The sequence below is a fragment of the Miscanthus floridulus genome, chromosome 19 (assembly GCF_019320115.1).
Source record: "Miscanthus floridulus cultivar M001 chromosome 19, ASM1932011v1, whole genome shotgun sequence".
Classification (NCBI taxonomy): domain Eukaryota; kingdom Viridiplantae; phylum Streptophyta; class Magnoliopsida; order Poales; family Poaceae; genus Miscanthus; species Miscanthus floridulus.
This window is the reverse complement of record NC_089598.1, coordinates 104737451-104855745: the sequence shown is the minus strand read 5'-3', so window position 1 is coordinate 104855745 and position 118295 is coordinate 104737451. Positions and strand designations below refer to the sequence as shown.

The 118295-nt window shown below is 44.2% G+C and overlaps 8 protein-coding genes and 1 pseudogene across 13 annotated transcripts; 5 read left to right on the top strand and 4 right to left on the bottom strand.

The window, feature by feature from the left end:
• Positions 1-21065: 21065 nt before the first annotated feature.
• Positions 21066-26678, top strand: LOC136529168 (uncharacterized). The gene is made up of 5 exons (XM_066522244.1): positions 21066-21207; positions 23241-23353; positions 25595-25848; positions 26006-26155; positions 26273-26678. The coding sequence occupies exons 2-5, from the start codon at positions 23260-23262 to the stop codon at positions 26318-26320; spliced, it is 546 nt and encodes a 181-aa protein (XP_066378341.1). The 5' UTR covers positions 21066-21207; positions 23241-23259; the 3' UTR covers positions 26321-26678.
• A 576-nt stretch (positions 26679-27254) lies between these two features.
• LOC136525324 (probable non-specific lipid-transfer protein 2) lies at positions 27255-27945 on the bottom strand. The gene has a single exon (XM_066518325.1). It carries the CDS (start codon positions 27906-27908, stop codon positions 27630-27632), a length of 279 nt encoding a protein of 92 aa, XP_066374422.1. The 5' UTR covers positions 27909-27945; the 3' UTR covers positions 27255-27629.
• A 1286-nt stretch (positions 27946-29231) lies between these two features.
• Positions 29232-32168, top strand: LOC136529358 (pentatricopeptide repeat-containing protein At4g21065-like). The gene is made up of 2 exons (XM_066522432.1): positions 29232-31647; positions 31849-32168. The coding sequence occupies exon 1, from the start codon at positions 29302-29304 to the stop codon at positions 31522-31524; it is 2223 nt and encodes a 740-aa protein (XP_066378529.1). The 5' UTR covers positions 29232-29301; the 3' UTR covers positions 31525-31647; positions 31849-32168.
• Positions 32169-32512: 344 nt separating this feature from the next.
• LOC136529577 (uncharacterized) lies at positions 32513-35171 on the top strand (annotated as a pseudogene).
• A 1471-nt stretch (positions 35172-36642) lies between these two features.
• On the top strand, positions 36643-41317 carry LOC136528928 (pentatricopeptide repeat-containing protein At1g74600, chloroplastic-like). Of its 4 annotated transcripts, none has more exons than XR_010777161.1 (2): positions 36643-37005; positions 41004-41317. XR_010777161.1 is itself a non-coding variant. In XM_066521934.1 (2 exons), the coding sequence occupies exon 2, from the start codon at positions 38571-38573 to the stop codon at positions 40350-40352; it is 1782 nt and encodes a 593-aa protein (XP_066378031.1). In that variant the 5' UTR covers positions 36643-37005; positions 38318-38570; the 3' UTR covers positions 40353-40901. The 4 variants fall into 4 exon arrangements, 3 of the variants coding, with proteins under 3 accessions (XP_066378031.1, XP_066378029.1, XP_066378030.1); XM_066521934.1 differs by lacking the exon at positions 41004-41317 and adding an exon at positions 38318-40901; XM_066521932.1 differs by lacking the exon at positions 41004-41317 and adding an exon at positions 38287-40901.
• Positions 41318-42228: 911 nt separating this feature from the next.
• Positions 42229-45780, top strand: LOC136527657 (uncharacterized). Of its 2 annotated transcripts, XM_066520447.1 has the most exons (6): positions 42229-42644; positions 43124-43229; positions 43954-44136; positions 44447-44932; positions 45063-45125; positions 45429-45780. In XM_066520447.1, exons 1-6 carry the CDS (start codon positions 42618-42620, stop codon positions 45431-45433), a joined length of 870 nt encoding a protein of 289 aa, XP_066376544.1. In that variant the 5' UTR covers positions 42229-42617; the 3' UTR covers positions 45434-45780. The 2 variants fall into 2 exon arrangements, with proteins under 2 accessions (XP_066376544.1, XP_066376545.1); XM_066520448.1 differs by lacking the exon at positions 45063-45125.
• A 13468-nt stretch (positions 45781-59248) lies between these two features.
• On the bottom strand, positions 59249-60677 carry LOC136527413 (thylakoid lumenal 16.5 kDa protein, chloroplastic-like). The gene is made up of 4 exons (XM_066520134.1): positions 60137-60677; positions 59848-59987; positions 59674-59746; positions 59249-59557 (listed from the first exon to the last, which is right to left on the bottom strand). The coding sequence occupies exons 1-4, from the start codon at positions 60633-60635 to the stop codon at positions 59448-59450; spliced, it is 822 nt and encodes a 273-aa protein (XP_066376231.1). The 5' UTR covers positions 60636-60677; the 3' UTR covers positions 59249-59447.
• Positions 60678-60795: 118 nt separating this feature from the next.
• LOC136527412 (glycosylinositol phosphorylceramide mannosyl transferase 1-like) lies at positions 60796-70747 on the bottom strand. Of its 2 annotated transcripts, XM_066520132.1 has the most exons (6): positions 70080-70747; positions 69570-69969; positions 69163-69326; positions 68940-69010; positions 62024-62215; positions 60796-61236 (listed from the first exon to the last, which is right to left on the bottom strand). In XM_066520132.1, the coding sequence occupies exons 1-6, from the start codon at positions 70334-70336 to the stop codon at positions 61076-61078; spliced, it is 1245 nt and encodes a 414-aa protein (XP_066376229.1). In that variant the 5' UTR covers positions 70337-70747; the 3' UTR covers positions 60796-61075. The 2 variants fall into 2 exon arrangements, with proteins under 2 accessions (XP_066376229.1, XP_066376230.1); XM_066520133.1 differs by lacking the exon at positions 62024-62215 and having other exon boundaries at positions 70080-70743.
• A 33355-nt stretch (positions 70748-104102) lies between these two features.
• On the bottom strand, positions 104103-105331 carry LOC136529918 (uncharacterized). The gene is made up of 3 exons (XM_066522967.1): positions 105285-105331; positions 104917-105225; positions 104103-104844 (listed from the first exon to the last, which is right to left on the bottom strand). Exons 2-3 carry the CDS (start codon positions 105076-105078, stop codon positions 104149-104151), a joined length of 858 nt encoding a protein of 285 aa, XP_066379064.1. The 5' UTR covers positions 105079-105225; positions 105285-105331; the 3' UTR covers positions 104103-104148.
• Positions 105332-118295: the final 12964 nt, after the last annotated feature.

Sequence of the window (118295 nt, the reverse complement as noted above, 5' to 3'; positions counted from 1 at the left end):
AGCTCAGCAATGGATTGCCTTGGTGGCGGTGCTGCTGCTGAGATGGGCATGGTGGCACAGAGCAAGGCGTGGCATGACGGCTAGGGCAAGCGGCATGGGAATGGCGTGAGTAGTGCATGGCGGTGCTAGGGCACGGCAGTGTGGGAGCGATGGTGCAGTACAACGCGGTGGCTGGCTGTGGAGGAGGCAGCAGCGCTGCGGGCAAGGTCGACATGAGCGTGGGCATGGTGGCATGTCTAGGGCACGGGAGTGGCGAGGTAAGCTGATGGCACGGCATGGGTGGAAGATGATCTATTTATGGTGGCCCCCACATGGTAGATAAGGAAACCATAAAGAGTTGGAGACCCACACAATTTCTACTATCTGGACGCTCTAGTGGCAATGACCGGACGCTGCCACCCAGAATCTGGTTGACTACAAAGAGGTCCAAATCCCCTCAAGTCATGACCGGACGTGCCTAGTTAACCTTGACCGGAGGCAGCCAGAGTTCGGTCGATCCTATATTCATCTTCTTTGCTTGACCAGACGTAGGGACACCATCTGACCGGACATAGGAAGATCACTGTTTCAGCGTCTGGTCACTCCTTTGTGCTTTTGTTCACCTCCTGTGAATTGACCGAACGCTGGAAACCAGAGTCCGTTGCAGCATTCGGTCACCCTTTTTCAACAAATTTTTAATGTTCCTTCACACTGCCTATTCCTAATCAAGTCCCAACTTCAATAAGACCTAAATAAACACCAATTGGGACTGATATGAGTGACCTCTCTCAAACCCTCAAATTTTTCAAAATATTTTGCCTTGGGCTATACTTTTTTAAGAAAATAGGCAATAAAAGGGTAATCGAAAGGAAACAACAAAAACAACACACATGCATATGCAATGCAATACTTGAAAGTAATTCTAGTTGCTTGTCAAGTTTGATCCAAGGTTATGCTTCTTCACATGCTTTTTGGCGGTTATCTTAACCATGTTAGACAAGCCCTAAATGCATTACCAACAATTAAACATGTTGTATATTATAATGCAATGCAAGGGACAACACAAGCTCATTTTTTAGTTAAGTTACTAAAATCAAGCACATTGAGCTCATTCCTCAACTGACAAAATGTCGCCTCATCTAGCGGTTTAGTGAAGATATCTGCCAATTGATCCTCGGTTCTTACATTTTCTAGTGAAATATCATTTTTAGCCACATGATCTCTAAGAAAGTGATGGTGGATATCTATGTGCTTGGTGTGAGAGTGTTGAACCGAATTATTAGCAAGCTTTATCGCACTCTCATTGTCACACAAAAGAGGTACCTTTTCTAGAACTATACCATAGTCTAGCAAAGTTTGCTTCATGTAAAATATTTGTGCACAATAAGCACCCACGACAATGTATTCCACTTCAGTGGTAGACAAAGCCACACTATTTTGCTTCTTGGAGGACCAAGACACAAGTGATCTACCAAGCAAATGGCACCCTTCGGATGTGCTTTTCCTATCAACTTTGCAACCAGCATAATTCGAATCGAAATAGCCAACTAATTGAAATCTAGCTCCTTTGAGATACCAAAGACCAATGCTTGGTGTGTGCTTAAGGTACCTAAAGATTCTTTTAACGGCAACCATATGAGCTTTCTTAGGACTAGCTTGAAATCTAGCACACATACACACACTAAACATGATATTGGGCCTAGATGCGGTTAAATATAATAAGCTACCAATCATAGAGCGGTAGAGAGTTTGATAAACCGTTTTACCTCTCTCATCTTGGTCGAGATGTCCATTAGATGGCATTGGTGTTTTAATTGGTTTACATTCATCCATATTGAACCACTTGAGAAGATCCTTGGTATACTTTTCTTGAGAGATGAAAATCCCTTCTCTCATTTGCTTGACTTGAAAACCAAGAAAAAATGTAAGCTCTCCAATCATTGACATCTCGAAATCCTTTGACATCAATTCACCAAACTCTTTGCAATAATCTTCATTTGATGATCCAAAGATAATATCATCAACATATACTTGACAAATGAAGATTTCTCCATCAAGCTTCTTGGTGAATAGTGTGGTGTCGACCTTCCTAATGGTGAAGCCCTTCTCAATAAGAAAGTCCCAAAGGCATTCATACCACGCTCTTGGGGCTTGCTTAAGCCCATATAGCATCTTGGACAACCTATAAACATGATTAGGATATCTAGGGTCTTTAAACCTAGGAGGTTGATCAACATAGACTAGTTCATTTATGAAGCCATTTAAAAATGCACTTTTAACATCTATTTGATATAATTTCATTTTATGATGCGATGCATATGCAAGGAGGATACGAATGGCTTCAAGTCTTGCAATCGGTGCAAAGGTCTCTCCAAAATCCAACCCTTCAACTTGAAAGAAACCTTTGCAACTAGTCTTGCCTTATTCCTCACTACAACGCCTTGATCATCTTGCTTGTTGTGGAACACCCACTTTGTTCTAATGACTCTTGCACCTTATGGTCGCTCTTTAAGAGTCCAAACTTCATTGTGAGTGAAGTTGTTCAACTCTTCATGCATGGCATTTATCCAATCCGGATCTTGAAGAGCTTCTTCTACATTCTTAGGTTCAACGCAAGAGACAAAAGAGTGATGTTCAATAAATGAAGCAAGTTTTTGAGATCGAGTCATTACACCCTTTGAAGGACTCCCTATGATGAGATCTTGTGGATGAGCTTGTAGTAGAGGTGAATTTCTTCTGTCAATCACTTGAGGGGGAGGTTGTGGAGCATCAACATCTTGAGCTTGTGCCACCATTTGATCATGAGAGACATGAGTATCTTCATTTTCTACTCTCCTATCTTTATCACCATCTTGTGGCACATTTGATGAAGAAGGTGGATCAATCACTTGTACATCATCTTTAGGTTTGATGTCTCCAACCAGAATATTCTTCATAGCCTCCCTCAATGGTTCATCACCTACATCATCAAGATTCTCATGTACTCCTTGGGAGCCATTAGATTCATCAAATTTTACATCATATGTTTCTTCAACCAAGGCGGTGGCATGATTAAATACTCTATATGCTTTAGACTTTGATGAGTAACCAACAAGAAAGTCAATATCACAATGTCTTTAAAACCTCTCTAGGTGTTGCCGCTTCTTGTAGATGTAGCATTTGCAACCAAACACCCAGAAGAATGAGACATCCAGCTTCTTCCCATTGAGCAACTCATAAGGTGTCTTGCCAAGAAACTTTTGAAGGAATAGGCGGTTGGATGCATAACATGCGGTGTTGATAGCTTCTGCCCATAGAGCTTTAGGTGTATTGTACTCATCAAACATTATTCTTGCAAGTGTGATAAGTGTCCAGTTCTTTCTCTCTACTACACCATTTTGTTGAGGAGTGTATGTTGCGGAGACCTCATGCTTGATTCCAACTTCATCACAATAAGCTTCAATGTTTGTGTTGTCAAACTCTTTTCTATTATCACTCCTTATCTTCTTGAGCTTCACTTCAAACTCATTTTATGCTCTCTTGGCAAACTTCTTGAAACATGATGCAACTTCGGTCTTGTCATGAAGGAAGAACACCCATGTATATCTAGAGTAGTCATCAACAATCATAAGACAATAAATATTTCCTCCCAAACGCTTGTAAGTTGTTGGTCCAAATCAGTCCATGTGAAGGAGCTCTAGCACTCTTGTTGTTGACATGAAAGCTTTTGTAGGATGAGTGTTTGCAACTTGCTTGCTGGCTTAACATCCACTACAAAGCTTGTCCTTCTCAAATTTTACATCCTTCAACCCTCTCACCAATTCATTCTTCATAAGCTTCTTGAGTGAGCTCATCCCAACATGAGCAACTCTTCTATGCCATAGCCACCCAAGTGATGTTTCGGTGAATAGGCATGTCTTCAAGTTAGCATCTTCGGAGGTGAAATCTACTAGATATAGGTTGTTGTATCTAAATCCCTTGAATATAACTTGATCATGATCTTTCTTAGATACAACCACTTCCTTCTCGATAAATAAGCATTGAAAGCCAAGATCACATAATTGACCAACGGATAACAAGTTGAAGCTCAAAGAAGCAACATATAACACATTTAAGATTGAATGATCATTTGATATTGCCACTTTGCCCAATCCTTTAACTTTGCCCTTTGAATTATCACCAAATGTAATTTATTCTTGACCATCAACTTCTTCATCTAGTGAGGTGAACATATGAGGATCACTGGTCATATATTGAGTGCAACCACTATCAATTACCCAATGACTTCCACTGGTCTTATAGTTCACCTACACACAAGAGATCAAGCTTGTTTAGGGACCCAAACTTGTTGAGGGCCCTTGACTTTCTCAACAAGTGACTATATAACCCAAATTTTCTTAGGTCTATTCTTGTTGGAAGGTCCTAAGAAGATGACTTTCATTTTACCACTAGAGTCATTTCTAAGCATGTAATGAGCATTGAAAGCAAAAGGTCTAGCATGCTTGGGCAAGGGTTATGGTGGTGGAGTTTGACACTCATGGGCAAAGTGACCTTCTTGTCCACACTCAAAATACCTCTTTGGCTTTGGCTTTGACTTATGTTGTTGTTGGTGTTGAGCTTGAGCCTTCTTCTCTTGATGTGCCAAGTATCCAATTCCCCTTCTATCCATCTTAATGACGGTGTTCATGAGTAGCTCACTTTGAAGATGTTGACCTCTTGTAAATTTGCTCAAGTCGGTCTTGAGATATTCTTTTTCTAACTTGAGCTTCTTGTTCTCTTCTTTGAGTTCATCATGATTTTTCTCCTTCTTTAGTCTCTTGTTCTCTTCTTTGAGCATCTCATTCTCAAGAGCTAGATCACTATCATAGTCAAGGTTCTCTATCACAATAGTGTTGGTGGTTGATAGCTTTTCAAGATCTTTCTTAAGCTTCTCATTCTCATTCTTGATCTTGACATACTCATCATAGTTATCGAACTCAACCACTTGCTAGCCTTTGCTACTAGAACCTTGCTCAATGCTCTCAATAATCAAATCATCATATGATGTAGCTATAGCAATCTTAACAACATGGTTAGTAGCATCATGCGGCTCATTGGATAATAGCTCATGATAAACAACAAGATTATCATGATTGATCATGAGATTTGTATATTTTTGTTTTAGCATGTTGTAGCTAGTGATGACCTCATTATGTATCCTCTTAAGTTTATCATGTTTTTCTTTAAGCTCCTTCTTAGAAGATTTGAGCTCCTTGAGTTTGGATGACATAGCTTCATTTTCTTCTCTAAGCTCAACACTAGCTTTTTTTGCTGTCACATTTAGCTAAAAGAGAGTCATTCTTAAGTTCTAGCTTTTCATTCTTAGCTCTTGTCTTTCTAATGATCTTAGTGTATTGACTTAGAAATTTGACAAGATCATCATATGAAAGTGATTCAAATTCATCATCACTATCACTATCATCATTGCTAGCATGATTATCACCACTACTATCATCATCATTTGATACCTTTCGTTCACCCTTGGCCATAAGGCATAGGTGTGTAGAGGATGGTGATGGTGGTGCCGGTGAAGATGATGAAGAGTCAATCACAATAGCGGCCACCTTCTTGTTCTCACCATCATTATTGGATGAGCAACTTGATGAATCAATATCCATGAGCCAATCATCGATGATGTATGCCTTGCTATTTTTCTTCTTCTTGAGGAAATCCTTCTTCTTGCCATCATTCTTCTTATATGGCTTGCTTTTCTTCTTCTCATCTTCATTACTTGAGCCATCTTTCTTGCCCTTGTTCTTCTTCTTATATTTGTCTTTCTTTAGCTTGGTGCATTGATGAGCTAGATGACCAAGTTCTCCATAATTATAGTAATCCATCTCTGAGATTGGCTTCTTTCTATTGCTAGTGAAGAACTTCTTTTTCTTGCCATCAAACTTGACACCATTCTTGTTGAGCTTCTTTAGCATCTTGGTGGTTCTTCCCACCATGAGAGCAAGACTTACATCATCAATTTTATCATCACTTGAGCTCTCATATTCAACTCTTGCTTTGCCCTTCTCTTGGCTAGCCTTGAATGCCAAGTCTTTCTTCTTGGTGGAAGATGAGCCATCTTGTGGTGTGATGTGCATATACATCTCATGTGCATTGATCTTTCCCAAGATTTGAGTTGGTATAGCAGTGGATAGATCACCTTGATAAAGCACGGTCACAATATGCCCATATTTGTCAATGGGGAGGACACTCAAGATCTTTCTTACAACATCGGATGGTTGCATTTGTGTAAGTCTAAGCCCATTGACTTCCTCTACAAGAACATTTAGGCGTGAGTACATTTCATTTGCACTTTCTTTAGGAAGCATCTTGAAAGAATTAAGCTTTTTTCATGACAAGATGATAGGATTCCTCACGCTCACTCTTTGTTCCCTCATAGAGCGCACAAATGTCCGACCATAGTGTATGGGCGTCCTTGTGGTTCCGCACATGATTAAACATATCTTTGCAAAGGCCTCTAAAGATGGTGGTTCTAGCCTTTGCATTCCATTTCTCATAATTGACTTCATCGCCTTGAAGGTGTGTGGGATCCTTAGGTTTTGGGAAACCTTGAGAGGCAGCTATAAGAATTCCAACATCTAGAGCTTCTAAGTAAGCCTCCATGTGGATTTTCCAATAAGGAAAATCATCTCTCTCAAAGATAGGAGGAGGTCCATCCCCATGGGACATCTTTCTCTAGGCAGTTAAGCCTAAATTCATGAGCATGAGGCTCTGATACTAATTGAAAGGATCAAGATGCCCAAGAGGGGGGTGAATTGGGCTAATTCTAAAATTCTTTGCAATAATTAAACCCTACACTTACCCCACTTCACCCCTTGTGCCTAGAATGTGTTCCTATTGATCTACCGCACAAAAGTTTTGCACCCTAGGTTCTAATCCTACTTTAGCATGACAATTCTAAGAATATAAAGGCAAGAATTGAATTGCTCAAATATAAATGCTTAAAGTAAAGAGAGGAGAAGGAACACGGTGATGTTTTGCTGAGGTATTAGAGAGTCACCACTCTCCACTAGTCCTCATTAGAGCACCCACGCAAGGGTGTAGCTCCCCCTTGATTTGCGCAAGGATGAAGTGCTCTCTACGGGCTGATTCTTCGACACTCTATCATGGTGAATCGCCCACAACCGCTTACAACTTGAGTTGGGTCATCCACAAACTCCATCGAATGATCACCAAACTCCTGATCATCACCAAGCCGTCTAGGTGATGGCGATTACCAAGAGTAACAAGCACGAACTCTCACTTGACCACAACAAGCCTAATGAGAAGGATGGATGCACACTTGCTACTCTCCTTACACTAATGAGGCCTTAATCTTGGATTCTCAAATCTCAATCCCTCACTAGGCTCTTGCTCTCCTTAGCACTCTCAAGGGTGTTTCTCAGCTAAACAAATGGGCAAGAGACCTCCCTTGGATGAATAGAGAAAGTATTTATACCCCCTCATTCAAAACGAACCGTTAGGAAGCTGAGTTAGCACTCTATAGGGTGATCGAACGCTCTAGTCAATGTGACCAGACGCTCCGGTCAGTTATCCCCACCATAGAGCCTTTAAGTTGTGACTGGACTCTAACCTGCATCCGGTCAGCACTGATCGGACGCGTTCGATCATAAAAACTGCTCTCTAGAACCTTACTGATGTTGACCGGACGCTAGCACCCAGAGTTCAGTCACTTCACTGTTCAGCGTCTGGTCAGTAATTGGATCCTGACCAACATCCAGTCAGCACTGACCGAACATGTTCATTCAGAAAACTCCCTCTCTGGAACCTCTCTAGAGTTGACCAGGCACAGGAACCCAACGTTCGGTCACTTTTCACTCAGCATTCAGCCGCAACCAGACGGCTCTAGTTGATCAAATGAACTGATCGGACTCACCCTTTAGCGTCCGGTCACAACCAGACCAGCGTCCGGTTAGTCATTTGACCCTCCATTCACTTCCAACTCAAAATCATATGTGAATGAAGTTTGCTCCAATTGATCTTAGGGCTACTCCTGAGCTACCTAGTGCTAGATTTGACAAGTGTGCACTGCACCTAACCCACTAGACTCACCTAGGTCAAGCTACTAGTCCATACCCCCCTTAATAGTACGGTCAAAGGAAAAACAAAGTCCTAAACTACTCTAAGGGTCTCTTCAACACCAAAAGACACTTAGAACTAGTTCATCCTTAACCTTGTCGTCCATCCTTTGAAACCCAAAACAATTTCCATCATAGGGAATGATAACCATGATTGCCCAATCAATTTGCCATTACCATGACCTAACTTAATTACCTCTATAAAACACACGTTAGTCATAGTAATCTTGTATTGTCATTAATCACCGAAACCCAACTAGTGGCCTAGATGCTTTTAGGTACAACGACACTATTTTCATAGGGGCTATAAATAGAAGGAGGTATTGGCCATGGTAGGGCAAGAGCACCTTGGGGGACTTTGTGTCCATACTTGAGAGTGCTTAGGAGCCCTCCATCTCACATATGCTTGATAGTGATCATCCGATTGTGTGAGAGAGCGATTCTAGTGCGATTGCATCATGAGACTGCATCAAGTGGCACTAGGTGATTGAGTTGCAAGCTAGTGGTGCTTATTACTCTTAGAGGTTGCCACCTCCTAGATGGCTTGGAGGTGGTCTCCATCGAAGCCCGCAAGAAGCTTGTGCGGTTGAAAGCTCTAGTTTGATTTTGGTGAATTGATGAAACCCTAAGTGCTAACCTAGTTTATCAAAGTGATCATGAGATATGTAGTACATTCTAAGTGGTGAAACAAATGAAGATCATGACATGATGATGGTGATGCCATGGTGACAATCAAGTGCTTGGACTTGAAAAGAAGAAAGAGAAAAATGAAAGGCTCAAGGCAAAGGTATAAGTGGTAGGAGCCATTTCATTTTGGTGATCAAGACACTTAGCGAGTGTGATCATATTTAGGTTCGATAGTCATACTATTAAGAGAGGTGAAACTCATATCAAAATATGGTTATCAAAGTGCCACTAGATGCTTTAACTCATTGCACTTGCATTTAGGATATAGTGGAGTGCTAACACCCTTGAAAATGATTGTGAAAATATGCTAACACATGTGCACAAGGTGATACACTTGGTGATTAGCACATTTGAGCAAGGATAAAGAAGATAAAGTTGAAAAGGAGTTAGTCGCGCTGGTCACAGAGTGACCGGACACGTCCGATATTAACGACCAGACTTTGGCTTAGTGGAGCGACCAAACACTGAGGAGTTACTGTTTAGTGTCCAGTTAATGTGAGTTTGCTCAGTTTAGGTTTGCAAAGAAGTGGCCGGACGTGTTCGGTGTGAACCAACAACTCTCGGGTTTCAGCGCTATAATTGATCGAACTCTAGGAGCGTCTGGTCCGATGTGACCGCACGCGTCCGATCGGCCTAGAGCGGCTTTGGGAGCTCTCTAGACTCGACCGGATGCTAAGTCTCCCCTCCTACGTCTAGTCGTGCACACCAGACGCGTCCGGTCGTAGTTGAGTGTTGTACTCATGGCAGCAACGGCTGCTTCATTTGAATGGGACACGTGGCGAAGTGGCAGCGATTGGACGCGTCCGGTGCACACGACCGGTGCGTCCAGTCATCCCACAGTCAGCCCAATAATTGAGCCAACGGCTCTATTGTTTGGGGATGTCTATAAAAACCATTTGGCCAGCTCTAGCTCACTCTCTTGGCCATTTGTATTGACATAGCAACCTTGTGAGCTTAGCCAAAGCCTTTCCACTCATCTCCATCATTGATTCTTCATCTTTGTGAGATTGGGAGTGAATCCAAGTGCATTGCTTGAGTGTTTGCATATAGAGACACTTGGTGCTCCTATTTTGATGCGGGATTTGCTTGTTACTCTTAGTGGTTGCCGCCACCTAGATGGCTTAGAGCAGCAAGGATCATCGAGCGGAGGTTGGTGATTGTTTCTGGCTCCGATCAAGGTGATTGTGAGGAGTTCTTGACCTTTCCCCGGCAGAGAGCCAAAAGGTACTCTAGTAAAGTGCTCATGGCTTGTGTGATCCTCATCTTATGTTTGTTGTGTGGCACCCTATTGAGAATTTGGCATGTGATGCTAATTAGCGCGTGAACCTCCAACAGTGTTCGCCTAAACGGATTAAACGACCAGTAAACGGTAAACGGTGGTAAACTGTTTTGTTTAGGGGGTAAACAGAAATTAAACAGTTGACCATTTAGACGGTCAAAAAACAGGAAAACGGTCTAAATGGCCTAAACGGAACGGAGATAAATAGGATTAAACTGGCTAAACAGCTATTTAAACGGTTGTTTAGGCAAATACGAGGTAAATCTAGTTCAGTTTTGTATGGATAAATTTGTATACTTAAGTTTATTATATTTATAAATGTGTACACTTGATATATTATATGCATAAATATCTATATTTGGTTGTGAAATACCAAAATAATTGATTTTTACTCGGATAAATATGTATAAATGCTAGAATACTTGATTTTTTACATGCACATATATAATTATATGTATTTTTTTAAGTACAAAACCTTTTAGACCGTTTAACTTTGTTTAAACACCGTGTAAACAACCTAAATGCTAAATGAAGGGCGACCATGTAAATACCGTTTACAGTTTACCGTTTAGGAAAACATTGCTTCCAAGTGAATGAATCGCCACAACGAGGAGTAGCTTGTCAGCAAGCAAGTGAACCTTGGTAAAAAATCACTGTGTTCATCATTTGATTTCGAGGTGATTGGTATTCATTAACATTCATTCTTGTGATTGATTGGTTCATTCCTTGACTTGACGATATAACCATCTTGCTCACTTTCTCTTTACATTATCACAAACTAATTGTCAAGCTCTTTAGTGTAGCTAGTCGTGAGAGCTTGTAGTTTGATTAGTGTAGCTCTTTAGTTAGCCTTTGAGAGCACACTAACTTCGTGTAGGGATATAGCCATTGTGTGGATAGAGACTATATAAACTAGAATTGTGGTAGGTGGCTTACATTTTTTGTAGGCTAGCGCAACACTCGCTTCGCCTTATATTTGTCTAACCGGCTTGCTAAGTGTTGTTGTAGAAATTTTTAATAGGCTATTCACCCCCCTCTAGCCATTAGAACCTTTCAAAGGTGCTCCGAAGAATAGCTTTGTGAGGGGCATTGTGCTCGCCCCACGGGAGCCGCGAAGAGTAACTCTAGTAGAGCGAGACATGAAGGGCGAAAAGTGGTCCGGTCGGGTCAAGTGCTAGAGCTTATGGTAAGCACTCCACATGGGAGAGTGTGACTTGCGGGTCACCACTAGCAAGAGGACCGGCGGCACCCTTGGAGCTTGTCTCAATAGGAACGTAGCGTGTGGCAAGCATGTGAACCTCGGGAGAAAAAACACCGTGTCAACATTGTTCTTCCTATTGATTTGCAATCTCCTTACACAAGCTTGTAATTACTTTCATATACATTATGTTTGTGTAGTTGCTCTTGTAATTAGTTAGCTTGTGTAGCTCACTAATTATCTTCTTGCTTGTGTAGCATAGAAGTAGCTCCATTGCATGGCTAATTTGGTTTGTGTAACCTTGTTAGTCACATTGCTTAGTTTATATAGCTAAGTATTTGTGCTCTCTAATTTGGCATTGGTTGCCTTGTTATTGAGCATTGCTAGTAAGCTTAGGAGCTTTGTGCTTTTGCTTACTAAAATTGTGTAGGAGCTCCATGGTGTACAAAATACTAGTGGCATAGGTTTGTGTAACCTTGCTCCTAGAATTGGATAGGTGAGCTCTAGCTAGCCCGGCACCTTTGTTGGCTAATTAGGATCTTTATAAGGTACTTGTGAACTTCGATAGAGGGGTGCAGTCTTGGCTAGACCGATTATTTTAATTCCGCATTTATTTCGGTTAGCCAGCATGATTAAATTTAGAAAGGACTATTCACCCCCCTCTAGTCCACCATCTCGACCTTTCAACGGGGGAAGGAGGAGCTCATCATCGGCTTGTATGTGGACGACTTGATCATCACTGGTGCACGTGCAGAGGACATTGACAGCTTCAAGCACGAGATGGCGGCTCGTTTTTGAATGAGCGATCTCGGCGCTCTCTGTAACACCCTAGGTGTTTGCCACCAGTTAAGCAATGGGTTTAAACTCAACCATGGCATGTTAAGTGGTGATGGAGATGTTAGGTCAAACATATTAAAATGAGCCACCACTTAAACTTGGACCATGCACCATTGCTTATATGCTGCCCTTTCTAAAAAAGTATGCTTGGGAAATGCTGGATGTACTTGTTTCATGTGTCTCGCCTCAATATCCCTCTATATTGATCCATGGAAAAGTTTCGTGAAGTTTGGAATCAAAAAGTCACATGAAATGACAAGTTATATCCTTGTTGGAATGGCCTTATTAAGTGAATGAGAACATGTGTCATGAACCAAACCTTGCAACCTTGCCCAAATGACTCTAGATGAACTCTACAACAAAAGTCATGAAAGGTTCATGTTGAGCAAATGCCAAGAAAATGCTCCAATGGGTCATAAAGGATAATTTAAGTTTTATCGTGATCCTACTTTGGTCAAAGTAGAACTATAGCTTCTGCACCTGTTTTAAAGTTGGACATTAAATAAAAGTTGAAGCTCATGTTATGTAGAAGAAACTTTGTTTTTGGAGTATACCATGGATCGGCTCGGAACCAAGTCTAGCAGTGGCTCAAAGTTGGAACCTGCTGCTGATTTCAGCACTTAGAAATATTCTAAGTCTAGAAATTCATTGACATCGGCATTGGCGTCTCGCGTTCTCCAAATTTCATTAAGCAACTTGACTTGATCCCAAAATAAAAGTTGAAGCATACATCAGGAAGAAGAGCGTGCAAAAGGATGGCACTCGTTGGACCTTGTCTTGACCATCGATTTTTGGAGTTTGGTAATCGCTGTCAATGCATTGACACTTGCTAATTGGACGCTAATTAACTGCTGTTCCAAAGACCTAATGGATGTGACCCCTTAACCAAGTTTGTAGACCATCTTGAGTAGAGCAACTTTGCTACTGGAGCCAAGTTTGGAATCCACACGGAATATGCCAAAAAACGGACCCCAAGTCAGGCACAGTGACGCACGCCACGTGTTCGGTGAAAGGCCGACGCGTTGTCCATGCGCGAGAGTGCGCTCCCACCATTGCTGCACATCGCTGCTGCATGTTCTGCCTCCCTGTCGCACCTCTGTTCCTCTTAACCAAGCGCCTGAGCTCTCCACGCCCTCTGGCTCTCTCTGGCACCCTCTTGTGCTGCTCTCTCCCTCTCGCTCGGGCTGCAGCCATGGCCGCCGGTGGTGCTCCCGTGGCCACGGTGCGCTCTCTCTCTCTCTCTCTTTTGCCTCCGCCCTGCTGGCCACACCTTCAACCTCCCACCTTGTGATGCCTCCCCAGCGTCTCTTCTCCGGCTTCCTCCACTGTTGTGGGCACCGCCGCCGGTGTGCCCGTCGCGGGTGCCGCTGTTGAGCGCGGCCATGCTGCCTCAGGCTATCGTGGACCATGCTATGCCACTACGTGTGTGCGCGTGGGCCTGGGCTAGCGTCTGCACCGCCGCTCGCCGCTGACGCCCCTCCCCAGCCGGCCGAATCGGCCACCGGCTGGCCTTCGCCAACGTCCTCCTCAGCTCTCTGTTCTAGAAGAAGGCGAAGGACCTCGCGCTTGAATAAGGGAAAAGGAAGGGGGTTAAGTGAAGAATCAGTGACTCATATGAATAGTGCACTAAAGGATCTGTTTGTTCGGGTTTAATTTCTGTAAACTGTAGGGTCCCTGATGCAAGTTTACATTCCTTTTCTTTTGATTTTTATAGATTTGAATGATGAAATTTGAAAATTTGTATTAATTAGTAGAAAAACCCTAAAATAACAAATGTGGACTTTTTTGAATCCTTGTGAAATTCTCTATGCACTAGATCTATAATATGGCATGTTTTTGTTTAAAGTTTTAGCTATAAAAATGGATTTGTGCAGTTAGGGTTTGAATGTTAGTCTTACTTGTCCTTTTTCATAACTGTAGTTCTTTTGCTCAAATAAATGTGAAATTTTTATGGAGTGCTCATCAGGTGATTGTTGTTGTCTGGTAAAAATTTCAGGAGTTTAGGATTCATATTTTAAGAGTTATAAAAATAACAAATGCCCTATATTGCTTTGCTCCTACTCTAAATAGTTCTGCATGTTTGAATTAATTGGCTCAGTTAAGTTATGAATCATGACTTGATGAAAATACATGAGTTGTAGTACTTTTCTTAAGCTTTCTAAAAAGTCTAGAATCACATTTATGTGACATGTATAACTCCATTTATAGCTGTTTAAAGTGGCATGTCAGTTTCTATCTATGTTTTGGACAGAGATGCAATTATTGGATTAGTTGACCCTTCTAACTGTAAAATCATCTTAATACAATAATAATAAAGTTGTAGGTAACTTCCTAAGATTTTCAAAAAGTTATGGTTCATGTTTCTTGGAGGTCTAGAACTCCAGTTATGCTTCTCTGAAGTTCCTATCAGCTTTCTGTACCACTGCTGTTGGGTTGCATTTGTAGTTTTGCTTGTGCAATTATTTTAGTGGTGTAAATGATGTTTGCTATGGTTGTAGTGAATACAAAAGTTGTAGAAAATTTCATGATCTTGCTTGTGTTAAAATTGTAAGATCATAGGCTAGATAGTGTAGGAGTTACATGACTTTTAAGTCTTTGGTCAGGTTTTAATTGTATTCTAAGCAGATCTGAAAGATGCTAGTGTTTGATCTAGTTAGGGTTTGAATGAGCTTTTGGTGATAATAACAAAGTTGTATATAATTCATGTATCTAGCTTCTGTTAAAATTTAGTAGTATTTGGCCTTGTGGTTTGTGAGTTATGGCTATTTAAAGTTGGGTTACAGAATTGATTGCTCTCTGTCTTGTTTAGATCTGTTTCTATAAATATATAATTTTGACCCACTTAACTTGTGAATCATGTTGTGATGGTTATAGATGAATGTAGAGAATTTCATAAGCTTTCCTAAATGTCTTGTTGCATGGCTATTGGATTTGTATAACTCTAGTTATGATCCAAACATGAAGCTGTTGTTTCCAGTCTAGAAATAGACATATGCTAGTTGTGGTTGTTTACTCCATGTGTTGCTAAGTGTGGCTTATGCCCTTGTTGATGGTCAAGTTATGATACTTGTAACCTTGTTAAACTAGTGTTATGCTTGATGTGCTTGCTCTCTATAGTTAGTTGTGTGATGTTAGTTAAATAGCTATTGGTGTCTATGTCTTGCATAATCTTGTGTTTATCTTGAATGTTTATGTGATGCATCTTGTATTACCATTCTTCATATTCATGCACTTGCATCTCATCTAGGTGCGCTAGATGAACCATGTGAAGGACGTGATGTTGGAGCCAAACCCGAAGATGGTGTATGGTGGACCTATCTCAAAGGTGGAAGGACTGGACAAGTGCTAGGACGGGAGATGCTCACTTAGCGAGTGTCGTCTAACTGAACTGACTTGTGTTGGATCCCAGGCAAGCCCCGAAGCATTCTAAGTCTCCTACTTTATAAAAGCAATTCTTTCTATATATGAGTTTATATATTGTTACATTAAGTTGTAGGAGTTGATTAAAACCATTGATGCATTTATTACTATCCTTGCCTACCTTATTACCTTTTTACCCTGTTAGGTCGGGATCGAATAACTGCTTAGCCTTGCTTAGACCGGTAGCGATCGGTGATTTCGGTCACCTACATTTATAGGTGGTTACTGGAAGAATTTAGCTATGGAAAGAATGATATCCTGAAATTAACCATGTGTGATGGATAATTAGAGACCAGACGGAAAAAGTTGGAGGCAACCAGACAGGGTTCTGGGGTGCTGTTAGTTTCCGTTTGTGTCGATTAAGGACCGATCGTTGCTCGTCCCTCTTGTCATGTTGAACGCATGCCTTATATTTAGCTGGCCGAATAAAGTACCTTTCGACCGCAAAGCTAGTGACACTATTCGAGCCGGGATAAACCCAGATTGGCAGACTGGTGCTGAAGGGGGTATGACGGGGACATGAAGAGTGAGCCCAAGGTGCGTCCTGGTAGTCGGGTGGTCCCTGGGTAGTGCGGTCCCGGCTGTTATCCCGCGGCTACTTGGAAAGTGTCATTGGTGATCTGTAGCTCACTTGATCGGTGAGTGTGGTTTGTGTGAGGAATAAATCACCAGCTGGTTAGGAATCAATTCGAATCACTATCGCTCCTGGATAGTGAGCACTTGACTCGAGCTATGGCATCATAGTAATTATTATGGAACAATGATGGTTATCTGGATGGTATGGGATATGCTAAATCTAAATTGGTAACTGGATGTTATTGGTTAATCAAGTGATTGCTATAGTACAGGTGCTTACCTAGATGGATAGGTTATAATAAAGATGATGCAAAGTACTTAAAATAGTTTCTTCATGATAGCTTATGTTTTTTGCAAACGAGTCAGCTAGCCCACTAAAGAAAGCCTTGCATAATCCTTGGTGTCATTGTTTTGGTTCCCGATGGGTAAGTCTAGCTAAGTACATTCGAGTACTCAGGGTTTATCCCACCATGTTGCAGGTGAAGTTCTTGGGCTACAGAAGATGGTGGCTAACCCCAGTGGGCTCGGTGACTCTATATTTACTTCTCACCTATATGCTTTTATCTGAGGATGTCACTTATGCTAGCAATGTATTTGGAACTTAATGTAATCATTTGAAAGCTATGTTGTTTTCTCTAATCTGTTTTAAAACCCAAACTTGTACTATTATTTGTGAACCCAATTGTAATATTATTTCTGTTGCAACTCCGCGTATGAGATGTGTATTTGCTTAATCATGCGATCTTGGTTGTGATGTTGATTTGCCGAGGTCCTTTGTGACACTCGGCGAACTACCGGGTTTGTATAAGTGAAAGTATGCGCGTGTCAATGTGTTAGCGGGGACAGCCATACTTGATCTTGTATAAATTGGGCGGTTCTGTCACACTCTCCTACTACCTCGGCTTCGAGTTGAGACAGGGGAAGGAGGCGCTCATGCTCAGTCAGAGTGTGTATGTCTCAAAGCTATTGGAGCAGAGTGGCATGGCTCAGTGCAAGCCGTACGTGACTCCGATGGAAGAGCAGCTAAAGCTGATGAAGGCCAGTACCATGATGAAGGTAGATGCAACACTCTACTAGAGCATCATCGGTGGTCTACGCTACCTAGTCCACATGAGGCCAGACATTACATTTGTCATGGGCTACGTCAGCCGCATCATGGAGGATCCCTAAGAGGATCACTGGGCCGTGGTGAAGCGGCCGCTGCGCTACGTCAAGGAGACATTGAATTAGAGGATCGTCTTCCCTAATAATGGCGGAAGTAGGTTGTAGCTCACTATGTTCAGCGATGTAGACATGGTGGGGGTCATCGACGGACGGTGGAGCACCTCTGGCGTGCTCGTCTTACTCGGATCGGCTCTAATCTCATGGCTATCGCTGAAACAGAAGGTGGTGGTGCTGTCCACGTACGAGGCAGAGTACGTGGCGGCGGCCGCAGTGGCATGCCAAGCTGTGTGGCTATGCCGGCTGCTGGGCGAGCTGACCGGTGTGGAAGCTCACTGTTTACACTAAAATTTGGTAAGCTTATCCTAGAAAGGAAGAGATCGGCTCCGGCCACCCCTTAGGAGTAGGAGTAGAGTAGATCTCGATGAGTTCTTTAGAAAGTACGGCTGCATCGATCTGGTCGACCTCCACTGCTTGTTGTAAGTACCGTCATGGCTTATACCTCTGTTCGTATGGCTGCATCGATCCGATCGACCTCCACTACGACTCTGGTATAAGTTAGTTATCGATTCTTGCCTAGTTCAAGTACGGCTGCATCGATCCGGTCGACCCCCACTGCATGAACTAGATCAAAGTCAAGTTATCGACTCTACCTTAGAATGGCAGTCTTTGGTAGATTTATTAAGTTACCGATATTGCTTATTGCTTTCATTATTTATCTAAATTACAACAATATCACTCTACCCGATTGGGATTGATCTAGATCGGCCTTATATATTGTTTAGCCCATCGTTTGTTAATCTAAAACTGATCTAATCTGTGCATTAAACGATGAGTTACATTTTATCGGATGTTTTACATCAATCTTGATCGTGCATAGCGTGCGGTTAGAGCATATTGCATCTTGAGTAGATTTATTGGCTAGCGAAAACCGTTCCATAGCCCGTTATCACGGCATGTGTGATTATGCCTCACACCCCACTGTTAGCACTGTGGAGTGGGGATCGTTATTCGATAGATCTATTTCTGATAAGGCATGATTTTAAATGTGCGCTATGTCTTAATCGGCTATTTTAGCCGATATCGAGTGCTTTCACGAGCAGTTCGCATCACGAGACCGTTAAAGTAAAGATAGGTTGAAAGATGTCTTAGCCCCATGATCTTATTATTGTATTATGGCTTGCATGATTTCTGCCTCATGCCCCACTGATATTAGTAATGAGTTAGGGTCATTGAGTCTATTATTATTTCTATGGCCTACATGATTCTGCCTCATGCCCCACTGGTCATAGCGATAGATGAGATCTAACATGTTTATTAGATTTATCTTTATTAAATGGTTAAATGATGTTTAATTATTTCTTTATATAAAAGGGGTTCGGTTGCTTGTAATCATTGACTCAGCATAAACCAATCATTGTTGACATCTTATTGCCATTGATTAATATCTGCTCAAATAACGACATTTATCTTGAATGATAACCGATTCTTCTTATACAACCCAATTTTAACCGATTTATTCTCATGAATATGCTGGAATCGACTGTTTAGTCGATCTCCTTTCATATCGGCTCTTAGAGCCGCACATTCGGGACTGTCTGACAACATCGGCAAGTTCCGCCCTTAATTACTGATAAGCTTTATCTCCTTGTCAATTATAGGGTCAAATTGACTGGCACGTCTCGGAAGGAGTGCGCAGGATCGACCATCTCTGTGCTGAAGCTAGGCAGATCTACAGCTCCATCGAGCAGACCCTTTCGGCTTGTTGCATCTGTCCTCGGCACGGGACGAAAATTCTATGTCGACACTCACTCACCAACACTAACGGTGGACAACCAACCCGCCATCGCCCTCGCGAAGAATCCGGTTCTCCATGACCGGAGCAAGCACATCGACGTTAAGTTCCACTTTCTCAGGGACTATGTCGATAGAGGGCTCGTCATCGAGTTCATCGAAACTGGTCGGCAGCTCGCGGATGTCCTCACCAAGCCGCTTAGCCGTCTTCAGTTCACGAAGCTGAAGAAGATGATCGGCATTGTGAAGATTCTAGGGTTAGTAGTAGGATTAGGGGAAGAATTGTAAAGTAATCTGCTGCTCCCCTATACATGCGGTAGAGGCAGGCGTCGAAAGAGCTCCCCTGCTGCTGCACTGTAGCCGTGGCAGGGGCAGGCGCCGAAAGGCTCCCCTGCCGCACTGTAACCATAGCAGGGGCAGGCGTCAAAGTCAGCCCTGCTGTCACATCTAGTTACTGTAGCGGCATGGCAGCCTGGCATGTCTGTGCACTAGGATTAAATGGGTATAGTTGTATATATAGCTTCCCACTGCAACTTAGTAAAGTGAGCGAGTTCAGTTTTGCCATCTCCTCTGTAGAGCTCCGACCAACGCTGGTGCTTGTGCTGTGTGTGCTCTGTTCTTCCTCTTTTCTTCTACTTCTAGCCATAGTGTGTGGTCGGTAACGCCGGTGAGCGGTCGGCTCACTCGTACGGGAGATCTCAGGGCCAACAGACACAAGGTAGTTCAGTTTTTGTTTTTTCATAGACATGTCATTTAGGGTGATGTTTGGCCACCAGAAACTCGTTTTAGGTTCTCTCTGTGGAATCACTGCTAAAATGACATAGAGAGAAACGTTTTAGGGAGAATCATTTGAAACTGATTTTTGTTTTTTACCATATTGTTAGATGAATTGATTCTAATAGAGAAACATTATTTCTATAGACAATGGTCCTGTTCGGCTTACCCTATATTCGGCTTGTTTGGCTTCTTTTTTCAACCAGAACAGTATTTTTCTCTCACAACAATTCAGCCGGAACAGTGTTTTTAGCCAGTTTTAGCCAAGTTTTAGACCAGCGAACGGAGCCAATTTAGATAAAAAACGTTTCTATAAAAATTTACAACCCTGCTAAAACACACCTTCGATACAAAGATAAATGAATGTGAGATGAAGATGTCTAAGAAGTTTGGAGAATAGCTTCCCTGGAACGACAAAAGGCAAAGGAAAAGGAAGAAAAACAGTTGCGGCAGCACACGGGGCTGTGATTTACATAAACCATTGTGCGACTAAAGGTGACCGGCTAAAGTACTAGACTGTACTCACAATGAAGAGATGTCTATTGTTTTAAACGATGAAGATGTACAAATGAGCGCATCTCGTAGTTGTTACATGAGTTGGCTGTCATTGAACACATATAATATATTTTTATATGTACCCTGCTCCATTGAAATATACAAGGCGTGACTGATTTTCTGTTTTCAAGTCGGATCCGATCGATCCATGCCATGTGTTCCTCGCGTAGTGGTTTATTTTGTTTGCATTTGATTTCAGTTTGATTTGATTCTGAAAAGGTCCGTTGGTTTTCATGGAGCACGTTTATTTGACCCGGACTTTTGCATTTTAGACGGAAGAAAGATGCTTTGTCTTGTTCGTTCGCCACACGGGCTTTTGCGTTTTCATGAAAAACCGGACGTGCTGTGGAACGAGGAGCGAGATGAATTGGCGGGCTCCAATCTCAACTGAATCCGACCTGTGCCGTAAGTACGTGCCAGTGAAAGAGGTGAATCAAGGACATGCTCGGTAGATCTTTTTCTGTTTTTTTTAGGGAATCTTTTTCTTTAAAAAAAAACAAATCTTTTTCTGTTTTGATTCAACGTGAGAAAGAAAAATTATGTGGAGCCCAGACTTAAAGGCCGGAAATCCTACAGGAGGAATGGGCCTAGACCAATAAAGTTCTCTACCACGTAATAGGCCCATGGGCCTACGGCCTAAGCCTTCGGTTGCCAACTTGGAATGATTCCCCAGTTGCCCTTATGATCACGCATTCACGCCACTGCCGTGCCGTTTCCCTTCCCCGTCACACCTTTCGCTTTCTTCCCCCAGTCCACCCCCACGGCCTTCCCACTTCACATCACCACCGCTCCGGCGCCGGCGACCTCCGCACCGCATCGCCCCCGCCGATCGTCCCGAGGTAAACCTTCTCAACTCGATTGCTCTCCGGGCTGCATGTATCTGTCCGTTCGATCTGTTCAAGGGAGTGTGAGGGCTAGGGCTAGGGCTAGGTGTAGGTCGATCTGTTCGCCGCCAGTCGCGTCGAGTTGTCGCGATCGTGGTGCCGATCTGGTCCACTGACTCGTCGTGGGGGGTTTTGATCGGCCGCTTGCTCGCCCCTTCTGTGTTCTGGTGCGCTTTGTGGCGTGGATCGGGTAGGGGTCTGCTGCGAACTTGGGATACAGCCGCTTGCTCTCCCTGCTGTGTTCTGGTGCGCTTTGCGGCTGGGATCGGGGTAGAGGTCTGTAGAGCTAGTTCGGTTGGTCGCGTGGGTGCTGGGAAGAGAGGAATGCTGATGCGTGTTCTCTGTTTATTTACTGTGATGATGTTCGTTTGTTATTCATCGGTCTGATCCGGATTCTGTGTTAGTATTGAGGAGCTGCTTTGTCTTGTACACGGGATGGAAGAGCTGGTAGCTTGTGAAGATCAAATAGATTATTAGACTGCACTTCTACCACAGCTGCAGCAGCTGATGCTGCTTGATTTCTACAGGTTTTACACAGTAGTATTGCTGCTGCTTCAACCACAGTGCTGCTGCAGCCAGCTTCCGATTGCAGTCAGAATTCGTGTATAGAAGCAGTAGCCAATGATTTGTAGTAGCAAGGGATACAGTGATTTTTGCCTGTTATTTGCATTACTATGGGCCTGATGTCGCACATTGATGTATTGCTAGGTTGTAATTTTGGTTCTGGTCCAGTACGGCTTATTGAATCTAACTACTTCGATTATTCTTCGTTATTTGGTTAGAAAGCTTGTGGGATTCTACTATTACTTGCTTCTGTTCTTCTAAATCGTATTAAATCACCCCATTTGATTTATTGGTAGGTTGTCATTTTGGCTCTATTCTAGTATGGCATCTTGTCTTGAATCTGATTAATTTAATTATTCAGCGTTGTTTCGGTTATAAATCTTTTAGGACTACACAAATATTTGCTGTTTTTTAAAATCACCCCATTTGATGTAAGTTGTTAGATCTTTACCAGCAATTAAGCCAGTGACTGTATCTTTTGGATAGTTACTATTCCTAATTTTAGAGAATTGGTCCATTACTTCTGGGATTTAGTTCTAGAACTCGAATGCGATAAGCTAACCACTGTTTCTGTCTAGGAGCCTGGGTCCTCCTTTATTCTATTTTTTAATGAACTCATTTTGATATCTTGGGCCACTAGTCAAATGTTCCATTACTTCATCTGTGATCACTTTTCAATTCTCTAGAAGGGAATGATGGGCATAACAGTTCCTTAGTTGTTCTTTATGAAAATTAGGATGTTATCTGCATGTAATCGAATATTACTGTTTCTGATTAATGGGAGTGCGCCTGATTGGAGCATTCTAGTCTCAATAAAAAAAGTAATAGTTATGCTTTTATTTCACTGCCTTCTTTGGAATATCCTTCTCTATGTTTGAAGAAGAAAAATCTATCCACATGTTTATCATGTAATCCTGTATGATGATATTGAAACAAAGTCAGCGTTTTATATTTTACCATATAGCTGAAGCACCCATCAATAATATTCTGATTGATAGCAACTACTTGCATCCATTTGCTAGTTGTCACTCGAGCATATTGCCGGTTTTGTCATTTGCATTCTGTAGTCAGTACTGTTGTCAGCAACATTCTAAATTTAGCAAACTAATTGTTGTTTTAAAAATTCTCCTACATTTGGAAATTTACTCTTCCAGAAGTATTGTATTCTGGATTACTCTAGCGCAAGAAGATTAATTTTGTGATGCACATGAGATCGGAATATGTACTAACACAGTTGATCTACTTCGAATTTTAATTTTATCCCTTCTGCTCAGTTTCAAACTTTATTGCTTTGAATTGGCACTTTGGACCATATTACTGTCTCTTGATATAAGTTATGCATGGCTACTCTGTGAATTCTCTTGTTTGCTGTTGTAAATTGCACATATATATTTGCGCTGAATTTTGTCTTTGCACATTTACAGATTTGTTGATCAAAGAACCATGGAAGGATCGTTCCAGTTGAATCCAAACGCCAGCCCTTTCATACCTGGATCGCTGGGTTCATTTGCACACAAAGCCCTAGAAAAACAAGGAGGTGAGACTAAAGATTTTTCTAGTGGTTCTGTAGGTTTTGAACTCTCAGATTTGCTTTACTAGTATATTACCCGTGCTAACGCTACGGCATTATCTATCAATGTAATCAAACAACCAAAGAATATCTTTTAGTAATCAAACATAGATTGAGAATATATTTATAATTCATGCAAAAAAAAACATATATTTTTTCATAGTCAATAGTCTAGAATAATGTGACAACTATTTTCATGGTTCCAGTTGCAATCTGGAGCCAACTCCAATCTTAACTGCTTCCTTCTCAGAAGCTACTGGATGAAAAACTGAAAAACAAGAGAAACATTGCGCTGAAAAGTTCTAGTTAGTCATCTTCATGACTTCATATATATATATAAAAACCATAGAGCTGCACGTAGGAAATAATTAGAATAACATCAGATTCCATTTTCATTCATGTAAATAGAAGTCAAAATGCAAAGAGCATGGACATTAACAGGATCACTCTTGAAGAAAACCAGTGACGTTCGTGTGAGGATGAACCAACGTTTTTTTCCATGATTTCCATCGAATTCCTAAAATATAGTAATTGTAACATTGTTACAGTCTGGAACCAAAGGAAAAAATGTGTGCCACAAATAGTTTTACCGTTCGATGATATGAAAAGAGGACCACTCTTAAAATACCTGGCAGAAGGTCAAGGCATGTCAGAATATTGTAATAATAACTGTAAATACGAAAGAACAAATTTACTAAGACAAAGCAAAGCTTGTCCAGAATTCTGGTTTCAGATAGAAAAATCCAAGTCAGGTTCAAACAAGCAGTGAACAAACACAACAAAAGGTCAATGAAAACATATATGTATCTAATGTACCACACCACAAATTCACAACGACCCATTTAAAAAAAAATTACAACGTATACAGGTTGAACCATCGGGAGAACAAATGAATGTTAACAGACTGCTATCCTGCACCCTCTCTACTTACATGGCATCTCATCTTCATACGACATCACTCATCCCAGAGGGCGTAAGAAAAGCGTAAACCTGTGTGCTCCCACATTTCTGGTAGCAATTCAATAGAGCCATTACCCAGCGATCAGGCAAGAGGACTCCATTCATTGGCTACAAGGAACGAAATGGTCAAAGCTCGCAGACAGGCAAGAGGTCCCATTTGCGGATGCTACGGCGTGTTTCGATCCACGGACGCCCTCCGGGTCCGGGAGAACGAACGCACCTTGGTGCTGTGGCCGTGCGCGCCGCGCACATTCATGGACTCGACGTCGAGCCAGTCCACCCGACAGGGCTGCTTCCCGAGCCGCCGCAGCGCCCCTGATGCAAGAGACGGTCCCCGCCGAGCGCTCGTCCTCGAGTGATCATGGCGGCGCGGACTTGATGAGTCGACCTCGCTGCCGCCCACCTAGCGTGTGCCCCCCGAGCGCGTCGGTGTTAGGAACGCGTCGGCGACGATGGCGAATCCGATAGAGGCGCGGCTGATCGGACCGTCGGAGGGGTGAGCGAGCGATTCGTGGGGAACTGGTGGCCTGGAAGGACGGGCGCCCGTCCAGCTATTGGCCCCGTCAGCCGGCCTGGGACCGCCCGCGAGTGGTCGTGCTGCCGCCTCCCGTGGCTCCGCCGCTGCTCGCGTATGGCCACGCTGTCGCGGACCGCTCATGGATGGCTGTCGTCTGCCCACCGGGCCACTAACCGAAGCCGCTGCGCCCCCGCTACCATTGGGCCGCCGGCCACCGCAGCACCCCGACGGCCCAATGATTCGTGCGGGACGAAAGTCGCTCGCCAGCCCACGACCGCCGCGTCCTCGATCGCGCCTAGCATCGGGGTGTCATCGCCCCTTCCGTGCCGTACTCCTGCGCCATCTGTGGCCGCCGTTTCCCCACCTGCCCTGATTTCACCCGTCGTTTCTTTTTTTTCCGAAGAGAATAAAATGGGGGCGCTAGGTGGAATCGAACTCTGGCCGAGCCTTCGCGTTGTGGGGGTGCGGGTGTGGGAGAGGGCAGCCACACTGAACATGAGCCGTTGGATTTGGTTGAGTAAGGAGAGATAATGCCTGATAGATGATCTGGTGCATCCGTTTTGATGTGTTATATTTTCTGGGTGTATTTGTGGGTGTGGATGCAGTATAGGTCATGACTGTGGAACAGGCATTTACTGTGTGGCTGTAGATTAATTCTAACTGGTGTATTATAGGGGTAGTAGATTCATATGAATACACTGAGAGCTCAGCAGGTCTTATCATTTCTGCAGGGTCATCATCAAAGGGAGAGGCTTCTGGTAGCAATTTTGATCCTTCGCAGCATGAGGAAAATGACATTGATGAACTTGCTCTAGCGAACATGGTCTTTTCAATGTTCCCAAATGTCTCTACAGATTTCATTGATGAGTTACTCAAGGCAAATGATTTTGACATAAATCTGACTGCTGATATGCTTCATGAGCTGAACTCACAAGATATGCTTCATGATGATGCTGAGGCTACCAATGACCTTCATAACGACCAGGTATTTTAAACTCTCTTTCGCTGCCCAACCTTGCCAGCACCCCTCTATCTATCCATCCATCCCAGTTCTTTGTAAGCAAAGGTGTGCTGTGAGCCTTTGGACAAGGTTTTTTGTGCAACATACAGTTCTGCTCATTGATTGACCTATTCATCGCCAGGGTGTACCTGGTGCTGATTACCACAATGCTGAGGTGTCTGAGAGTAGCAGCAAGATGAGTCAAGATCTGCAGAATGAGAAGTCAGCAACTTCTGATGTGAAATCTGTGCTGCCAAAGTTCTCAGAGATCAATTTGCTTCACAACGACCTGGTATGTGCGATTCCCTCAATATACTGTACTTCTGCATACATGTATTGTTGCTGGAGATACATTCATGAATCATGACACCTGTTGGACAACCTTTCCTGACTGGCTTATTTATCGCAGGGCCTGCCTGATGATGAGAAGTCAGCGGGGACTTCTGTTGCAAAGTGATCTTACATATCAAAGCGCTCTGTTTGATCCGAGTTATAGGTTTATCATGTACATACTAGTTGCATCCAGAAGTGTGGCTTGGAGGACAAAGCAGTGGAAGCTACTGTTCCATTCCCGTTCGCAGGACTAGTTAACTGTTTGTGGTGGTTATCCTTAGTTTCAAATCGCTTGTTCAGGTCCTTTGGGCTGAGTAGTTAGGTATTTCTGTGGTTATCATGAGTTTTACACCCCGGCTCTTAAAGATCGAGTAGTACCTGGTGGTCATCCTGATTTTACATGTCTTGGTTAGCTGCTTTGGGTTTGGTACCCAGTTAGTTTAAACAATGCAATTTATGCCGTGACTGCCCGTTATGTGTGATACTGTGATGTTCTGGGTGTGTTAAATCCATACTGCTTGTGGTGCTGTGCTGCTGTTTCCAGATTACCCAGTCATTTATAACCAGTAGCTTATATCATCAGATCATGCCACCTCTCAGTCGTTTTACTTTGTGTTTGATCGTCAGTCGATTGAGTTGAGTTCGCTAGTGCCATTTCCACAAGCAACAAGTATCCTGTAGTTTCATCTGGAGGATGAGGCTTCTGTGTATGTAGAATCAGAAGTACCAAGGCCGGCCTAGTATAAATAAAACTTATAAATTTATAAACGCTGGACATAGCACGGCAGCGTGATTTTTTACTTATACAAAAACAACTCAGCAGCTTGTTTGCTCGGTCGTATTTGGTTTATAAGCTATGACTTATCAGTCAATGAACAGTATTTTTCTTCCACATTAAATCAGCTAACAGTACTTTCAGTCATGGCTTATAAGGCCCTGTTTAGTTGCCAAAAAATTTTGCATAGTAACTGTCACATCGAATCTTGCGGCACGTGCATGGAGTACTAAATGTAGACGAAAAAAAAATTAATTACACAATTGATCGAGAAATTGCGAGACGAAACTTTTGAACCTAATTAGTCCATAATTAGACACTAATTACCAAATACAAACGAAATGCTACAGTGAGCCAAAATCCAATTTTTTTTTGGATCTAAACGCACCCTAAGTCAAACCAATCTAAACGAACAGGGCGCAGAAACATAATGAAAACAGCCAAAACCACCGGCATCATGCATAGCCTTACTCCCGAGGTAGCTGACTACGAGTTGCCGGAGCATGGCGAGCTGCAACAACCAGCCGAGCTAGAACTCGCGTTTATTTAGACGCACGTATGTCTGTCTGTCTCAGTCTGTCCGTCCATGGATCTGCCGTGGACTCGCAGTAGTATACGTAGCCGGCGGCGACGGACGGAGCAGACTCTCGATCAGGCATCAGCACTTCATCATGGGGAGGCCGCAGGCGCGGGTGACGCTCTGCGCGACGGGGCCGTTGACGTAGCCGCGGTACGTCGGGTCGCGCTTGTACTGGCAGAGGCACGGCTGCTGCGCCCGCAGCGACGCGCAGCACCGCGGCGTCACCGCCCCGCCGAACAGCGCGCCCGCGCACGCGCTCAGCGCCGACGGGTTGCACGACGCCGCCGCCGCGTCGTCCACCGTCGCCGCGAGCAGGACGACGCACAGCAGCGCCAGCGCCGTCGCCTGCTTGCCCATGGCCGGCCTCGGTCTCCGCTCAGTTGCTTCGGATGGAGTGGCCGGAGAAGGATGGGGATGGACTGCGCTGTATGCCAAGTGACTGAGTGAGTAGGCTGGTGCGCGCGAGGTGCGTACTTATAGAGAGACCTGCGCGCGGCTCGCGAAGAATGAAACGATCGAGCCGAGGAAGCAAGATTTCATGGAGCGAGGGGAGGAAGCAGGAGAGGAAGGCTCTGGATCGAGATCGCCGTGGTGCAGTGCATGGGCAGCCACGCTCTGCGTCGTGGGCGTGCATGGCCAGCCATTCCTTGAAGGGGGAATTCACATGCATGCACCGACGGCGCATGGTGGTTGGCAGGGAAGGGAAAGGAAGATGCGTGTCTCGCAATTTAAAGCTGCTAGCTAGCCGTGACACTCTATGGCTGCTCTCTCCCAAGGATTAATACTCCACTTCAGATTTTCTACTCTGTTTCAAAAAAAAAAATCTTGGGTGAAGCCGTTGCAGTTCGATTATTGCTCCACCAAGATGAAAACTGACTTGTTGCTTCGTGGAGCTCTCTGCTTTAAAATGAGGCGCCGTTTGGTTTGAGACCTGTCCTATGTGGATGCAGGTTAGGCTGATCGATCCAATTCCAGCGTCCAAAATTGTGATGGATGTATGCCCAAGTAAATTTGTCAGGGCTTAAAGCAAACAACCACTCAGTGTTTGAAATTGCTCCACTGGAGGTGAAGCAACACAAATTTACTAGTACTTTCTCTTACCACAAATATAAACATACTTTTAGGAGTATTGTTGGTTATAAGCGACTTTAAACTTTGGGAGTTGCTATAATTTAGGTGTCATAAACTTTAGAAATTTCCAGACAACAATTCTACGCAAATTAAATAGTACAATTAAAAATACAACTCACAAACAATTTTCATAATAATAAAAATTTAGGCATATAAGATATAGGAAAAGTGTTAAACTGTCATAAATACATTTTTTTTACGGAGTAAACCCTGTTTTTATAAAAATTGTCATAAATGCTACTCCACCATTTCAAAATTGTAAGTCGTTCTGGCTTTTTCTAGATATATAGTTTTTTGTACGCATCTAGATATACAATATGTCCATATATTATATAGTAAAAATTATGTATGTAGAAAGTCAGAACGACTTACAACAGAGTAGTACTATGCTATTTTTGGATTTGTTCTGAAAAAAAAGCTTTCATGGGCTCGATCTGCCCGTAGAGCTTCACCTGGAACTATGGCCATCAAATACACAAACTTGGGCTTGATCATGGCCTTTTACAATTTCACAACCAAAACAGCCCAAAAGAGCTCGAGCCATCGAGATCCAGGTTGGCCGCGCCGTCACACGGCTGCGCGCGCTGTTCCTCCGCTGCGGCTGCAAGCGGGCCGTGCCATGCCGGCGTCGCCATGGCCGACCCCTCGCTCCGTGCGACAAGCGTCCCAGCTCCACGCCGTCCTCACCACGTCCGGCCGCATTGCCCACCGTCCCTCCGCCGAGCACCTCCTCAACTCGCTCACCAACTGCCTCTCGGCCCCGCGCCACCTGCGCTACGTGCTAAGCCTGTTCGACCGATTGCCGCACCCCACCACTTTCCTCCACGACACCGCCCTCCGCGCCTGCCTCCAGGCTTCCGCCGGCGCAGACTATCCCGTCCTCCTCCTCCGCCGCATGCGCCGCGGGGGCGTCCGCACGAGCGCCTTCACGTTCCACTTCGTCTTCCGGTGCTGCGGCGCCGGCGCCGGCGCCGGGCTCTGCCGGATGCTGCACGCCGCGTGCCTCCGGACCATGCTCCCCTCCGCCGCGCGGATCGTGGCGAATCCCCTCATCCACATGTACGCCTCGCTTGGGCTCACGGACGACGCCCGCCGGGCGTTCGATGAGATGCCTGTCAAGGACGCGGTCGTGTGGGCCACGGTGATCGGCGGGCTGGTCAGGTGGGGGCTGCTCGATGAAGCGCGGAGGCTCCTCATGCAGGCACCGGAGAGGAACGTGGTCTCATGGACTAGTTTGATTGCTGGGTACTCGCGTGCTGGCCGGCCTGCTGATGCCGTGTATTGCTTCAACTGCATGCTTTCAGATGGTGTCGAGCCGGATGAAGTCGCGGTGATTGGCGCTCTCTCGGCATGTTCGAAGCTCAAGAATTTGGATCTTGGACGATTGCTGCACTTGCTGGTTGGGAAGAAGAGGATCCGGATGACTGACAATCTTGTTGTTGCGCTCATTGACATGTATGCCAAATGTGGTGACATTGCCCAAGCACAGGCGGTCTTTGACGCTGTGGGAAGGGGCCAAAAGCCTGAGCCATGGAATGCTATCATTGACGGGTACTGCAAGCTTGGCCATGTTGATATTGCAAGGTCTTTGTTTGATCAAATGGGCGCCCGTGATGTCATCACATTCAACTCGATGATCACTGGATACATCCACAGTGGCCGGCTTAGAGACGCATTACAGTTGTTCATGCAGATGAGGAGACACGGCATGCGTGCTGATAATTTTACCGTGGTGACCCTTCTCACTGCTTGTGCGAGCTTAGGTGCACTGCCACAGGGCAGGGCTTTGCATGCTTCAATCGAACAGAGGATAGTAGAGGAAGATGTCTACCTTGGAACTGCACTTGTGGACATGTACATGAAATGTGGGAGGGTGGATGAGGCAACCGCTGTGTTCCATCGCATGGGTGAAAGAGACATTCACACTTGGAGTGCCATGATCACAGGTCTTGCATTCAATGGGATGGGTAAGGATGCTCTGGAGTCTTTCCGCCAGATGAAGCGTGATGGTTTTCTGCCCACCTCAGTTACCTACATTGCTGTTCTGACTGCATGCAGCCACTCGAGTCTGCTTAATGAAGGCCGTCTGCACTTCAACGAGATGAGATCGTTGCACAAATTACACCCTCAAGTTGAGCATTATGGCTGCATGATAGATTTGCTTGCTCGCAGTGGGCTCTTGGATGAAGCTATGCATCTTGTTCAGACCATGCCAATGCAACCAAATGCCGTCATATGGGGCTCCATCTTGAGTGCTTGCAGAGTCCACAAAAACATTGACCTAGCCAGACATGCTGCGGAGCATCTTCTGAAGTTAGCGCCTGAGGAGGATGCTGTCTATGTCCAGTTGTATAACATATACATAGACTCTAGACAATGGGTAGATGCAAAAAGAATAAGGATGTTGATGGAAGAACAGGGAGTTAAGAAAACGGCAGGTTACAGCTCAATTACTGTGGCTGGGCAGGTACACAAGTTTGTTGTCAATGACCAATCACATCCTCGGACATTAGAGATCATCACGATGATGGAGGAAATTGCACGCAGGCTAAAGTCTGCGGGTTATTCTCCAGCTACGTCAATGATAGCAGTGGACGTTGACGAGGAAGAGAAAGAACAGGCACTTTTAGCACACAGTGAGAAGATAGCCATTGCTTTTGGTCTCATTAGCCTTCCACCGAACTTACCGATTCATATCATGAAGAACCTGAGAGTCTGTGAGGACTGCCACTCTGCAATCAAGTTAATCTCTCAGCTTTGGAACCGGGAAATCATTGTTAGAGATCGGAGTAGGTTCCACCATTTCCGAGATGGAGCATGTTCTTGCAATGATTTTTGGTGATTACCATTCTGCAAGCTGCTAGTCTTGTTCCAGAGGTCAGAAAGCAATCACGAGAATACACTAAAAGCACAAGTGCTTCATCCCACAACTCCGTTTCCAGTTTCAAATTTATAAATGCCTAAGGTACTGTTTCTTCATACCATCTATCTATTTCAAGTTGTTTTTGCTCTTTTAGATACTTAGTTTTTGCTATGCATCTAGATGTATGTTGTGTCTAGATACATAGTAAAAACTAAGACTTATAATTTAGAATGGAGAGAGCAATAAATGAAAGAAGCTTGTGAATCTTCTGATAACACAAAGCTTTCTTGTGTACTTTACCAGGGATAGGAAGTCGGATGTGTCTGCACGCAAACACACTCCATTCGTGGCCGTCGGTGGGTTTCACAGTGATGGAACTGGATGTCTGAATCCATGTGATTCTTCAGTATGACACCATGCCATTGTTGTTTCGAGCACAGCAATTTTGGATTTTTTTTTTAGTAGAAGCAATTTTGGGATTTGACTTAGCCATGTTTTGAGACAGTGATAAAAAGGCCACAGCCCACAACCCGAAGGCTGACAGGGGTAAATACAGACAATGGGCTGTCTAAACTGGTTAACGGGCTGGCCCAGTCAATATGGACATCTGGTGGGGCTGCTTGTTAGAGCCGTTCAGGCCTCAGGGGATTTTTAACTTTTTGCCATCGTTACGGATGGCACTCCTCCGTTTGTTATCTTCCTCCGTTTGTTATCTTTATGCGCGCACCTACATATCCACGCCAGATGGGCACGCCAGCGTGGCAGCAAGCCTAGAAATGCCTACAGAGCATGCGAAATGACCTATGTACCCCTGCTGCTTCTCTCCCTCCAATCGCTGACGCGTGGGCCTCACATGTCAGCTTCATCTTCAACCTCCTGCCATCACCTCGCAGAGAGGGAAGGGGGAACTCGTGCAGTCCCGGTCAAGCTTCTGCCACTCCTCGACCTCCGGCACGCCTTGCTGAACCGCACGCTCTGCCATGTCCACGCTTGTCGTCAACATCGTCTCTGTCTCCCCTGCCGCCCCAAGGCTACGCTCCTCGCGGCCTGTCACGGCACGGCGAGCAAGCGCTCGCCACTGGTGCCGAGCTGAAGCATCCGACGACGGCGGGCCGGGGGCGTCCGCGGATCGTGGGTGTCGGACTACGAGCTGCTGGGCGTGGAGCTGTCGTCGCCGCAGTCAGAGATCAAGGCAGCGTACCGGTCGCTGCAGAAGTGGTGCCACCCGGACGTAGCTGCGCGCGATGGGCGGGCACGACATGGCCGTCGTCCTCAATGAGGTGTACGTGCTGCTCTCCGACCCGGCTGCGTGCCTCGCCTACGACCAAGAGCAGGCGCCCCGCTCCGAGTTTGCCGGCTACACGGGCCGCTCGCTCTACTCCTCCTGGCTCGGCCCCAAGTCCGTCTATGACCGTGCACGCGCCGTCGCGCAGTGGGCTGACGACGAGGATAGGATCGTCGACGCCATCAACACCTGCCCCATCGATTGCATCTCGTACGTAATTTATTTATTTAAGAATTGATTCTTCATCCATCCATGCCCATCATCGATCTTTTGATTCCCAACGGTTCCTGATGCGTCATCTGTTCATCCAGGATGGTCGAGAGGTCGGACCTGGCGGCACTCGAGTTCCTGACGTCACCGAAGGCAACGCCGGATTTCCGTTCATCCAGGATGGCGGGAGGTTGAAGACAAAGCTGACATGTGAGGCCCACGCGTCAATGATGGGAGGGAGAGAAGCAGCCATGGTACATAGGTCATTTCGCATGGTCGTTAGGCCTTCCTAGGCTTGCTGCCACGCTAGCGTGCCGCACCAGTAAAAATAGCAAAAACGCGTAAGGGTTACTATTTACCATGGCGAACGGAGGAGTGCCATCCGTAACAATGAATAAAAAAAAAGAGTTAAAGATCCCGGCCTACAGGGGCAAAACGACGGAACCTGCTCGCCCGCTCGGCCCCGGCGACCGCCCTCCGCCCTGACCTCCCCTGCGGCAAGCGAATCCAAGTAGGAGTAGGCGGCTATGGCGACGACGGCCGCAGGTGTACGGCTGCTGCGCGGCTGGGCTGCCGCCCTCAGCGTTGTTGCCGGGGATCCTTTCGTCCCGCCGGGAGCCTCCTCCTCCTCACTTGTCCTTTGTGGCCTCCTCCTCGAAGTTTAGCGCTCCGGCACCGCGGTGCGCTCCGTTCCATCTACTTCTCGGCTCGGCTCGCGGGACGCGGGTTTCTAAGCTCGTCTCTCGGCCTGCAGGTTGAGAGTTTCGTACCATCCAAGGAGGCTCGCTTCCTCCTCCCGTGAGGTCAATTCGGACGCGGTGCCGTCGCCAACGGTTAGTTAGGGCTCTCTCTCCTTCCTCTCTATGATGTTTTCAGATCGTCAGGGGTGAATTGATTTGGGTTATGGATTGGAATTATTTAGTGGAGGCGATTAGGGAGTGAACTGGATTAGGTAGCCACCAGCAATGGGGGAAACAGTAACTGCTTGGGTTTTTAGACCACTGATTATTGAAATTGGATAACTAATGAGATTCAGCCTGATATGTTGGTGTAGGTTGCTAGCTATTCTAAATCAACTTGATGATTCATATAGTCAGAATAATTGTGGTTTTCTAGCATCTTATCTTCTTTGTCCATTGGCTGATTGGCTTTAGTAAACTATGTATGAACACGTTTTGTAAATTGAAAATTTGCTAGGTTGATAGCATACATATGTGAAAAATATGATAAAGAAATAATGATAAGGTCTTGCATTTTGTGTATAATTCAGTGGTTTATTGCATGAAAGACAATGTAACAAATTGCTTGCTGATTGAGGAACAAACTAGATTCAGAAATGAGTAATAAGTGCTCAATTCACTGGCAGATTGAATAGTAAAGCGGCAAACAACAGACTAGTTTGTAGGCAAGAATGTCATAAATGTAACTTCTGTTTGTGTGATGTTTCAGGAAGCCGCTGTTGATATAAAGCTTCCTAGAAGAAGCTTGCTTGTTCAATTTACATGCAATGCATGTGGTGAGAGGACCAAGCGCTTGATAAACAGAGTAGCCTATGAAAGTGGGACAGTTTTTCTTCAGGTAAACCTTGTTCTGTGCCTTTATTTATGTGCAAAAATGCAAACTCCAAACCTACTGCTTTGCTCATTTTGGATCGCTGTATGAGACAAGCCTGCATTCGTATGATTGATGTTTTCTTACGCATGCTGTAAATATGTTCTAACATACACTATGCAAACAGTGTGCAGGGTGCCAGGTGTACCACAAGTTTGTTGATAATCTTGGTCTAGTTGTTGAATATGATCTACGAGAAGAAAATGAGCTACAAGGAGAAAATGTGGTGAACCCCAATTCTGAAGATTGATCTGTTGTGAGAAGCAGTGTCGGTATGCAAAATGCCCTGCAGTCTGTAGGTTTTGACATCATTGATTGTTTATATAAAAAAATGATATTTTAAAGTTGATGCATATACTCATCTGAATACAACGGGCCCTATATGTACTTTACAATGTGTGGTTCTATGAAGGAAAGAAAGGATCATAATACCAGAGTACTCAGCAGTTTAAAAATGATGTCTTATTAATATCAAAACAGTACATTTTTGGAAGATTATTCTGGCACTAGTGATATGGTACTAATATCTGATATGCACACTACTTTGGCATCATTGTTTGCCTGCGTCATTGAGATTTTGATCGACTGGGGCATCTTTTTTTCCGTCGTCATCTCTTTCTCGTCCTCTTTTATCACAGGCTCCACATTTTCACCCTTTTCCCTTGAGGAACTGAATAAGGCCGTCAAGTTCTCAAGTGCGATATCGGTATCGTCATTCCTCATAAGGTGGATCGTCCAGTAGAAGATTAATCTCTTCCTGCATTCTCAGATAGCGGGCTGCGGCCTGACTCCTGAGGCATCTCATCTCGTGGTTTACAGGAAACACCACCCTGGATAAAACATAATGTAGATCATTATCTTTCAGTGTGGGCATATTAACTTTCAGGCTGCTCGCTGAATCACATCACACGAGATTAAAAATCACAGTTCCCAATTTACCTTTCAGGAGAACACTCACAGGTCACACCATATTTCATAATCATAATATATGAGTCATACATGGCAAGCATGGAACTGAATCGACACAGTTTACAGCCTTGCAAAGTATGACAGTGTTGGTTTCTCACATATTCCCTCTATACCAAATTGTGGCCTTTTTAGTTACATAGCTTTTGCTACGTATCTAGATGTACATATGTATGTTGAAAAGATAAAAGGTAGAATGACTTACAATTTAAAACAGGGGAGTATATTTCATTTTGAAAAAAAGAGCTAGCTGCAATGATCAAACCAGATCATGAAAAATATGCTATGCGAAGTACTCTCTCTGTCCAGGAAAGAATGTAACTACGTATTGCGTGCCAGCAAAAGTAGTTCACGTTTAACCAAATTTCTAGCAAATACTATTCACATTTACGACTCCAAAATAATTTATTATAAAAATACATTTCGTAATTAATCTAATGATATTTATTTGATATCATAAATATTGATACTTTTTATCTATAATTGATCGAACTTAAGATACAAAACCATGATACTGTGCTAGAAATGCATTCTTTGTTGGACGGAGGGAGTACTATTTGTAGGATCCCTATATCATTCTCCAAACCCTGGCATAACTTGTTTGTACTAAGAAGTTTAATGAATGAAGTCAAAGCACCTATATAGTTTAGCTCATGTTTAGTTCCAACCCAAAATCCTAAAAGTGCTACAGTAGCCATCACATCGAATGTTTGCGGCTCGTGCATGGAGCATTAAATGTAGACAAAAAAAAACTAATTGCACAGTTTGGTGGGAAATTGCGAGATGAACGTTTTGAGCCTAATTAGTCCATGTTTGAACACTAATTGCAAAATAAAAACGAAAGTGCTACAGTAGCCCAAAATTCTAATTTCCTGAAACTAAACACGCTCTTAATGACTATGTTTGGAACGACTTATTGGGCTGCTTTGCTTGTAAGCTTCTGTGGGCTTATTTTTTCTGATGCTTCTTGCAAACGAATTAGGAATGGGCTTTTTCAGGAAGCCCGTGGGGGAGCTTTTCCGGCCTCTCCCTTCCCATGCCCGTCCGTCTCCCCGGCTCCGCCGCCTCAGCCACCGCGCGTCTCCCTCGCCTCCGTTTTTCCGGCCTCTCCCTTCCCATGCCCGTCCGTCTCCCCAGCTCCGCCGCCTCAGCCACCGCGCGTCTCCCTCGCCTCCGTTCTCCCCCGCTCGTCTCCTTCGGCTCGGTCCGGCGGCCGCCGGCCCTCAGCTCACGGCCCGAGCACCTCCCCGCCGGAGCTCTGGAGGCCTCCGCCCGTGTACCTCCCCGACCGAGCGCCTCCCCAACGAGAGCATCCTTCGCCCGAGGTTGCAGGCTGCAGCCTCCAGGCCTCTACGGCAACGAAGGAGAAGGGTGAATGCTGCCAAAAGGTAGACTTTTGCAGGCTTCTACTTATTCAAAAATCTTACTTCTTACAGAAGCTCCTAAAGGTTTAAGCATTCCATAAAACTATCTATGAAGCCACTTCGCACGCATTTCTTTGTTAAGGTCGATCGCTTTGCTATACAGCAAGACAGACACATCAGTCCCCTACTTTCAGGAAGCAGAAATAGACATAGAGACTCACCCATCCATCAAATCAGTGATTCCTCAGATCCCTGATTCAAAGACAACCCAATTGCCCCATCAGTGACCCTGTGGCACATATATATTCAATCAGCCAGGCCGGCCTTTAGCTGGTGCCTGGTGGGGAGTTGCGCCGAACAACTGGCTGCAAACAGTGGTTGTGCTTCAGGCAAAGAAATAAGCATAGAGAATGGAGCACTAGACCTTTGCCTATGGCATTGGCGGTGAACGATCAGCTCTAGCTATTTCCTATACCGTGCTCCACGTAGCGATCGTGAACTCTAGCCCCAGCTTCTGGGTCTTCAATTCGAATGAAGATCTTGGCAGCTGCCGCAACAGCCAAAGCCAACAGGTGCGGGGACTGAGATGTCTTCTTGGATTTCATTTTATCAAAGCCTCTAAAGTGTAATCTGTTTGGTGTATATGGAAAATCTATCAACTTTGAATCTTGTGTGAGAAAAAACGTGAGATTTTTCATCGAGCTGTACCATTGTGCATTGTATCATGGTTTGACAGTGATGTTCTGATGGATGAGAATTGGGAAATACCAACTCACTACATCTAAATTACATTCTCCTTAGGTGGATTGGGGAATTGTTGTGCTTAGTACTGATCAATTTTGATGTTTAAGCTTAATGACTTGAATATGATAACAACTTATGGTGACAATAAATGAATTTCAATTCAACAACTTGTTAAAAACTGTGAGGAAGCCCTTCACAGATAACCCATAGTTTTGGTTTCAGACTGAATGTTCATTGAATGGTGAGTCTTTTTTTTGTCTGAAGTATGGCCTTCTGGCATCAGTGTAGAAATTTAAAGCTGCCCTTGTATGCTAACTTGCATGTATATCAAGGTGCTTAGTGATGATGGCGGTTACAATCTGTCCTTCAAATCTTCAGTAGAGAATGTGAGCCGTACCAAATTCTACTCTTTACCTAGATGAAATTCTACTCTTTACGTAGATGACATTAACAAGTGGTGCTTAGATAAAGATAGCGATATTCTAGTTTTGATTTTATTTTATGACCCTAAGCAAACTTATTCTGAAGTTCCTGTACACTAGTTCATCTGATTTTGATTAGGTGACAATGGCGTCAAAGTGTTTTGGACCAGGTTGAGATGACACTCTGCTTCACAAAAACAGTCTCCACGGTTTCTCTGCAGTGGGGAGCTCACTGCAGACTGATGGAAATCGGAGAGATGCTTGCTGCTTGGACGCTTCCCTCTTCACCAACTTAAGAATCCCACAAATTTGCATGGTGACCTCACCCTGCAAGTTGCACATACCAGTGAGGAATAGCAGAGCCCCAAGCATCACCACTGTCTCCGCTGGATCCATCAGTGTTCAGTGAGACTATTTGTGGTGATGGCAGTGTGGGATGTCGTTTCTTTGAACCGTATGATCACTGGGTTCATTCGAGACGGTATCAGCAATCGAGCTCTTGTAGTTTACAAGTGGATGGTTGCTTCAGGCTTCAGAGAGACCCCTCATACCTTCTCTGCAATCCTCGGTGCGTGCAACAGCTGCGAGGGACTGCAACTGCATGGCCGGATACTGGCCTTGGGCCTGTGCTCCAACCCATTTGTCAGGTCTGCGTTGGTCAATCTGTATATGCACGTTGAAATGCCTTGTGCTGCCCTCTTGCTGTACAATGAGATGCCATTGCAGAGCACAGTCATGTCCAATGTGGTTCTGGGTGGTTTGTGCAACCTGAAGTTGGCCGAGGACCTCCTTTGGTCCTTGCTAGACATGAGACGGCATGGTTTGGAGTTGAATGGTCTTTCCTACTGTTACGCGATGAAAGTATGCTATCAAGATGAAGAATGGCTGGAACAAGGCAGGCAGCTTCATGGAGTGGTTCTCAAGGCAGGGTGGGTTCCGTCAAATATTTTCCTGTCAAACTCGCTTGTGGATCTTTACTCAGCAACCGGAGACTTAGTGGATGCTAAGAATTCACTGGATGCTATCCCTTCCGAGGATGTCATCTCATGGAACTCAATTGTTTCTGTTTGTGCAAGCAAAGGACGTATAAAGGAAGCAACTGATTACTTGAGACAGATGCTTTGGCATGGCAAGATGCCCTCAGTCCGCTCCTTTGTTGGGCTCTTTGCTTCGTCTGGTCAGACTGGAGACCTTCGAGTTGGGGCGCAGATGCATGGTATTGCTCTTAAGCTTGGATTCAGTTGGAGTAGTGCGCATGTGCAAACTGCACTCATTGACATGTATGGAAAGTGCTGCTCTTTTGATTGTTCCTTGTCAGTCTTTAATGAAATCCCAAGCCTTGCACTGGAGTGCTGTAATTCAACAATTACATCATCAATTCGCAGCAAGGTTTTTCACTCCTCACTGGAGGTCTTGTACTGTATGACTGTAGAGGGAGTTATGCCTGATAACGTGACTCTCTCTGCAACCCTGAAGGCCATATCTTTGTCAGCTTCGCCAAGTTTAATCAGTTGCCAGATGCTGCATTCCTGGGTCTTCAAGCTGGGCTTTGAAACAGACATGGCTGTGTGCTCCTCCTTGATCAGCGCATATGCTCGAGCTGGTCAGGTGAACAGTTCCCACCTGATATTCGAAAGCTTGCGGGATCCAAACGTTGTTTGCTTCACTTCAATGATATCTACATGTGCTCGATACGGAGATGGCGCAAAAGGAGTGGAGCTGTTCAATGAGATGGTTTCCAGGGGCCTCAAGCCTGACGACGTCACCTTCCTGTGCGCAATCGCAGGGTGTGACCAGGCAGGATTGATCGAAGAAGGCAGGCTGGTGATTGAGCTCATGAGAGCGACCCGCGAGCTGGGTCCTGACGAGAGGCACTTCGCTTGCATGGTTAACCTTCTCGGCCGAGACGGTTTTGTGGAGGAGGCAATGAGGATGATGGAACACTTGCCGCTACGGCACTACACCAAGGCGTGGAGCTCGCTCATTCAGAGCTGCAAGTCACATGGTGAAAATGCGCTGGGAAAGAGAGCTGCACATATGCTGATAGATGTGGGCCGAAAGGACGCAGCCACCAACTTGCAGGTATCGAAATACTTTTATGAGATTGGGGACGGCGAAAATGCCTCGAGGATTAAAGCCATGGCAAGTGGGCAACAAGCGAAGGAGAGCGGTCACAGCTCGGTTGAGATCAGTCATGGAATCTAGCATCCGAGGTTAAAGATTGGTATGAACAATTCAACTCCGTAGCTGGTTGGTTAGTTGTTTCACTCGTTTGAGCTCATGACCTGCACATCACAAGAAGATCATGTTGCCAACGTACAGGCACAAGCCCTCCTGTTGCATACATAAACCTCAACCCAGTGACTGCATCAGATACCATGATACATCCTTGCAATTTGTTCCAGATCTGAATCTTGGGCAACAGAGGACTGTTGGGCAATGCTTTACAGTTACAGCCTTACAGGCACATGCCTGTTCAGACAGGAAACCTCACCAGCTGGTTTCATTCGTCTTTCTTATCGTCTTTTCAGACACTGTTCTCTCAGGAAGGGGCCGTTGAATGTCTGCACTTTGCAGCAACAGGACGATGATGATGGTGGTGCCCGTGTATGTAGATGCAACTGCAAATGTGCAGTCTCCTGAAAGTGAAAAAGGCCAAAAAGGGTGGTGTTTTGAGTAGTATATGTTCCCTAAATGTTTGTCGCCATGATTTACGTACCAATAACTTTGACTCAATTTATAAAAAATACGTGCAACATTTCTATCTTTAAATAAATTTATTAAAAAACTAGATTCAAATATCTATCAAATGATACTAATTATGTATCATAAATATTAATATTTTTTAATATACAGGAAGCCAAAACGAAAATTTGGAGACGGAGGGAGTACAGTACAAAGACCGCACAGGGTGGAGTGAAGAAAGAAAAATGGAAACAGGACGGATCGTGCGCGCAGATTTGTTGGAGTGGGATACGGCAGCACTGCCGATTTCAGATCTGGCAGGACGCAAGGACAGTCTGGTCTGGCGCCGTCGAATTTAGGCCACTTTTAGATTGCAAATATTTTCAACTCGATAAATAGTAGCATTTTCGTCTTATTTGGTAAATATTGTCCAATCGTGGACCAACTAGGCTCAAAAGATTCATCTCGTGATTTCCAACTAAACTGTGCAATTAGTTATTTTTTTACTTATATTTAATGCTTCATGCAAGCGGCTAAAAATTGATGTGATGGAGAGAGAGTGAAAAAACTTGAATTTGGAGGTGATCTAAACAGGGCCTTATTATGCAAAAGTTCCGGTTAAGCATGCAGGATAAATATATAAGGATGCTGATGGTGCGTCTTTGTATATTTTATGCTCCTCCCACCTACCACCAGTTGTATCCATCCAATCATGCAGTGACACTAACTCTTTTAAAAATGAAAACACTAACGCACTCTGTCACTGTTAGTTCGTAAACCCAAAGTTCGGTCTTTGGTCTGACTCTCAGCTGAGCTGATAAAGTGACAAAACACCAGTAAATAATTCTGTGCAAAAAGATTCAGTACCAGTGTACCACTTGTGTGAATGGAAAGACATTGCATCCCTGATCCATCCAATCATGTAGCAACACTAACACACTCTACCCCTGTTTGTTAACTTAAACCCAAAGTTTGGTCTCTGGTAGTCTGGTCTGAGGCTCTGAGCTGAGCTGGTAACAATAAAGTGACAAACAAGCAGTGAAATGAAATAATAACTCTGCGCAAAAAGATTCAGTAATCAGTACTAGTGGCCTGGCCTGAATGAAAAGATAAACAAGCCAGGAAAGAAAAAAGGAAATTCAGAGCAGAAAAGAAGAGAAAAGATTCAGTGGTGGTGCTGGCTGGGTGCAGTATCAAAGATTCTGCGCAAAAAGATTCAGTAATCAGTACTAGTGGCCTGGCCTGAATGAAAAGATAAACAAGCCAGGAAAGAAAAAAGGAAATTCAGAGCAGAAAAGAAGAGAAAAGATTCAGTGGTGGTGCTGGCTGGGTGCAGTATCAAATATTCCCCGAGCCAATATGAGGGTTGGGGAGAGAGTGGGTCTGGTGCCCCGGATTCCAGAACAGGAACAGGGGGGTCTCTCGCCTCTCGCTCTCCTCCACCATCGCAGCACGCACACCCTCTTTCCTTTCTTTTTCCTTCCCCAACCCACCTCGCTCACACAGCCTTCCTCCCTTCCCTTCCTAGTGGAAGTGGATTGGTTGATTGATCGCACAGAACTCACACCCACACAGACCGAGCTGCTGCCCGCCCGGCCGCCGCTCTTCTCCTCCCCTCTCCTCGCGGAGCAGGCAGGCAGGCTGGGATTCCCCGTCCGCGGCGCCGGCGTCTGCTGCTGCTGCTGCTGCAGGAGTTAGGAGGGAGGAGCTTTGCCTGCGAAGGAGGAGAGGTGGCACCCCGCCGCTAGGGCAAGAGGGGGAGGAAGAGGAAGGTTGGCGTCCGGCATGGCGAGCGAGGAAGTACTCCATAAGGTCGGTCCCGAATTCTCGTCTCTCTCTCGCGAGGGCATACGCCTCGTCCCTAGTTCATCGCCTCTGTTGCATTCATTCCTAGTCTGTGTGGTTCGTCACTTACCTAGCTACCAGCTCGTTTCCCTTCACGCGGATTTAATTGTTGCTGTTTCTTGCGATTTTGCTTTGCTCCCGGGCTTTGCTGATTGTTGGTACCGACTCGTGTCGTGTGCGCTCCTCTCAAGGAGCAGCCATGTCGAAATTGGTAATCTAGGGTTTCGGAGGAACTCCAAGGGTCTAGACATCTTCATCATGTGTTGAGTTTGTTGCGCACCTGCGGTGCTCACAGGCAACCGGTCTCGGTGAATCCTGTATTCTGTGAACTTTTTTTTGCTTAGTACGGAGTATCTGTCTTCCGGAAGCCCGAATAGCGCTTAAAAGGGTTTGTGTATACGTATTTATTTTGATGGATTGATCAGATGATGATTCCTGTTACACAGGTCCAGAATCTTATAGAGCGCTGCCTTCAGATGTACATGGACCAGAAAGAAGTGGTTTATGCCCTCTCTCACCACTCAAAGATAGAGCCTTGCATTACTGAACTTGGTAACGCTCACTGTTCTCCTCTCGTACAGTGAGATGACTAATTTCTCTTGCTTGCAAGAAGTTGGTCCAAAGCTACTTCATGCATATCTGGCTCTACCGTTAGTCTAATGTTACAACTGTGATTCTGCACTATGATGCAATACAGATATAATAATGCTTTACAACAATAGCTGAGCCTTTTAGTCTCTGTACAATGTTTTAAGTAAATAATTCTCTTCACCCTTGTATTAATTGTTGTCATATGCTCCCCCAAATGTACTAATTCAGTGGCAAACATGTATTCTAGAAATCTCGATTGGTGCCTTCTAATATTCTTTTATACTAGGATAATGAAAAACATCCATCCTTGTACAAACTTATGTCAGGCTCAGTGTTAGCAACTATCATGTGTAAAAAATTGTTTAGACCCATTATCCTACCTTAATGACAAACTGGATAGCTAGGCACCAAGTTCCATTTCTACATTCCCCCCCCTTTTCTGAAAAAATATTTTGCAGTTTATTGTATTGAAATTGAATCTGTGCTGCTGCTAAACTTCACCTCCATGAAGATACCAACAAATAGTATGGTAGTGAAAATTAGTTTATGAAGTTCCATTTGCTTCGCTGATGCTCTCAGAATTTCCAATAATGCTCACCTCCAGCCTTGCATTTTGTGGTTAATTTTTTTTCTTAAAGAAATCTCTTATGGCTGGTAGCTAATTGGTGCCTTTTTCTCTTATCAGTTTGGCGACAACTTGAGCAACAAAATCCTTTGTTTTTCAAGGCATACTATATGAGGCTAAAGCTTAAGAATCAAATCGTGGTCATCAACAAGCTTCTTCAGGATCAGTTCGCGGCTATGAATAAAGATTTTTCTTCAGGGATCCCTTCTATGTGTCTTCCTAATGGCTCTAACTCCAACCTATGTAAGACCTTTGTTTCCAACCTTCTTATCAGGGATTGTTCATCATTATTTAACTGAGTTTTCTGATTTGCTGAGTGAAGTCCTGTAACAATATGATGGAATCTCAGGCATACATGTTACTTTGCAAAGTGATTTAACCATTGTATGAGCTCGACAAGTCTGTCATTCATTCGTTTGAAGTTTTGTTTTTGTTCATGAGATCTTATTGCCACTTTCAAGTTTCCACTCTTCTTTCACTTGCTGGTAAGTTGACCTTTTGCTAGCTTCCTTGTCTGTCATTTTAACATGGCCACTTTCTTTACTTGTTTCAGTGAAGCAAAATCCATGCTTTTTGCCAGAGACTGCTCCTGGATCTGCAATGCCAGATGGTATAATGCACAATGGAAGTTCAAGTGGTATAATAAATGGCCCACCATCTGGCAATCAATTGCTTAATGCTAGTAAAGACTTGCACGGTCTTCATAATGGAATAAATGCTTCAGCTAGTCTACAGTCAGACCAGAATGCAACTGCTGTGCTGGAGTATGGTGTAGACAATGAGACTAGTGCAACAATAAAGACTGAGTCTTGCTATTCGAGTAATGCTGATTTTGCTTTCTGTGGGAATACTTTCCTGGAATCATGCCAGTCAATAGGTGATGCATCTGGTGGTGGATCTTTTAGTAGCTCAGAGTTGAATGGGCAACCACTGAATGATTCGATCTTGGATATGGAATCATCATCATTTAGCTTCTTGAACCAAATGCCCCAAAACTTCATCTTTTCAGACTTGGCAGACGATTTCAACCAAAGTGCAGGTACCTTCCAGTGAGATTTGTTAAATTCTTTCTTCCGAATTTTGAGTGCCTACTTGTTTTTGTCTTCCCCCTCTGCTGTATAAGTTATTTGTCTTGTTTTGGTTTCCCCCCCCCCCCCCCCCCCCCCCAGAAATAACACCATTTCTCACTCCTGAAACAAATTTCTCCGATTCGACAGGGGGAGACCATACAGGTGATTCATCCTCCTTCCTTTTTCTCATAACCACCCCATGAATACAGCATATACTGCATTCTCCGATCTTCACGTGTTTGACCCTAGAGTAAAAGCATTTGTTCAACAGGCAAATGTGGTTAGGGTATCTGTATTAGTACTTTCTTGGGTGGTACTTTTAGGGGTCACTGTTTACGCCAAGAATTTAGTCGATGTGGTCTCTTAGAGAATCTTCTCTTAATTTGAGTTGCATTGTCTCTTAGTGGCGTCTTCTCTTGTCGACAAACATGCATTCTGGTATTTACTGGCTTTCTTCCTATGCAGGTTGAGCGGTCATGCACAGCGCACGGGCCATTTGTACATACGCTCATGGGCAGTTAAATCTGCATTGATGAAGAACTTGAGGACCTTTTGATCTAGCTGTTTATTTTCTAGATTCCGCGTCTTATATTGTGATAGTTTGAGACTTTGGGTTTGGTGGGTTGTCTAGCCCATCAGAACGCATAATGGGTTGGGTCTTCCGGCATGCTCTCTGATGGTGCCGTTGCCGTGCTTCTGTAAGAAACATTAGGAGCGGCGTTGTTCGCATCAGCATTAATTTGGCTAATTTCTGCGCTTGGCTTGTAAAACTAATTCTATTAATATTAACTTAATTCTGAATTCAAGATTTAGACCATGAGTTGTACTATTGTACATGCCGCTCCCTGCTACCTGAATTGGCAGAATGGTTGATGAGAGGTGGGAACCGAGCCTCTCGGCCACCGGATAGCCGACTGGAAGCCCACCGGCCGTCCAAAGGCTGGCCAGCACGGCAACCGACTGAATGCTATCGGCCGTCCAGAAGCCGACAAGGCTAATGAGAGTCCTGGATTGGCCGCGCGGGGTCGACGGTCTGTCGGCTCTCCGATGGCCGATATGTAATAAAATATCTAGCCGCTGCCTTCCCAATGGTCAGCTGACGTGCCAACCATAGCTTCTAGATTTGTAATTATTCAATAAAAAAAAAATATTTTTTACGACGGATCAGATCAATCAAACCTTGAAAAGAAAGAAATACAAAATCGGTAGTTTCCATGAATCGGGATCTCATACTGAGTACGTCTCGAAACCGATCCCGAATAACAACGCTAGCTATTTATACGATTGCATGCAAATCAATCTAATCTATCTAGGTAGAGCCAGTTGAGTCGTCGCCCGCCGTCTCCATCGATCGATCGATCCTTGCCAACAGCAGCAGCAGCCATGGAAGTGCTGGTAGACCGCTACGTGCGAGTCACCGACGAACTAAAAGAGATGATCCAAGAGATGGGAGCCCAGCCTCTGGATCTGAGGGTAGCCTCCGTGCTCAAGGCCCTCCCGCCGTGCAGCAGCACAAGGCAGAGGGATGCCCAAGAACAGAGCGCCCTCGACGCAGAGATGAGGCGGTACCGGGCGGAGGTCGAGGAGCCGGCGTTCGCGATCCTGCGCGAGCGCAAAGCCTCCGGCTCCGGCGGCAGCAGGATGCACAAGGAGCCGGTGACGTTCAGCCCCTCCGGCAACTACCCCGAGGTACTGGACGGCATCGACCTACGTCTCCCTGCTGAGCTCCCCGCACGTACCCCCAGGCGTGACCCCTTTGACGCTTGCCATCTCCTGGCCGCCCGGCCATCACCTGCGGAGTTATCCTATGACCGGCTTCATCTCGAGCTGTCACGACGGCTATCTCGCGCTCCACTTCGGCAACTACCTCTCCGGTTTATCTTCCACAGGGTGTTACCTGGTGATCGACACCTGCGCTGCGCAAACTCGATTGCCATCATCCCGCCGCTGCCTCCCCACGGGAGACGGCTTCTTCGTCTCTCGACTTCACCGAGCGTTTTTTTAATCGGGCACTTGATAAAAAGGCTGTTTGTCAAGTGTTAGAGATAAAACACTCGGCAAAGCATTCAGTAAAAAGGTGATTTGTCGAGTATCGAACACTCAGCAAAGAATAACACTCGACAAAAAACAGATTTACCGAGTGTCAAACAATAACACTCGATAAAGGGCCGTCGTCGTTAATCCTTTGCCGAGTGTCTTCTTCTGACACTCGGCAAAGAGGCACATTTGCCGAGTGTCATTTTTGGACACTCGGCAAACCATTTTTTTTTCATTTTTGACCTTCAAATTTTTTCTGCAACCCTCAGACAATACCTGATACTCCATGTTCCAATATAGCACATTTCTCGAACTTTTTCTATATCTTTTTAATTTATTTCATTTAATTGAATTTTTTTGGATAATTCAAATTATAACCGCTAGTCATTCGAATAATGAAAAAAATAAATTGAAAAATGATATCCATGTTATTTAGTATAATGTGAGGCCGTATCCAGGAACAGACCATCAATTTCGAACATCTTGTTCACGAAACATGACCATGAACTTGCGGTCGAGTTGTTTTTAAATTCTATAAAAAGCAAACGAAGTCCGAAAATCATGAAACTTGTCAAGATATCAAGATATCATATGTGGAGGCTGTGATAAAAAATTGAGGGAGTTTCGCGCAAGTTGTCATATACGATGCTTACAAACCGAAGTCGGCCTCTTTACGAAATCCGCCCCGGCTCGCGCCCGCACCAGCCCCGCCCCCCCCCCCCCCCCTGCGCCAGCCGCGCCCGCGCCGTCCCCTGCGCCGCATCACCGGAGGAGGAGGAGAAAGAGAGGAGGAGAGGAGGAAGGAGGAAGAGAAGGAGGAGGAGGAGGAGGAGGAAGAAGAAGGAGGCGTCAGCCCCGCCGCCGCCCTCGCCCGCGCCAGCGCTGTCCCCGACGCTTCCTCAGTCGTCGCCTTGTCCACCGGTGCCCTGGCCTCTTCACCACCGCCGTCCTACGGCGCCCACTAGGTATGCCCTACCGTCATCATCGTCGTAGTATAACTAGTAGTTGCGGTAGTAGTAGTGGTAGAGTATCAGTGGTGGTAGTCGTATGAGTGGTTGTGACGTTGTTATATATATGTGGTTGGATATAATCTATTAATCTTGTGCATGTCGGTCATCGTGCTGTTCATATATATGTGGTTGGTTTTCTTGCAGATTTTGGAAACCTCACCGTGCAGGGGAGGTGCTGCCGAAATTTTGTATTGATAGTTTTATGTTTCTTTTTTTGTAGAGAAGAGCCTATCGGAGCGGAGCCGGAGTACCTCGGCGACCTCGATCGCCTTCCTCGCCGCTGCGGGTCTGCCTACACCGCGTCGCCTCGCCACTACACCGACCCGTCATGGCCCCGCTAGCCTGACTCCACCGCCACCCTAGGTATAACCCCTTTTCCGTATCATGGTCGTAGATCACGCAACCCAGTTAGACGTCTTCCGTTCGAAAGAGATACGATTGTAAATATGCAGATATTTTCATATCTAAAATCGTATCTGTTTTGAATTATCCACATTTTTTGGACAGCTCGTGGATGTGTAGGTGGGATTAGTTTCCATGGTCTGCTCCGATCCGAGACAGAGTTTCGGCATCATCTCCCTGTTGTTCTCCGGATACACAATCTCCCTGGCAGGACGTGTATTTGGAGAACAGCGGGAAGGTGCTGCTGAAATTCTATCTCGGATAGGAGTAGAGCATGGAAACTAACCCCACCTACGCATCCTCGCGTGGGATTAGGACATATCCTCACCTATTAGATAGTAGGAACGTCGTGTAGATGCAATTGATGTTTATATTACTCGTCGCTATATATGTTAGAGGATGGAGGACCGTGAGTGGATGTACATGGTCCGCGCAAGTTAGGGTCAGGTCACCAATGAATGGATCGACAAGACCGATGCTTTCTTAGAATGGGCATTTGGCGTGGCTGCTAAAGGAGCGAGTAAAATTTGCTGTCTCTGCAGCAAATGTGCAAACAAGAAAAGACAAACGAAGAAGGTCATGGGGGAACATCTTTGGAAGAATGGATTTACGACAGACTATACCAGGTGGGTCTACTATGGTGGAGCCGATCGTATGAGAGAGGAGGTGGTGAGACCACGCATCGAGGATTATGATGCTGATGCCGGGGTAGCAGACATGTTAAATGACTATCATGAGGCACAGTTCGCTGAAGGACGTACGAAGGAGGAGCTAGAGGCAACCGCAAAGGCGTTCTACGACATGTTTGCCGCGGCACAGAAACCCCTTCACGGCCAGACAAAGGTTTCTCAACTGAATGCCATTGGACGCATAATGGCGTTAAAGTCCCAGTATAGCCTGAGTCGAGACGCATTTGATGGTATGTTGATAGTTATTGGCAGCCTGCTTCCGGAGGGTCACCTTCTGCCAAAGAGCATGCACGAGTCACAGAAACTCCTTTGTGCACTTAAGATGCCGTATGAGCAGATACATGCTTGTCCGAAGGGGTGCGTCCTATTTAGGAAAGAATACGTGGAAGCAAAGTACTGTCCAAAGTGTAAATCCTCTAGGTTCCTAGAGGTAGATTCTAGTGATGGCCAGAAGAGGCAGCTTGACATTCCTGTTACAATCCTACGACACCTTCCATTCATACCGATGATCCAACAGCTATACATGACCAAGGAATCTACAAAACAGATGACATGGCACAAAAATAGCAAACAATACAATCCTGACAGGATGGTACATGCATCCGATGGTGAAGCATGGACCCACTTTGATGGCATTCATCATGACAAAGCTAAAGAGGCTCGTAATGTACGTGTTGCGCTGGCAACAGATGTGTTCAGTCCTTATGGAATGATGGCTGCCCCATACATATGTTGGCTCGTGTTCGTTATCCCCCTCAATCTCCCCCCGGCGTATGCTTTCAATGACAGAACATATTCTTGTCGTTGATAATTCCTAGACACTCAGGGAATAATATGGGTGTGTTCATGGAGCCTGTGATTGATGAATTGGTCCGTGCTTGGGAGGAAAGGGTATGGACATACGAAGCGATCGGAATGGAAAAATACAATGAAACGGTTATTGAAGAGGACGCTGGAGATGAGGTGCAAAATGTGAAGGACTTACAAATGCTTGAGCGATTATATTTAGACAATGACAATGACAACATTGCTCATTCCGACAGTGTTGATTATTTCGACATGATTGATAGTGATGATCAGACTTATGATCCAGCTAATCCCGATCATAAAGATTATTTCTAATACATGTAATACTATGTTATTTTGTAATTACGTTTTGTTTATTTTGTATCTATTTCTAAGTACTTCTTGTTTTAATTGCAGGTGATTGAACAAAGATGGTGGGCGATGGGATGGGGAAGCTAACGTCCTTGTACCGAAGAACAAGGACCGCTGCACCGGGGGAGAGTAGGAGGAGGAGCAGATGCAGGAGGGAGTCATCGCCTACCGCCTCATCGCGTGAGGAGGAAGAGGAGGAGCAGGTGCCCTAGGAGGATGCCGAGGAGGCGCAGGAGGACGCGCAGGAGGACGATGAGGAGGCACAGGAGGACGCGTAGGAGGACGACGAGGACGAGGCGACAACGGGGGGGTTCCGCTTCCTCTAGTTCGTCGAGCATCTACTTGCGAGGTCCCATGAGCCTCCCTCAGCGACCGATACCTCGTGAGAGACGCCCGCTGATTCGACCCGAGGGAGAAAAGTAAGTAACTTTAGATGTTATCACTACTTTATATGATATGTTGAAAATCAAAATAGAAATTAATAATTTTTCTTAATCACTTGGGCAGGAACTGAACGATTGTGGTGAGTGGAGGTGGTCACACACGCCAAGTCACTGGCATCCTCGGTCTTCTGTGCAAGGAGCACTTCCCTGGCCTGGTTGAGTACGCCAGAGTGACGGGGCCAGCCTACTCGTTTGACCACTACGTCGCCGCCCCCGATGTTGTAGATCAGCCCCGCAGGGTATTCAACAAGGCGGAGCGGGTGAAGCAAGAGCTATAGGTAAGTCTTCCTCGCACTACATTGCTCAATACATTCTTGAAATAATGAATGGATATATCGTGTTTGTATGCAGGATTATTTTAGATGCCAGGACGGACATGAGGCCAGGGCGGATGCGATGGCTACCAAATGCTACAAAAAACTCGTCGTGGACATACATTACAAGGCGCGTATCTAGGCCGTCGTAACTTACCACGGGACCATCCTTGGAATGAAGGTCACCAAAAGGGACGCAAGATCCATGATGCTGACCTAGGACCAGTACTTGCAGGTAAATACAGAACATTAATACTAATTCCTTTTGAGATTAAGTAGGCTTAATTTCATCTTCTGATATGTCATGTACTTGATGGCCTGTAGATGATTCCTTATTGGTGCGTCGCGCATCCCTAGTGCTGGGAATAGATGGTGGACAGGTGGTGCTCATGCGAGTGGGAGGAGACGCACAACTTGTGCCGGGAGAGGCGTTTGATGATGCCAGGTGTAGCACACCATCAAGGCAGCCGCAGCCTTAGCGGATACACAGAAACATAGGTACACAAATTCATTTATTTATTCTAACGCTCAATTCTGCATGATTTCTAATCATCTTGCATTTTTCTTGCAATCGGTGTCACATGGTGGCCAGCCTTGCTCCATCTTCAAGGCATTTGCTATGGCCCACAAGGGCAAGACGACGTCCGACGTCGACTACAACTCGGAGGACGGGCCCAAGGCGTATAACAATGCGACCGTCCACAACTGCCTTAGTAAGTACACATAAATGGCAAGGGAGGTCCATTGGTCAGAGTACACAACAATGCGATGTGGCAGTGCATAGGGGAGTTGTCGTATGACCGGACGCTGGGTGTGTCTAGTCGAGTATGACCGGACGTGTCCGGTCGTGATTTCTCATTTCTGGATGCTTGCTAGAAACGATCGGACGCTGAGGTCCAGCGTCCGGTCACTTCATAGTAGCGCATCCGGTCATCACTTGACCGTTGGGATCGAGCGCTCAGTATTTGAAGAGAGGAGACACGTGGCGTGCATCACATGACCAGACGCTGGGGTCCAGCATCCGGTCAATCTGACCAGAGCGTCCGGTCGCCCCGTGTTTAGTGTAGTGAGGAGCCCAACGGCTCTATTCATGGGGGGGCTCTCTATTTAAGCCCCATGGCCAGCTCAAGCTTACTCTCTTGGCCATTTACATTGACATAGCAACCTTGTGAGCTTAGCCAAAGCCCTCCCACTCATCTCCATCATAGATTCAACATCTTTGTGAGATTGAGAGTGAATGCAAGTGTATTGCTTGAGTGTTTGCATCTAGAGGCACTTGGTGTTCATGTTTCGCTGCAGGTTTTGCTTGTTACTCTTGGTGGTTGCTGCCACCTAGACGGCTTGGAGTAGCGTGGATCATCGAGCGGAGGTTGGTGATTGTCTCTGGCTCCGATCGTGGTGATTGTGAGTGGTTCTTGGCCTTTCCCCGGTGGAGAGCCAAAAGGTACTCTAGTGAATTGCTCATGGCTTGTGTGATCCTCATCTTGTGTTGGTTGTGCGGCACCCTATTGAGGGTTTGGCGTGTGATGCCAATTAGCGCGTGAAACTCCAAGTGAGTGAATCGCCACAACGAGGAGTAGCTTGCCGGTAAGCAAGTGAACCTCGGTAAAATATCATTGTGTTCATTATTTGATTATGAGGTGATTGGTCTTCATTGGTATTCATTCTTGTGATTGATTGGCTCCTTCCTCGACACGGCGGTATAAACAAATTGCTCACTCTCTTTATATTACCGCAAACTAGTTGTCAAACTCTTTAGTATAGTTAGTTGTGAGAGCTTGTTAGTTTGGTTAGTGTGGCTCTTTAGTTAGCCTTTGAGAGCACACTAACTTAGTATAGTGACATAGCTATTGTGTGGATAGAAACTATATAAACTAGAATTATGGTAGGTGGCTTGCAGTTTTAGTAGGCTAGCGCAACACTTGCTTCGCCTCATAATTGTCTAACCAGTTTGTTAAGTGTTGTAGAAATTTTTAATAGGCTATTCACCCTCTCTAGCCATTAAGACCTTACAGGCCCTCATCAATGGGCTGCGCCATCGAGCTCGGCGCTACGTGACTCTACGTCCGCGGCGACTCGGAGTTGGTCGTTGACCAAGTCATGAAGGAGTCCTCATACAAAAGCCCCCTCATGGCAGCATACTACTAGGAGGTGCATAAGCTCGAGGACAAATTCTAGGGGATCAAACTGCATCATGTCCCCTAAAAGGACAATGATGCCATCGATTTTCTCGCAAAATTTGCCGCCAGATGGGATCCGTCTCCGAGCAGGATCTTCATCAACGATCTCCACGAGCCGTCTGCTCACGTCCTAGAAGGTCTGATCTAGACACTCCCCGATGCCAAGCCAGCGCCCGGGGGCTCCAACCCCGAAGCCAAGCCGGCGCTCAAGGGCCCCGACCCGTACCTCTATGATGACATCACCCGCTGACGTCGCCGTATTGGCACTCAATCAAAACGACTGGCGAGTGCCGCTACTTGCCTACCTCCTCGAGGAGGTTCTCCTGCCTAAAAGGACTAAAGCCCGATAGATTGCTCGATGCGCCAAGACCTTCGTCGTGCTCGGTGATGAACTCTACAAACGGAGTCCATCGGGGGTGCTCATGAAGTGCATCCCCACCAACTAGGGGAACCAGCTCCTCCTCGAGGTCCATGCTGGGATTTGCGGACATCATGCTGCCCCAAGGTCACTGGTCAGAAAAGCCTTTCGTTAAGGTTTTTACTGGCCCACTGCACTATGAGATACAGAGGAGGTCATCCGCAGGTGTGAGGGATTCCAGTTCTATGCTCGGCAAACTCATTTGCTGGCATAGGAGCTTCAAACCATCCCCATCACATGACCATTTGTGGTCTAGGGCCTCGACATGGTAGGACCCCTCAAAAAGGGCATGGGCGACTTCACTCACCTACTCGTAGCAGTCGATAAGTTCACTAAGTGGATAGAGGCCAAGCCCATCACCAACATCCGCTCGAAAGAGGCGGTTAAATTCTTCCTCGACATTATCTACCGGTTCGACGTTCCTAACTGCATCATCACTAACCACGAGACTAACTTAACCAGAAAAAAGTTCCTAGACTTCAGTGATGGATACAACATTAGGATCAACTGGGCCTCGATCGGACACCCATGTACTAACGGTCAGATCGAGCGTGCCAATGGAATGGTCCTCCAAGGACTTAAGCCATGCATCTTTGACTGACTCAACAAGTACGCTAGGCGATGGGTTGCAGAGGTCCCAGCGATCCTCTAGAGCTTGAGAATGACCCCGAACTGATCCACAGGGTTCACACCCTTCTTCCTAGCCTATGAAGCTGAAGTAGTGCTGCCCTCCGATCTCGACCACGGCGCCCCAAGAGTGAAGGCTTTCGACCACGACTGAGCCATGGAGGCTCAGCAAGACATAGTCGACCTGCTCGAGGAGGCCCACAAAACGACTGTCATCCACTTCGTTCGCTACTAGCAAACTCTCCGCATGTACCACAAAAGGAAGATCAGGGGGAGGATCCTCAAAGTCGGTGATCTCATGCTCCAGAGGACCTAGTCAACTAAGGAAAAACACAAACTCTCTCCACCATGGGAAGGACCCTATACGGTGACCGAAGTGATCTGACCAGGCGCCTACCGACTAAAGGACGACAACAGCAACGTTCTCACCAACACTTGGAACATTGAACAACTACGTTGTTTTTCCCCTAAATTTGGTCTTACCACTTTTATTCAACACTTGTTCCTGTAAAGCACCCTAGCCCAAACACTTTTAGCCTGGGTCGCTTGGGGGCTCCATGAGGGTACAATACTAAATACTACCTCTTTTTTACTATCACATGGTAAAAACTTTACCCCCGAACGAAAGCACATTCCATTCCTTTGATTACCCTACGTGACTTTGTTCTTACTCTCAACCGAATGCACCCCGCCATGACCTATGGTTATGAGCAGCCGAGCCCCGCGGGCCATGCCCAGGTTCTTAAAAGCTGTGGCCTACGGAACGAATGGGTAGGTGCAAAAAAGAAAGAATAAAAAATAAAGCTATACTAGGATAAAAAAATAAGGAACAAATAGTGATTCTATCACAAAAAAAGAACTAATGTATTCATTGATACAAAAACTGTTCACATAGGGGCTCCCCTACAAACTTAACAATTACATTTGCTGACTACTTGTACTCCAAATACTACTGTGGCCACTCGGCGGCATCAGCTGATACCAAAGGAGAGGCCAGCGCACATGCCGCCGGACATAACCACCGCCGCAAGGGCCCCACCTGGTTCTGCTCCCTCGACTTTGGTGAGCGCAATAGGTTCCTCAAGGACCCCGCTCGGTTTTGCTCCCTCGACTTCGACGAATGCAACGGCTGCAGGCGTGAAAGCCTCCACTAGCATGGTTCTAGGCAACTTCCCCTCTGATAAGGCTCGCCCGGTGAAGATCCACCGAAAAGAGTCCACGTGTAACACCCCTAGTGTTTGGCTTCCACATTTGCACTTGCATTTCATAAACATGAGCATCATTCATCCATTCATGAGCTTAGATGGTTTGGAATATGCTTTTGAAACATTACAACATATGTTTATTTTCCATGTGTGTTTGTTTTATGAAATGGATAGTGTGCAGCACTCAAGTGCAACATGTGCAACTCACTCTTGAAACATGTCACATACTTTAGTGAAACATGGTTAGTTAGTACTATGCAACAAACTCATGAACCATATGAAACATGACTTTGAAACAAAAGTAGCAATTCACTTGTTTTTCCTTGTTTTAATGTATGTGATGCCTTGATTTTAGTGTGATCAATGTGTGGTGTGGTTAATTATCACCTAAAACACCTTAACTACACTTAGGGTACATAGTGGAATATTGTTCATGAAGGTTACTTCACCTAATTAAGCCCCTAAGTCATGTTGAGTTTAGTTGACCTTTTTATGAACTGCATGTTAGAAGCTTTGCATGGCTGAGCAACCTAAAGCAAAGTTGTAGAAAATTATATATGGAACAAACTTTGTTTAGAGGCCAAGTCATGAAAATATGTGGAACAGCCCCAAACATGGCCCACAAGGCAGATTTGGGTGCTGATTCAGAACTTAGAAAATTTTCTAAGTCTTTTTTTTTTTCTGATTTCCAGTTTTATCGGCTCGACTTTGGGACGATTTTACTAGCAAACCATTGGGAATTAGAACTTGATCCTTTAATGGAAGTTGTAGATGGTATGTAGGTCTACAACTTTGGTTTAGATGGTTTGCGTTAGTGCTTCACGGTTTAGGAGTTTGAACATCAGCAATTTGCGTTGACAGTCACTCGGTGCCAGCTCTGATGGCGTTCGGGTTTAGGTCGATAGGGCCGAGCGGCGTCGGGCCGAGCTCGCCAAGTGGCGGTCGTACACCGGCCTGCCCCCACAAGTCTAGCCATCGTGGACACCTCAACCCCACACGTCCTCTAGAGCAAGCGCTGCCTTCATTTGCATTTCCTTGCCTCGCCCTGCTCGCCTTCACGCTCGCCGCGGAGAGAACGAGCCGCAGCGACGCCGTGGAGCTCCGCTGAGCTCACGTGAGCTCCGCCGAGCTCACGTGAGCTCGCTGCTGCACCACAGCCAGCACCACTCCAACCATAGCTCTGCTAGCACCTCATGGACCTCGATGATGTTCTTGCTGAGCCAGCCAAGCCCTAGGTGAGCGACATTGCTGACTCTGCCTTAGCCAAATCTCACTGGAGCGCCGCCGCGCTCGCGGTCCGCCATGGCCAGCACATCACTGCACCTCTCCTCCTTCCCTAGCTCTCGGCTTGTCTTCTCCATCACGTGTAGATGCTCAGGTGAAGACGCTACGAACAATGTCGGTCCGGTCGAGCCGAAACATGGTCGCACACCGCCGCGCCATGGCCGCCGCTGGTGGCCTCACGCGGCCACGCTCGACCACTTCACCGCAGCTGGTAGTAGTAGCGTAGGGAGGTCCAACATGGTCCTCAGAAGCCTATGCACACCTTATCCAGGCATCTAGAGCCAGTGTTCATCGGAGCGCCGCCGTGCGCCATGGCCGAGCCACCGTCGCCATGGCCGACACACCTAGAGGCCGGTAGAGTTTAGGTTTAGGAGGTCACTCGATGCGGGATGTCGAGGCAGACATGGTGGTACCCTCCTCGTCACCGACGACCTCACCATCGTCGAGATTCCTCGCAGTCAACGATGTCCCCTGCTCTGGTTAGACTGACCGGCGGGGTCCACTGACCTGTGGGTCCCAAGCGTCAGTGACTGTGAAGTGAAAAAGAAAGTTCATTTATTTCCAGATTTGCATGCATATTTGGAAAATCATAAGTGGAGTTTTAGAGATCCAATTTTGGTGAACCAAAATTTGTTGTGTTCCTTATGAAGTGTAGTATTTAGTAAAAATATAACATGAACACTTATAGTAAAGTTTCTAGAAGAATTAAATTGCAACTTAAAATGTGTTTTTAAATGAATGCAAACTTGTTTAATTCATATCTTGAGTTCTAGTGCTCCAAAAATTATAAAATTTGTATGGTGAGCTGTTCTTGACGAGTAGAAGCTCGGATAAAAATTTGAGAGTCATTGCATGAATAGTTTTTGAGTTATTAATTTCCCTTTTATAATTAGGTGATACTTGAGTGAATTTTAATAATTAATTTATGAATCCAATGCTCATGAAATTTATTGGAGGTTGTCATGATAGCTTAAGGATGCTAAGAAAAATATTTTGTCTATTGTTTGACACATTTCACTGGGGTTTCCTATTTATGGTATTTTAAGCCCTGCTGGCTTGTCATTTTTGTGTAGGATGTTATTATTGTTCAAATAAAGTGAAATTTATACAGTAGTCTATTGGAGACATGTATAAGCTACTTTAATTTTTGTAGAATTTTCTGTATACTTTATCTAGGTGTTTATTATTTAACCTAAGTATCTAAATAAATTAATAAAGGCATGAAAGAAAGTTATTTAGGAATGGCCACTATGTTTTCTAGTGTTCATTTGATGTATGTTAACTATTAGTAATATTGGTAGTGCTCTTAGTACTATTCTTGTATGTAATGAAATATTATTTTTACTATAATTCACTCGCGGTGAGTTTCTGGATAGATTTTAGAGATTAGCAAATTAACGGGCGAAGATGAGATTTTCTAGGAATCTTGTCTAAAACAAAGTTGTATATAACGCACTTAACTAGCTTGTGTTAAATGTTCATGGCATTTGGCCAAATAGTTTTTGAGGTATGCCTGATCAAAGTTGGCCTTTCAGAAATTGTAGCTCTCTGGAATTTCTGGACCAGATTTGATAAATGTGCCCGTTTGACCTTATTAACTTGGGAATCATGCTGAGAGGTTTAAATATAAATTGTAGACAATTTCGTAAGATTTCTAGATTATCTTATTGCATGTCTTTTGGATTAGTACAACTCTAGTTATGACCAAACTTTGTGGTGGTCTCTCTCCTCCACGTAATCAAATAGCTACTCCCTCCGTCCCAATTTAACTGTCGTTTTCGGTGTCCGTGCCACGACTTTAACTCAATTTATATAAAATATGTGCAACATTTGTGTCTCCAAATAAATTTGTTAAAAAACTAGATTAAAAGATCTTTCCAATGATGTTAATTATGTATCATAAATAATAATATTTTTTAATATATATTTTGTTAAAGTTGTTTCTCGGGAAACGAGAACGACAGATATTCTGGGACGGAGGGAGTAGCTATGAGTTTCTTGTCGGGGACGCTTAAGAGGCTTTAACATATTATATTAGTGGCACAGAAATCGGTGCCTGCCTGTTATGTTTTTAGGTCCTCTTCGGCTTACCTTATATTTAGTTTGTTTGGCTTCTTTTTTCAGCTGTAATAGTATTTTTCTTTCACAACAATTTAATCGGAACAGTGTTTTTCAGCCAGAGCTAAATTTTAGACCAGCGAATGGAGCCTTAGTTTTCACGTTTTCACTCATATTTGTTTTTTTAGAACCCTTTCCCTCTTAGTTGCTGTTGTCCGCACATGAAGTGACACTGCTTGTATTTTGAGACCTTGTTGTGCTGAACTTTTGGATGTATAGTTGGTTTCTGAATCTTGCTGCTGGCAGTCGCTACGTTTTGTTTTGGACCAGACTTTCTGTGTGCTATTACTGTACTACAACGAGCAGCACCGCTATCTCTCCAGTGTTAAGAATCTGGGCAGCAAGTTTTGGATAAGAAAACTCGCCATCAGCTGCTTGTTGGAATTTCAAAAGTAACACCGGACAACAAAATACAGGACAACTTCATTTCCTATTACGGTAATAACAGTCTAAAAAATAATCCCAGTTTCTTGATTGATCAGAATGCTGCTGTGTTGTTCTAGCAAGCTTATCTGAATTCAGTTATCGGTTACGGTACCGTCTTTAGGAGATTCACAAATGCCGGATCCATACATACAACAGCCGGTGCTTCCCTCACATCAGTAGCCTTTGAGCTGGCCACCCAGTCCGGCTAACGCTATCCATTTCTCCAACGCCGTTGCAGACGACACGAACGCCGACTTGGAGGATTCAGCGTCGAGCTTGTTCACTGAAACAAGAGGATCCATGAAACCTGTCAGATTCATTCATACTGGCACAAAGCATGGATGGATCACTGGAAGATGAAAAGTTCAGAAAAGAGCCGTAGACCTTCTGCACATGTACCTGATGTAAACAATGTGGCCAGTGAGCTGTTGAAGCTGTCAACAACGTTCCTCTCCTCTGGGCTTGAGCTGAACTGTTGTTATATACACACAGGTCGAAACAGATGAAAAGAATGTTGGTGTAGAAGAGAAGCAACTGAGCTGAGCTAAGTAAGAATGGGTTGAGAGGAAGAACCTTGGAGAAAGCCACATTGATGTTCTGCACCCACTGGGCGTCTGAACTTGGTCCCAGCACGCTGCTTGCGGCTGGGAGATCATCCTTGTCAATGGCCTGCCCAACTTTGCTCAGCTTGTAGATGAGGTCCTGCAAATATCCTGTTGTTTTTGTAGATCAAACTACAGCATTGTTACTGCTGGAGCAAAGCTTCAGAGATCTTCTTGTTTCATCATAAATAAAGGGAGAAAGAAAGAAAGAGAGCAACTGCATGAGATGAACAGGTGTGCACTGACTGACTGAGACTGACCGGTCTCGGTGCCAGAGGAGCTGATGACGCCTTGCTTCTGCAGCCGCTTCTTCCTGTCCTCCTTCACGCGCTCCAGGAGCTCGATGTCGTCGTCCTCCTCGAGGACGAGGGCCCGCGCGGCACGGTCGGCGGCGAGCGGGGAGAACGAGGCGGCGAGGGCGGCGAGCGCGCACGACGCGAGGCCGCGCCGCCGGCCGACGACGGCGGCGGCCTCACGCCGGTGGTCCTGACCACCGCCGCTGCTGACGCCTCTGAACGACACGGCTCTCTTCTTGGTCTTCCCTGCTGCTGCAGCAGAAGGAGGATGCTGCTGCACCGGCAACTCTTGCGTCGCCACCGCCGCAGCCTTGGACGCCGGGCCGCATCCGGCGAGCGCCCATGCCTCGGTGACAATGGACACCATCGTGTGATCGGCACAGGAAGCAGCAGCAGACGCAGCAAGAAGCAGAGGGGAGAAGCAGGCGCTAGAGGCTGTGGACAAAAAGCACCAAGGAAGCATGCAGCGCTGGCCCAACGAAAAGAGTCCCCTTATCCTCACTATCTTGTTTCGGCCGTCACAGCCACATAAAAGTTAGCTTGGTTAGCTCAGAGGCAACAGGCAAGCACCGAACACTGAACAACATCAGGGTCTTAGTTGGCAGGCAAAGTGGCACAACATAGTCCACCACCACCCCATAAATTTCACTGTCAATTAATTAATGTCATACATACATACATACATAAAAAATCTCCTTGCAAATAGATAACTATAGTAACTAACTCCATCAATAATATGAATATAATCACTATGTTTGAATTTCATGTGTACAATATATAGCCTGTGTTCTTAGGTGCGGATGAATTATGCACATACACACTAGCCTTTAATATGGCTAGGACGCACCTAAGGAAAAAGAGGAGATAAAAGAGAGGCAAACAAGACTACAAGAGGCACATATATCACCAGAACCAGCTCTTGCGGCTGTCCACAGCCTTGACTGTGGTGGCTACGAGGGGCATATGGCCGTACATGGCAGCGAACGCGTTGAGACATCTTGATCTCTGCAAGCCATGGCCTTTCAAACTGCTGATGCCGCTCGATCCAATCTCAAATATCCTTCCTGTGGTGATATCAAGGACATGGATGTGAGAAAGATACTCCTGAATGAAACCAATAACAGGTTGGATAGCATATAGCGGTGGAGCCAGAAACGCGAATTTTGTTAGAGGGAGGGGACACCAGTGCAAATTTCATAAAAAAAATGATCCAATTTAAAAAATTTCAATGGAAATTACGCTAACTTAGGGGTCCCCCCTCCCTCGCCGCCTTCCCTCCGCCACTGATAGCATATGTGCTATCTGCTATCTCAATAGTCAATATGGCTAGTTGTTCTGTTTCTATGTTGATGCCAAGCCAATCCTTTTTTTTTTGGCAGAGGATTATTCAATTGCTACACAAGGTTGCTGTCAATTCAAGTAACGGCCAAGCAGAAAAAGACCAAGGAAGTTTCAGATAAACTACAGTAACTTCCTTATGCTAGAAGGTGGGAAATTCAGGAAATTATGAAAGTGACAGTGGCTTCATCAATTGTTAAATTTCACTACAGCCAAGCAACAACTCATGTGGTCAAGCAATATAAAAACTACATAGTCCTCCTAATTGTAAGTAAAATAGTATGAAAGGTCATTGTCCCTCTGAATACAAACGAAGGATAAGGTCCCAAGACCCTACAGTGGCTGATAAACTTTGTCACGGGCAAACAACAAAAAAAGACTAACACAGACTATCGAACTATGTTTTAACTAATATCCATTAACTTAAACACACTCTCCAAAGATGAAATTTATCGATGCAAGAAGTAGACAAATTCAGGTACAGCCTTGGATGACGAGGGGAAGGAGACTTACTTTGGCGCCGGCGGTCAAGCAGGTTATACGACCTGGACCGCATCAAGATGGCGTTGGGGAAGGAGATGAAGATCGACGTCGCAAGGAGGGGCGTGAAGCTTTGTCCAGCTTCGTGGCCATGGCCGCAGAGGTGTCCCGGAGACCGACACCGGTACATGGCGTCCAGAAGGCCTCCCCGCTGAAGTCCAAGTTCTGGGCATCGGGAGGTGATTCTGATGAATCGGAAGAAGATGAACTGAAGGTTCACAGCCCTTCCACGCCAGAGTTCGTCAAGGAAGCCTTGGACGCCGGCTTCACGATCGATCAGTTAGCTACGGCGGAACAGGTTCTAGACACAGGTAAGGCTTCGTTACCTCGCGATCTTCTGCCCAGGGCTATCGTTGAATCTTTGATCAAGAGGAAGCTCGTTGGCGAGCCATGGCAAGGGCCGCTGCCCGCTCCGCGCGTTTCTCCGCCAAGAACGCTAGGCGACTTCCTTGCCAAGGCCAGCCACCGTGACCTGGGAACTCGTGGCGGCTCGGGAAAGTCTCCGCGGCACCCTAGATCACTGACGAGGACTGTTCCGGCGAGGTCACAGGAAGATTCAAATTTTTTTGAAAAAACGAAAATCCAGGATCGTGATACGTTATTCCATCCGCTTCCTCGTTCGACGCTATGGACCGAGGCCGCGACCTTCGTAACTAAGCCGCCGCCAGCAGCGTATACGACGCCATCGCGACCTTCGTTCGCAGACGTCATGCGAGCAGGCAAACAGATGGCGGCGTAGGGTTCAGGTCATGGCGGTGATCATGGCGCTCGTGGAGGAGGAAGGGGGCGGGGTACAACCCCGGGTTTCGACCCAGGACATGGACGGGGCCGTGGCCGCGACCAGTTTCCCCCGCGTGGTCGAGGCCGAGGTCAGGGATACGGTGGCTTCGGCTACTTCAACCAGGGCTTTGGCGGGGGCCGGGGCGGGAGTCCACAGGGCGGCAATGGAGGAGGGTTCAGCGGAGGTAGAGGTCGTGGGGGCTGGCCAAACCCTAGCCGCTCCCGCTACCAACCATCTTCGTCGCAGGAGCTGGGAGGCAGCCACATGCCGCAGCAACCAGCAGGGCCACCCCCTCTCCCAAACTCGATCCAGGGGGGAGGCGCTAGTGGGTGCGCAGGGGGCTGCTCCCCAACCGACACCAGCAATGGGGTCATCGCAGCAGGCGACCTCGACTACTTCGAACAAGTCAGCACCGGCATCAGCTGAAACTCTTGCGACAGACACTGCCCCGCCAGGATCCAATTCTGCAGTTATTATGAGTGATGTGCCAGAGTTATCCCAGAAAGGAGGAACTAAAAAAAGCAAGGGTAAACCTTACTGCTATCGATGCCACACTAAAGGGCATACGATTTCAGTTTGTATGGCTGTTCTTAGTTGTGAATTATGCTTTGGTGATCATGTTAAAAAAATATGTCCAAATCTGAAGAATTTGAACTCTACTGCTATACCTTGTGGATATGCTGTAGAAGGCCTGGGCTTTTATTTCATACCTGTTGTTGAGAATTCGAAAATTGCTTCTGATGACAAATCCGCTATGGTACGTGTTTTGGAGGATTCTTTTACTGCTGACCAGTTAGCCGTGGAACTTGACAAACTACTGCCTGGGAATAGTTGGGTGATTGAAGAGAAAGGCAACGATGCCTTTTTCACTAATTTCCCATCTTCTGAAGTGCTCAACCACATGGTGAATTGGGGCCCAATGGACACAAAGACAGTGAAAGGAAAGATTCGGTTCAAGAAAGGAGCCGAAAATGATGTTTTTAAATATGAGATTGACAAGGTTTGGGTGCAGTTCAGAGGGATCCCAAAGGAGTTACGGGAATTTCCTATTATCTGGGCAATTGGCTCAATTTTAGGAGTATCTCGGGCTGTTGATATGAAATTCACAAAGAAATATGGCAGAGCAAGAATGAAAGTAGCAGTGCTAAATCCTGACCTCATCCCAAACGTTGTGGATGTAGTCATTGGGGATTTTGTATATGAGCTACAATTCAGAGTTGAGAAGGATATGTCTGATGGTGAGCCCCAAGTCATTGACATGGACTCTACCATGGACGAGGACAAAGCCCCGGAGGAGAAGGAACCGGAAAACATGGATCATGATGCTAACAAAACAGGAGATCCACCAGCTGGTCAAATGTCTGATAGGCTGCCCAATGCCTCAGTTGCGCCAAGTGGACAACACAAGAACAAGGCGGCCGCTGGTACACCTACTGACCATCACCTGGGCAATATCACGACCAACCAGTCAGTCCTACCACGGGCCGCTGATACTCAGCAGAGCATGGGGGCTGGTACAGGTGCAGTACTCCAGCAGAACGTTTCAGGACATGTCTCAGTGGAAAAGAAAAATGCAAAGAAGTCAGTTGTGTTACTATCTCAGACTAGGATGACTCCTGATGGTACTGCACAATGGAAGGCTAGTCTGTTGCAGTCTAAAAGTGACTCTGGCCTCCTAAAAAAAACTAAGGCAATGAGTGGCGGGGCAGTGCCACCAGTGAGAGCTAGCAAAAGAAACGCGTCTACTCCGGAGCAAGACTTGTTGGAGAAGGCAACAAAGTTAAAAGCGCGCAAAAATTTGGAATCATCTTCGATCAAAGGTAAAGAATCACAGCCACTTTCTTTTGATGCTCTTGATGATTCTATTTTGCTAGCTTCTACTAGTGCACTAGGAATTTCACTCGGGGTTAATGAGCATGAGGTTTCCTGTTCTTTAAAATCTTTAAAAGATGTGGAGTCACATAGACTATCTGAGTTTTTTAATTTAGAGGAATCTAGCAAGAACCTAGTGGATGTTGTCTCATTTGTTTGCTCTTTAGAGGAAAATATGGATTTAGATGCTTTAAACCTCATTTGTGCGGAGATTACTAAAGACCTAGGTGATGGGGGCTATGATCCTTTGTGTCTACAGACCCCTTTATCACATTACAAAAAATCTAGGTCCAAAATTAATGAAAAAAAGCTAAAAGTCAATCCAAATGAAAGGAATTTTCTGGAACTGCAATGGTTTTGCTGACCATAAAAAGTATAGATTTCTGTTTGACTTGACAAAAGAAAAGAACCTAGATTTCATTGCCTTATCGAAGACCGGGAGAGCCAATTTTTTGCAATCAACTTTGAATAATATATGCGCTGGTAGAGATTTTCTTTGGCATTGCATGGCTCCAAGGGTCGGTCCGATGGTATGATGCTAGGTATAAATCCTTTAATTTTTGACATTGGTCAGATAGAAGAAGGAGATTTTTTTATTCGGTTCAAGTTGAGACACAAGGAGGTTGATTTTAAATTTAATTTAATCTCGGTTTACGGCCCTGCTCAATTAGATCTAAAAACGCAATTCTTATCCGAGCTGGTTAGAGTATGTTCAAAAGACACCCTACCTATTGTTATAGGTGGTGATTTTAACATTATTCGTAGTCCGGATGAGAAAAACAATGAAAACTATAGTGATAGATGGCCTTTTCTGTTTAATGCAGTTATTGACACGCTAAATCTTAGAGAATTAGAGCTGACTGGAAGAAAGTTTACTTGGGCTAATCGTGTACAAAATCAGACCTTTGAGAAACTAGATATGATTCTAGTTTGTACAGATTGAGTCTAAGTATCCGCTTTCAACTGTGGTTGCTTTGAGCAGAGACATTTCTGACCACACTCCACTGTTATTTAGCACAAATAGTCCACCTTCGGCTTACCAACCCCAATTCAAATTTGAATTGGGTTGGTTGCTTAGGGATGGTTTTTGTGACATGGTGCGAGATGTTTGGCTTAGTGTGATTGTGGAGGGCAGCCCATTAGAGAGGTGGCAGGCGAAGATCAGGAGACTTCGCCTGTACCTCAGAGGCTGGGCAAAAAATGTGAGTGGGGCTTATAAGAAGGAAAAAAAAGAACTGTTAGACAAACTCGATGAGCTAGACAAGAAGGCAGAAATATCTTTGCTTAATCAGACGGAACTAAATCTTAAACATGTGTTAAATGAGAGATTGGTTGAACTGCTGCGTGAAGAGGAAATTAAATGGTACCAAAGGGCAAAGGTAAAACATCTACTGGAGGGTGATGCTAATACTAAATATTATCATCTGTTGGCTAATGGTAGGCATCGAAAAGCTCGTATTTTCCAATTGGAGGATGGCTACAATATAATAGAAGGTGATGCTCAACTAAAACAACATATTACCAACTATTATAAAAACCTGTTTGGTCCCCCGGAGAGCTCTTCTATAGTGTTGGAGGAGCACCAAGTCCAAGACATACCTCAAGTCTCTGATCTGGAAAATGAGTTTCTAACTGATGTGTTTTCTGAGTCTGAGGTCAGAGCAGCAGTGTTCCAGATGCAACACAATAAGGCACCAGGACCGGATGACTTTCCACCTGAGTTCTATCAGGTCTTCTAGGATTTAATAAAAGACGACCTGATGGCTCTCTTTATGGAATTTCATGAGGGAACTCTGCCTTTGAATAGTCTCAACTTTGGTACTATAATTCTGTTACCAAAGAAGAAAGATGCGAAAGTCATTCAACAATATAGACTGATCTGTTTGTTGAATGTTTCTTTTAAGATCTTTACCAAAGTTGCGACTAATAGACTGTCTACTGTTGCCCAGAAGATCATTAGACCAACACAAACTGCTTTCCTCCTAGGAAGAAACACCATGGAGGGCGCAGTAATTCTCCATGAAACGATTCATGAACTCCACTCGAAAAAGCAAGATGGAATAATCTTTAAAATAGATTTTGAAAAGGCTTATGATAAAGTAAAATGGAACTTTTTACAACAAACCTTACCGATGAAAGGATTCTCTCAGAAGTGGTGTTCTTGGGTACAACAGTTTACACAGGGAGAAAAGGTAAACATAAAAGTGAATGACCAACTTGGTTCCTATTTCCAGACAAAAAAAGGCCTAAGGCAAGGTGACCCAATGTCTCCAATACTATTTAATATAGTGACAGACATGTTGGCTATATTAATTGCTAGGGCCAAGGAAGCAGGCCAGATAGAAGAGGTCATTCCTCATCTTGTCCAAAATGGTTTGTCTATTCTACAATATGCGGATGACATAGTGATCTTTATGAGCCATGATGTTGAGAAGGCGGTAAACATGAAATTGATACTAAGCACGTTTGAGCAACTTTCGGGGCTCAAAATTAATTTTCATAAAAGCGAAATATTTTGTTTTGGTAAAGCAAAAGAGCATGAGGATTTCTATTCGCAGTTGTTTGGGTGTGGGGTGGGTAAGTTTCCCTTTCGGTACCTTGGTTTACCTATGCACACTAGGAAACTGAGTAATAAAGATTGGCAGTCAATAGAGAACATAATTGAAAACAAGCTTAGTGGATGGAAAGGTAAGATGCTTTCTTTAGGAGGTCGCTTGGTCTTAATAAACTTGGTGCTCTCTAGCTTACCGATGTTTATGATGTCTTTCTTTGAACTCCCAAAAGGAGTATTAGAAAATATCAACTACTTTAGATCAAGATTCTACTGGCAAAGCGACCATCACAAGCGAAAATATAGATTGGCCAAATAGAAAATTATGTGCCAACCAAAAATACAGGGTGGTTTAGGCATACATAATTTGGATTTACAAAACAAATGCCTGATGAGTAAATGGCTCTTCAAGCTGTTAAATGAGGATGGCATGTGGCAAGAATTATTGAGAAATAAATATATAAAAGATAAAACTATAGGGAGCTGTACCAAAAGGCCCACTGACTCTCACTTCTGGAAAGGACTGATGAATGTAAAAGATAGTTTCATGACTTTTGGTTCATTCAAAGTAAAAGACGGGTCACAAACTCGTTTTTGGATGGACACCTGGTTGGAAACCAACCATTAAAAGATAAATTTCCCTCGTTGTTCAATATTGTGAGAAGAAAGCAGGATTCCGTGGCAATTGTACTTGCATCAATCCCGCTGAACATTTCCTTTCGCCGGAATTTAGGGGGTAGAAATCTAAGGGATTGGCATAGAATTGTTGCCTCGTTACAAGATGTGAACTTACAGGGGGAAAGGGATGTGTTTGTTTGGGCATTACATTCATCTGGTATATTTTATGTTAAATCTATGTATGCTACACTAATTAACAATAAGGTCAGAGTGTCACAGGATTTATGACAGATCAAAATTCCTTCAAAAATAAAAATATTCTTGTGGTATTTAAAAAGAGGTGTGATCTTAACCAAGGACAATTTTGCACGACGAAGCTGGAATGGTGATACGAAATGTTGCTTCTATCACCATCCAGAAACTATTCAACACCTTTTTTCCAATGTTATTATGCTAAGTTCTTATGGCATGCTGTACACTTGATGTTTGGGTTATCACCCCTCCTCAGTATACATGATTTATTTGTTAATTGGTCTAAGGCGGGTGGTAACATACATAATTCTTTGTTATTAACTGCAGCGTCAGCTTTATGTTGGATAATCTGGTTAACAAGAAACGAAGTAGTTTTTGACAAATGCAAACCGAAAACTTTTTTGCAGGTGCTATTCAGGGGAACCCATTGGCTACGGCAATGGGCAAGGCTGCAGCGGCGTAATGATCTACGGGATCAGCTGATTCTTATTGGGCAGCATCTGGAGACATCAGCATTGCACTTCTTTAATTCCAATGGATGGTTATCGACTAGGTTTATTGGTCTTCATTAGTCAGAACTTTACTTCCCGCTTTGTTGTCCTAGTGTCTACTTGTAAGCTTGTGATCCCAGTGGGTTGTATGCTGGTCACTGTACCGAACTTTGTAATAATTGGCCTGATTCTACCCTGAGGTAGATGAAGCCGGATATAAACTATCCTTTATCTTAAAAAAAACTAATTCGGCAACTCTCTTGCCATTTTTCGAAGAAAAAAAACTTTACGTCTTGATGAAAAGGGCGCTCAGTGCTCACTGACCTTGCACCCATACAGGTGGAGCTCCAGTAGCATTTGCAACAAGAAAAGACATTGCAATATCCTCACAGTTCCTGCCAAGCGTTAGGGTAGCGAAAGAGTAAGATCCATGGAGTGCTACACTACACATGCCAATCGCTGACAGCACCATAATAACATAGGACCCAATAACATAACCGAAGGCAATTTTTCTAGAAATGGTGAACCAGAGAGGTAGGAGTTGCACCTGTTCTCATTCACATATTTGCGAATGGACGGTAGCATTTGGTTGGTATACATGTCCAAGTACTTCTTGTGGAAGAAACTTGCTTTGGAAAGAACCATGCTGTATGTCCCTGTCCACCAAACTGACCACCAGCTTCCATATCGGTATTCCTCTTCACTGCCTCTCTGCAGAAGAAACAACTCCAATTAAGAAATGCTCCTTTTTTTTTACATATATCCTTCATATGTCCATGCAAACTTCAAACTTATTCCTATTTAATTTGTGTCAAACCAGCAATTCAAATTTGAACATAGACCTACAAATAGGTACTTTCAAATTCAGACAAAACAAATTTCTCATGATGGAATACAAATCCAATATGACGTACTCGCTTGGAACTACACCAACCAATCGATTCAAAACATTACCGGGTTGGTAAGCCAGTGCATCCGCGGCACGAAGCCGACCATGGCGGAAGGCGCGCTCTGCCAGACAGAGAAGGCGAAGCGCAGCGTGGAGCAGGGGACGATGAGGTCGTCGTCGACGGAGAAGACGGCGTCCGCCGCGAGCCCCCGGATGGGCCTGAACCTGTTGTTGAGGCTGTCGGCCTCGTTGATCTCGAATCGCACGCCAGCGCCGCGACGGGTGCCGTTGAGGCCGCCGAGGACGCCCCCGCGCAGGGTCTCCGGCAGCGGCGGCGGCGGCCGCGGCTCGCTCCACACCACGTGGACGGCGTCGACGCCCCCGCAGGCGGCGTAGTGCGTCACGGACCTCCGCAGCAGCGCCGGGCGCCTCCACGTGTTGATCACCACCGCGAAGCCGCCGCCGCTGCGGGTGGGCGTTTGGAAATGGAACGGGAGAGCGCGTGTGAGTGGTGACTGAGTGGAGCGCAGCAGCAGCATGGTAGCGGGGGGGTGCGTCGGGAACGGGACGCTTACCGTGGCGAGATGGCGGAGGAGGAGGAGGAGGAAAGGTCGGCGGGGCCGAGACGGTGATTCTGGAGCGTAAGCGCCAGCACGAGCGTGGTGGAGGCGGCCGCGAGGGCGAGGAGGCAGAGGGCGCGGCAGGAGGGCACGAATCTGGTGGCGGCGGGCGCGTGGCGGGGCACGAGCGGGTGGCGCCGGATGGGGCCGGGGCCGTGCCTCCTGTCCGCCGCCTCCTGCAGCTTGAGCAGCAGCTTGGCCATCCGCGGCATGGGCACTGGCTGGCGAGGTGGCGAGCAGAGGCAGAGCAAGCAAGCCGCCAAGACCCCTCTGCGTGGCCTCTCCCGGTTGGCTCTGGCTGGCCCAGGGGTGGCACGGACGGACTACGGCGCAGCTACGGGCTCAGGTGTCACCGAGAGGCCGTGCCAGGGGCTTCTGGAATCGGGGGAACCGGGGAAGTAGGCAGCCGGCCGATGCGCTAGCTCCTTTGAAATGTGGGAGGGAGGGAGAGGAAGAGAAGTAGAAGAAGCTTGTTGGTGCGGTACAGCGGCTACCGGACAGTCAGCAGTGCGAGTGCGATGGATGGCGATGGCGGCGGCGGCGGATGCAGTTGGGGGTGGCCAGCCCCGGCCCGGTGGAGACTGGAGACTGGGAGCCGGCCTGGTCCGGGTGGAGGCTTGGAGGGAAGGCTGTGCAAGTGTGCAACGTACTAGAAAGTCTAGAAGTGCACTGGTACCTTCCGAATGTCTATTACGTTGAAGGTGACTTATAGTTATTTTTATTGAAGGCTATAGTTATCGTATTAGAGACTTATTTTAAATTTGACTTTCGCAATAGTCCCATATTGAAGATGGACTTAACGCTAGCCAGCCTATTCGGTTGGCTGATTCGTATCGTTGTTGGTTCGTGAAAAAATACTGTTGACTAATTTATGTGAGAGAAAAATACTGTTTCAGCTAAAAAATTAAAGATATTCCACGGCCAACGAACAGGCTGAGCATGTTTTGCCTCTCTGTACGGATGGCACTGACCATGGCAGTGCGACCACCGCTGCCTTTTCGAGTACTGCTATAGTCATAGATTTGTCATCATTTCCTATATTTGACAACATAAATACTGCTCGAGTTTTCAAGAAGTATATATGTACTCCCATAACCCACAATACAATTTTTTCTCGTCAAAGTAAAATACAAAGCGTGAGCGAGGCTTAGAAAATCATCTCCTGCCACGTACCGCCGGTGCTTCTGCTCTTGTTTCATCGCAATGCGCAAGCATCAATGCACAGAGTGAGAGTGGTGTGACTTGTGAGTGTGAGGCCCGTCCCAAAATAAAATAGCCAGCTTTAACACTAGTTGTTCTCCCTTCTCCTTCGCCTCTTTTGCACAAAGCATTGGGGCAGCTACTTTTCTTGATGCCAATGTTTTCTAATTCATCGGTGGCTGCGATAGCAAAATAAAGGGCGTGATTTGTTGGGTGTGTCATTACCACATTAACATGCAAAGTAATCATATCAATTTTGTACGGTCAATCAAAATATCAGAATCTGGCAGACTTGTCACTTGCGACACAAACCAAACATCACGCTGCTTTTGCATATTGCATCTATGCGTGTGTTTAGTTCCCTGAATTTAAGAATTTGGGTTACTGTAGCACTTTCGTTTTTATTTGTCAAATAGTATTCAATCATGGACTAATTAGGCTCAAAATGTTCGTCTCGCAATTTCCAATCAAACTGTGTAATTAGTTTTTTTTTCGTCTACATTTAATGCTCCATGCATGTATCGCAAGATTCGGTGTGATGGCTACTGTAGCACTTTTTGGGAATTTGGGGTGGGAACTAAACACGCGCTATGGAACCTAGGTGTTAGGTGTGCTCAGCCTGACCGAGATCCACCAATCAAATCAAACCCTACTCCCTCCGTCTCTAAATATATGTCGTTATTCGTGTGCGTGCTATAAATTTAACTCGATTTATAGAAAATATGTGTAACATTTGTATCCAAATAAATTTATTAAAAAAATTAGATTCAAAGATCTTTCCAATGATACTAATTATGTTACATAAATATTAATATCTTTTAATATATATTTAGTTAAAGTTGTTTCTCAGGAAGTGAAAACGACAGATATTTAGGGACGGAGGAAGTATGCACCAAACTATTCAGAGCAACTCCAGCGGTAGCCCTAAAAAAGGTCCTACTTTTTTACTTGAGGTGCTCCCCCTACTTTTGGGTGTCTAAAATTTTGCTTCCACTCCAATGACGCCATCCAAATGAAGCCCCCCCCCCCCAAATTCAAATTGGCAGACAATGACATGAGGGACCCACTCATCATTGGCTCAAATCTTTCTTCCCCCACATCCTCCACACACAGGGACTAGACGCAAAGGAGACGAGCGCTCTCGGGGCAGTGGCCAACGTGGCATAGCAGGCCTACGCGACAGAGCAAGGGAGGCCGCCAGAGCAAGGGAATGGGGTGGGTCGCCGGTGAGGGAGGGAAGCCGAGGTTGCCCGTTAAGAAGAATCTGTACATGCACGGGAGAGAAACAACCGCAACAGCTGGATGGGGGCAGAGGTGAGCCTTCATTGTCCCACAGGAATTGGGTCTGGAGGGTGGAATTAGGTACCCACCCCAAATTGGAGGCTCTAGTAGAGGCCCTGCTGGAGCTGTGTTTTTTTGCCTGGGCATTCATATTTAGCTATGGGGCTCAAGTAGGGGCCCTGTTGGAATTGCTGTCACGCCCTTGAAACTTCTCTCTCCTTATTGAGAGCTTGTTCGGTTCATCACTAATCTAATTGAACTGAGAGGAGATTTTATCTCTTATAGAATTTAAAACAAATCTAACTCAACCTCTTTCAATCCTCTCGAATTAAGGATTAACTGAACAAAATATGCATGGCAGGCAGATCTCGGTGTGTTCTGCTTCTGGAAGTGTGGGGCCGTGGGGAAGAAAGCAAAGCTGCACAGGTCTTCTAACTTCTCATCCTTTGTTCTTAAATATATGTCATTTTCGCTTCCCGAGAAACAACTTTAACTAAATATATATTAAAACATATTAATATTTATGATAAATAATTAGTATCATTGAAAAAAAAAATCTTTGAATCTAGTTCTTTTGATAAATTTATTTGGAGATACAAATGTTGCACGTATTTTCTACAAATCGAGTCAAACTCGACAATTATTTACGGACGGAGGGAGCACGAGTCAGCTACTGCCTTTTGAGATGGAGAGATAGGGCAGCAAGGAACGAGGAAAAACCATGTTCGTTTTGCTGAAATTGTTGAGGCTTGGAAAAACCCTGTTCGTTTTGCTGAAATTGTTGAGGCTTGAGGCCAGGAAAGAGTCCAGTACTTTGGGTTTAGGTGTTAGGCGTGTGGACTGAGGAGAGATCACACGGTCAACGTAATATTCCACTGCAAGTCCCTGTAGAAAGCTTGGTCTAAAAGGACAGGAGTGACTTAACAGTCCGTTCGTCCTCAAAGTAGTGCAATTCTAGGTTTAGATCAAGTTATTTTAAAAAAAATAAAATAAAAAAACTAGATTTATAGAAAACCGTATCAACATCTATGTCTCCAGATAGGTTTACTATAAAAAAAAATTAGTTAGTGACGAGATCCTAACATACATGTATGTTAAGCCTCGGCTTCAATAGTTCTCGAACGAAGACAACCCCACTGACCGACCTCTTCAGGATCGTCCGGGGGCTTGGGGGTTATGCCCATCAGGCACGTTCACGAGCACCCTCTGGCAAAGAGACCTGGCCGAGCCTGACTCGACCGCAGCTTCTGCCTAGGGCTCGGGGGCTTCTCCGAACCTTGGGCTCTCGATCTACGACATCTCCGGGCCCGGCCCTAGGCTCCTGCCCGGCTAACGATGCCAACCAAGACCCAGGCACAAGAAGACAAGCCCCAGACTACCGATGCTCGGAGGCTCCCTAGCGCCGCTCCCTAGGCGTGCCCTTGCCAACTGCTCCTCCGACAGGGTCACATCCAGGGCGTAACACAAGAAGACAAAACTTCTTGTGGCCTTCGAGGGCTCGGGGGCTTCTGGGTCCGCACGTCAACCCCTAGAGCCGACCTCCTTCTCCACCAAGAAGATTCCAGAGGTCTCACTTGGGGGAGGCCGGTCCAAGCCGACACCCTCTGACACGCAGAGTGTCAGAACAGAGCAGCCGAACGACACCCAGGCTTCTTCGGCTCCAAGACACATCGACGGTCCACGGCGCACCGCTGTAAGCCCCTCCTAAACTCCGGTGCACGTAGACCATAGACTAGAACCCCCAAACCACCTTGTACCCAACCTATCGTATTATATTAGGGATAAGGTCGGACCTAGAGGGGGGAGGATCCCAATTTGATCACCAAACACTCCATTTGATTCCATCTGCCTCCGCTCTGCACCAAGAGCAAGGCAATCTGGAGAGGAGCACCGAGAGCCCCTCCACCGCATGCCGCCATCTCCTTCCTCTTCGATGAGGGGGAGACTCCGCTGGTGGTGATGCAACCTTAGGATTAGCACTGAGTTAACCCCCCTACCAAACTTTCTTCCTTTACACTCTGTTCTAACCCCCCAGATTTTGGGTGCTCTTGAATATAAGGATCATTAGCTGCTGGACGTAGGGACCGAATTGGCCCGAACCAAGATAAACCATTGCGTCTTCTCTACGTGATTCTTGTGTTCCTGAGTCCACTCGAGCCACTAGAGACCCCATACCCTGACACCGACTCGAACAACATGCTTGCCGCGGTTTCGACCCTGTGACAGCTAGCACGCTAGGTCGGGGGCAGCGTCAAATGTGATTCTAGCTCCAGGGTGGCTGGAGCCACTCGCCTCGTCGTCGGAGCAAGCGGCACCGCCCTAGACGGCGGTGTTCGCTTCCCCAGTGAGTTGACTGAGTTCTCCATCGTCAGCCCATCACCGAAGATTAAAATCCTAAGTAACACAAGAATGAAATACTGCCAGGTGAATTACAACTATGTGGGATAGAGGTGCAGCAATGTATAGCTGTTTTATTTAGTAGCCCTTGAAGCTCTGTAGAGAAAATTTCAAAGACACAATGTAGAAATACTTGTGCAAAATTGATCCTATAATGACCTGTGTTAGGTTGTAACTGCCCCAACATAAACACTTGCTGCAAGGTGCCCACAACTACCAATTTTCTGCCCTGAAATTGAATTAAATTAGATCAGATACTTGCTTGAGCATGTTTGCAAATAGTGAGACCAAATATAGACAAGTTAAAGTTAGTAGTCATTTGCCATGTGCATGCATGAAGATATAGACTGGGAAAGCAAAGAATAAGTTTGTCACTTACAATGGACTGCCGTCTGTAGACAGTATGCCAGTTGTCACAACATTATTTCTCACATAGACTTCTAACCCAAATGATTCATCTCAGTATCTAAAATTTTCTATATTGAAAGGAAATACCAAATTGCCAAAATTTTCTATATTGATGCACTCGTATTTTCCAAATAGTAGAAAGATCATTTTCTCTTGTGCAAATAAACATGAATGGAACTAATGAACATAAGTAACCAATAGACAGTAGCAGTAATGGAAACAACAATAGATATGGTCCACGACAAATATAAAACTGAAGCAATCAGACTTTTTTAAAAAAAATATATTTCCATACACAGCATGTCAATGCAACTAATGGACAAGTCATGCTTTATTTTTTTCTCACTAAGTGATTTCTCCTGTGGCCCAGGAAAGTAAATCTACAAGTGACCTAAAAACTAAGCCACACCTCACTAATAGACATGGAGCAACTAAACTAATGTTCAGAGTAAAAACTGCACATGTTAGTGTGGAATCTACTCTCTTTTTTCCTGCATAAAAGATCGCAGCACAAGAGATTTTTCCTTGATAATATTAGCATTCATTTTTACTTTTTAACAACAGTCACACAAGAGATCTTTGCTGCATAAAAGGTCAGTTATAGCTATGAACCAAATACCACATTTCTATTAAACCTGGACTACGTATACACACAGACAAAAAAATAGGCAACACGTGTATCAGAAAGATGAGGAAGAACTAACTCGGAAGTGAATAAAGCACCATAGATCAAATCCATAGAAGAAACTCCATCTAGCCTGCCGTTTTGTGTCACACCGAAAGATCCAACCTAAAGCCACCCTATAAAAAATCCCCAGAAGTTGAAAGATGATTATTATTGAGTAAAAATCAGTACAGGTGAGTGATTACATGAGCAAGGAAGTAATGGGAACTAAACAAAACCTAACAAATCACATGGTCACAAGCACCAGTGCTCCACCATGCCGGATCAACAGTCTGTCGGATCCTACAGAGGAAGAAGAAAGGCTCCCACGGGAGACAGAGATTCGACATCCTTCTCCAAGGGCGACCGTGGATCTAGCTAACCCTACATGGATTCGACCCTCGCTTGTTAGATTCGAGGGAAAAGGGAGGGGAGGAGAGGGAAGGGGCCAGGATGACTGCTGATCTACCGTTGCCGTAGGTGGATCTGCCGAGACGTGAACTCGAGGAAGAGCATGGGGCTGGGTGGCTGCCTCAGCCATCGGTGTATGCCGCCATGGCTCCAACCGACTTCAGTAAGAATAGGGGCGTGTGGTGTTTCCCCACGGCGGTCGCCCCATCGGGAGGAGATCGGCCATGGCACTGGCAAAGCTTGGCTTGGGACTAGATGATCTCGGCGATGGGGGCTTCGATGGAATTTGGGGAGGCGTCGATGGGAGGATGGCGGTAGAGTGAGAACTGAGAGAACTGATAGTGGCCAAAGTATGTGGTTTTTATTTTATTTTTTGTTATTGTTAGGGTTGGCGGATTTGGTGTGGCAAGAGCGCATAGAGGAAATTTTGGCGCCATGGGAGGGGAAAACATCAGCGGGAAAAGGGAGGAAAAAAATTGGCGCCGGTTGAAATACCTGGATATGGGTATTATAAAAAAATCTGAGTGACAACTTTCAATAGACTTTTGGAACTATAAATATTTTATAACAAAAAAGTCATGGATTACAAAGTTATAGATCTAATTAAGATCTATAACCTTGCTTATATTTGTTTTTCCATTTGAGGTAATTTAAAAAAAAATTAAATTTCAAAATATAAGAACTTCATATATAATTTTAGGACCAAAAATAATTTGAAATTAAAAAGTCATCAACTACAACATTGTTGGTCACATCGAGATCTAGAACATTGGTTTTCTTTTTTTTCCATCCGTGGTAGTTTGGATAGTTCAAAATTTTGAATTCAACATATGATACGTGGAGTTGAGCTTAGCAAGTTAAAATTTAAATAATAAGACGATTGGTTGTTGGCATGTCATGAAGAACTATAGTTCCTCATAACATGGAAATCCTTCTGTTTACAACGACTTCTACAAGATCTTAGCGACGCACATATAATTTTTGTCATAAAGTCATGAACCCACTAAAAAACATCGTAAAGCAAAATGACTTAGCGACAAATTTAGTTGTTGTCACGAGAAAATCATCGTAGAAGGTCATATCTCTTGTAGTGTGCAATCTACTGTCGCCTATACAGTGACAAAAACCATGGGGTGTGCCTGACCTCTGGGTCAGGGCCCCACGGTGGGCATGGCTTGGGCTAGGCAGGCCATCCCCGAGCCTCTTCCCTAGGACTCAGGGGTGGGCAGTGATGGCCATCACATAGCCCATGAGCCTGGGCCCTCCTTCACCTTCACTAGGACAAAGGGGCAGCGACTGGCGTGTCGTGACCCCCTCCTGAGGGTACAAGAACTCCAACGACATCACTAGAGTCCTTATGCCCTCTAGGGAGGAGGGATGTGGTAGACACCTCTAGAATCACGTCATTGCCCCTCCTTCACTGGAATCCTTCCACCCTCGAAGAAGTAGTCGCCCGATGAACAACACCAAGCTCACTCGGAGGGAAGCGTCGCACTATATCACCATCGCCATTGCCACCGAAGAAGATGGATCTGAGGAAGAAGAAGAGAGGGGTCCAGAGGAAGGGATTGAAGACGCCATGTCCCCTAGGGGCCTCCCTTTATAGCCAAAGACGGTGCACTATGAGTGGATCTAGGCCCTCCAATCAGCCATCAGCAGCTACAAGGGACCCTATGGAACCAGCTAGGCATCCCTTCAATCCCCATAGCACGCCTCCGGGCGGTTGCGTGAAGACAGCCATGTAGTAAAGGCGGAGTCAGGGAACCGCTGGTAATGAGTCAAGTCCTCGCTCCACTTTTCACCACATGTGCTGCCCACTCCACGCATGCCTCCTTGCGGGACTTAGGGGATGCGCCTTCCCCCAAGCCCACTGGCTATCATCAATGGCTTGGATCCATGCACACCAAGTGTTGTGGCTCCTCCTGCACTAGATCTGCTCCACATGGCCTTGACATCCCATCTCCCAGACAAGACGGGATGGTACGGGGAACGCGCGCATGTCATAACTCCTCCACTAGGCACGATGGTATAGACACCATCAATCACTTGCGCAAGGCATCAGTGGATGGGACACACCCAGAAGCCACCCCCTTTGCTAGCAAGGAGGCCCCACAATGGCCTCAGGGGCTACGTTGGCCCCTCGAATGGAGCAGCCCGACCCCCCGATCAAAGGGTGCTCGAGTGGCGCATCCTCCAAAAAACCAACCAACTCCCTAGAGTTAGGTCAGGAGTTGCTGAGTAGTGGGCCCAACGAGGGCCTCTATCCATGCCTCGATGTGCTCCCACTTCCCAAATCTATGGTTGTATAGGGTTGGCCCTAGAAGGCTGGCTTGAGAGGATCGAGACCTATTATCGCAACCCTCATAAGGGCATGGAGCTCTAGATGATCAGATGACCCCGAGCTAGAGCCTAGCGCTCTTGATCACCTAGCCCACAGCAGGTTCTGATCAGAAAGGAGGGCGCCCCCAAGCCTATAGTTGGTGACTCCTAGATGAGTCCACCGAGATCTCGCTCAAGTCGAAGACCCATGTGACATGAACTCATGAAGGGATCAGCAGCATCCTCACTCAGCCTTGATAGCCGAGCACCATCCGTCACACTAGAGATGAAAGCCCCAAGTAGGGCGTAACACTGCCACCAGCGGAAGCTGTCCCTGCCAAGGTGGGTTCAGTCACTATAAGATTGAATTTAGCCCTTCGTTGCCATCATGCCAGGTGAGGCCACGAAGGGCTCGGGGGCTCATGATGAGATCTATATGTTAAGCCTTGAGTCTAATGGTTCCCGAACGAAGAAGACCCCCTGACCAAATCCTTCAGGATCACCTAGGGGCTCGGGGGATTTACCCATGGGGCATGTTCATGCGCACCCTCTAGCAAAGAGATTCGACCAAGCCTAACTCGACCATAGCTTCCACCTAGGGCTCGGGGGCTTACCCAAGCCTTGGGCTCCTGATCTATGGCACCTCTAGGCCTGGCCCTTGGCTCCTTCCTAACTAACGATGCCAGCCAAGGCCTAGGCACAAGAAGACAAGCCCTAGGCTACTGATGCCCGAGGCTCCCTAGCACTGCTCCCTAAGCATGCCCCTACCAACTATTCCTCTGACAAGGTCACATCCGGGGCATGACACAAGAAGACAAAGCTTCCCATGGCCTCCAGGGGCTTCTAGGCTCGCATGTCAGCCCCTGAAGTAGACCTTATTCACCACCAAGAAGACTCTAGAAGGTCTCACCTAGGGGAGGCCATTCCAAGCTGACACCCTCTGACACATAGAGTGTCAGAACAGAGCAGCCAAATGATGCCCATGCTTCTTTGGCTCCAAGACACCTCAGCGGTCCACGGCGCACAGCTACAAGCCCCTCCTAGACTCTAGCACACATAGACCATAGACTAGAACCCCAAACCACCTTATACCTAACCTATCTCATTATATAAGGGATAAGGTCAGACCTAGAGGGGGAGGATCCTGATTTGATCACCAGACACTCCATTCCATTCCATTTGCCTCCACTCTGCACCAAGAGCAAGGCAACCTGGAGAGGGGTACCAAGAGCCCCTCCTCCATCGCATCCTATCATCTCCTTCCTCTCCAACGAGGGTGATACTCCAGCGGCAACGAGTGAAAGCTCTAGTTTGGTATTGGTGAATTGATAAAACCCTAAGTGCTAACCCAGTTTATCATAGTGATCATGAGATAGGTGGCACTATTCCATGTGATAATGAGATAGGAGCTTTTTTGGTTTAGTGATCGAGACACTTAGTGAGTATGAACACATTTAGGATCAACAACCGTACTATTAAGAGGGGTGAAACTCATATCGAAATGCGGTTGGCAAAGTGCCACTAGATGCTCTAACTCATTGCATATGCATTTAGATTTTAGTGAGTGCTAACACCCTTAAAAATGTTTGTGAAAATATGCTAACACACGTGCATAAGGTGATACACTTGGTAGTTGGCATATTTAAGCAAGGGTGGTGAAGTTTGAGAAGTTGAGGAGGTCACTATGCTGACCAGATGTAGGACCAGACGCTAGACCTACGTGTCTGGTCAATAGTGGAGCAGTGGCACAGTCTCAGCCTAGTTGACCGAACGCTAACATGAGGAAGTGATCAAACATGCAGCCTTTGGGTCCAGTCAACGATGACATATGGTGACATGGTGGTGAAACTATTGGTGCACAGCGATAGTGAGGACCGGACTTGACCCTTAGTATAGTCATGCTCCCTCGGACACGTCCAATTGAGAAAGTGCGGCTTGGGATCCTATCTAGAAGTGACCGGACTCTATGTTGATGGAGCATTCGATCATTCCATTGGCGTGTCAGGTCACTGGGTTGGCACCTCGGGTGAGGGCATGAGTGGATGTTTGATCATTCATTAATTTGAGCGTGGAAGTGATCGGACTTTGGGTTGTCTAGAAGTGGTCGGTCTTGGCATGGTGTGTCCGATCATTCATTAATTTGAGCATGTGATCGAGTTGATTGTTGGGATCGGATGGCACATGTTTGAAGCTGTGACACATGGCAACGATCCCAAGATCAGATGCAAGGGCTGAGCATCTAGTCAATCTAACTGGTGCATCCGGTCACCATGCAGTGACCTACCTGTGGTGCCCAATGGCTCTATTTCGAGGGGACACCTATATAAGTCATTCGACTAGCTCTAGCTCACTCTCTTGGCCATTTGCATTGACATAGCAACCTTGTGAGCTTAAACAAAGCCCTCCCGCTCATTTCCATCATTGATTCATCATCTTTGTGAGATTCAGAGTGAATCCAAGTGCATTGCTTGAGTGATTGCATCTAGAGGCACTTGGTGTTCGTGTTTTGCTGCGGGGTTCGCTTGTTACTCTTGGTGGTTGCCGCCACCTAAATGGCTTGGAGCAGCGAGGATCATCGAGTAGAGGAAGGTGCTTGTCTCTGGCTCTGATCATGGTGATTGCGAGGGGTTCTTGACCTTTCCCCGACGGAGAGCCAAAAGGTACTCTAGTGGATTACTCGTGTCTTGTGTGATCCTCATCTTATGTTGGTTGTGCGGCACCCAGGTGCAGGTTTGGCATATGATGCTAATTAACATGTGAACCTCTAAGTGAGTGAATCACCATAACGAGGACTAGCTTGCCGACAAGCAAGTGAACATTGGAGGAAAAATCATTGTGTCTTGATTGTCTCCTTGGTATTCATTGGTATTCATTGATTAATCTCTTGCCACGGTGTTATACCTCTCTACCACTCTCTTGTATTACATTGTGCCTTTACTAGTGTAGAGCTTGTGGTATTTGAAACTAGTTAGTGTACCTCTTAGTTGTAGTTCTTGTAGGGTCGAGATGGCGGACTAGAGGGGGTGAATAGTCCTTTCTAAAATTTAATCGTGTCGGCTAACCGATATAAGTGTGGAATTAAAACTATCGGTCTAGCCAAGACTACACCCCTCTATCTAAGTTATCAAGCACCTTGAAAAGATCCTAAACAAGCAACTAAGGTATCGGGCTAGCTAGAGCTCACCTAACCAATCTAGCTTGCAAGGTCACACTAACCTATGCAACTAGTACTTCACACAACCGAGGGAGGTCCTACACAATCTAGTAAGCAAAAGCACAAAGCCACCTAAACTTACTAGCAATGCTCAATAACAAGGTACACAAGCCAAATTAGAGAGCGCAAATTACTTAGCTATACAAACTAAGCAATGTGACTAACAAGGTTACTAAAACCACATTAGCCACTCAAGGGAGCTACTTTTTATGCTCCACAAGCAAGATGGCAACTAGCAAGCTACTAAAGCTAAACTAGTCATAAGAGCAACTACACAAGCACAATGTATATGAAGTAATACAAGCTTGTGTTTCCCAAAATGCAAACCACCGAGAAGATGATGAAGACAATGTTGACACAGTGATTTTCTCTCAAGGTTTACTTGATTGCCACCAAGCTACGTCCCCATTGTGTCGACCGCTCACTTGGTGGTTCGGTGGCTAATTACCATCACTCACCAAGCCCACATGTCCAGCACCACAAGAACCTACCCTGAAAGTGAGGGTAGCTCAATGACACGCTCAACTAGAGTTGCTCTTTGCGATCCCCGTGGGGTGAGCATAACCCCCCTCACAAATCCACCTTCGGAGCATCGCACTATCTTCTCGCGTGCTTCAATGGAGTCACAAGCCACCAAGCCATCTAGGAGGTGGTAACCTCTAAGAGTAACAAGCACCACTAACTTGCAACTCGATCACCTAGTGCCACTAGATGCAACCTTATGGTGCAACACACTAGAATCACACTCACTCGCAATTTGGATCACACTCTTGCAAGCACAAGTGAGTTAGAGAGCATCCAAGCACACCTACACAAGCCACCAAGGCTTAAGGATGCTTAGCAACCGGCCCAAGGCCAGCCACCAGTTCTATTTATAGCCCCAAGGGCTAAACTAGCTATTACCCCTTCACTAGGCGTTTTGCGAGCTGACCGAACGCGCTGGTCGCAATGACCGAACGCGCCAGCCCAGCGTCCGATCATGCTACGCCGTCCATGTGTCGCTCTGCGTTCAACCAGAGCTGCTCGATCTCAACAGTAACTTCACGCACCAATGGTCAAAGATGACCGGACGTGCCAAACCCACGACCTGACGCACCTGAGCCACATCAAATCGCTCCACGACGCTCCTCTGCTGCACGACATGACATGCTACTGCCTAAGTCTGGTCATTTCTAGAGAGCTCCTTGAGCCTCTATTTGTGATCGGACGCGTCAGGTGAGTCACAATCGGACACAGCACCTAAGTCTGGTCCTTCACTGCCTACCACATGTCAACGCTAAGCCCGCACCACTGCGTCAATGAACATTAGAGATGACCAAACGTGGCCCCTATGTGTTAGGTCACTCTTCACGCCAGCATCCGGTCACAAGACCGAGACCACCCGCTCTCAGCTGCCACTTGACTAGACGCGCAGGTCCTCCCGAGGCTAGCGTTCGGTCACTCATAGTGACACTTTCTCACCTCCATTTCTTCACCGAGTTGATCCACAACAACTCCAACCACTTCTCCTTTGTAAATGTGCTAACACCACCAAGTGATCACCACCTTGTGCATGTGTGTTAGCTTTTCACAAATATTTTTCCAAAGGATTAGCACTCTTTTCTCAACGCCACTCGATCCTAACATGTATGTAAAGTTAGATCGCTCAAGTGGCACTAGATGACGGATATGCAAACAAGTTTGCTGCTCTTAAGAGTATGCCCATCTATCCTAAACCTGATCATCAACTTCTCTACACATCTATGACCGGTGAAATGAAATGCCCTAGGTTATGCATTTGCCTTGTGCATTCTATTTCATCTCCTTTGATGTCGATGCAACACATGCACCAACCAATCACCAAATGAGATGATCCACTTCATATCATCACGTGACCATATTGGTTCATCAATCTTGACATCATTTGCTCTTCACCATTGTTTCGGTCCATCGGTGCCAAGTCATCACTCAACTTGCCCTTCACGCTTGCAATTGGTCCGTCGAGCCAAGTCTTGTCTTGATCTTCTCCACCTTAGTCACATGACTCAATGTCATGTCTTATATGCAATGGGCTCCTTCATCACATGTGTGAGCCTTGCAACAAATCCAAGCCATCTTCACCGTCATTACATGAGTTGCTCACACAAGTAGCTATGGACTAATCACCTGTGTATCTCACATGAAACACAATTAGTCCACCTAAGGTTGTCACTCAATTACCAAAACCAAACAAGGACCTTTAAGTTCTCTTGCTAGCTTGCTCACCTAGGTGTAAATTAGTGACTTAGCCTTGTTGTGATATACTAGAGATCATAGATTTTAGAATTGGGTAGGTGGCTTGCAACACAAGTGTAGTGCTAGCACAAAATTTGCTTCGCCATCTTATTTACTAATCACTTGCCTTAGTGTTGTTGTAGAATTTTTAATAGACTATTCACCCCTCCTCTAGCCATTAGGACCTTTCAAGTGGTATCAGTGACATGGTCACCATGATTTGAGGTTTAACAACCTTTGGTGTCAAAATAACTCAAATCAACAACACCAAGAAGCCACCCCAATTTGATGGCACAAATTATTCTTATTGAAAGTCAAAGATGACCACTCATATCAAGTCAATCAATAGAAGAGTGTGGAAGGTGGTGGAGACCAAAATTGAGATAGCCGATCCAGAGAATCCCACCACGACCAAAGAAGTGCTTTTCCAAAACAATGACATTGCTCTTAGTGCTATTCATGATGCTATTGATGAGAGAACATTTGAACAAATCAAGAACATCGAGATGGCTCATGAAGCTTGGAAGAAGTTGGAAGAATCATTTGAGGACACCAAGGCAATAAAGGGTGCAAAGGCATACATTCTCAATGAGAGATTTGCTAGCTTCAAGATGAAGGAAGATGAGAGTGTGCCGGACATGTTTCATCGGATGGAAGTGCTTGTCAATGATCTCAAAGCACTTGGTGAGAAGGTGGAAGACAAGGACTTCTCCCATAAGTTCTTGAGATGCTTACCCGCAAGATTTGGCATGTTGGTCACCTTGATAGTGAGGACCGGCTTGCACACAATGACACCAAACCAAATCTTGAGAGATATCATGACCGATGAGGCGATGATGCTTATAGAGATGATGATAAGAAGGAAGAAAAGAACAAAGATAAGAAGGATGAGAAGAAGAAGAGTATGGCATTCAAAGCCAGTTCATCATCCAAGGTCAAGGCCAAGCAAGATACATCAAGTGAAGATGATGGCTCATGGAATGATGATGATAATGAGAAGATGGCTCTCTTTGTCAAGAGATTTGGCAAGTTCATGATAAAGAAGGGCTACCATGCTAGAAGGAAGAAGTCTTCATCCAAGATCAAGAAAGAGTCCAGAAGATGCTTCAAGTGTGGAAACAAGGATCATCTTGTTGCTCAATGCCCATACAATAGAGACAATGATGACGATAACAAGAAGAGCAAGAAGAAAGATAAGAAGGACAAGAAGGAGAAGAAGGACAAGATGACCTTCAAGAAGAAGAAGAAGGGTGGTTCATATGTGGTCACTTAGGATAGTGATGCTTCTTCAAGTGATGATGATGATGATAGTGATGATGACAAGACCACCAAGAAGAAGGCTCTTGCAAGCATTACTATTAATGATAAGCCTTCTCTCTTTGACACTCCATCATGCTTCATGGCTAAGGCCACTAAGGTACAATCCAATGATGAGTGTGATGATGAGGAACATGATAAAAATGAAAGTGATAGTGATGATGATGATGGACCCACTAAAGCTGAATTAATTGACATGTTACATGATGCTAAGGAACATTTTGACATTAAGAGAAGGGAATGCAAAGTCTTGCGAAAAGAACTAAAAGCCCTTATGCAAGCCTTTGATGAGCTCAATGCATCTCATGAGACACTAGAGGAAGCCCATGAAAAGCTTGGCAAGGCTCACAAGAAGCTTGAAAAAGCTCATTCCTCTCTACTTAATGAGCAAAATGAGAAGGAGCATGTTATAACATGTGACAAAGGCTTAACTTGTGATATAATTGATGAATCATTCTATAAGCCTATCATTGTTGCTCCCATTAACCCTTTTTTTAGCACATCCACTTCTAGCTCATCTAGTGGTGATGGTTTCACTTGTGATGCCTCACTAATGGTTGAGAATGAGACACTCAAGAAGGAGGTAAAAGATCTCAATCACACTTTGGCTAAGGCCTATGGTGGTGAGGACCGCTTGCTTATGTGCTTGGGTAGCCAAAGAGCTTCTCTCTAGAAAGAGAGATTGGGATATACCCCCAAGAAAGGTAAGGCAACCTTTGCTCCTAACAAGACTAGTTTTATGAAGAACAATGGTCAATTTTGCACTAGTTGCAAGCAAGTTGGTCATGTAGAGCAAACGTGCATGAAAAAGAGGCCTCAAGCCAATGTATCCTCTATTAAGATGGATTCTTTCTATGTGCTTACTAAGAGTACAAATAGTGTGAAGGCTAAGTTCATTGGTGCACCATGGATGAGTTCAAATAAGAAATCCATTTGGGTGCCAAAGAGCTTAGTAACTAACCTTTAAGGACCCAAGCAAGTTTGGGTACCTGAAAAGAATTGATCCTTTTTTATAGGTCAATTACAAAGCCAGAGGAAGGCATTGGGTTCTTGATAGTGGGTGCACTCAATACATGACCGATGATGCAAGAATATTCAACTCAATCAACACTAATGGCAATGATGGTTATGATAGTATCACATTTGGTGACAATGGCAAAGGCAAGGTCAAAGAGCTTGGTAAGATTGCAATATCCAATGACATGAGCATTTCCAATGTGTTGCTAGTTGAGAGCTTGAATTTCAATTTGCTATCCGTGGCTTAATTGTGTGATCACAGATTCAAATGCATATTTGGAGTAGATGAAGTAGAGATTATAAGTGTAGATGGCTCTAACTTGATCTTCAAAGGCTTTAGATATGAAAATCTATACTTGGTTGATTTCAATGCTAGTGAAGCTCAATTGTCAACAAGCTTGTTCACTAAGTCTAGTATGGTTGGTTATGGCATAGAAGGCTTGGTCATGTTGGAATGAAACAATTGAATAGATTGGTTAAACATGACTTGGTTAAAGGCTTGAAAGATGTTGTGTTTAAGAAGGATAAGCTTTGTAGCTCTTGTCAAGCTGGCAAACAAGTTGGAAACACCCATCCTAAGAAAAGCATGATGAGCACTAGTAAAGCATTTGAGTTATTGTATATGGATTTGTTTGGGCCAACACAAAATACTAGCATCGGTGGAAACAAATATGGCTTTGTGATAGTGGATGGCTATACAAGATACACTTTGGTATTCTTTCTAGTGGACAAGAGTGATGTATTTACAACATTCAAAGTATTTATCAAGGGCATTCAAAATGAGTTTGAAACAACCATCAAGAGAGTGAGAAGTGATAATGGTAGTGAGTTTAAGAATACTAGAATTGATGAGTTTGGAATTAGACATCAATTCTCAGCCAAGTACACTCCACAATCAAATGGCCTTGTTGAGAGGAAGAATAGAATACTCATTGATATGGCAAGGTCTATGCTTAATGAGTACAATGCGAGTCAATCTTTTTGGGCCAAAGCTATCAACATGACTTGCTATTGTAGCAACCGCTTGTATTGTCACCCATTGAAACAGAAGACACCTTATGAGCTCTTGAATGGTAGAAAGCTCAACATTGCATATTTTCGGGTCTTTAGTTGCAAATGCTATATCTGGAAGAAAGGCACTAGATTGGACAAGTTTAACAAGAAATGTGATGAATGATTCTTACTTAGATACTCCACTACAAGCAAAACATATAGAGTTTGGAATTTGGTAAGTGGTACTCTTGAAGAGGTGCATGATGTTAAATTTGATGAAACCAAGGGTTCCCAAGATAAGAATGAGAACTTGGATGATGTAAGAGGCATTCAACTTTTAAATGCCATGAAGAACATGGATGTTGGTGAATTAAGGCCTAGGCAAGTGAATGATGAAGAAGATGATCAAGTGCAAGTGCTCTCTAACTCCAATGTGCAAGTTGATACTAATGAAGCAAGCATAAGTGGCTCTCATGACAATGAAGAAGATCAAGTGGCTAGTACATCATCTCAACCCAATGATCAAGCAAGTGCAAGCAACAATATTCCAATAATCCAATCAACTCATATTGCAAGGGACCATCTATTGGACTCTATAATTAGAGATATTTCTAGAGGTATGTAAATAAGATCAAGATTGACTTCATTTTGTGAGTATTTCTCATTTGTGTCATCCATTGAACCAAAGAAGATAGATGAAGCATTGAAAGATGTTGATTGGATGAATGCTATGCAAAAAGAATTGAACAACTTCACTAGAAATCAAGTATGGGAATTAGTGGAAATACCAAAGGGACACAATATGATTAGAACCAAATGGGTCTATAGAAACAAGCAAGATCAAGATGGGATAGTAGTAAGGAACAAAGAAAGATTGGTAACACAAGGCTATACTCAAGTGGAAGGTCTTGACTTTGGAGATACATATGCCCCGGTTGCTAGATTAGAAGCAATTAGAATCTTGCTAGACTATACTTGTGCCCAAAACATCAAACTCTATCAAATGGATGTCAAGAGTGCATTTCTCATTGGCTACATCAATGAAGAGGTATATGTTGAACAACCTCCCGGTTTTGAAGATGACAATAAGCCTGACCATATGTACAAATTGAAGAAGGCATTGTATGGCTTGAAGCAAGCACCTAGAGCATGGTATGAGAGGTTCATGGACTTTCTCCTCTCAAAATGGTTCATTATGGGCAAGGTTGACACCACTCTTTTCACTAAAAAGATTGGCAAGGACTTGTTTATGTTGCAAATCTATGTTGATGACATCATATTTGGATTAACCAATCAAGACTTTTATGAAGAGTTTGGAAATATGATGACTAATGAGTTTGAGATGTCCATGATTAGAGAGTTGAGTTACTTCCTTGGTCTTTAAATCAAGCAATTGAAGAATGGTATATTTGTGAGTCAAGGCAAGTACATTAAACACATACTCAAACACATTATGTGGAATGCAAGATTGAAAAGAAGAGCACCTCAGGCACATGTCAATTATTGGAAAGATCACTTGTTTCATGGTCATCAAAGAAGCAAAATAGTGTTGTATTATCAACCGCCAAAGCCAAATACATGTCCGCTGGTAGTTGTTGTGCACAAATACTTTGGATGAAGGCTACCTTGAATGGCTTTGGAATTAAGTTCAAGAAAGTGCCATTGCTTTGTGACAATGAGAGTGCAATCAAGCTAACCAACAATCCGGTTCAACATGCAAGAACAAAGCACATTAATGTCTGCCACCATTTCATTAGGGATCACCAACAAAAAGAGGACATTTGCATTGAGAGTATGGGCACCGAAGACAAACTTGCCGATATATTCACCAAGCCATTGGATGAGAAAAGGTTTTGCAAGCTAAGGAATGAGTTGAACATATTGGATTTCTCAAATTTGTGTTGATGCACCCCCACTTATATGACATACCTCTCCTTCAAGCAATCCAAGGTAAAAGTTGATTGGCATGCATACATCCTTTGCTAAGGACTTGCTTAGTGCATCTAGTCATTCCTCACATGTCTTAGGCTCATTTATGAAAATCAAATGAATTTGATGCTTATATGGTACCACTATTGATTCTATGCTTGATTTGATCTAGTGGTAGCATATGATATATTTGTGGGCTTGTGAACCTAGTGTTTAATCTATAAAATGAGCTACAAGTGTTTAACTCAACATGGTACAAGATAACCCTTGAAATGAGGTGTGAAGAAGCTTGTCCTTGGATCAAACCGAGTTAAATATCTTTGGAAGTGTTCTAGATTGGACCAAATATGGGAAAATGATTCTCACCCCATTGATTGACATTGATAGTCTTAACCTATCTAAAATGGAACCTTTATGGTCATTGATGACAAAAGGGGAGAAATTGCACAAAGATAGTGAAAAGATGAAAAATGAGGGAGAGATACAAAGGGGGAGAACTTTAACATAGGGGGAGAGATATGGGAAAGTAAGGGCATCAATTAAAATTTGAGCACACAAGTAGGGGGAGCAAGCTCATAAACTTGATTGATGCATTTGAGTCTACATTTCATATGTTTGTTTGCATGGCACAAGTTTTAAATTTAAAATTTAATGCTTGTTTGGTGTATGCTAGTTGTAAGTTTGAATGATGAAATGAAAAACTAGCATGCATAGGTTGAGTAACTAGATTTGTGCTTATATTGTGAAAACTATACCCTTACTTCTAATGTTGATCTCATGGGGTATTCTAGTTTTTATGTATGTCTAGTTACTAATGGTGCCAAGGATGGTATATTGGTGCAATCCGATTGGTGTCACGCTTTAAAGGTCCATCTCTTATACCTTAGCATCATTTGGTAGACATTACTCTCCCACAACTCAAATCCATGCATATGTGCAAGCTTCAATCCAAAGTCTTAGCACATATGTAGGGGGAGCAAATGCTACCAATGGAGGTTCATGAAACTTGTCCATATTCTTTTACACATAGTAAATATGCTTGGGCAAGCAACATGGATTCAAATGAATTTCAATTCATATCTTTGTGAAAGGGCTATCATCAATTACCAAAAAGGGGGAGATTGAAAGCTCTAGTTCAGTTTTGGTGAATTGATGAAACCCTAAGTGCTAACCTAGTTTATCAAAGTGATCATGAGATAGGTAGCACATTCCAAGTAATAGAGCAAGTGGTGAAGATCATGATGATGGTGTGACCATGGTGATGATCATGTGCTCGGTTTGGAAAAGAAGGAGAAAAACAAAAAAAATCAAGGCAAAGGTGAAACTTGATAGGAGCTTTTTTGGTTTAGTGATCGAGACACTTAGCGAGTGTGATCATATTTAGGATTGATAGCCGTAATATTAAGAGGGGTGAAACTCATATTGAAATGCGGTTGCCAAAGTGCCACTAGATGCTCTAACTCATTGCATATGCATTTAGATTCTAGTGAGTGCTAACACCCTTGAAAATGTTTGTGAAAATATGCTAACACACGTGCACAAGGTGATACACTTGGTGGTTGGCATATTTGAGCAAGGGTGGTGAAGTTTGGGAAGTCGAGGAGGTCACTGTGTGTGATAGAACCGCTTGAGCTAATGCTCTTCCAAGATTATCTGTCTACCATTAGATACTAAATACCTAGGGAAGCGCACTAATTCAGATTGTTCCATCGAGCACACCCAACGGAACTCAAAAATCCACATTTTCATTAGGATCATAAACGAGAGGATAAAACTTACAACATTCCTAGCCATTTCTTACATCACTTTATTACAGTATCAGAGTACTTAAACAAGTTAAATGTAACAACGGAAGTTCAACATTTTACATGTAAACGAGTTTATACATTCAGGTTCACAAGTTTTATCTTGCAGCAAAAAATAAACATATGATTAGAGTTACAGTGGAAACAAAGATTAATCCAATGACATGGTGAAGCATTAATGTACTGGACATTTCTATATAAGATATGCTAGTAGATTTTACATCTTTTCTTATAAAAACCTTTAGTGATGGTTATAAATAAACACTATGATCGTAGCGTGAAAGGAATCCTCTCTGAGCCCACCAGAAGGTTTCCACACACAAGAGTCAGCTCTAGTATCCACCTATCACCTACAACAGGGGGAATAAAACCCTGAGTACTTGATTGTACTCAGCAAGACTTACCCGACAGGAGGAAAGTAAAAGACTCCAAGGACATGGAAGACTTATTTGGCTTGCTATTTTATTGCATTTGCAGGAAGCATTACTAATGGTGCATCCTTATGTTCCAAGTTTTTAGTAGTTATTTTTAGTTAATTAGCTAATCATTCTAAGTAAGCACCTAAGCTACTTTCAAGCATGTGGTAAGCAATCAGAACCATTTTACCATCTATCATATTCTAGTTCTTACTATGGTGCTAGACCATAGCCATGTCCTACCGTCTCATGGAAACGACGATTCGTGAATCAATATATCCCAGCTAGGTACCCCAAAACACATATCTCGCTTGTACCCCAGGAACAAACAAAATCAACCCATTCACTCATGTCGAGTGGTCTAGGTCCCCCTCCAAACTTGGACTCCAAGCCCCCATACTTGAGACCCGGTCTCAGTGTGGTGCTTAGACCTCCATCTTTCCTCGCCTCCAATCAGTTGGTCTAGAAAGAGCCAGAACCAACATCAAGAGCGCAATGAGCCTTCCCGCTCCCATAAGTAAGTATGGGCTTAGGATAATAAGTCTGTGACCTGACTACTATCCACAGCAATGAATGGTCCTCAACCGACACAGGCAGAACAAATGCAACCAGAGCCTCGCTCGGTTGCCTAACCAAGCCCACATACGGTCCCGCTCGATCTCCAATCATTGTCTATATATATATTCCATGTGATGGTAGTATGATAATAGTATCAATGATATCTTTTCCTATCTCTCGCGAGTGACTTGTAATCACTCGGCTTCTACCGGGTCCTATAGCATAGCAATCTACACGATCCTGACATACTAGTAGGACTCATTAGATAAGGATATATATATATGCAAGTGGACTTCATTCAACTCCTTTGAACTTAATGCACAAGCTTAAAATAAAGTGTAGAATAATAGGGGTTATGAATTGGGGCTTGCCTGGGTAAGATATAACCAAAAGTTAGCACTCAATCGTGGTGACACGATCATCAAGGCACCATCTTTTCTGCTACTCCGGTCGACTACACGATCCATCATTATTTCTATTATGATATACGTGGATGCAACGCAGAGACGTAATTAATCAACTACATCCGCAACTCTTAAAATACGTTTACTCCTCTCACGCTAACGAGCTAGCTCTAATGACTAACGTACTAGGCCACATATCCATGTTGTCGAATAAGGCGTTATTTTCCAACAAGTATTTTAGCTTTAGACTTTCAAGGTGTTTCTTTGTTTCATTGATTATATATATATATATATATATATATATATATATATATATATATATATATATATATATATATTCGAATTAGGGCTCCTTAGCTATCTTAGCAAGCCACTTATTATGGAGCTACAAAAATTACAGTGAGCACCTAATAATATTAAGAATGTAATGTGAAATTTTTAGAGCCAACACTATTTCCAATTTATTACAAAAATTCCTACAAGTTTATATCTTTACAATATTAAGCATCTCAATTCAATTAGATAGCTCCTAAAAATACTATGAAACTATGTGAACAAGATATATTAATAGGTCAATCATGATTTTAGGAACCTAACAAAATTAGTTTCTCATTTTTGGCCAACTACACAAATTTATATTGAATTTATAAGGTTTGCCTTAGAAACTAAATAAGAAAATGCTTAGAGAGAGAAAAAGGGCCGGCGGCAACAAATTTTGGCCTGGCAGCCCAGCGTGGGGCACGGCCTTGCATGCGGCGTGATGGACCAGCGATGGCCCAAACCGGGAGGCCCACGTGTGGCCTTGCAGAAAACCCCCTAAGCTTTTAGATATTAATACGACTACTATGCACACTATTCCTACCGACAGCGGTTTTTACAATCCACCCCCAAACTATCCTGTCTTCACAACAGAATGGTCCCTGATGCCACCGCGCTTGTCAGCGCGGCCTTGGTCAGCACTGCGTGGCTAAGTCGGCCAACTAAGGGCCTAATCAGCTCATCTAACCGACCGATGGGGATCTACGGGCCAATGCACAGCGATGCGAAGCGGAAGGAAACTCGATGATGCACTACTGAAGTCTATCCTCGATGTAGTTCTGATGACCTAGGGCACTAATCAGAGAGTAGAGATGGTGGGGAAGCTTTACAAGCTCACCGTATTAACTCGTTTACATGTAAAATGTTGAACTTCCGTTGTTACATTTAACTTGTTTAAGTACTCTGATACTGTAATAAAGTGATGTAAGAAATGGCTAGGAATGTTGTAAGTTTTATCCTCTCGTTTATGATCCTAATGAAAATGTGGATTTTTGAGTTCCGTTGGGTGTGCTCGATGGAACAATCTGAATTAGTGCGCTTCCCTAGGTATTTAGTATCTAATGGTAGACAGATAATCTTGGAAGAGCATTAGCCCAAGCGGTTCTGTCACACATAGTGACCTCCTCGACTTCCCAAACTTCACCACCCTTGCTCAAATATGCCAACCACCAAGTGTATCACCTTGTGCATGTGTGTTAGCATATTTTCACAAACATTTTCAAGGGTGTTAGCACTCACTAGAATCTAAATGCATATGCAATGAGTTAGAGCATCTAGTGGCACTTTGGCAACCGCATTTCAATATGAGTTTCACCCCTCTTAATATTACGGCTATCAATCCTAAATATGATCACACTCGCTAAGTGTCTCGATCACTAAACCAAAAAAGCTCCTATCAAGTTTCACCCTTGCCTTGATTTTTTTTGTTTTTCTCCTTCTTTTCCAAACCGAGCACATGATCATCACCATGGTCACACCATCATCATGATCTTCACCACTTGCTCTATTACTTGGAATGTGCTACCTATCTCATGATCACTTTGATAAACTAGGTTAGCATTTAGGGTTTCATCAATTCACCAAAACTGAACTAGAGCTTTCAATCTCCCCCTTTTTGGTAATTGATGACAGCCCTTTCACAAAGATATGAATTGAAATTCATTTGAATCCATGTTGCTTGCCCAAGCATATTTACTATGTGTAAAAGAATATGGACAAGTTTCATGAACCTCCATTGGTAGCATTTGCTCCCCCTACATATGTGCTAAGACTTTGGATTGAAGCTTGCACATATGCATGGATTTGAGTTGTGGGAGAGTAATGTCTACCAAATGATGCTAAGGTATAAGAGATGGACCTTTAAAGCGTGACACCAATCGGATTGCACCAATATACCATCCTTGGCACCATTAGTAACTAGACATACATAAAAACTAGAATACCCCATGAGATCAACATTAGAAGTAAGGGTATAGTTTTCACAATATAAGCACAAATCTAGTTACTCAACCTATGCATGCTAGTTTTTCATTTCATCATTCAAACTTACAACTAGCATACACCAAACAAGCATGGAATTTTAAATTTAAAACTTGTGCCATGCAAACAAACATATGAAATGTAGACTCAAATGCATCAATCAAGTTTATGAGCTTGCTCCCCCTACTTGTGTGCTCAAATTTTAATTGATGCCCTTACTTTCCCATATCTCTCCCCCTATGTTAAAGTTCTCCCCCTTTGTATCTCTCCCTCATTTTTCATCTTTTCACTATCTTTGTGCAATTTCTCCCCTTTTGTCATCAATGACCATAAAGGTTCCATTTTAGATAGGTTAAGACTATCAATGTCAATCAATGGGGTGAGAATCATTTTCCCATATTTGGTCCAATCTAGAACACTTCCAAAGATATTTAACTCGGTTTGATCCAAGGACAAGCTTCTTCACACCTCATTTCAAGGGTTATCTTGTACCATGTTGAGTTAAACACTTGTAGCTCATTTTATAGATTAAACACTAGGTTCACAAGCCCACAAATATGTCATATGCTACCACTAGATCAAATCAAGCATAGAATCAATAGTGGTACCATATAAGCATCAAATTCATTTGATTTTCATAAATGAGCCTAAGACATGTGAGGAATGACTAGATGCACTAAGCAAGTCCTTAGCAAAGGATGTATGCATGCCAATCAACTTTTACCTTGGATTGCTCGAAGGAGAGGCATGTCATATAAGTGGGGGTGCATCAACACAAATTTGAGAAATCCAATATGTTCAACTCATTCCTTAGCTTGCAAAACCTTTTCTCATCCAATGGCTTGGTGAATATATCGGCAAGTTTGTCTTCGGTGCCCATACTCTCAATGCAAATGTCCTCTTTTTGTTGGTGATCCCTAATGAAATGGTGGCAGACATTAATGTGCTTTGTTCTTGCATGTTGAACCGGATTGTTGGTTAGCTTGATTGCACTCTCATTGTCACAAAGCAATGGCACTTTCTTGAACTTAATTCCAAAGCCATTCAAGGTAGCCTTCATCCAAAGTATTTGTGCACAACAACTACCAGCGGACATGTATTTGGCTTTGGCGGTTGATAATACAACACTATTTTGCTTCTTTGGTGACCATGAAACAAGTGATCTTCCCAATAATTGACATGTGCCTGAGGTGCTCTTCTTTTCAATCTTGTATCCCACATAATGTGTTTGAGTATGTGTTTGTTGACACCGTTTTTTGCACGTGTCAAAATAATCGGAGTGGACCAATCGGCAAGGGGAAAGTTATTGAATACTTTGATAGCCAATGAAAGCCAGTTTGTAAAAATGGTTGCCGATAGTTGGTGATGATCGATGGAAAGGTTGATTTGGACTCGGGCGTTGCCGATGAGGTTAGAGGAGTTGTTGTCGATACCGATGAAAGGAGACTTAAAGACTACTGCCGATGAAATAGGGAGTATGCCGATGAAGGAAGACTTAAAGACTACTGCCGATGAAACAGGGAGTATGCCGATGAAGGAAGACTTGAAGACTACTGCCGATGAAGCAGGGAATATGCCGATGGGAAGGAGGATAGTGAGATTTCCATCATAATTGAGGCGGACAGGGAAATAGATGGGAGTTGATTTCCTTTTCTATATTTGTTAGGTTATGATTCGTGTAAGAGTCACGTGTTTCCTTAGATATGGGATTGGTGTCCTAGTTGTGTTTGGTTGTGTCTCTTTAGATCAGGGTATAAATATGGAGTAAGGGGTAATGTAATAGACAAGATCAATCAATATCAAAACCAACTTTTTACTCCTATTTGCATTTACTTACTTTTCGGCGACTTCGTCAATTTGCATATTTTTCCTTTTTACGAGTTCTCATTGATTCGGCGAGCTGCATCGCTTCAGTGCGACCTTCGGCGATTCTCGAGTTCCGTGTGAGCACCTCTTGGCCGTGACTTCCGGGCGTATCGCTGTTGTCAGGACCAAAGTGTTCGTGTCTTCATCCTTGTCGATTAGCAGGTCAAATTGACTGGCACGCTTTGGATATCGATTCGGGTATTAGCCCTTTGTGTTTGCAGATCACTTTTGCATCAACACATCTTTTGGCACGCTCGGTGGGACCAATCAATCAATATGTTCAATTCCGAGATCGATCCAGGGAACATCATCGCAGTATCAGAAGATCTCAAGGAAGAATAGAGGTAGGCTATGGAGAAGGCTGTAGAAGAATACAAGCAGCTTTGTCTGAGATCGTTTAGCTTGAACAAGAGTGGACAAGTCATCCAGAAGCAAGATTTGCCGTTGCCTCGGCAGGTTACCTTTGACTCCAATCCTGGTAAACTTCAAGAGATGGTTAATTCTGCAGTAAGTCATGCTTTGATTAATCATTCCAATGTGCTGTCCAATACTATTCATAATGCTGTGGTTCGAACTCTCAAAGAAGGACAAGCGGCACCACATTACGTTGGGCCTGCCTATCATCAACCAGAGCCGGCGTCTGTCAAAACTCCATCGGCTCCTTCGGCCATTGTGGGTACAGAAGCTACTTCCCCTCCAGTATTGGCAGGTTCACCTAATATTCAATCTACACCGATACAATCAGATCAGGTACTACCAGGAGGGCGAATTCAGCTTAATACAGATCTATCGGCATCAGCTATGTCAGGCCCTGTGTCTCAGAATAACCAGATTCCTACTAATTGGTGGGGATATGGCATGCCTCCAGAGTCGTCTGCTTTCAATCCTAGATTACCTCAAGTATTTGATGCAGCAGGAAGAGCGCCTATATCATCGGCCGTTTCGCCGATGGCTCAAGTGCCTCAATATGCCGCAGCTACTTCTGTACAACCAACTCCAGGAGGTTTCCAGATGCCTATGATTCAAACATTCAATTCAAGTCCATCGGCGAGCGTACTGCCGATGCAGCAGAAAGCCCCTGCTATGAGTCAAACTGGGGTTCAGTTCATGCCTCAAACCAGTTATAATTATCCAACAATATCAGCAAATTACCAGCCATCGGTAAGTTTTGTGCCGATGAGTTCTAATAATGATTGGTCAGGACAGTTACCTGTTCAACATACAGTTCAGCGAAATCAGCAGGTTGCAGGGATTCAACAAGGTCATATGCAAGCTGGTTTCCAGAATCAAGCATCGGCAGCCCAGCCGATGAATCCTTTCCAACAGGTTAATGGACCACAAGTAGCGGCAAATATGCCGATTGCTGGAGATCGTGGGCCACAAAGATATGTGGAAGGATGTCAGCAGGCACCTCCTGTAGAAATTCAACCAGTTCGTCAGCAGGAGGCTGATGCTTTTTGGGCCGATAAGATAGCAGAGATTATGAAGGATCAGTTTGGGATAAAGCCCAAGGTCAATACTTATTCTTATCAGACTCCATACCCTCCTGCATACGATTTAATTCCTCTCCCAAATCGGTACAAGGTACCGGATTTCACTAAATTCTCTAGGCAAGATGATACATCAATAATGGAACATGTCAATCGCTTCATTATTCAATGTGGAGAGGCAGCTAACAGAGATGAATTAAGAGTTCGATTATTTTCATCATCTTTGTCTGGATCAGCATTTACATGGTTCATTTCATTGCCACCAAATTCTATTATTACTTGGGTTGATCTAGAAAAACAATTCCACAAGTATTTCTTTGCTGGAATCCATGAAAAGAAGCTTACCGATTTAGTAAAATTGAGACAGCGTAATGATGAATCGGTAGAGAGCTTTGTACAAAGGCTACGAGATGTAAAAAATAAGTGCTACAGCCTGGTGCTGGATGATCGGCAGCTTGCCGATTTAGCTTTCCAGGGGTTATTGCCACATCTTAAGGATAGATATGCATCTCAGGAATTTGAAAGCCTCAGTCATCTTGTGCAAAGGATCTCTGATCAAGATACTAGGGTTTTTGAACCTAAAAAGAACTGGAGTAAAAAGGTATCATTTGTTGAAGAAGTAGGAGATTCTGACTCTGATGAAGAACCAGTTATCGGCTTAGCTGAGTGGGTTAAGAATAAAAAGCCGATATCATGTCCCTTTGGTCAAAAAGAGCCAGAAAAGTTTACCTTTGATATCACCAAGGCCGATAAAATATTTGATCTTCTGCTTCAAGAGGGCCAAATTAAGCTGTCACCTAATCACGTGATCCCATCGGCAGAAGAGTTGAAGAAGATTTTGTACTGCAAATGGCACAATGCAACTTCACACAGTACAAATGAGTGCAAGGTATTCAGGCAACAGTTACAATCGGCTATTGAATCTGGGAGAATTAAGTTTGGTACTTCCAAGACCCAGAAGCCGATGAAAATTGATCAACACCCTTTTCCAGCAAATATGTTGGATGCCAAAGGAAAGACCAAGGTATTGACGTCAGAGGCTGCTGAGAAAAACGCGTCAGTAGACCCCCAACATCGGGATAACTACCGATGATGCAAAAAGCAAGGGTTTGCTAGGAGAAAGCAGTAGTTCCAAAAAACCTCCTCGACCTGGCATTGTGATTACTCATCGAAGGCAGCAGGAGGGTTGGCATCAACGTAATGACCGATATCGGCAACAGCAAGAAATGAGACGTCAGGAAGAGTGGAATCAACATAAAGATCATTGGAGATGTCCGTTCTTCATCCATTGCTGGGAAGAAGGTATTAAATTGCCAACTGTTGAAAATTGCCCTGAGTGTAATGGTTATTACGGAGTCAATCGTTCAGAAAGGAGGTTTCAACGTGGTAATCAGGGTTTGTCTATCAACGAGCCGATCAGAGGCAGAGCATCAGTGCATGATCGGCTGGGGGGCAGACTTAGTGTACATGAGAGGCTTGGTAAACGCGCTGGATATTTTCCAAGGAATCAAGAGGAGCTTGAGGAGATGGCAAACGCAAGAGTTCCCGATGAGGAAATATTCTACAGGGACCCTAATATACGTCGCGTAGAATCAACTAGGACTTGTTATCAGCCGGTTTGGAAGACCAAGTTTCCTCGATGGTGCCCAGAGGGTCTGACAAAGACGCAGAGAAGGAGGATGCAACGTGAGCGTCAGGAGGATTTATACCAGGAGGAAAATTCCTCCAATGAAAGGCCTGGTCATCAGCAGTGGCAGGTAAAACACAAAAATAAGGGTCCATCGGCAGATGTTAATATGGTATTCATGTTGCCGATGGAGTTTCTGGCAATATCTGATAATGAGGAAGAAGTTGTTCTCTCTGATCAAGTGGCTCAGCTAACACTAGATCCAATGATGGCTGTTTTTGAGAAACCTACCGATGACGAGAGACAGCATCTTAAAGCTTTATTTGTGAAGGGCAGAGTTGATGGGCAGCCTGTGTCTAAGGTACTTATTGATGGAGGGGCTGCGATTAATATTATGCCTTACGTGATGTATCGGAAACTTGGTAGGGGAGAGCAAGACTTGACCAAAACCGATATGATGTTGAAAGATTTTGAAGGCAATGTGTCACCGGCTAAAGGGGCAGTGTGCGTTGAATTGACCATCGGCAGCAAAACCTTGCCAACGACGTTCTTTGTTATCAACGGCAAGGGTGCATATAATCTGCTTCTAGGGAGGGATTGGATTCATGCTAATTGTTGTGTTCCTTCTACAATGCATCAATGCCTCGTGCAGTGGATTGGGGATAAGATTGAGGTCGTCCCTGGTGATTCTTCTTATATCATCGCATCGGCAGAATCAGATACTTATGAGCGAACTAAATGCATATCAGGAGAAGCTTGGGAAAAAGAGTTCCTTAGAGTTGCTGATTATGAAATTCCACCGATCCAAGCAGTCGGTTCTGAAGAGGAGTTTTAATGGATAGGTTTGCCGATGATGGAAAATTAGGCCAAGGGTTCACATCGGCAGATGATTTAGTAGAAGTAGATATCGGTGATGGTGATAGGTCGAGGCCTACTTTTATTAGTGCTAAGTTAGATTCTAAGTGTAAGCAGCGAATGACAGATTTGTTAAAAGAATATAAAGATTGTTTTGCTTGGGATTATACTGAGATGCCTGGGTTAGACCGATCGATAGTTGAACATCGGTTACCTATCAAATCTGGATTTCGGCCACATCAGCAGCCAGCGCGCCGATGCAACCCTAATGTACTTCCTGACATTAAGGCCGAAATAACTAAATTAATTGAAGCAAAGTTTATTCGGCAATGTCGATACGCAGAGTGGATCTCTAATGTAGTTCCTGTTTATAAGAAAAATGGAAAACTTCGTGTTTGTATTGATTTCAGGAATCTCAACAAAGCCACACCGATGGATGGCTATCCAATGCCGATTGCTGATTTGTTGATTGATGCTGCGGCTGGACATCAAATTATTAGCTTCATGGATGGTAATGCAGGTTACAATCAAATATTCATGGCTGAGGAGGATATTCCCAAGACTGCTTTCAGATGTCCAGGACATGTGGGGTTGTTCGAGTGGATAGTCATGACGTTTGGTTTGAAAAATACCGGTGCTACTTATCAAAGGGCTATGAACTTTATTTTTCATGAGTACATCGGCACATTAGTGGAGATCTACATTGATGATGTAGTGATTAAGTCTGGAGATATCACAGCACATTTAGCCGATCTGCGAAAGATACTGGAGTGCACAAGGAGGCATGGATTGAAGATGAATCCTAATAAATGTGCATTCGGTGTATCGGCAGGACAATTCTTGGGTTTTATGGTGCATCAACGGGGCATTGAAATCAGTAGGAAGTCTATTGATGCAATTAACAAGGTGATTGCTCCTGCCAATAAGACTGAATTGCAATCTTTGATCGGTAAGATTAATTTCATTAGAAGATTCATATCTAATCTGTCGGGTAAGATCAAGGCTTTCAGCCCACTACTTAAATTAAAAGCTGATCAAGAATTTGTATGGGGAGCTGAACAGCAATTAGCCCTTGATGAAATTAAGAAATATTTATCAAATCCTCCAGTGCTAGTTCCACCTCAACATGGGAAGCCTTTCAGGTTATATTTGTCAGCTGATGATGCAGTTATCGGTTCAGCTCTTATTCAGGAATTTGAAGGGAAAGAACGTGTTATTTATTATTTGAGCAGAAGATTAGTGGATGCTGAGACGAGGTATTCGGCTATCGAAAAATTGTGTCTGTGCTTATACTTTTCTTGTGTTAAATTAAGGCATTATTTGTTATCTGCCGAATGTACGGTCATATGCAAAGACGATGTGGTCAAGTATATGCTGTCAATGCCGATATTAAGTGGTAGAATCGGCAAATGGATTTTAGCATTATCAGAATTTGAGCTACGCTACAAATCAACTAAGGCAGTTAAAGGGCAAGTGATGGCTGATTTTGTCACTCAGCATTGTAATACGGTGGATTCTCTGGGGATTGCTCCCTGGACACTTTTCTTCGATGGGTCCACATGTGGTGAAGGAGCGGGTATCGGCATTGTGTTAATTTCACCTCAAGGAAAGAAGTATGAGTTTTCGTTGCCGATTGTTGCTACGGCGACAAATAATCAAGCTGAATACCAAGCCTTGATAAAGGGGTTAGAATTGCTGAAGGAGATACGTGCCGATGTTGTTGAAATCTTTGGCGATTCTATGCTAGTTATAAATCAATTAGCTGGAATTTATGAATGCCGAAGTGAAGCTTTGATTTCGTATTATGAAAGATGTTTGCAATTGTTGAAAGGATTTAGAGATTTTCGTCTTGAACATATCTCTCGATTGCATAATGGGGAAGCTAATCGACTAGCTCAGCATGCTTCAGGGTATCAGCCTATTCAGGAAGTGCTAACATCGGTAGTTGATACCGATGACTGGAGGAAAGAGATTGTCGATTATTTAAAGGATCCATGTAGAAAGGTTGAGAGACGTATAAGGTTCCAAGCTACCAAATATGTGCTCCTCGATGATGAATTATATTATCGAACTATAGATGGAATTTTACTCAGATGTGTTAGCAATGATGAATCGAAAAGCTTGATGGGTGAAATTCATGAAGGAGTATGTGGGGCACATCAATCGGCTTTCAAGATGAAATGGATGATCAGAAGGAATGGGTACTATTGGCCGACTATTCTTGAAGATTGTTTTAAATATTTTAAGGGATGCCAGGGGTGTTAAAAGTTTGGTAATATTCAAAGAGCGCCTGCATCGGCTATGAATCCTATAATCAAACCATGGCCGTTCCGGGGATGGGCTATTGATCTCATTGGTCAGATCTATCCGCCATCGAGTAAAGGACATAAATTTATTCTGGTTGCTACCGATTATTTCACAAAGTGGGTTGAGGCAATCCCTTTAAAGAAGGTGACATCGGTCAATATGATTGATTTTGTGAAAGAGCATATTGTTTACCGATTTGGTATTCCTCAGACTATCACTACCGATCAGGGTACTATGTTTACATCAGGAGAATTTGATGAGTTTGCTGTAGGTATGGGAATTAAAATTTTAAATTCTTCTCCATATTATGCTCAAGCTAATGGTCAAGCTGAGGCTTCTAACAAAGGGATCATCAAACTCATTAAGCGCAAAATTGAAGAAAATCCTAGGAGGTGGCATACAGTATTAAATGAAGCCTTGTGGTCATATCGGATGTCATGCCATGGTGCAACCAAAGTAACGCCTTATCAGTTAGTATATGGACACGATGCAGTGTTGCCTTGGGAAATTAAGGTTGGCTCTAGACGAATACGTTCTCAAAATCAGCTAACAGCCGATGAGTATAATACTCTTATGAAAGATGAGTTGGAAGATGTGGCGGGTCATCGGTTAAGGGCTTTAGTTAGTATTGAAGAAAATAAGAAAAGAGTAGCTAGATGGTATGACAAGAAGGTGAAAGTAAAAGAGTTTGCCGATGGAGATCTGGTTTGGAAATTGATTTTACCGATTGGGACTAAAAGTTCAAAGTTTGGAAAGTGGTCTCCTAATTGGGAAGGTCCATATCGGATAAATCAGTCTATTCCTGGTAATGCATATATTTTAGAAACCCTCGAAGGGGTTGTGTTTCCCAGAGCGTTAAATGGAAAATATTTAAAGAAATATTACCCTAGTATCTGGACAGATGCATAAAAGTATAGGTGCCGATAACAGTACTTTCGGCTAAGAATTATGCAAGGGTATCAATGTCTCATAAAATGCCGATACAATAAATAAGATTACACGTTCAGCAAGGATTGGATAGCTAATATCGCACGCAGGCGAATCTGGTCGGCTTCTTCCATTTCTTTGATATCGTCATCGGCAGCACCCTCCACAGGCTTGAGTTTCTTCTTCATGGCTAAAGCTTTGCGAGCTTGGATATCTCTTTCTTGCTGAAGGGCTTTGACGGCATTGGGTAGCTGGCTTTCTTCTTGTTGAGCATGAGTTAAGGCTGCATCAATTTCTTTCAATTCAGCCAATAGAGCTGCCTTCCTTGCCGATAGATCCAAGATTTTCTGCTTAAGTGCGGCACCCGAAGTCTGCAAGTTGACGATGCCCTTGTGCTTCTCATCAGCGATTTGTTTCAGTTGTAGCATCTCTCCTTTAAGTTGAGCTTGAGCTGCTCTATCGGCAATGCGCTGAGCAGCCCGTTGATATTGCAGTTGACGGCTTTCTAAGTGAGCTGCTGGGAAGAGTATTTCTTCAACATCGGCAGGGACCTGGCCACGAATTGTTTTGAAGATTGCCTTTGCGGGGTCCGAGTCATCTACCAGTTGGGCGGTACTTTGCTGTAGCAAGTTCAGGAGGGTTTCCAACTTGGATTTAGTTTCTGCCGATATTGTTCCCAGTGCAAGGGAAGAACTTGTTTCCTCTCCATCGTCGTCAGAAATGTCAATGGCAAAGGAAAATAGGCTGTTCGGGGAATCTTGTTCCTGAAGAAAGACAAGGAGATCAATCAAGGGTAAGTATGAGTATTGTAAAATCAGATAGGTTGATCGGTTTACCTGTTTCAAGGCAATTTCCTGTGCTTGACTGGAGGAAGCAACCTGGAGTATGTCGTGTGGATCGACTGAGCTTGCCGATGGGATATCCTCTGTGACTTCATCGGTGGTAGGCTCTTGAGGTATGATGACCGATGACATTGGGGCAGATGTAGGGATCGGCATAGACCTTTGTCGTTTTGGCTGTGCTTCAGTATCTGTTGAAGCTTTGCGCTTTGCTTGGACATCGGCAACGATCGGCTGGGGGGCATCGACACTTGTTGGTTGTGAAGCTTGGGCATCTGGTACGTTTGCCGATGTACCCAATTGTTGCTGTAAAACAAGTGTGAGATATGATATTTAACAGATAAAATGTAAAGTCAAGAAGCTACCTCTGAAGGAGTGGTGCTTGATATCGGCGGAATTGCCGATGATGATCCAGTAGTAGCTCTTACCCCCTGATGATTAAGGTTAATATAGTTTGTGATTGGCATAAGTGAAAATAAACAAGGTTGTTACCTTAAAGGCTTTGACCAAGGTTGTAGCAGCGGCCGATGGAGTAGCCCTGGGTATAGCCAATTTGGACTTAGAAGTGATGGTCTTGGTACGAATCTTCTGGTGGGTCAAAGCGGCTAAGGTGGGAGCGTTGTAGCCGATCGGCGATGTTGGGGAAATAGGCCGGAGGTTGAAGGGTTTCCCACTTTTGCTCACCGATGGTGCTGGGTGGTTAACCTGTTACAAGGGAGTCAGTTATTAATAAATGAAAGGAAAAGCAGAAGGGAGTTCAAAGAAACTTACCGTGTCGTCAGGGATAGCATATTCAGAATCGATCATGTGCCGATATGTGTGAGCAGAAGTCGCGAACAGTTGCTCTTTCCATTCTCGCCACCATTGCTTGTATGACTCGGTGATGAAAGATATTGGTGTCCAGGTGGATATATCAACATCTGTGGTATCGGCATCAGGAGAAAGTTGTACTACCTTGTTCCAGTCTGTTCCGCAGGTGATTGTTTCCCTGGGTTTGATCACATCGGCAAAGCAGAGTTTGATTGGCAGTTGCCCAAAAGCCAATTGGCGGGATACTGCCGATGGGTTGTAAAATTCATATGTAATGTTGGTGTTTTTCCCGCTGCCGAATGTGTTTACTGGAATTGCCCTGGGAGTGATGATAGCCATCATGAGCTCATTATCTTGATTCAGAGTGTCATCGGCAAAGTTGAAAAGAAGGGGGAATCTGTTTTCTTCGTCGATATAAGGCACCCAGGCCCTGTGATCACGAGAAAGACCATTATAGAAGCTTTGAAAGAATCTGCCGATTTGGTCTTCGTTGGCTTCTGTTCCAGGAAGGACAATTATGGCTTCACCAAAATTGAGGGGTGAGCGTGTTGCCGATTCATCATCCCCGAGCACATAATCTTCGGCAATTTCTCGTGGGAATTGTTGAGCAAAAAAGTCCCATTGCAAACGTTTGTGCATGTGGGCATTCAGCCACATGTTGATGAACCACCACGGGCCTCCCAGGTTGCCGATGGGTTCGCCAAGCAGAAGTTTCTGAGACACTTGGTGAAGAAGATGATAAGTGGAGCTCAGAAGGTATCGGCCAAGAGGAAACCTTACGCCATTAGCCAGAAGTTCAGCTGCAGGGAGGAAGGCGTTGGTTGGTCCTACTGATCGACCACAGAAGATAAATTTTTCTAACCACATATTCAGGAATGTGGCATGTTCCCTCTGGCTAGGTGTCCCGGTTTTCTGGTATTCTTGAATATATCCTGTCCAACCGCCGATGTTACGGGTATTCACTCTATATTCAGGCTTTCTACCATAGATGGAGCCTTCATCGGCAGTTGAGATGTCCAAGCCAGTAAGCATGTGGACATCGGCAAGGGTAGGGGTAGCTGGGCCATGTCCAAACATAAAAGTATTGGTCGTATCTGACCAGAAATAAGCAGCTGCAATTATCATTGATTCATTTTTTTGCATATCAGCAATAGAGAGCCTGATACATTGGTCTAACTTTCGTTCTGCCCAGTATACTTGCATCGATCTATTAACCCTCAAATACCAATCTTTCCACCCTTTGGTGGTTTTGGGCCAAGATCGGAATGTGTCTTTCCACAAGTTCAGAGAGAAATTTTGGGCTCTAAAGGGGATTCTGTTAACTTCTGCGTTGATCAGATCGGTTGGATCTGGGTTGCCCATTGGTCCAAGGCATTGGACATGTGGCTGATCGGTTGGGATAATTAATTTGTTGCGCAGTTCCTAAGGTTATGGAATCCAGAAGACAGAAGAAAGGAAAAATCACCAACTGAATAAATTTGCAAAAAGATCAAAGTAAAAGGTAGTGGAAGTGGAGCGAACCGCGGGAACGTCGAAGTTGATGGCCATTGTCTTGAGGAAGGTGGAGATACGAGCCGAGAACTTGAAGTTAGCGCCGGAGAAGGGTTCTTGTTGGTTGAGGTCGCGCGGTTGTTCGTCGGAGTCGCCGCCGGAGAGAGAGAATGCCAAGGATTGGAGGCTGAAGATAGAGAATGAAGGTTCCGGAGAAATCTATTTATAAGCCGGCCAGAATAAGGGTATTTTGGACTTATCTCTATGACGCGCGCATATAGGTCAAGGCGGTGCAGGGGGATATGGTAACTATTCGCGCGATAATCAGGGGATTGTACAGATGAGTTGATAACAAGTAATCATGACTTGGAAGGGATATTGATACATGATATTTTAATTCTTAAAATGGCAGCATTATCATGTTAAGATCTTGCCGATGGGTTGTTGTTTTGGTATCTCAATCAAGGCAAGAGTGGTTGGCGATTGTGCGATATTTACTGAAGTGCGTGGATCCAGATTAGATTTGATTGGATTTGATAACAAATCAAGTTTTGGCTTGGGGAATGAGTTACGGTAATTGGGCAAAGGCAAGCGTTATCTGGAGTAAATTTCGGAGCATTAATGGTTTTATACTCCGAAATTGGGGGGCATGTGTTGACACCGTTTTTTGCACGTGTCAAAATAATCGGAGTGGACCAATCGGCAAGGGGAAAGTTATTGAATACTTTGATAGCCAATGAAAGCCAGTTTGTAAAAATGGTTGCCGATAGTTGGTGATGATCGATGGAAAGGTTGATTTGGACTCGGGCGTTGCCGATGAGGTTAGAGGAGTTGTTGTCGATACCGATGAAAGGAGACTTAAAGACTACTGCCGATGAAACAGGGAGTATGCCGATGAAGGAAGACTTAAAGACTACTGCCGATGAAACAGGGAGTATGCCGATGAAGGAAGACTTGAAGACTACTGCCGATGAAGCAGGGAATATGCCGATGGGAAGGAGGACAGTGAGATTTCCATCGTAATTGAGGCGGACAGGGAAATAGATGGGAGTTGATTTCCTTTTCTATATTTGTTAGGTTATGATTCGTGTAAGAGTCACGTGTTTCCTTAGATATGGGATTGGTGTCCTAGTTGTGTTTGGTTGTGTCTCTTTAGATCAGGGTATAAATATGGAGTAAGGGGTAATGTAATAGACAAGATCAATCAATATCAAAACCAACTTTTTACTCCTATTTGCATTTACTTACTTTTCGGCGACTTCGTCAATTTGCATATTTTTCCTTTTTACGAGTTCTCATTGATTCGGCGAGCTGCATCGCTTCAGTGCGACCTTCGGCGATTCTCGAGTTCCGTGTGAGCACCTCTTGGCCGTGACTTCCGGGCGTATCGCTGTTGTCAGGACCAAAGTGTTCGTGTCTTCATCCTTGTCGATTAGCAGGTCAAATCGACTGGCACGCTTTGGATATCGATTCGGGTATTAGCCCTTTGTGTTTGTAGATCACTTTTGCATCAACAGTGTTTAATGTACTTGCCTTGACTCACAAATATACCATTCTTCAATTGCTTGATTTGAAGACCAAGGAAGTAACTCAACTCTCTAATCATGGACATCTCAAACTCATTAGTCATCATCTTTCCAAACTCTTCATAAAAGTCTTGATTGGTTAATCCAAATATGATATCATCAACATAGATTTGCAACACAAACAAGTCCTTACCAATCTTCTTGATGAAAAGAGCGGTGTCAACCTTGCCCATAATGAACCCTTTTGAGAGGAGAAAGTCCATGAACCTCTCATACCATGCTCTAGGTGCTTGCTTCAAGCCATACAATGCCTTCTTCAATTTGTACATATGGTCGGGCGTATTGTCATCTTCAAAACCGGGAGGTTGTTCAACATATACCTTTTCATTGATGTAGCCAATGAGAAATGAACTCTTGACATCCATTTGATAGAGTTTGATGTTTTGGGCTCAAGCATAGTCTAGCAAGATTCTAATTGCTTCTAATCTAGCAACGGGGGCATATGTATCTCCAAAGTCAAGACCTTCCACTTGAGTATAGCCTTGTGCTACCAATCTTTCTTTGTTCCTTACTACTATCCCATCTTGATCTTGCTTGTTTCTATAGACCCATTTAGTTCTAATCACATTGTGTCCCTTTGATATTTCCACTAATTCCCATACTTGATTTCTAGTGAAGTTGTTCAATTCTTCTTGCATAGCATTCATCCAATCAACATCCTTCAATGCTTCATCTATCTTCTTTGATTCAATGGATGACACAAATGAGAAATACTCACAAAATAAAGTCAATCTTGATGTTATTTACATACCTCTAGAAATATCTCCAATTATAGAGTCTAATGGATGGTCCCCTGCAATATGAGTTGATTGGAGTATTGGAATATTGTTGCTTGCACTTGCTTGATCATTGGGTTGAGATGATGTACTAGTCACTTGATCTTCTTCATTGTCATGAGAGCCACTTATGCTTGCTTCATTAGTATCAACTTGCACATTAGAGTTAGAGAGCACTTGCACTTGATCATCTTCTTCATCATTCACTTGCCTAGGCCTTAATTCACCAACATCCATATTCTTCATGGTATTTGAAAGTTGAATGCCTCTTACATCATCCAAGTTCTCATTCTTATCTTAGGAACCCTTGGTTTCATCAAATTCAACATCATGCACCTCTTCAAGAGTACCACTTACCAAATTCCAAACTCTATATGCTTTACTAGTGGTTGAATATCCAAGCAAGAATCTTTCATCACATTTATTGTAATACTTGCTCAATCTAGTACCTTTCTTCAAGATATAGCATTTACAACCAAATACCCAAAAGTATGCAATGTTGAGCTTTCTACCATTTAAGAGCTCATATGGTGTCTTCTCTTTCAATGGGTGACAATATAGGCGGTTGCTATAATAGCAAGCCATGTTGATAGCTTCGGCCCAAAAGGATTGACTCACATTGTACTCACTAAGCATAGACCTTGCCATATCAATGAGTGTTCTATTCTTCCTCTCAACAAGGTCATTTGATTGTGGAGTGTACTTGGCTGAGAATTGATGTCTAATTGGAAATTCATCACATAACTCATCAGTTCTTGTATTCTTGAACTCACTACCATTGTCACTTCTAACTCTCTTGATAGTTGTTTCAAATTCATTGTGTATGCCCTTGACAAATGATTTGAATATTGCAAACACATCACTCTTATCCACTAGAAAGTGTATCTAGTGTAATCATCCACTATCATAAAGTCATATTTGTTTCCACCGATACTAGTGTATTGTGTTGGCCCAAACAAGTCTATGTGCAATAACTCAAATGCTTCGCTAGTGCTCATTATGCTCTTCTTAGGATGGGTGTTTCCAACTTGTTTCCTGGCTTGACAAGAGCTACAAAGCTTTTCCTTTTTCAAACACAACATCTTTCAAGCCTCTAGCCAAGTCATGCTTAACCAATCTATTCAATTGTTTCATTCCAACATCCAATCCTTCTATGCCACAACCAAACCATATTAGACTTAGTGAACAAGCATGTTGACAATTGAGCTTCACTAGCATTGAAATCAACCAAGTATAGATTCCCATACCAAAAGCCTTTGAAGATCAAGTTAGAGCCATCTACACTTATGATCTCTACATCATCTACCCCAAATATGTATTTGAATCCAAGATCACATAATTGAGCCATGGATAGCAAATTAAAGTTCAAGCTCTCTACTAGCAACATATTGGAAATGCTCATGTCATTAGATATTGCAATCTTACCAAGCCCTTTGACCTTGCCTTTGCCATTGTCACCAAATATGATACTATCATAACCATCATTGCCATTAGTATTGATTGAGTTGAACATTCTTGCATCATCAGTCATGTGTTGAGTGCACCCACTATTAAGAACACAATGCCTTCCTCTAGCTTTGTAATTGGCCTACAAAAGAAGATCAATTCTTTTTAGGTACCCAAACTTGCTTGGGTCCTTGAAGGTTAGTGAAAGGTCCTAATATGGCTAGAGGGGGGGTGAATAGCCTATTTAAAAATCTATAAATCAACTAGAGCAATTTGATTAGTATAATAAATAGAGAAATGCAAACTTGCTCTAGCTCTACAAGGGTTGCAATAAATCAATTACCGGGAGAATACCAAAGGGCAAGAGACTACCAATTTTTCTTCCGAGGTTCACGTGCTTGCCGGCATACTAGTCCCCGTTGTGTCGACCAACACTTGGTGGTTCGACGGCTAAGAGGTGTTGCATGAACCTCATCCACACAATTGGACATCGCAAGAACCTACCCACAAGTGAGGTAACTCAATGACATGAGCAATCCACTAGAGTTACCTTTCGATGCTCCACCGAGGAAGGCACAAGACCCCTCACAATCACCATGATCGGAGCCAGAGATAATCACCAACCTCCACTCAACGATCCTCGCTGCTCCAAGCCATCTAGGTGGCGGCAACCACCAAGAGAAACAAGTGAATCCTACAGCAAAACACGAATACCAAGTGCCTCTAGATGCAATCACTCAAGCAATGCACTTGGATTCTCTCCCAATCTCACAAAGATGATGAATCAAAGATGGAGATGAGTGGGAGGGCTTTGGCTAAGCTCACAAGGTTGCTATGTCAATACAAATGGCCAAGAGAGTGAGCTTGAGCCGGCCATGGGGATTAAATAGATAGCCCCAACAAATCGTTGGGCTCCTCACTGCACTGAACATGGGCCGACCGTATGCTAGACCTCAGCATCCAGTCACGCGATGCACGCCATGTGTCCCCTCTCTTCAAATATTGAGTGCTCGATACCAATGGTCAAGAGATGATCGGACGCGCTGCTTCGAAGTGACCTGACGTTGGACCCCAGCGTCCGGTCGTTTCCAGTAAGCATCCAAAAGCAAGAAACCACGACCGAACATGTTCGGTCATGCTCAACCGAACACACCCAGCGTCTGGTCACTCAATGTCATCATACATTAGACTGACCAGACTCGGGCCCTGAGCGTCAGGTCAGTTTTCACGCCAGTGACCGGTCATGAGACCGAAACTGCTCGCCCTCTGCTGCCACTGACCGGACGCACTAGTCCAACCGAGACCAGCGTCCGATCACTTACAATGACCTTCGTCTTTTCTATATAGAGCGCCGATGGCACCGTCGAACTGTTAGTACTCTACGGGCAGACACTCCATCGGTGAAGTTTCTAACCCTTGCTCAAATGTGCCAACCACCAAGTGTATCACCTTGTGCACGTGTGTTAGCATATTTTCATAAAATGTTTTTAAGGGTGTTAGCACTCCACTAGATCCTAAATGGATATGCAATGAGTTAGAGCATCTAGTGGCACTTTGATAATCACATTTTGATATGAGTTTCACCCCTCTTAATAGTACGGCTATCGATCCTAAATGTGATCACACCCACTAAGTGTCTCGATCACTAAAACAAAATGGCTCCTACTATTTATAACTTTGCCTTTAGTCTTTTGTTTTTCTCTTTCTTCTTTTCCAACTTCAAGCATTTGATCATCACCATGCCATCACCATCATCATGATCTTTACCATTGCTTCATCACTTGGAGTGGTACTACCTATCTCATAATTACTTTGATAAACTAGGTTAGCACTTAGGGTTTCATCAATTAACCTAAACCAAACTAGAGCTTTCAGTTAGTCACTAAGCTCTTTGGTACCCAAATGGCTTTCTTTGAGCCCATCCATGGTGCACCAATGAACTTAGCCTTCACACTATTTGTATCCTTAGTAAGCACATAGAAACAATCAAGCTTAATAGAGGATACATTGGCTTGAGGCTTTTTTCATGCACTTTTGCTCTACATGACCAACTTGCTTGCAGCTAGTGCAAAAAAAGACCATTGTTCTTCACAAAATTAGTCTTGTGAAGAGCAAAGGCCGCCTTGCCTTTCTCAGGGGTATAGCACAATCCCTCTTTGTAGAGAGAAGATCTTTGGCTACCCAAGCACATAAGCAAGCGGGCATCACCACCATAGGCTTTGCCTAAGGCACGAGTGAGCTCATTTACCTCCTTCTTGAGGGTCTCATTCTTAACTATTAGTGAGGCATCACAAGTGAAACTATCACTACTAGATGAGCTATAAGTGGTTGTGCTACAAGAAGGGTTAGTGGGAGCAACAATGATAGGCTTATAGAATGATTCATCAATTATATCACAAGTTAAGCCTTTGTCACATGTTACAACATGGTCCTTCTCATTTTTCTCATTAAGTAGAGAGGAATGAGCTTTTTCAAGCTTCTCATGGGCTTCCTCTAGCCTCTCATGAGATGCATTGAGCTTATCAAAGGCTTGCTTAAGGGATTTTAGTTCCTTTCATATGTCTTTGCATTCCCTTCTCTTAATGTTAAAATGTTCTTTAGCATCTTCTAACATATCAATTAGTTCATCTTTAGTGGGTTCATCATCATTGTCACTTTTATTATCATGTTCCTCATCACATCTATCATCACAAGTTTGTACCTTAGTGGCCTTAGCCATGAAACATGATGGAGTGCCGAAGAGAGAAGGCTTCTCATTGATAGCAATGCTTGTAAGAGCCTTCTTCTTGGTGGTCTTGTCATCATCACTATCATCATCATCACTTGAGGAAGCATCACTATCCCAAGTGATCATATATGAACCGCTCTTCTTCTTGTTCTTCTTGAAGGTCATCTTGTCCTTCTTCTCTTTCTTTTCCTTCTTGTCCTTCTTCTTGCTCTTCTTGTCATCATTATCATTGTCGCTATTGTATGAGCATTGAGCAACAAGATGATCCTTGCTTCCACACTTGAAGCACCTTCTTGACTCTTCCTTGTTCTTGGATGAAGACTTCTTTCTTCTAGTATGGTAGCCCTTCTTCACCATAAATTTGCCAAATCTCTTGACAAAGAGAGCCATCTTCTCATCATCTATTTCATCAAAGCTCAAGTCTTTATCTTCACTTGATGATTCTTGCTTTGCCTTGCCCTTGGATGATGTGACCTTGAATGCCACACTCTTCTTCTTGTCATCCTTCTTGTCATCTTTTTTCTCCTTCTTTTCTTCCTTCTCATCATCATCCCTATATATGTCATCGGTCATCACATCTCCCAACACTTGGTTTGGTGTCATGGTGTCCAAACCACTCCTTACAAGAAATGTGACCAACATGCCAAATCTTGAAGGTAAACATCTCAAGAACTTATGAGAGAAGTCCTTGTCCTTCACTTCTTCACCAAGTGCTTTGAGATCATTGACTAGCACTTGGAGCCTATAAAACATCTTCGGCACACTCTCATCATCCTTCATCTTGAAGCTTGCAAGCTTCTCCTTGAGAATATATGCCTTTGCACCCTTCACGGCTTGAGTGCCCTCAAAGGATTCCTCCAACTTCTTTTATGCCTCATGAGCCATCTCAATGTTTTTGATTTGCTCAAATGTTCTCTCATCTAAAGCATCATGAATGGCATTAAGATCAATATCATTGTTTTGGAGTATCACCTCTTCAGCAGCGGTGGGAGCCTCTTCATTGGCAATCTCAATCTTGGTCACCACCACCTTTCAAACCTTTCTATTGATTGACTTGATCTATATTGTCATCTTCGCCTTCCAATAAGGATAGTTGGAGCCATCAATTTGGGGTGGCTTTTTTGTGTTGTTGATTTGAGCCATTTTGACATCGAAGGTTGTTAAGCTTCAAATCGAGGTGACCACGACTCTGATACCACTTGAAAGGTCCTAATGGCTAGAGGGGGTGAATAGCCTATTAAAAATTTCTACAACACTTAACAAATCGGTTAGACAAATATGAGGCGAAGAGAATATTGCGCTAGCCTACTAAAAATGCAAGCCATCTATCACAATTCTAGTAAGTATGATCTCTAAGCATACAAAGGCTATGTCACTACACTAAGTTAGTGTTCTCTCAAAGACTAACTAAAGAGCCACACTAACCACTAGCCCCGACACAAGCTTGCTCTCAAAACTAATTAAACTAAAGAGCGAAGCAACACTAGAAATATAAATATAAGAGAGGGGATGTAATGATTATACCGCCGTGTTGAGGAATTAAGCCAATCACAAGTTGGTCACAATCAATCACAATGAATACCAAGAAATCCTCGAACAATGAAGACACAAGATTTTTACCGAGGTTCACTTGCTTGCTGACAAGCTATTCCTCGTTGTGGTGATTCACTCACTTGGAGGTTCACACACTAATTAGCATCACACGCTGTTTACACTAAAATTTGGAAGGAGAGTCATGGAGACCTAGAAGCTCCTAGAATCATATCATCAAGGGATCAGTTGTGGGCGGATTAGAAATAGCTGATTTAGACGTGAAATCTAGGAATCAACTTTCTTCGGACAGCGCCAGCAGATAACGACAAGGCTACGATCAATGCTAGGACGAAGACATGTTGGATTCTACAAAAAGGGAAAGATTAGAGTCTAAGTTATCTTAAATTAGGAATATTTTTATGCCAAAGTCTATAACAAATCATGCTCAAATAGGATTCATGTTTAGGCTCCGGGTATAAATACCAAACCCCAGCTATTGTAAGAAAGGACCAATCAATCAAATACAAGTCAATTTACTTTTTTCGGCTCTAGCCACCCCTTAGGAGTAGGAGTAGAGTAGATCTTAGCAAGTTCTTCAGCGAGTACGGCTGCATCGATCCAGTCGACCTCCACTGCTTGTCTATAAGTACCGTCATGGTTTATACCTCTGTTCATATGGCTGCATCGATCCAGTCGACCCCCACTATGACTCTGGTATAGGCTAGTTATCGACTCTTGCCTAGTTCAAGTATGGCCTGTGTGATTCTGACTCACACCCCACTGCTTGAACTAGATCGAGGTTAAGTTATCGGCTCTACCTTTAAATGGTAGTCTTTGGTAGATTCACTAAGTTACTGATATTGCTTATTGCTTTCATTGTTTATCTAATTATAGCAATATCACTCTACCTAATTGAGGTTGATCTGGATCAGCCTTATATCTTATTTAACCCATCATTTGCTAATCTTAAACTGATCTAATCTACATCTTAAATGATGAGTTATGTTTTCATTGGCTATTTTGTATCAATCTTAATCGCGCATAGTGTGCGGTTAAGGCACGTTCGATCTTGAGTAGATCTATTGGTTAGCGAGAACCGTTCTATGGCCCATTATCATGGCCTGTGGGATTCTACCTCTAACCCCACTGTTAGCACCATGGAGTGGGGATTGTTAGTTGATAGATCCATTCCTGAGAAGGCATGACCTTAACTGTGCGCTATGCCTGAATCGGCTGTTTAGCCAATATCGAGCGCTCTCACGAATAGCTCACATCAGGAGATCGTTGAAGTAGAGATAAGTTGAAAGATGTGTTAGCCCCATGATCTTGTTATTGTATTATGGTCTGCATGATTCTGTCTCATGCCCCATTGATATTAGTAATGAGTTAGGGTCGTCGAGTCTATTGTTGTTTTTATGGCCTGCATGATTCTGCCTCATGCCCCACTGGTCATGGTGATAGATGAGATCTAACATGTTCATTAGATTTATCTTTATTAAATGGTTAAGTGATGTTGAATTGTTTCATTATATAAAAAGGAGTTTGGTTATTCGTAATCATTGGCTCAGTATGGACTGATCATCATTGATATCTTATTGCCATTGATTAATATTTGTTTAAATGATGTTTATCCTGAATGATAATCAATTCTCTTCACATGACCCCATGAGCGCTAACTGACTTATTCTCGTGAATATACTGGGATCGGCTATTTAGCCGATTTTCTTCCATATCGGCTCTCACAGCCGTACTTTTAGAACTATCTGGCAACACCAGCAAGTTCCGCCTTTAATTACTGATGAACTTTCTCTCCTTATCAATTACAGGGTTAAATTGACTCGCACGCCTTGGGAGGATTGTATAGGATCGACCACCCCTACGCTGAAGCTAGGCGGATCTGCTCCATCGAGCAGACCCTTCTGGCTTGCTGCGTGTGTCCTTGACATAGGACAAAATTCTGTGTTGACACATGCCAAACCTTAATAGGGTGCCGCACAACCAACACAAGATGAGGATCACACAAGCCATGACCAATCCACTAGAGTACCTTTTGGCTCTCCACCGGGGAAAGGTCAAGAACCCTCACAATCATCATGATCGGAGCTAGAGACAATCACCAACCTCTGCTCGATGATCCTTGTGGCAGAACCACCCGAAATAACACACCTTTAGAGGCACTTATCTTCCACTAGACACTAAGCACTCCAAAAGTAAACTACACTAGGTGGTTCCATCGAGCACACCCTAAGGGAAAACTCGAACAATCCACGTTTTTCATCTAGAATCTAATAATGAGAACGAGTTTACAATACTTAGTCCATTTCATACAACAAGAGTTCTCAGAAATACATTATTACAATGCCAAGTTCAGAGTGTAGAATTTCAACAGCAAAATTTAAATAAACATCTAACGATATGATACAAGGATTTGTCTATGCCCATCAGAAGAATCCTCCACACAACAACCACTCCTCAAGCTGCACCTACAATAGGGGTAAAAAACCCTAAGTACATAATATACTCGCAAGACTTACCCAACTAGTGGGAATAATTTCCCGACTCCAAAGGATATGATAAGCTTTATGTTTTGCTGGATTCCCTTTTTGCAAAAAGCACTACTACTAGTGAATCCTTATGTATGTGTTTTATTAGCAGTCATAATTAGTTCATTAGCTAACCATTCTATGTAAGCACATGTTCTACTTTCAAGCAAGAGTTGAGCAATCAGATCCATTCATCCCCTTTCATCTTTTAGTTCTTACTATGGTGCTAGACCATAGCCAAGTCATACCGTATCACATGGTGATTCGCAAACCAATGTATACCAGCTAGGTACCCCGAAACACATGCCCCGCTTGTACCCTAGGCACAAGCAAGACCAACACACCACTCTCCTATCAAGGGGTCTAGGTCCCCATCCAAACTTGGACTCCAAGCCCCCACTCCTGAGTCCCAGACTCAGTGTGGTGCTTAGACCTCCACCATCCCCGCCTCCAATCAATCGGT

Excerpts from the sequence above, each read along its gene's own strand:
- LOC136529918 (XM_066522967.1), bottom strand. The coding sequence starts at position 105,078 with ATGCCGATCCCTACATCTGCCCCAATGTCATCGGTCATCATACCTCAA. Across the intron at positions 104,845-104,916 it reads AGGAAATTGCCTTGAAACAG|GAACAAGATTCCCCGAACAG; the intron begins GTAAACCGATCA and ends GTCTTTCTTCAG.
- LOC136529358 (XM_066522432.1), top strand. The coding sequence starts at position 29,302 with ATGCCGGCGTCGCCATGGCCGACCCCTCGCTCCGTGCGACAAGCGTCC.
- LOC136527412 (XM_066520132.1), bottom strand. The coding sequence starts at position 70,336 with ATGCCGCGGATGGCCAAGCTGCTGCTCAAGCTGCAGGAGGCGGCGGAC. Across the intron at positions 69,327-69,569 it reads TGCACTGGCTTACCAACCCG|AGAGGCAGTGAAGAGGAATA; the intron begins GTAATGTTTTGA and ends TTTCTTCTGCAG. Across the intron at positions 62,216-68,939 it reads TCCACCTGTATGGGTGCAAG|AACTTGGACTTCAGCGGGGA; the intron begins GTCAGTGAGCAC and ends CCCGATGCCCAG.
- LOC136528928 (XM_066521934.1), top strand. The coding sequence starts at position 38,571 with ATGGCAGTGTGGGATGTCGTTTCTTTGAACCGTATGATCACTGGGTTC.
- LOC136527657 (XM_066520447.1), top strand. The coding sequence starts at position 42,618 with ATGGCGAGCGAGGAAGTACTCCATAAG. Across the intron at positions 44,137-44,446 it reads TGGCTCTAACTCCAACCTAT|TGAAGCAAAATCCATGCTTT; the intron begins GTAAGACCTTTG and ends TACTTGTTTCAG. Across the intron at positions 44,933-45,062 it reads CGATTTCAACCAAAGTGCAG|AAATAACACCATTTCTCACT; the intron begins GTACCTTCCAGT and ends CCCCCCCCCCAG.
- LOC136525324 (XM_066518325.1), bottom strand. The coding sequence starts at position 27,908 with ATGGGCAAGCAGGCGACGGCGCTGGCGCTGCTGTGCGTCGTCCTGCTC.
- LOC136529168 (XM_066522244.1), top strand. The coding sequence starts at position 23,260 with ATGGAAGGATCGTTCCAGTTGAATCCAAACGCCAGCCCTTTCATACCT. Across the intron at positions 23,354-25,594 it reads AGCCCTAGAAAAACAAGGAG|GGTCATCATCAAAGGGAGAG; the intron begins GTGAGACTAAAG and ends TCATTTCTGCAG. Across the intron at positions 26,156-26,272 it reads ATTTGCTTCACAACGACCTG|GGCCTGCCTGATGATGAGAA; the intron begins GTATGTGCGATT and ends TATTTATCGCAG.
- LOC136527413 (XM_066520134.1), bottom strand. The coding sequence starts at position 60,635 with ATGCTTCCTTGGTGCTTTTTGTCCACAGCCTCTAGCGCCTGCTTCTCC. Across the intron at positions 59,988-60,136 it reads CTCCTCTGGCACCGAGACCG|GATATTTGCAGGACCTCATC; the intron begins GTCAGTCTCAGT and ends CAAAAACAACAG. Across the intron at positions 59,558-59,673 it reads GGCCACATTGTTTACATCAG|TGAACAAGCTCGACGCTGAA; the intron begins GTACATGTGCAG and ends CTCTTGTTTCAG.